At 42.8% G+C, this 144,179-nt stretch overlaps 2 protein-coding genes across 5 annotated transcripts; both read right to left on the bottom strand.

Moving 5' to 3' along the window:
- Positions 1-4,507: 4,507 nt before the first annotated feature.
- Positions 4,508-32,582, bottom strand: LOC147615894 (cleavage and polyadenylation specificity factor subunit 3-I-like). Its single transcript, XM_086778522.1, has 5 exons — positions 32,229-32,582; positions 21,936-22,033; positions 7,048-7,093; positions 6,813-6,962; positions 4,508-6,618 (listed from the first exon to the last, which is right to left on the bottom strand). Exons 1-5 carry the CDS (start codon positions 32,367-32,369, stop codon positions 4,990-4,992), a joined length of 2,064 nt encoding a protein of 687 aa, XP_086634648.1. The 5' UTR covers positions 32,370-32,582; the 3' UTR covers positions 4,508-4,989.
- A 39,702-nt stretch (positions 32,583-72,284) lies between these two features.
- On the bottom strand, positions 72,285-130,415 carry TPR5 (Tetratricopeptide repeat (TPR)-like superfamily protein). 4 transcript variants are annotated; one of them, XM_086778519.1, is made up of 13 exons: positions 130,241-130,415; positions 129,658-129,753; positions 128,967-129,185; positions 128,546-128,809; positions 128,342-128,466; positions 128,123-128,244; positions 102,941-103,023; positions 101,575-101,772; positions 80,261-80,434; positions 80,060-80,154; positions 73,703-73,800; positions 73,424-73,540; positions 72,285-72,609 (listed from the first exon to the last, which is right to left on the bottom strand). In XM_086778519.1, exons 1-12 carry the CDS (start codon positions 130,280-130,282, stop codon positions 73,443-73,445), a joined length of 1,614 nt encoding a protein of 537 aa, XP_086634645.1. In that variant the 5' UTR covers positions 130,283-130,415; the 3' UTR covers positions 72,285-72,609; positions 73,424-73,442. The 4 variants fall into 4 exon arrangements, with proteins under 4 accessions (XP_086634645.1, XP_086634647.1, XP_086634644.1 ...); XM_086778521.1 differs by having other exon boundaries at positions 128,967-129,190; positions 130,241-130,347; XM_086778518.1 differs by lacking the exon at positions 72,285-72,609 and having other exon boundaries at positions 72,973-73,540.
- Between the last annotated feature and the right edge of the window lie 13,764 nt (positions 130,416-144,179).

Here is a 144,179-nt window from a genome sequence, read left to right as displayed (position 1 = left end):
AAGGACTAAGAGAAAAGAACATAGGTTTTCTTACTCTCAAAGAAACCATCTCCTTGTTCATGGTTTGAAATCACAACTAAATGTCTAGTAGCATGCCTTCACTTTCTCTTATCTTTATAAAAAGCAGTTCTCCAGTTTTCGTCAAACTCCTTTGCATGGTTTGAAATCACAACTAAACATCTAGTAGCATGCCTTCACTTTCTCTTATCTTTATAAAAAGCAGTTCTCCAGTTGTCTTCAAACTCCTTGTTCATGGTTTCAAATCACAACTAAATGTCTAGTAGCATGCCTTCACTTTCTCTTATCTTTATAAAAAGTAGTTCTCCAGTTGTCTTCAGACTCCTTTGCAAGCAAGGTATCTACAAGGGGGTCAATCTCTCTAGTGGAAGCGAGGTGCTCATCCTATATTTTACAAGTTACTTCATTTGTATGAGAATAAATAAATGCTATCTTATATTATAAATGCTAGAATTATTTATTCCTCTACTAAGCAATATAAAGATTGTACCTGGAATACAATTTGGGATAGCTATGAAAGTTCACAGTTGTACCAAGATGGGTGATCCTTTTTTTTGCATTGTGGTATGCTCTCCATCCATGGCTTGTTCATCGCTCTTGTGTGTTTCATAATTGTTTCTTTATTTGCTAATCCAAGAACCTTAATGAGGTACACTTTGTCCACAAGAGACAATGAAACATAGCCCTCTTCATTCATCCTATGGTTAAAAATATATAAGTTATAGGCAAATGAAAAAACATACCACACTTGGACCATCCGAAGTCGAAGCGATTTAAAACAAATGTCCTCGTAATGTATATGTTCCCTTACCTATTTAAGTGTGCTATGCTAGTGAGGACCTCCGCCGCCTCACTATCCTGATTAAATTCAATTAGGATAGCGCCAACACATGGATTTCTTGATACAACATTCTTGAATGCTACATTCATTGTGAACCTAATTAGTTCATTGCAATTTTAAAAAACTTAACACCACATTCAAAGAGTTAGCATCATGTTAAGATGACTCGCATTCGCTTATCTCCTCCATCCATGCCATAACGCGATGATTACCATCCCACACATCAATCATCGTCTTAGAGACAAGAATGCCCACTCTGTGTCTTCGATCACATTCTCTAACTCCATACATGCCATAACATGATGATTACTATCCCACACATAAATCATCTTCTTAGACAAGAATGCCCATTCTATGTAGCAAGATTATGGGATGAGGAGACAAAGCAAATGAAGCTACACCTATAAGCAACATAGGCATTTGTGTAAAATTCCCTTACAATCTTCTTGTACCTAAACTACACTCTTCTTATGGAGGGGTTAGGCACACGTCTACACAAGGGAATAGGTGGCAAAGGAGTGGATCTTTTCATGTGAAATGTACATATAAAGTTTGTTCTTACTAAGGTGACCTGCTAGGATGCAGTGTAGAAGCAGTAGAAGGTTGTGGAATGGAGTAGGAACACAAAAGAAAAGAAAGAGGCATGGAAGCTCGTTAAGTTCAATAATACCACCTCCACCTCTCTATCAATCATTACTATCTGTGGATAAGGACAACATGCTGTTGAAGGAGAATCGAGGTGTTGACTAGTGGAAACCAACCCGCTGATACCATGGGAACACCACTGATCCCGTAATGCCAGATGTTGGCATCCACCCATGTGCCCATTACCTCTTATAATGCTCAAGCCATTAGGATCTTGGACGTAACTGACAAGCACGGATGTATAAGCGACTTGTACATAATGTTGAATTGGATGTTGGATTGGAGATCAATGTAGCAACACACACATAGATGCAGCAAGCAAGGAGAGATAAATGGAAGCACAACTCTATCATTGTTGGAACTCTAAATTTGCCTACAGGGTCCAAAGTGAGGGCCAGGGTTAGGTTTGACACGTGGCATCTAGAATGTGCTTGTGCAAGTGTCTTATGATGAGTATATGAATCTGTTAAGCAAGTGCTAAGGTCAGGCTGCTGCCATATGGGAAGAGCAACCATCTCCATGTGTTCCATAACCTTAGGCCTATTTGCTACTTGGTAGCACTCCTCGGTGTGGTAGATGCCCCGCTAACTTCTCTGAGCAGCTCCTCTCCAAGTGGTGGGGAGAAGTCGATGGGCAGGCAGCAACACGGTACTTCAAGAGGTTGTGGACCTTGGTGGCCTTCCTCTTCTTGGTGGGTGTGAGCAGAACAATGTCAGTCGGTGTGTTTGACATTCTTCTTGGTGGGTGTGAGCAAAATAGTGTCAGATGATGTGTTTGACACTCTTCTTGGTGGGTATAGAATAGTGTTAGACGATGTGTTTGACACTATTCTTGGTGGGTGTGAGTACAACATGTGTCAGTCGATGGACCTGGTGGCCTTCCTCTTCTTGGTGGGTGAGCAAAACAGACAATCGGTGTGATTAACCTTCTTCTGTTGCCATGATGGTGGTTGGTGAGAGATAGTGACAGAATACTAAAGGGGGTTGTGAAGGTCTTGGTGAGTTCTAGAAAAAAAATGGCAAGAGTTTGGCTAACAGGAGAAGAGTGCATAGTGAAAAAATCTGAGGAGGGGCCCCATCTTATATAGTTTTTGAGTGGGAACGTATGTAGGCAATTATTAGGAACATGCATGATTAGCATCTACTTCCATGGGGGGCTCTCCTTCACTAGCCTGTGATTCTTATGCATAATTCTTATGATGATGGACACACCCACAAGGAATGTGGCAACAAGTGGAAGCAAGTGCATCAAATCACCCAAGGAGCACACCCTATCAAGAGGACCCTTAACTCAGCCATTTAAAATTTTTGAGGATGTCTTGAAGGAGTGTGGTGTACAAACAAAAATAAAGAGCTCAATGGAATATCTTCAAGGAGATTTGAGAAGAAGCCATGAAAATTTCAATAAAAACAAACATACAACCTTGTTAAGCTTAATTCTATTAGGGTTTACTAGGTTTTATTTTAAACCCTAATAATGTCAAGCTTTTTAAACAACCCTAATGCTCTTAGGATCTCCACGGATAAGAATAGTATCAACAATTTGGAATATTTATAGGTTTTACAATATAGTAAAATTAAGGAAGGAAAAGAAAAAAAAACACTAAAAGAGATTTTTAGATCTTAACCTATTGTTGTCCATGGTTGCATGCTAAGCTCTTTTTTTTTTTGCTCAAACATATAGCCATCCATTAAGTGATGCTAGTAAAAACAATTAAGAACATTGCTAGATTATAATTGATTTATATCCAAATCGACTATGCACCATATGTATCATGCGTGAAACAAGTATTAAGAAGTATGTTAGAAAATTTGAGGTTTTTGGATGTGAGAAGGGCCCAATGTTGGTTGTACTAATATTGGTTCCATGGGCCTGTTTTTGGTAGTACTTATCTTTAGCTGGAAACCAGAGAACCACCAACTAGGAGAGGAGATTGCTCCCAACCGTGTCATAATTTTGCTTGTGTATTCTTGAATTGAAGCTTTTTCATGGTGCTTGTCTAGTTGTGATTACTTCAAATTCCCAATCCCAAGGCCTTCAAGCATTTGACATATAGCATCTTGGACCCTAGGTTTGGCAAAGGTTTATAAGAGAAGCTTTTTATTCTTCAGCAACACAAACCATCGACTCTCTGTAGTTTAAATGAGCACAAACAACTTGTGTTACCTACATGACCCTTGATATGATGGTTGGCCAACTTTTTTGTCGAGCAATGGTAATGGTTAGTGCAAACCTATTGTTAAGGGGAATACACAAAAAGTGAATCCTCTTGACTATAGAAATTTGGAGTTCTTGTTGGATTATTATTGCCGTTTGAATAACACAAGTACCAAGTTAAGAGAGTTCCTTTGGAAATAGTAGCACTTCGAATGCTTCTGAGAAGAGAAGTTGTTTAGTGTGTGTGTGAGAATGCCTTGTGTGTGTGAGAATGCCTTGGATAGATGGAGCAGAATGGACCTCAAAGGAACAAGCATTGCTTACCATGTGGTGCAGTAGCTAATAAGAGACTAGCAAGATTTTCAGGAGAGGGAAGCCCCAATAGCTGAGGGACAGAGCCTATGAATACCAAGGCAGTGTAGGCACTAGAAGCACAAGGAGCTTTTTGTTTGTGTAAGAAAAGGCACATCCTCTCCATGTGGAGAGCCATTGGGAAGGGGTCAAGGAGAAAATGATGAAGCAGTTGCATCTAAAACACACTAGGTTACCATGGTGCCAAAATAAAGGAATACAATTCCAAATGAGATTCCAACTCCCCAAAAAAAAAAAGTCCACTTTTGAAAGTGAAAATTTCAACTCAGATAAAAAGTGGATGTCGAAGAAGAACGGACAGGGCCAGGGAGCAGATTCAAAAGACAAAATTAAGTTCAATTAAGAACTGAGTGATCTAGTTAGCATGCCCCCCCATTCCACTTGCAACAGTGTAATGAAACCTCGCTTTCTCACAGATGCAAAACAAGCACATCTTATTCTGTGACATCCACGATTTGTGAGCACAAAACTTGGTCCAATGATCAATCAAGAACATGTTTGCCTACAAAGCATAAGAGGATCAAAATGCATGGTAGATCACAAAGCTTAACTTATACAAAGTTGCCCAAAACCGGACATGAGCTTACGACAGGTTCACTACAGTTCTTGCATTCATAATAACCTTCTGAAATAAATGGTCATGCACAGACCATTCCAGCTGATCATTCCTGTTCATTACAGTCAGCAGAAAGGTGAGCATTCTCACTGACACATAGCTTTCTTGGCGGGCCTGCCAGAAACTAAATAGTGAGATAAGTGGGTGCAGGCATTCCGAATCCATATATTACTGCAGGCTGATTGGACAACCTCGATACTGTGGTGTTTCGAGTAAGTAGTTCACTTTACCTCGATTTGACAGAGACCCAATGGATCCTCAACAAGCATGTTCATACTGTGTTCCAGCAAGAAAGGATTTCGATCTCACTCTTGCCATGAAGAAGTTAACGAATCTTTTGTTACCGATTCAAAGGATAAAGTGCAGTTTGTATTCTTTTAAGAGCTAACTTGATACGCTCTTTTAGATCCTCATTATCACATTCAATGCTCTTATTAACATAGTCAATAATTGCTGCCACTCCATCCACAGTCACTGTTAACTTCCAATGCTCCTCATCCAAGTTTACTTCCCCAAACAAAGAGAGAAACAAGGAATGGACTATCTTCAAGGCATTCTTATCAGATATGGCCTCCTTGAGACCAACACCGTTAGGCTCCAGTCCAGGTACCGGACCAGAATTCAGTTTTACAATCATGGCAACAATAGAGTCAGCTACCATATCACTGACTGGATCTGAAACCCACTGCAAAACCACAAAATCTGCACCTTCTTGAGCTACAGTAACTTTATCATGTACTTTAAAAGATGGTATTTCTGACTCTGGCAACATCTCTACCCTTTCATACATCTGCTGTAGCCGATGTCTGAGAACTGTGAAGGCTCCTTGATATGGAGCTGACTGGCGCTGCATTACGCTGCCTGTAGTCAACTGAGTGTACACATGCAAATCTTCTGGAGCCATAAGCTGGTACGTGAATCCCTTCCTTACTAATAAACCACTGACAGAGTCTCCTCCTGTTGAGATCTTCTCTGCCAAACGGCCAATTGCCTTAGCCATCTTCTCCCCTTTAAAAAACATTTCCACTGTTTGACAATTTTTTGGAGCCATGACATTCACATTCTGGTCTTCAAACTGGGTCTGCAGCTTTGCTTTTAGGCGGCCCATCTCGTTCGCCTCTCCATGAACTAGAACAATGTTGGGCGGCCTAAGCTCATTCAAAAATGTACTTGTCTGATTGAAGTCTGCATGTGCAGAAAAAGATATCTCGTGAACACTCATATTCAGGGGAACCACCAACCCACTCATCAATGTCACTTCCTTGGGTTCACTCATGATTTTCTTGGCAGGTGTACCCTCAACAACATATCCAGGTAGCACACAAGCATTTTTTTTATCTTGGCACCATAAGTCAAAGAGTTGCCTAGACAATCCGCTTTGAAGACCTCCTGGGCTAGCCATAACTACGGAGGGTCCAACATCATGGAAGCTGTCAATATTTTTCAGAGAATGTATGTGTGTGAAGTTGAATGGATTTGAAACTTCATACTGAGTGCGTATTTTGTCATTCATGGAATTGATATATGTTTGATACACAGACATACATTTCTTGGCAAGAGGTGATGCATAATAAATTGGAATATTGTGCAGCTCTGGGTGAGACTTCCAGTATTCGTCAAGAATTAAGAGGAGTTCCTGAGCCCTGCCAAGGGAAAAAGCAGGAATAAGGACACGTCCTCCTTGAATAACAGTTTGGTGTACTGTTTCAGTGAACCTTCTTTCGCGCACAGCACGTGGTTGGTGGACTTGAACACCATAAGTTGATTCGATAACACAAACATCAGGCGAAAACTGAGGCAGTTCAGCAGCTCTAAGATGGCGGTCTTCCTCACAGGAATAGTCGCCAGTGTACAAAACTCGGACACCGGCGATATCTACCATAAACATGGCTGCACCCAACACATGTCCTGCAGGGTAACACCAAAATCGAATACCATTCACCTCCACAGTCTGATGGAAATCTATAACCTGCAGATACAAACAGAAAGCTTCGCATATGACTAATGACAGGGTTTGAGAGCTCTGGAAAAAGAACTTATGATTACTTCAGCATTTCTGTCATTTATACAACGAACATTTTTGGAAGCACTCCAAATGTGCATTAGCATTACAAACATATCAGTTATTTTAATTGTAGACATGCATCATGAGAAGAAGAATACCTCAATCTTATCCATTGTTCGAGAAATATCCTGCTCGTCATAAAGCATGTCTTCCACAGAGACCTTGCTAATCTTCACATAATCTGAGACTAAGAGCTTATATATCGCCTTGGTCGCATGAGTCATAAACACACGACCTTTGAAAGTGGTCTGTAGCAACACAGACGCATGATCAAGCTGAAAGCCGCAGCAAGGACACAACATCTAAAACAAATTTTTGGAGAAGCCGTCCAACCTTCTGAATAAAATATGGAAGAGAAGCACAATGATCCACGTGAAAGCTGCACAAGTGGGGAAAATCAAGCTAACCTGGTTAATAAGTTACTGTCTTTACTAAAACATGTAAAATTCTTGACAAAAAGCAGCTCTTTTCCTCAGTGGCCCTCGTAAGCCAGTGTTTTTTAAGAGACCTAAACTTCCAAAGCACACTATGTAACTTGCAAGCCCACATGCACAAAATTCACTTACATACCCTGCCCCAGTTTCCGCTCTCTCTCTCTCTCTCCACACACACACACACAGCACACATGCATGCATGCACAAAAATGTGTGTGTGTTTGTGTGTCACTGGTAAAGTGCACACAATTGAGAGCACTATCCGGGTGAAACAGGGATGTCCACTTCACAGTTACCAGGGGGCTTCAAAAAACACGTTGGAAACGTTTCATATATGTTCCATAAAGGTCTGTGAGGTTTCAAAACATTTCATTCAAGGACCGCCGCAGAAAGAGAAAGAGAGAGGGAGGGAGAAGGAAGAGGAGGGGGGGGGGGGGGGGGCGGAGGGAGGGAGGGAGAGAGCGGAGGGTGTGTATTCAAGGCTTAGTCCTAAGTCTTGACTCTTGAGTCATGACTCATTTTGTATCTACTTAATTATTAATACAATCAACCATCAATGCCTTCACTCTTTGATTGGCGTATTTTGTTAATATGACTCAAAACCTTACCATTTTAGTGTAAATTTGTGCTCATTTTGATGTACTTCCAAAGTAGAATAAGTGTAGAGTAGAAAAACTTTTTTTTAAAAACGAATTTTTTGAGTGTCTTCCCTCCCCCGTCCCCGTCCCCCGTCCCTTTTGACTATGCTGCAGTTTCCATCAAGAATTTCTATAACAACCTCATTGTTGTTCCCTTCACGAGGCCCATCGTCTCCCTTTACTCTTGACATGGCTCTGTCATCCCAAGAAAGTTTCTTCAAGAGAAATCCTGCTCTCATACCACTGTGTTGATGGCAAGTTGGAGAAGGTGTTGATGGCGAAGAAGTGGCTCTCCGTGATCATAATGATGCCCACACACACTCCACAATCTCCTTCAATCTTCAATGATCTTGTTCATGGTCCTACAAGAGAAGTCCAATCCTATTTATACTTGTAAGAGACCCTGCTTTTGTCAGAAAGCCTTCATGCTTTGGTTTTGCCTTTTTAAGGTTTGCTTCTCTTTTTACTTTTATTAATAAAATATTACTCAACTTTTGGTGCTTTGCTTTTCTTGTTTTAAGGCCTTCCTTTTTGGCCTTAGAGTTGCTTTTTGAGAAAGCCCCTTTTAGCTTTTTAGTCCGGCTCAGTTTCCTCTTTCCAATGGTGCCCTTGACTTGCGGTCAATCCTGTTTGACTTTTTGCTTTTTCTTGCTTTTTGACCAAGAATGGTGCTTTTTCTTAATCAAACCTTATGGACAAAGTCCTCATGTCTTCTTCCACCTGTCTCGTGTTCGGACATGGGTTTCATCATGTGAAATAGAGCTAAGAGGGCCAAATAGTTACACCCCACCAAGCTTGGACACATGTGCAAGGAGCCTTGTGGCGCTACTTGTGTAACCCTTCCTGCAAAAGTTACACGTCCATTTCCATGACCCCAAATTACCGGTAGGTTTCTCGCCGGTGGTGGTATATAAGGCAAAAGCCTCATGCTTTTCCTTTCCTCCAGACTTCATTGCCAAAATCAAGAGAGAGAGAGAGAGAGAGAGAGAGAGAGAGAGAGAGAGAGAGAGAGAGAAGAAAGAAAGAAAGCTATATTAACATCTCCTAAAGGCCGAACTCGACCTATGAGACAAATCAATGTACAACTGTCAATGTCTTCTAGATGTCCAGAAAAAAAAAGGACAAAATGAACATGAAATAAAGTATGAAAGTACTGAGCTAGTGGGGGGGGTGATGGATGGAGAACTACTGCTAGAGGCTCAGTATGCAACCTATATGCGTAGGGTATACAAGAATGCAATGCAGATCTGTCTAGCTCCAACCAGTACCATAATGGGGGTGTAATATGTGATACATAGGCGATGGCGAGGCAAAAATACCTCGGAGCATGATCTCCGGGTGTGAGTGTAAGTGAGCTAGCCGCTCCTGGATATGGTGCTGATGTCGAGTCCGTATCTCTGTGATCTCCCTCTGATGTAGTCTGGGAGTCTGGTAGCCTGGTGCTCTCGGTCTCCGTCTCGCTCGGAGGTCCACAGCGCGTTGAAGTGTAACCCCCTCCTGTGTCAAGGTAGGCACTAGGATAGATCTCTAGAAGAAATCAATGAGCTGGAGCTGTCGCCCACCTCTCCCTGTGGTATGAGTCCGTATCAGTGTCTCTCTGTGGTGCTGTGTCTCTAACAAGAACTGGCCAAATCTGCACTGGTCTGCGGACTCTATGATCTAGCGGAGTGAGGGATGTCCACCGAAGATGGGTGTGTATCTCTCTCTAATGACACTATATGCTCTGCATATGCATACATAATGTTCCTCACTCTCAATCTCCTCCTGGCATAGTCTGCATATCCTCTCTGCTCTAGGGATCCGTGTTGCCCCCCTACCTACCTCAATCTCAAGCTGGTGTGATGACACTCTGAGCTGGCCAATCGCCACTCGGGCCTGTAAGGCATGTACACATCCATGTATCCAGGTCTCTGTATGAATCCATCCACTAAGATATGCATAAACTGATCTCTGTGGTATAGCATCTTCGGCAGTAGAGGCTGACTGGGTGTAATCCAAGTTTCTTGAGTGTATCGCTACCATAAATCCTGCCGAAGGACTCTATTCCTCTCACTATGAGAGAGCTGGATGTGTGGTGCATGTATATCATACTGAAAAGGTGGCAGGTGATCTATGTCTAGACCATGCTGAGTGAGCCACTGTATCATCTGTGAATACCATGATCTCCTATCTCCACTCTCTGCGAGCTGCCTGACGCCTCAAAAGCTCTATGTGAGAGTCAATCTGATGGCATATCTCTGATCCTCTGTATGAAGCAGATCGTCTGGAAGAGGGCACTAACTCGCATAGGAGGTGCAGCAACCTCCGTCCGGACAATGTCATGTGGGACGGAGGGTTTACTGCGGATCATTCGTGAGAGCATGAGAATCTGAGGCCTCTCTATTTGAGACCATGTGGAGGTGGCGAGCCCAGGTGCCCATACTGCTGCAGCATACATCAAAGCAGGGGTGACTAGTGTGTCAAACAACCACCCCTTCGTGCGGGGCTCCTAGAAGTGTGCTTGGTGACACTGTCTCTCTAGCATGGCCAGCGCTGCATACCCTCGTGTGAGTCTATCCCTAGCTGCCTGTGCCATAGTAAATCTTCCTGGTATGAGTCTACCACCTCTACCTGTCCTCCTGCTAGTGTGAAGATGGCCTATCGTCGAACCGGGCCTGAGGTGTGGAAAATCATGGCCTTGGTTTTCCCAAGGTTCACTGTAAGCCCCCTCTGTGTGCACAAGTCATCGAGTGCATGGAGATGGTGCTGTAGTCCCATCCGCGACTCAGAGACCAGAATAATATCATCTGCATATAGCATAATGTGGACTGTGGTACCTGAGATGTCTACCCCGTCCCCACCACCGTGACCAATGAAGTCAACCACCTCATCAATGTATAGTCCAAATAGTGTAGGAGAGAGTGGGCATCCTTGCTTCACACCTATGGTGCTAGCAATAACATCGGATAGTCCCCTGGGACATTGTATTTGCCCGAGGACCTGCTCATATAAAGCATAGATGCCCCAAACCATCTCTGATGGGATCCCCAATGACTGTAGGCGCTGGAAGAGTCTCTCTCGTGGCACCGTGTCAAATGGTTTGCAGAAATCCACAAAGCAGCAGTATAATCTCTTCTCCCGTGCCCTAGCCTGGTCAATCAGACATCTTAGAGTGAATATATGGTCAATAGTGGAGAAAGCTCGTCGGAATCCAGCCTGCCCTGGTGCTCGCAGTCCCTCCTCCTCTCCATATGAGCTCAACTCCGCCTCGAGCATTGCGCCATAAAGTTTGGCCAATGTATAACCAATCATGATAGTCCTGTAGTTGCTGGGGTCTAGCATGTTCCCGCTTAGTGGAGAGGCAGGATGGTGTGCATAGTCCACTCAGCTGGTAGGCCCTCCACTAGTGCCCTATTAAAGAGGTGAGCAACAAAGGGGTCCCAGTGTGTCAGCTGCATAAATAAGATGCTTGTACCTGTGTGGTCAGCCGATCTCCCATGCTGTAACCGGCGGATAGCTCTCTCTACCATCGAGGCGGTAAAGAAAGTAGAGGTGGTAGGGCGGGACTCCTGTGGCTGTGGTATGGGTGGCTACTGAGCGATATGGTAGAGGCTCTTTGCAAATGTGTGCCATGTGTGTGGATCCTCAATTGGGGTACGAGGGCGAGGCTCTCTGATCCTGTGCCATGCAGTGGCTGCATCTCTCCTCATGAGTAGGTGGTATATATCCCAGTACTGTGCCTCCTCATATTCACGCCTCTTACAGCGTGTGAGGGTCCTCATTTGTCGGCTCGCCTGTCTCTGTGTAATGGTCCCCAGTGCTCTCTGGGCACGGGGGTGTCTATATAGCTCTCTGCACTCATCATCATACCACTGATTCTAGGGCATACTCCTAGATCTATCTATGTGTGCAATGTGTGTATGATGGGGGAAGCTGCAGGTGGCGGCCGTATGTAGTAGAGATGACAGTTGGGTGGTGAGTGTGTCTAGAGGTGACAGGGGATCCATCTGGAATAGCCCGTCATATACATGATGCTCATATATGTGTGCCAAGTCATGGGTGAAGTAGAAAGTTGTATGCGATGCCTATGTGGGCTGTGTGGGTGCTGGTGTGGAGCTCGCCAGTGACAGTAAGAGGTACGTGTGATCCGCACCAATAGGACAGCGGGGATGGTGAAAGATGTCACTGCCTGTGTGGTCTCCATGGACCCCATGATGTAGTCCACTGTGCTACCCCCCTGATCGTGGAAAGCATGTCAGTGCTCCTAAATCCTGCCACTGTCTCATCCCGTTATAAATAACGAGATGATGTCGCGCTCCCAGCTCAAGTAAGTGACGACCATATCTGGTGTTATCCGGCCCCATGTCCTCTCAGTGTCTCACACCCTGCAAGCTCCCGTGTCCACCTCTAGTGTGTGCATCACCTCGGGGTGCTCGAAATCATCATAAATGTCGCACTGTCGGCTCTGTGTCCGTGCATTGAAGTCCCCCATAAGGAGGACTTCCCCCAGGTTGGAGTAGTGTATGATCTCATCTGAAAGGGCTGCATATGGTGACTCTCCCAATGGCCCTGTGTCCTCCTCCTCCCCTCTACTCTCCTCCTCTGCTGTAATGGCATATCTCGATCCTCCAGGAGCGAAGTAGCATAGAGCAATGTATAACACCCTGTCTGCTGAGAGCTGCAGTCTAATCCACATGTATCTAGCCTCCTAGTCACGTGCTACCACCTGTAGGCGCTCCTGTAGCTCTCGCTTGAAGAGTACCGCTATACCTCTAGATCCTCTCGATGTGCTCTGCCGTGTGGTCCCCTTGTATGTAAACTCCCACTGATAGCCCTCTACTTTGGGTAGCCCCCTCTCTCGGCTCTGGTGCGTCTCTATAAGTAGCATGATGTCCCGTCCCTCCATGACCTCCTCCATCCTCCCAGGATGTGTCCAAAGTGCTCCATTGCACTTACAAACTGCTATGTGTATCTATGAATCTGGATCCTCCATAGCCGATGTCCCATAGGCCGCCTGGCGCTAATCGGTGGCCTTGCCATCGATGATGACACGGCCATCGCGATAGAATGCTCTCTTGCCCTCTTTCCGGGCCTGTAGGACTCTCGGCATGCATTTCAAGGTCCGTGACCCGTGCTTCAAGGGCCCTGATGTGCTGGTGTAATTTGTTCTCCACCTCATTAAGGTTGGAATCAGATGTCTTCTTGTTCTCCTTGATTAGTGCCTTCATTGCCGTCTCGAGGGCCTCCAGCTTCTCTTGGAGACTCGGAGCCATTCCTCAAGATTACTCTGCAACGCTTCCCACGGGCACGGAGTAGCGAGGGAGAGAGGGAGAGAGAGAGAGAGAGAGAGTTATGTTGTTGCCTTGGGGGCCTGTGGAAGGGTGGGTGGGGTTAGGGAGGCGAAGGGACTAGCGCGCAGGCGGACAGGGCGACGGGCAGGGTGCACAAGAGAGAGAGAGAGGGGCTGCACACAGAGAGGGGGCGAATGCAGGCGAACAGAGGAGATGGCGTACAGGTGCGATGGTTAGGGAGGCGAAGGGACTAGCGCGCATGCGGGCGGACAGGGAGACGGGCAAGGTGCGCAAGAGAGAGAGAGAGAAAGAGAGAGAGGGGCTCCACACAAAGAGAGAGAGAGTGATATTAAGCGTCTACTAAAGACCCAATGGGCCTACGAGACCAAACTGATACAAAAATGTCCATGGTATATCTCATCATGGAATGGAAAATAAAACAGAAAGAAAACATAAACATAGCTATCTCACTAGGGTGATACAAAACTATCCATGGAAACTCATCATGGAATACTAAGAATGTCACAAACGGGCACGTGTATGCGGAACCAATTCACTACCAAAACAGCATACATACATCAACCATTCCTGGCATATACATAATTACCATCATTGTGAAACATTACATGAGCATATACATCCTGCAAACATAAACCAACTTGCACACGACACAGCACTAGGGGCTGAAGTTGGGCCAGCCCACATCCCCCCCCCCTCCCCCGAGGTATCTTTATTACCAACAGAAGTATTTATATGTACAAGATGCGGGTGCCCGGAGAGTACACACTCATCCAGCCAACAACAGATTTATCCAACTGTGAAAACATAGGTAAACACATTACCTGCAACTCCTCGGTCACCAACCAAGGTCGAGTGGTCACCAACCACTCCTGTTGCAACACCCTTGGTCACCAACCAAGGTTGAGCGATCACCAACCGATCCTGTAATAATACCCTCGGTCACCAACCACTCCTATACTTTGATAGAGCGGTCACCAACCCTCTAACAAAGTGCTGTCCCAAACCTGCAAAACAGTAACCAGCCATGGTTTTGGCTCACTGGCCACCCACAGGTTCCACCAGATCACATCCCCAAGCCTGATACTTGTCTAGGGACATGTTTGCTCAAGTTTCATTCGCGAGAAACCTCCTGCAAACCTGTAAAAACAGCCAATAATGGCCCTTATAACAGTCGGCCAGCTCCTATTGAGGCTCTGTTCACTCCGTCCAAGCCCTGTTCTCAGCAAAGTAGCACAAAAACAGTCCCAACAGCCATGCGCCCTTGTGAAAAACAATCTGCTCAGGCTGCAATACCTCTTCCAGCTTATCAACCTCGGGTTGATCTTCCATAACCGGCTCCACCGGCTCAGGACCAATATATCTCTTCCAGAGACTGACATGGAAAGCATTATGAATCCGCCAATGATCTAGCAACACCAGCCTATAAGCTACCTCATTGATCTTTTCCAAGATCTGAAATGGTCCATAATACCTGCAAGATAGCTTCGGATGGTTACCATCTTTCCCAGTCTGCTTGCGAAGGCGAGCCTTTTGGAATTTTAGTAAAACCCAATCTCCATCCTTCAAATCCAATTGCTTTCTATGCTTATGTGCAGCTTTCTTATGCTTATCCTTGGATTTCTGTATGGCTGTCCGGACCTGTGCAAAGGCCGTATCCAAATCCCTTACATACTCATCTGCTGCAAATATCTCATCCTTCATGCGAAGGATAGGTGGCAAAATAATCTTGCCATAAACAATCTCAAAGGGCGCCTTGCCCGTAGAAGTATGCACTGTATTGTTGTATGCAAACTCTACCATTGACAAATACTTCTCCCAATCTGATTTGCGATCAGCCACATAGCATTTCAAAAGATCAAGCACTGCTGAATTTGCAATCTCACTCTGCCCATCTGTCTCTGGATGATATGCAGAAGAGAAATTCAGCTTCGTTCCCATGTTATCAAAAAATGCTCGCCAAAAGAGACTTGTGGTGCAAGGATCACGATCCCCCATAATCGTTTTTGGCATACCATGATGCTTGAAAACCTGTGCCATAAATATCTTTGCCATATGCTATGGCTTTATGGTCTTCCGTACCGGAATAAAATGTGTCTGCTTTACTGAACCTATCCACAATAGTCCAGATGGCATCATTCCCTTGCTGCGACTTAGGAAGACCTGTGATAAAATCCATGGCAATACTCTCCCAAGGCTAATTCGGAATCGACAACGGTTGAAGCAACCCCGGAGTCTTATGCCTGTCAAACTTAACTTTCTGGCAAACCATGCATTGGCGCACATAGTCATCTATGTCTTTACGCATTCTTGGCCAAAAGAAGTCTCTCTCCAAAGCCTGTGTAGTGGCAAGGATTCCTCTATGTCCTGCATAAGGCGGTGCATGGCATTCATCCATTACTTTCTGCCTCAAATCCTTATGTACACATAGGCGATTATGAAACATCAAATACCCATCACGTATGGAGTAATTCGGGGCTGTTATACCCTGCTGAAAACCAGCCCATGTATGCTGAAAATCATCATCTGTATGATAAGAATTTCGCATATCTGATAAGTCCTGATGATAGGCTATTGTAATAGCACTTACTTGAGGCCTTCGGGATAGTGCATCGGCCACTACATTCTTCTTACTAGGAGTACGTAAAATCTAAAAATGAAACATAGATAAGAAGTTTGCCCATCTCATATGTTTCTCAGATAGCTTAGTCTGTGTAAGAAAATACCGTAGACTCTGATGATCAGTCTTAACGGTAAATTCAGCTCCCAAAAGATAATGCTTCCACACTGTGAGAGCATGAATCACTGCCAATAACTCTTTCTCGTAAACCTGCAAGTGGAGTTCGGCATGTTGCAACCGACGGCTCTCATATGCCACTGCATGGCCTTCCTGGTTCAACACTACACCAATACAACTCCCACATGCATCACATTCCACTGAGAAGGGTTTATGCAAATCTGGAATGATCAACACTGGTCCAGTCATGATTGCTTCCTTTAACTTAAGAAAGGCATTCCTTTGCTTGTCACCCCAGTGAAAAATAGCTTTCTTCTTTGTTAAATCGTGCAAAGGTAAAGCAATCTCAACGAAGAGCTTAATAAACCGGTGATAATATGAGCATAATCCCAGAAAACTCCTGATCTCATGTACATTCTTCAATTCGGGCCAATCTTTTATAGCCTGCAACTTGGCAGGATCCATACGTACTCCATCCTTGGATACAATATGACCAAGGTAGTGAATTTCAGCCAAGAAAAATTCACTCTTTTTGCCGTTAATGTAGAGCTTATGGCGACAAAGCTCTTCAGACACTATGGCCAAATGCTGCTTATGCTGCTCTTCATCTTTAGAGAACACAATTATGTCATCAAAGAACGTACCTGTGAACTTTCTCTGTGCTCTTAAGATACGATCCATCATACGGTTAAAGGTGGCAGGAGCATTGGTAAGTCCAAATGGGACCACCAAGAACTCATAAAGCCCAAACTGCGTACGAAAAGCAGTTTTGTGAATATCCTGAGGGGCCACCCGTATCTGATGATATCCACTCTTAAGATCGATGCGGCTAAAACATGCTGCACCCTCTAACCTATCCAAAATATCATCGATACGTGGTATTGGAAACCTATTCTTTATCGTCACCTTGTAAAGGGCACAATAATCCACACACATCATGTACGTCCCGTCTTTCTTTTGCACCAGCAACACAGGTGAGCAATAGGGAGATGAACTAGGGCGTATCAACCCTTTCTCAAGCAAGTCATTTAACCTGCGCCATAATCTCTTCTTGCTGACTTGCACTCACCTTGTAAGGAGGTCTATTCGGGGGCGTACTCCCAAGTATCACATCAATACGATGATCCTCAGGACGCTCGGGTGGCAACTCTCCTGGTAATGCATCCCTAAAACAATCACCATAACCGCGCAAAAAGTCTATGCGCTCTCGGGTTAGATGATCTACATTTACATTCTCATGTTCAGATTGTTCTCGTACAAAAACCAAGTAAGAACAAGCTGACTTCTTCATTATTTTGGAAATCTGAACATAACTTACAATAGGTATGGTACTACATGGAGTACCAGCTTCTATAACAAGCTCTCTACCTCTATGAACAAAGCTGATTTTCTTGGACTTATAGTCCTTCTTGGGCTCCATACGCGCATGCCAAGGCATCCCCAACAAAACATCACATCCTGTGAGAGGAGCAACTAAGAAACTCATGATCAAGATATCCCTGTATATGAATTCAGAGTTTGCCAATGATCGGCGTTACATCAACTCCTTTACCCTCAAAGGCGGCATCTGCATTCATTTGAGTCCCAAAATCTGATACATCCAAGCCTATGGCAGCAACCATCTGTACCGAAATGAAATTATCTGTGGATGCATCATCAAACAAAAAGAGTGCGGGCTGATCCCTCAACTGTCCCCATGCTTTACATATTGTTCTATGATCTGGGGGTTGCCCCGTGTTTCCCTGCACATCGGGCACAACATTCACATGAGGCTTTTCTGCATTAGAATCTACATTCTTGGGGTTCTGCAGGCATTTGGTAAATATGCGATCCTTACTGCCACAACCAAAACATTTCCCATCACGTACATAATCAAGCCTCTGCTGTTTTGACAGCCCAAAATCATTGTGTTTACCCCCCGGCTTCTTAGACAAGTTTCCCTTTGTATCTGAGGCATCTTTCTGCTCACTTTTATAGGGCTGTCCACCCTTTTTCTGGTCATAACCAGCCTGTCTATTGCCCTTAAATGAATCGGAACTTGACTTGTTTTTAACCCACTTCATATGCAAATTTTCAGCTATAAGTGCGGAGTTTATCAACTGCTGAAGAGTCTGATTTGGGTACACCTCTAAGCTCTCTTGAATGATGGGGTGCAAACCTGATTCAAACTTCCGTTTCTTCTCCCCGATAGAAAGAGACAAAAAGGGAGTAACTTTCAGCAGTACCTTCCAGTACTTAGCTATATATGTCTGCATTGTCTCCCCTTCATCCTGCTTCAACCAATCCCACTCTTTGCATACATTCTTGGCAAACTTTGGAGGCAAGAATTGAGCATAAAACTGAATTTTAAAGTCATCCCATGTGCAGGCAGCACTTGCATCCAAAAGCTTGGCCATCCACCAATCACTAGCTGTCTCTTTGAGATGCATACCCACATGCCTGAGTTTAGACTTCTCAAAGAAATCTTCATTGCAAAAAGCAATTTCAAACTGTCTCACAAAAGCAACCGCCTTCGTAGTATCTATCTTGCCATAGAAGTTCTCAAACTTCACATCTTTGTCTCCTGACTTGAACTCTCGGCTTTTCTTTTTAGACAAGGCCTGTCTCTAGCCTCATGTCTAGGCTTAGGTGACTCATGCCTGGGTCTCTTCCCACGTACTCCAGACACGCTCCTAGAGTGGTGAGAATCTTCACTTGAAGAATGCTCTCCGCGTGAAGATGCATAACAGTGATGAGGATCTACATCTCCTGATGTACACAGGGAGTCCTTTTTGTACCTGCATCACCCAATACATCCTTTTTGCCTTTCAAATAAAATATGGCCAGCTGTCTAGGATCTTCATATCCCATCTCTGCTGCTATGGCCTCAAAGGCTGCATCTTCACCTGAATCCTTCTTTTTCTTTTCATTCAAAACCCTTTGCACATCAGGGTCATTCTTGAGAGACCGCAATTCAGTTGTCTCCATGATAGCGTCTAACTTGACGCTTGAGAGCCTCTAGCTCTCTGAAAGTACATCGGCCTGGTCAGAATATGCGGATTTAGCAGACCGCTGTGCATCTGAATGCTCACCAGACCTTGCTTGCATGCTCATGTTTCACAATCTGTATGCTTAGCAAAAGCTTTCCGTATGTCCAAAAATCGTCTTTCTCAAGCAAAGAAAGAAACCAATGCTCTGATACCACTGTCACAAACGTGCACGTGGAACCAATTCACTACCAAAACAGCATACATACATCAACCATTCCTGGCATATACATGATTACCATCATTGTGAAACATTACATGAGCATATACATCCTGCAAACATAAACCAACTTGCACATGACACGGCACTAGGGGCTGAAGTTGGGCCAGCCCCCCCCTGAGGTATCTTTATTACCAACAAAAGTATTTAATCACCCGCTTCATCTAAAGGGTAGATACCACTACAATAGTGGTTGTATGAGATGGTAAGGATTCCCCAACAACCTCCACTTGTCGGCCGGAGTTGTATTGGAAAGTCAACTTGTGCTCCTTGTGGTAGAGCACACTTGCATGATCATACAACCATGGGTGGCCTAAAATAATATCCATCTCATCTGATGGCGCCACCGTAACGGAATACAATCCAAAAAATTTCCCAAAATCCAATAGTTACTCCAATATCTCAACAACCCAAAACTGGTTTGACTTTTTCAGATTGCCTCTCATGGTGGTGGATAAAACTATGCCACTTGTGTCCACACCTTCGTAGACAGCTTCAACCACCCAACCACACACAATACCGGATGATGTCCTCTAAGGCTCCTCCATCAAAGAGTATGGACATTGGACGTCAATGAATCATCCCTCGGTACATCACCGTATCATGCCAGCTTAGGACTACAAAGATCCCACCATAACTGGTAAAGTGAAGAGCAATTGTGGTACTTGGAGGAACAGCGGGGAGGGAGGAAGGAGGGGGATACTATTGTTGTCGTCACACTACTGCTAGAGCGGACAAACTAGCCTTCTTCTTGTTCTTCTCCTTGTCATTATTATTATGTTTCTTCGTATTCTTTGGATAGTCCTTCCCAAAATGCTCTATGGAGTTGCAAATAAAAGCATTGTCCAGCAGCTATCTTGGCACAACGCTCTCCATGGGAAGGGGGAGGCACCGAGGCTCCTCCACTTGCCTTGTCTTTATGATCCTTGGTCATGGACCAGCTACCCATGCATTTGCTTTTCTGTTGCCCCACCTGTTGCTGAGTCCCACACTTCAAAATCTCCTATCTCAAGGTCATAGCAAGACAAACTGTGCCCGAAAGATCATAGGACTGATGTACGCGAACATCTGCATGCAAGGATGGTTTCAAACCATGCAAAAATCACTCAACCCATTCCGACCACCGGACAATCCTCCAGAGCATGAGCAGAAGAAAAAAACGGGTGAGATAGTCAATTATGGAGTTACGGATTCCCCATGTTTCTGCAAAAAAACACTCCTGTCGTTTCTTCAAATCACGTTGATAATCCATGGAAACCAACTGCTTCAAGACTGCCCTACGGCAATCATTCTAGCAAGTGACGGAGTGATGCCTAAGGTGGTCTTACCACTTCAAGAGGGTGGAACCTATCCAATGCCATCCGCACCAAATGGAGTTGAAAAACATCAAAACCACCTATTGCCACCAACATGGGAGCTATCTTGTGAGTCTAATTAGTGACGACTTCTCCATCCATCTTCCTGTTTAACTTGGGAGGGTTCAGAATCTTCAACAATTGAGTTCGATCCTCTTAAGGCATCAAGGAAGGACTTGGCAAACTAGTTGCCGATGAAGGCAAACGAGAACTATCTAGGGAACCTGGAGGAGAGACTCCGGGAATAAGACCATCGGCAACACAAACGGTGTCTCTTGCCAATCAATCGCATGCTTAGAATGATGATTGTTGGACCGGGCGTGAAGCTTGCCCAGTAATCCAAACATGTCTACATAGGAATAAAAACTCAACCCCGAGCCGATGCACCACCTCATGTTCAGAATCGTCATGCCCTTGTTAGGAAGCACAAGCCTAGGTAGACACCAAATCTACAGCAGCAGATACCTAAGACGAGTGGTGATCCACTCCTCCATGTGGGAAAGCACCTCCATGACTGCCTTTGCATCCATGATGAGAAGCTAGAACTAGTGATCAGTAAGAGAACCCAAACGAAATCTACCCTATCCAAGAAGCCGCACATGGGTGCCAAAAGAGAAAATCGGTTTCCCTAGGCTAGCCCTAATCTCTAAGGCTAAACTTGCAATGGTGCCCAACTGTGGAGTGTCCACATATCCCAATTTACACTACATAACCACCTGTGTGCAAATCTAGCTAAAGCAAGGTTAGGCTCTGATACCAATTTGTAGAGCTCTTGTGCCTATGTGCTAGGGTTATGGAGTAAAGAAAGAAGAGAGCAGCGGATCTCAAACACTGAGTACACACAATAGCCCTAAACTATTGTATTGTATTATTTACTTGAAAATGTTACAACTAAATTTTTCCAAGTACAAAAAATGATGACCACAATACTCAGCCCAATGCTCTGTTGTAGTTTCTTCTTGGCAATTTCCAACGCAGGTATTTATGGGGGGTGGCAGACCAACTCGGCCTATAGGCTGCTCACAACTAGAAAAAAGGGACCCACGACTTGTTTTTAATGATGTCCACCCACACCTAGCTACTGTGCCCGCTTGTCCCAGGTGCTGCCAGACTCTCTTCATGTGCTGCCTGCAGATGTGCCTGAGTTGCGAATGCCTTTGGAAGCTAGTTCGGCTTTCCACAAGTAGTAGTGGCATGCCACTCCACTCACAGCAGAAAGGGAAGAAAAAATGTAAAAGAAAGCTGAGCTGTTGAGGTGGTCAAAATAGGCTGCAGTAGTACTTCAAGCGGCAGACCTACTCATCCAGAAAAAGCATGTAGTTTGAGAGTAAGTTAAGTTAGATGCTAGTTTAGAACTTAAGAACAGTCATCAGTAGCCACCCACACTTCATTGAAAAAGACAAGTCTCACTCACAACGTATCAGTGAATACAAAAGATTACATTGTTGAGAACTGCTGTAAAGAAAACTCCAACATATTCAGGATAGAAGTTTAGCCATGAGATTAGTGATAAAACCACTTACTGAGTAACTAAAAGCACATCGACAGTTGAGGGATCGATTTCATCGAAGTAAGGCAATGCAGCCATTCCTGAATATCCCGGATGAATTCCACAGTCAAACTGGAAATAAAACAGCCAAGAGTGACAACACAGTTTATGCAAATCAAGAAGTTGGCATGATTTGAAAGACACTTTTTTTTTCTTTCTTTCTTATTTATGAGAGTTTCTGTGCTAGGTAACAGGTTGCCAGGTTTTGAACCTGGGACCTGCCAGCACAGTTCTAGTTCTTGCCACAGGAGCTTGCAATTTGAAACACTTGTATCCAAAACTACCTAAAAATTTATGAGAAGTGGTCCTGTCATTAGAGAAGATTTCATAATATATCATCATTATAACCCAAGTATGTGTGCCAAAATGCTGTGCATAGGGAATGCAGGATGGGAAAAAAATGCAATGCAATGGTTTTCACAGGCGCCGTGCCCTCATGGGGTTTTCAGTGACTCATGTGCCCGATACAAAAATGGTAAAAAATGAAGGGAGAGGCAGATCCGATTGCGAAGACGCTCGAGAATGGGTGATGGTGGTGGACCGATGCCAATCCGATTGCGAAGACGCTCGAGAATGGGGCGGTTGACGGACTTCGTAAGGATGTCTGCTTGGTTGTATGCCGTGGAAATGTACTGAAGTCGGATGGTACCAAGCTCAACATGTTCCCTGTTAAAGTGAAAATGGACACCCACATGCTTGGTACGGTTAGAAAAAATAGGGTTGCCAGTAAGGGCAATCGCACTCTGATTGTCGACGAAGATGGTAGAGGCAGTGCCAATGGAGATGCGCATGTCGGAAAGAAGTTGACGAAGATACATAACCTCAATGGTGGCATCATAGAGGGCCCGGTATTTGGCCTCTGCTGAAGAACCTGCAACGGTGTCGCACAAAAGCCGGAGTCTTCATGATTGCTGCTGAGGAATCTTCACCCTTCTCGGTCTTCCGCTTGGGACACTGCCTCCAATAGTAGCCTTTCTCGCCACAATCATTACAGTTCCTCTCTACCTTTAGTTTCTCGCGGTCAGCGTCGGACTTCTTCTCAGAAGACTTCTCCGATGAAGCCTTCCCTTTGCCTGTGTTACGGCCTTTCGACCGTTGGCCAGTTAAGGCCTCCAAACCTCCACCCTCAGGAGGGTTCGAGAATCTTTCTTCCTGGTCCAAGACCATGGGCACAAGCTCCTCCCAAGTAATGGTGCTGAGCCTGCCACTAGTAATCAAAGACGAGTAGAATGCTGAGTACTGAGAGGGCAAACGCGACAGCAACGTTATGGCCATGTCCCCCGATGATATCTCCTTCCCAGCCTGAAGAACTTCCTGCTGAAGAGCATGCAAGCTTTGTTAATATGCTCCCGCATCGTTGACGACTTTGTAGGGCTCATAACCCGCATCTGTACTTCCAAGGAAATCCTCTTCATGGGCGATACCCTGTTGTAAAGAGAAGCCAAATGCTGCCATATACCTCTGGTCAGGGTCATATGCTTGATATAATTGATTACCTGTGGTGTGCAGTTGAGGAAGATAAATGAACGGACCCTAGAGTTGACACGATCCCACAACTGTGCTTGTGCCTCCCGGTCCTTACGAATCGACGGTAACTCCCCTTCCTCTACTTCCGGCCGTGGAACCCCAACAACGATGAAATCAGCAAGGTCGTAAGACTCCAGAGCAGATTCCATCATAACCTTCCATATGCCGTAGTTGTTCCCGTCCAACTGACAGTCCACCGGGAACATGGGGAGTGTAGGGACCTTCACCTGCCTCTCAGCCATCTCTAACAAATCTGCCATTGCGGGGATGTACTCTGAAAAAGGGTGGGTGGGTGGGAACAAAGAAGAACTTAACCTGCAAGTGGCTGTCCAGCAAATCAGCCCATCGTCCTCTTGCTTCTCCTCTTCCCAAACAATCCCTAACAGTCCACCAATCAGCAACACAACAGTCCCCCTCTTGCTCACACAAATCCCAAGAACTATCAAGAGCCTAGGGCTCTGATACCATGTCAAAATACGCAGCAGAGATGATGACCAAATCTCAGAACACGAGCAAACACAATACAGAAAAACAGCACAAGAGAGGGAGAGAGGGAGAGAGGCGTGTAACTCTGCTCTATATACACAAAGAAGATCCTGAAATAATGATACAATGTGACAAGGAGCTATGGGGCCATTTTATATGGCCCCCATACAGCAGTCGGCCTGCTATAGGCAGCCGACAGGACCAAATACTCCACGACCAGCATAAAGACACCCAGTCGGCCAGCATCATCAAGGTGTCCACGACCTGTACCACAGTCGGCCAGCACCAGAACTGAAGTCGGGTACTGAACGTACAGTCGGCCAAGACAAGTGTCCTCCTGCCACCACAGGGCTGCCACCCAAGCTCCAGAAAAATGAAAAAAAATGTGGGAAAAATACGGGGAGTGAGGAAAAATGAGAACAACACCTACAAGGGCGGGCACACCCACAACAAAAACCCTAGTGTCTACATAAAGACAGGAGATGACTTCTAACAGAGGGAAACCCGAAGGTTGGGCAACGTAGACCTCCTCGTTAAGAATGCCATTTAAAAAGGCACTCTTAACATCCATCTGATAGATGGGCCATTTATGGTGAGCAGCCAGATTGAGTAAAAGACGAATTGTGGTCGTTCGAGTAGTGGGAGCAAAAGTCTCATCAAAATCAATGCCTTCTTTTTGGCAAAAGCCTTGCACGACAAGCCGAGCCTTGTATTTGTCCAAGGTACCATCGGCTTTAAATTTGGTGCGGAAGATCCATTTGGTTCCAATGACCTTCTTATGACGAGGGCGATCCACAAGGGACCACATGCCATTATGGTCAATGCTTTCGAGTTCGAGTTCCATGGCCTGTTTCCAGGATGGAATTTTAATAGCATCTTTCCACGAAGCTGGCTCATCACGTGCCACATAGTTTGCGGAAAAAACAGAGGCAAATGAGGCACGAGAGGCGAGTCTAGTGGATCGACGAGGACCGTCCAAAGGGATATCAAAGGGAAGTATACCGGAATCACGCATGATTTGTTGATACCAACAAGGTAAAGGGTCCCTGGGTGGTTGTCGAGAGAAGGAAGCCTCCTCAAGAGGTGGAGTAGCAGGTAACTGATAGGGTTCATTTGGCACAGTCTGAGAATCTTGTTCAGTTGGTATGGGCAGTGGAAGACGAAGTAACTCTCGCTCATCAAAGACAATGTCTCGACGAACGAAAACTTTGTTTGATCGCGGATCAAAAACTTTGTAAGCCTTTGATTCACAAGAGTGACCCACAAAAATGAGCAACTCACTCCTTGGCTCAAGCTTACCCCTTGTATCATTCAGAGTGTGAGTATATGCTCGACATCCAAAGACACGAAAATGGGAAACAGTTGGCTTTTCGCCAAAGAAAGCCTCAAATGGGGTCCTGTGGGGGAAACAGCAACAGTGGGGCAACGGTTCACAAGATACACCGCAGTGTTGACCGATTCTGACCAGAGACGTTCAGGCAGCTCAGCTGCAAAAAGTATGGAGCGTGCCATATCCATGACTGTTCGGTTCTTGTGCTCGACCACTCCATTTTGTGAGAGAGAGTTGGTGGAAGTGAGTTGGCGTTGAATGCCATGATCTTGCAAGAACTGAGAAAATTGATGGGAGATAAATTCACCCCCATTGTCACTACGAGCAATCCCAATTGAGACGCCCATTTGATTTGTGACTAAACAAACCCATGTGGAAAAATATTGGAAAGCGTCAGATTTATGCTTTAGAAAATATACCCACATGTATCTTGAATAATCATCAACAATCCGCATGTAGTATAGAGATCCATTCAAGGAAGGGGTTGGGGATTGGCCACTCAAGTCGAAATGAATCAACCGGAGGATTCCCGAAGCCCGATGACTAGCATGTTGTGGGAATGGGGAGCGACGTTGTTTACCCAGTTGACAGGGCTGACAGACATCCTTTGTCAGTTTGAGGCTGGGTATACCTTCAACTAACTTGTCTCGAGATAGCTCATAAAGAATGGAATAGGGTAGATGACCATAGCGAAAGTGCAATAGCCGTTCAATGTCACAGGGAGCTTGGGTCACATAGGCCCGAACCCGATGAAACTCTAAGTCAACAGAAGATGGCTCAATTAGAAAAATGGACATTCGGTACAAACTATCCTTCTGAGCTTGTCCTTTGGCAACAACAAGACCAGTAGTTTCATCAATTACCTCAAAAACTCGTTTGTTGAAGTAAACACCACGATCGAGTTGGGTAAGCTGGGAGACAGAAAGAAGGTTGAGACCTTAATTAGGGACAAGATAGACATTGTCCAAGGTAGCCTGGTTGGGGCCAGTGTTGGTGTCAAATAAGACAGTGCCAATGGATTTTATAGGCATCATTGTGTTGTTGCCACATTGAACTTCTCCCTTAACGGGACGCTGAGAAATGAAAATGTCAGCATTACGAGCCATATGGTGAGTAGCGCCACTGTCAACTACCCAAGTGACAGGATGACCACAGGGAAGAGTGGGATGGGCCTCAATAATGGGCACAGAGGGATTATTAGGTAACTGGCAAATCTGGATGAGGGCAGAGGCCTTTCCCTGTGCGGATGGCCTTGTTTAGGCCCTTGTTTCTTCCTTTTTGTGGAGTGGTGGCGGGAATCAAACTTAAGGGTGACCTGAGCAATATTGGCTGAGGGGCTAGGATGAGAAGTGATGGAAGACCAATCAAACATCTCTTCAGGAGTGGTCAAAGAGACTGACTGGGAAGGTGGGGCATGAGCAACCTGACCATTAGCTCGCCAGTGGGAGGAACGTGGCCAAGTAGAACCATTTCCTTGTTGTTGGGTCTTTGGAGGGGAGCTTGGTAGAGTAGGTGCCGGATTGCCACCCCCCTCTGGATCGCTAATTTGGGGCATTGCTACCACCTTGGTTGTTCTGGCGGGTGGAGGTAATGGGGTAGGAGTTGGTGCCTCTATTGTCCTTGTTTTTAAAAACACACTCATCATCAACATGGCCAGGTATTTGGCAAGAAGTGCAAAATCTATTCTTTTTGGGAATATTTTGCCAATAGGGAATAGGTGTGGAGGCAAGACTTTTGGAATCAGTGTGGTTGCCGAGAGATTTGCCTTGATTTCCTAAGTTGCTGTTCCCTTTCCCTTGCTGTCCTTTTTGAGTAGAGGTTGTATTGGACACAAGGGCCCCCTCTTGAGTGGAGGGAGAGGATGACTTCTTGGGATGAAATTGATCATGCAACCTAGCGAAACGCAAGAGTTGGCATTCACACTCATATAGGTTAGGCATAGGCTCTAAACTAATGGTCTGTATGACAAAAGTAAAGAAGCTAGGAGGCAACTTGTTTAGAAGAGTGATAACCTGATCTTCCTGGGACTTGGCAGAGCCAGTGGTGGCAAACTCCGCGTTACGGCGCCGATATTCAGCCACTTTGACGGTCAGGTCATCCCCTTCTTTGATAGAGAAAATTTGAATTTGATGCTCAAGATCAATGCGGCGCGTAAGATCACGTGCGGCATCTCTCTGTGCAAGGTGTGCCCATCTGTCAGAGACATAGGAGAACTGCTGGAGTTGTGAATGGAACTCGGGCTGGAGGCCTTACATGAGCTCCACTATAGCAGTGGCATTTCTAGCCTCCCAACGGCTGATGACTTCGGGAGGTACTAGAGAAGGGTGGGGTTTTGGTTCGAGGCCCTTTACTAGGTTCCAGGAACCTTGGGATGTGAACACTTGTTCCATAAGATTAGCCCAGGTTGTATAATTAGACCCGTTAAAACGAGTCTTTTCTATGAGAGCATTTCTGGACATAGAAACATGAAAGGAAGATGGTGGGGGAGTCCAGGAAGGCTGGTGTCCATAACCAGAGTGTTAAGTGTTGAGGAGAGAAACCCAGTCCACCGAGACTAGGCATGGATGAAGGACCTGTCGAGGGTGCTCCATAAGATGGAAGCAAGTTTTGGGTACTCAGCATAGGAGGAATACTAGGTTGAGGTGCGAAACCTGAAGAGGGCACATAATTGGAAATAACACCAGTGCCAAAGATGGGTTGGTAAACCACCTGATACCTTGGAATGCTGGGTGGGACCGTAGCGCCAGAGGACGTCGTGTTAAAAGATAACTGGGATGGGTAGAAACCATACACAGGACCCAAAAGAGGTGCAGGCAGTGATGCCTGCCTGCCAACACTAGTAGGAAGAGATATGGGTTGGGAGGGAGGGTTTTAAGTTTGAATTTGGACAATATTCCATAACACATTAGGAGTTGGAACAGAAAGTGAACCAGAGGAGAAAACAGTGTTACCTCCTTGAACACCGGAAGTCGGAGAGTGAGTTATACTCCTAGACCCTCCTCTATTAGGGTTCACAAAATGCTAGGGATCAAGGGTAGTTGATGGTACCATTTGTTGAACCTGTGCCACAGAAGAAGATACCCATGCAGAGGAGTACTAATAGGCACATACAAACCTGACGCGGTCACCGACACGGAAGATGATGGATCTCCGAACGATCGAGGAGGTACGTGTCCTTCCTGAGAAAGAGTCCCGTACTGAAGTCCAGTTTGTCGGCTAGAATGAGAAGCAAAGCTCTCCGATTGAGGCTAAATACCTGGGTCCAATACTGGCACACTGGCTGTGCGCATGTATCCTCCGCTAGAAGTGACCGGCTGATAAGCTCGGAGAAGAAAAACCATACGCCAAGGGTGAAGAGGGTGAGTGGGTAAAAGTACGCTGGTGGTCTCCTAATGAAAGACCTCAAACAGGGCTCTCCAATGAATGAGGAGTTCCATCCTCTGTGTGATCTATATCGGAATAAGGGGAGTTAGTATCTGGTATGAAAAGCTGATCCTCCAGGATCGAGGGTAGACGATCCATGGTGTGTACTTTCTAGGTCTTCAATCCCTTTGCTCACGATCGCTCTGATACCATGTGAGGACAAAAGAGACCAAAGGACCAAATATATGAAAGATCAGAGTAAAACACACAACATGCAATGGTGATGTGAATATAAAAGATGAAGTCCAGTACAAGGAGTTCTATGTGAGACTCCGAATAAGCAGAGAGAGAGCTATTGTCCCATAAAACGCAAATAACAGGGCTGGAGTGACCCTGATGAAAGCGTTGAAAAGAGCCTGATATAAGACTAATGTGAGCCTGAAGTAAGGCTATTGATGTAGGCAGCGATAACGGCTGTGGGGTGAGCCTAATGTAGACGGCCAAAACCAGCAGCTGTTATCACTGCAAGAGAATCTGATATTGTTGGCAACAATATTGGTGGCAACAAAGACTGTGGTAAGGCTGATGTAGGCGCCCAAAAAACTGCAGAAGTTAACGCTGCAAGAAAACCTGTTGTAGGGGGCAAAACCAGCAGAAGTTTAACGCCACAAGAGAACCTGCGAACCTGCTGTAGGCGGTGAAAAAGGCTATGAGCCGTCTGTGTGCCGACCAATAGAAGATGGCGAGGCAAACTGAGATATACAGTCCAGGAGATATCCCGCCTGCGTTGAAACGCAAAGAGAGAAGATCGCAAGGCTGGATATCGTGGGTTGATGATGCACGTAAGCACGTGGAGCCCCTCATATTTATATGAGGTTTTTTTATTTGGGCGGCCAACATGGGAGTCGACCAACAAAGAAGGCGGCCGTTTTTGGGCTCGGTAAATATTAGGCAAATTTTCACACAGAGGACACCAAAATATTGTACACATTCCTCTTGCGTATATTTGACCACCCGTCACATAACAATGTGCAACCATACTTGCTCCAAGGCGCTTTTAATGGCTCCATCTCCACCTCCACTGCTTGTTGCTCTCTTCTGAGCTCTTTAATGCACAAGGTCTCTTATGAGGGTCCCTCCCATTCACATCCAATGCGGTTGATTGCCCTCATGGCCTTTTTCCATCGTGGTGTGCGCACAATGTGAAAAGACAAAGCACATTGGATGAAAAGCCTAGTGAGTTCCCTAGTTGCATCTTTAATTGCCTGTTTTTGCATGCTTACTTGAATGTTTGCTCTCTTTAGAGAGGCTTTGGGTGCTGCAGGCAAAGGGGTTCGTGTTGCCGTGGGAGTGGAACTACCAGCACTTCCAAATCCTACTTGGCTCTGTGCATCTTCCTCTGAACCCAACCGTGTTCTCTTTGATGCCTCACATGTATCCTCACTAACCCCAATATCCTCAAGCACAGGCCCACAACCGCGTCCTGCCAATTGTTGTCTTTTCCATTCTTGTAGCTCGGCTTTGATGTTTGCAGGCACAAGTTTGCATGCACCAATGCCTTCCTGGTTAAACCTGTGAAATAGGCCACCCCGCAAAAATTACATTTCCACTTTTGTGTGCCTGAACCACCATATTTAGATATGGGAGTGACATGGGCCAACATGGCATCCTTAGTGCGAGGCATCTTGACAAAAGCAAGGCTGGAATGGCACCCTGGCATGAAAACCCCCAAATTTTAAAATCTGTGTGTTTTTTTCAAAATCAAAGAAAAAAAGCACAAATCAGCACAACCAACCTGAGAGTTGGCGGGCACGGAACCTCGGAAGTGCGGGAGGAGCTGGTAGGAGCTGATTTGTGCAAGGCAGGAGCTCCTTCAATCAATTTCCCAATCGCCTGTAGACGTTTTTTTGAAAAACGTGCTCTCTAGATAGAAAACGTTGAAAAACGTAGGTTTTCCTAGGCAGCATGAAAGAAACACGTTTCATTCCAATGAAACATTTCATTTCATTCAGATGGAATGAAACACATTTCATTGCAACACTGGTTCAATCATTAGCATGTAGTAGAAGTTAACACACAGTATTCAAGTGTCCAGATCTACTTGGGATCTAAACAATCGTTGTAAATATTCATAATCATTCATTCAAGTAATGCATATACAGAGCTGCCCGCTTCTTGCTAAGATAAGCCATCCACTCTGCACTTGTAAAGTTGCTCACTTACATGCATAAAATTCTTGTGTTGGGCACCAAAAGGCAAAAGGGTTGCAAGGCTCCACAAGGAGGAATGCCTGAATTCATCCCCAGCTTCCCCTTTTAAAAAGCCAATCATGCTGGTCAATCTAGTCTTGCTGACCAAAGTGCATCCCATAAGTGGCCACCTGGCCAAGGGGGGGGGGGGGGGGGGGGGCACACTAGGGGCTCCAAACCTGGCCACAGACTCTGCAGATGTGGGTAGCTTACCAAGCATGAGAAATGCTGAATGACCGTGGCCGTCTTGATCTATTGCCCATCCTGTTGTCCTTCATCTACTCCATAATCCTTGGCAACTCCATAGCAGACCTCAGGGTCATACATGTCTTTCCTTGGCAGCACTTCCTACTTGACATTGAGCATTAAGGCATTAAATCCATTGCAATTGTCATGCCTATACTACCGGCTAGTGCACATGGCATCAAGAATGTGAGGCATCGAATCCTTTATCTTTGTCATGAAATTTCTAGCATGGACAATCCATGCACATAGGCTTGGTCAAAAGGACTTCTCTTGGGTAAAGATAAAGATTTACGTCAAGGAGCAGTTCTTCATGCATCAAAATGTCACGATAACTCTTGCCAAAAATTTCATGAGAACTTGGAATCTGGACAGCTAAACGATGCTTCAGACAGCCCATGAACACTAAATTCTCAATGAAAATAGGAAATCTTTGCATTGTTTTTGCTTCTGAGCTTGTTCAATTGGGGCAAACTGCCACTCGCATTGAAAGCATGACTTGTGTTAGCTCTAGATTTTCAATAAAAACACGATCAATGAATAAACAAGTAAATTAGTACATAAATTGATTAAATACATAGATAAAGAGTTGGCCACCTCTATTTCTAAAGATTATGGATCCATGACTTTATCCAGTGCCACTAAATGGCAATGGACAATCCACCATGGGTCTGAGTCAATCCTACCAATGAACTCCGATTTTTCCGCATCACATGGCAATGGGCAATCCACCATGGGTCTGAGTCAATCCTACCAATGAACTCTGATTTTTCCACATCACATATCAATAGGTCACATTTAATACTTCAACCTTGTAGCACGAAAGAGGCGTCTTGTCAAGCAGGCATCCTCAAGGTAGGTGAGACTGTGCCATGCCACAGGTGGAATGGAGAGCTCTTAGTTGCTTCCTACTCAAGTGCTCGTCTTGTATCAACAACTATTTGGAGCAGTGCAAGCAACCATCATTTTAAACCCTAAACCCTAAACAAAATGAGTATCCTGGTTCTACTATCTACCATATGTTCCTAAAACCTCTCTCTAAGATGCGTCTAAATGCATATGAATGTACCAGCACCGTTCTGCCTTTGTAACTCATGTAAACGCAGGAACGCCCCACTTCATTGCCCGCTCCCAGAGGCTTGATGTCCAGCTTATCGCCTGCTGTTATCATGGAGTCCTTCCTCTTCAGTTGATTCGAAACAGAGCTCATGGCGCTCGATTGATCAGTTAGGGCCTGTCTTGCAAAGCAAGGAAGCCTCTTTGTGATGATTGGAGAAGAACAAAGGTTCAACACAAAGGGGGATTTACACCACAGACAATGTATTAGAATATATATCAACAACCGATTCAAATTTACTAGTTTATAGTTAAAATACCTACAAAATATACAAATTTAGCCTAGAAAACCGGTTAGTTTATATACAAAATGCATGTTGTCTATGGCATGTAAAGGACAATAAAACGCGAAACGCAGGAAAGGGTCAATCATCGAAGGGATTTTTTCCTCTTATTTTTTAGAAATCCTAGATTTCTTTTTTCTCTCCTCTCCTTGTGCCTTGGTTGTCCATGGTTAATATGTAATAGATGTCCTTATTTTGATCAGTTTAAAAAAATGCTTTTATCGAGCCCTGGTTTACACATGCAACCTCTTACAACAACAAAAACACCCTAACCAAATGCGCTCTCACTTGTTGTCTATGCTAAAATTGCATGATGTAGTGATATTGTGATGAACAGGGATTGGTTTCAATCAATAGAAGAAACATTCACCTAAAGAGGAAAATCTATCATGTTTGCAATTTAATATTGTTTTCTTTATATCTTACCAGGTATGGTGAAGAAACATTAACCTAAAGAGGAAAATCTATCATGTTTGTAATTTAATATTGTTTTCTTTATATCTTACCAGGTATGGTGCTTATGTGTTTCCGTTGTTGTTTCTATTCTTGCTTTCTAAGGAACTCGTGTGACAATGGTTTTGGCAATTGGTTGCTTGCTTAGCCTTTTAGTTATACCAATTGGATAGCTTCAGTATGTATTAAGACTCTCTTAGGTCATGGCATCTCATGGCATCTCCTTCTTGAGTGCATGGTAGATGTCTAGACCTTTATGATACTTAGAGAATAATTCTTTTTCCCAAACATAAAAATTAGAGCAAACCATAGACTTGAAACAAATTAGTAACATGAACCTTACGTAAATAAATTTATACTAAAATAAATAAACATGAAAGCTTGAAAATAAAAGAGAGATCAACATTAACACAATATTGGGTTCAATCTCCCCTGGATGAGTGTGGCCTGTCATACCATTCATCCATATTTATATGTATTAAAGCTTGCTTTTCAAAAAGACAACAAAAATCACTTTCATAAGTTCCTTTTATGTTATCAAAAGAAATATCCACAATAACATATATATTATTAATGCTAGGTCTCCTACTCAAAGCATCAACAGCAATAGGTGTATATTGAATAGCTAACTGAAAAATTTGAATAAAAGATGCTCACTTGATGTGTCTATCTAATATTAAAAGGTTGTGAAAGTAAATATTTAATACTTTGTTGATGAGTTTTAATGATAAACTCAAAACCCATAAGATAATGCTTTCAAATTTTTAATACATAAACAACAGCACAATTCTTTATCATAAGTACTATACTTAAGCTCAAATGGTTTTAATTTACTACTTTCAAAAGCAATTGGTTGATTACCTGCATAAGTCCACTAGCATCAGTCTTACTACCACAAAGAATGATCTAAGAAAATTAAGTAATGTTAAAACAAGTGCATAGGTTAGTGCATACTTGAGAACATTGAAAGACTTTTCATTCATGTCAGTCTAATAAAAAACTTTAGCCTTTTTCAACAATTCAATCAGGTAAAGCGCTTTGTAAGTAAAGTTTTCACAAATATTATATAATAAGAATATAAACCAAGAAAATATCTCAACTCATAAATGTCCTTTGGTCTAGGCCATGATCTAATGGTCTCTATCTTTTTAGGATCTACACGAATTCCATCAGTAGACCACAATATGCCCAAGGTATTCAATTTCTTTTTCAAAGAACTCACTCTTGTCCGAATTAGTATAGAGTTAATTCTCTTTCAATAGATTGAATACTATATGTGGGTGTTTTTTGTGCTTGTCTTCATCTTTGCTTAAAAACAAGATGTCATTAAAGAAAATGGCCACAAAATTCTAGTGCTTCAAGAATATACGGTCCAAAAGGAATTACTAAAAACTCATAATGACCCATTTGCGTGCAAAAAGAAGTCTTATAGACATCTTCTTCAACGATTCTAACTTCATAATAACCTGATTTTAGATCAATTTCGAAAAACACCTTGGTTCCTCTTAACTTATGGATATCTATTCTTGATAGTATTCTTATTTAAAGCTCAGTAGTCTATGTGCATGCAAAACGTTTCATTCTTCCTTTTGATGAGAAGAGCAAGTGCTCTATATGGTGAACTATTAGGCCTAATAAGTTTCCTATCAAGTAGGTTCTCAATCTGATTTTGATCTCTTTTTGCTCTATAAATTTTACTCTATAAGAAGCTCTATAAGCCGGTATGCTTCTAGGGATAATGTCTATTTTATGGTCTTCTGGTCTAGAGTTAGGCAATCCAAGAGGTAACTCATTCATAAAACAATCTGAAAATTCTGAAATGAATGGCTCATGCGAGGTGTCCTTGGAATTTGGTTTAGAAGCGACAAGCTCATTAATCATGTGACTAGTCTTTTTCTTTTCCTCATGGCTCGCTTGACTTGGTTATGGCTAAGGAGTACACAACCACTCGATTCCCGTAATCCTTTCAAACATACATTCTTACCATTGAATGCAAAAGATAAGTCATGAGAATCATAATCAATGTAAGGATTATGCTCATGTCTCCATGGTATACCGAGAATAACATCATATAAGTGCAAAGGTGCAACAAGAAAAGTGCGAGGTTTCCTATATGGTGCAAAAGATAAAACCACATCTTTCACTTCCTTAGTGAAGTTATACTTTGTTCCTTGAAAAGAAGTCTTGATCTTATAATTTAAAGGAATAACATTTTACTTAAGAGTATGCTCAAGCTTTTCGGGAATGAAATCATGTGTACTACCATCATTATGCAATATATTTACTTCCTTGTCCTTAATTTTTCCTTTCATTTTTAGAAGCATATGAGGTGAAACTTTCTTTATAATAGATTTAGGCATACCTGGATCATAAAAAATATCTTCATGTTCGTGTTATCCTCCACATCTTCCTCACTATCAATCATGTTGACTCATATAGTTGGTTGCTTCTTCTTCTCTAGGAAATTGGTGTGATATGTCCTTTTTGTCGACAGTTGTAGCACGTCACATTCCTAGGTACAAAATCTTGCTTTTTCTTTGTGTCATCGCCCTTGTTGTTGTTGTTATGGCAAACCACGATTTTCGTTTTGTTAGAAACAACACCTTTAGTATCATTGGTGTGTTTGTCAAACTTATGAAAAGGAATAAACTTTTTAAAATTGTTCATATGAGAATCTTGAGGTGGTTTGTTCTCCGTTGGAACTCCATCCTTTCGCTCACAATTGTAAGCCAAAGAGATTGCCATGGTGGGGATAGATTGATCTCTACCCTAAAAGTAGGCTTTAATCTAGCAATAAATTTTCGCTTTTGGTCCTTCGATCTAACTCTTTCAGTGGCTTGTAGTAGTTGGATGAGAATTTGCCAAAACTTGTCCACATATATAGGCACAGTCTCTTTGTTAAGTTGGCAAAGCATGTCCCATTATTGACGCGCTCTAGCTTTGTACTGAGATGGTAGGAAATTCCTAGTAATGAGCTTTTGGAACTCCTTCCAAGTTTTTGGCATTTCTTGATTTCATTCCACCATAATGATGCACTTTCGACCAAATGATTTACAGCACACTTAACCTTATCCTTCTCAAAAATTTCTTCCCCCAAAAAAAAAACATCAAGGTGGCTAATCCATGGCAACACCGTGTTTCTTACCGTTGCGTCTTTCTTACTATTGCATCTTTCTTACCATCTAAATTCTAAAGTGTGAAAGCTTTACGGATGATTTTATTTCCTTTGTTGTTCTTGCTCTCAGAAAGTTTCCTTGATGGTACATTGAATGTCAAGTTCAGGTTCAGCACTTCGAGTTCATTTCCTGCTAGAGATTACTTCTTCCAATTCTATTCCCTTAACTTATTTCTCATTTAATTGAGCTTGAATAGATAGGAGTTGCTCCAAAATAGAAGGTAGTTGTTGGTTTGTCATGATGAGGAATGGAAAGGGAAAACTAAAATTATATAAATTTGATAAGAATTATGATAAGCAAGAAAATTGTAAGGAGTGACACTCATGGCCTTGCTTTGAATTTGATGAAAGTCGTATGCTGCATCAATTTTTACAGAGCAAGAATCAATTATCTTCAAGCATCAAAAAGCTTGTAAGTGGTTTTGTGAGCTTCGGAGAACTCAAGAAAAAATAACAAAGAAGTCCAAAATGTGGAGAGCCGTGATGTTTAATTGCTCTCAAAAACACTTTATCAAATCCCCAAATAATAATCCTTAAAACGTTATTGGAAGTCTCCTCTTTCTTGCATTATAAGAAGCTTTCACATTAAAAAAAAACTTTTCTTGAAGCCTTAAGAATTTCCAAAAATGATTTCCATGGCCTCCTTTGCTCAAAAAGCTTCTGTAAAAAATTTGTTTTGAATTTTTCTCCAAATATTCTTCTCCTCGAGTGGCCCCCAAAGCTTTAATACCACTATCAGGACCTTTATGACACTTGGAGAATAATTTTTTTTCTCAAACACAAAAATTAGAGCAAACTATAGACTTGAGACAAATTAGTAGTATGAACCTTACGTAAACAAAGTTATACCAAAATAAATAAACATGAAAGCTTGAAACTAAGAGAGACCACCGTTGACACAAGATTGGGTTCAATCTCTCTTGGATGAGTGTGGCCCGTCGTACCACTCATTCGTATTTATATGTATTGAAGCTTACTTTTCAAAAAGATAACTCAAAAAATAAAGCTTAAGAGCTTTTTTGAGTTTTTGAGCATACAAGCTTTTTCAAAAATATAACAAGCTAAAAATATCAAGTCTTAGGTTTACCAAAAGTATAAATACTAATTGGTATATATAAAAGTGCTAAAATGTGTTCACATGTCTTCCAAGATATCTTATTGTGGTTTAATTCATGTTTCATCCGTGACTAACAAATAGTCTGCCACTCAATCATCGCCTACATTAAAATAATATTAGTCAGTGCACAAAGCCAATTAAATACATTAATCTTGACTATATTATACCAATACACACAGCTTATTAAACATATTAATTATAAAGGATATAAAGAAATGGCACATCCCACACATACACCATGTGTAAGTAATGATTGCATAGGCATCCCCTCTTGACCAGAGAGGTTATAACAGTTAGATCACCTTTGTAAGCACCTAGAGCACATTTATGACTAATAGTAGATCACCTTTGTAAGCACTTAGGATTATGAATATAGCAAGCCATCTAAATCATTTATAGAATTAGCCCACCCAGTTGTGTACACCCTTGAAACCCTCTCCTGCCAAGCAACTTGCATGTTTTGTTTTAGCTATATTGGTGGTTAGCATGTGTGAAAAAGTGGCATCATCCACATCCTATAACAAGAGATTAAGTTAACTTATGAGAATCCAAAGTGTAAGCTCCAACCCACAGTCCATAAAAAAAGATTAACTTAACATAATTGAGAATCCAAAGTGCAAGCTCTGTGTTTTGAAAACCCAAAAAGTAATACTTACCCCTACAAGGTGCTTCCTCCAATGGGGATATCTAATATGCTACTAACTAAGCCAACAATCCATGGTTGGTAAGTTTCCGTCAGCAACTTTACCATTCATCCACCATGATCTAATGTGTCTGTACTACTTCAAAAGTGCTTCTTCTTTACTCAATGCACAATGCCACTGACGACCGACAGAGTCGCTTATTCTCTTCTTGAAAATTCATGACTACATATTAAATTGGATGGATATTCAAGATTTATTCCCAATGATAAAGTCACGATTGCTCACTACCTTCCAATATATTATTTGGTCCATTATTATTGACTATCCTTACTACCCTCCAATTAGCTCCTGCCTCATCGGCCACAGAAAGCCATAAAAATCTAGTTTGGGAAAGATTTTGTGCACCACAAAATAATTGATCATCTCCCAATCTTGTGCCATTGTGTCTTCTTTCATTTTGCAAGAAGTAATTGTTCTAAGCTCTTTGTAAGCTGCATGCCATTATAAAATGGTTGTAAAACAGTTGTAAAGAAGTTCACAATTTTTAGGAGTTTTACAAGACCATATTGTACCTTGAATCATATACATGTGTACAATCCTTACACACGCCTGACGTGGTGAAAACAAACCTAATCCCTTTTTAAATCATCATCTCTTGTTTGACGCATATGGTTCACTAAGTCTAAACCTGATGTGCGGGCCCTGTGGGGGGTTGACATTTTAAACAAATAACACCTCTTCGACTCATCCAAAGCTTGTCTAGGAAAATGACTACCATGGAAGAACTAAAAAGGCATTGTCTCTTCAAATTTAGGATACTAGACTCCGCACCTTGCACTGCACCATTGATTCTAGAAGCACGTACCATCATCTTGAATTTACAAGAGAATGGGACAACTTAATAATTTATGTAAAATTATGTTGAGAAGCACAATTATGCAATTAAAATCAATATGGAGTTAAATTTAGCTTTGACATTGAATTAGGGGATGCGTGTGTTCCAATAATAGTGACAACTCCATGTTGGTAATATTTGATCCATTCCTCATATGCTTTCTAAAACGATTGCATCCAATACAAGTTGTTTTATGATATCCATTTGTATCTTCCTTGGACCACTTGTAGCAACCTCTGAAACTACCTCTTGCACAAGTTCTCTTATCTTTTGCAATGCTTGACTTGATATGCCCCTTTTCACCTCATGTAAATGTTCCCCCTTGATGTATCATCAATCCACTTATATGCGGGTCACCAGGCATATAATAGTACACTATGGCATCACACATGCTTCTACATACATTTTTGGTCTTGTAGTAGAAACAAGCTAGATAACCATATCCATCTGATGTTAAACCAAGCGAGGGAAGATTCTGTGTGAGCTTTCCTATTATTTTAAAAAATACAAAGTCCCAATAAATACTCTTATCAATCAATGTTTATTGAAATTAAACTAAGGTATAAAGCTTACCAATCCATGATGTTTTATTCGGTGTGCTATTTATAGTCCTGCCTCCACACAATGCATAAGTGTACTCAAATAATCTTCCACAAGAACTCTTTCAAACTACTCTCAGAACCTTTACATGACTCTCCATAGGTTTCACCCAACAATGGCCATCATGTGCTTGCTCCATTCCTTGCATTGGTAAGGATGAAGGATCATATACCTTCAGTAACTCAAAAGCCAAATTGCCATTATAAATTTGTGGAATCTCTTCCACTTTCTCAATATGCGTGCATGCTAATATAATTCTACGAAGAACACCTACATGAGATTCCTCAAATAAGTATTTAATCGCACTCTTCTGATAAGGTGTATTTGTGGGAGAATCTTCTATTGCAAGATCAATAATGGCTTGCTTTGGTGTGCGTGTTGTAGTGTTGCTTGATTCCCCTATTATTGGAACCATAAGGTATTCTATTGTTATATCTTTATCAAAGATATAACATGGTTCCTCTCTAGCTGGATCTTGTTGACTGGATAGGTATAAGTGTTGCCATATATATAGGCAGTGATGTGCGTGAACACACTTAGGACCGCCGGGGCACTTTTTCCCTCTTTAGGAGGTTTTTTCCCCTGGCTTGTATATACGCCCATTATTCTAGGGCTAACTTATCTTTGTACATTGACACAATCTAATACACTGTGTGTTGTGTGCATTTTGCTTCTTCTTCTCCAAGCTTTGTGTGCTTTTCTGCAACCCTAATTCCAACAATTGGTATCAGAGCAGGCATCGGCTCCCAGGGCTACGCTGCTAGCACCCTCCGACTCACGTTCTCCGATTGAGAAATTTTGACAGTGCAGTTTTCTGCAAAACAGGCATACGTATTCTATTGTGGACCGTGCTACATAGCACGAGTTGTTTTCTGTTCAGTCTTTGCTTCATTACAGGTAGCTTTTACATCAGTTTCAGTCAATGGCCATGGCTGATAACAGCAATGATATATTTCGCATGTTGTCTGCTTGGATGGAGACAGCAACTACCCACTTTGGGCATACATGATGCAGCATGTTTTGGTTGCAAAAGGAGTGTGGAACATTGTGCAGGGTATGGATGTACGCCCAGGTTCTGTGGATGTAGGATCTGTTGAGGATGTTGCAGGTTCTAGCAGCTCTATTGTTGACTGCTGAACAAGCTCGTTGGGATGGTAAAGATGCGCAAGCTCATGCCTTGATTGCACTTTCTCTCAAACGTAACATCACTCCACATATTCGTTCAGCTAAAATAGCAAAACAGGCTTGGGATATTCTAGCTGGTTTGTATGCAAGTCGTAACGAGGCAAAAATCTCTTACCTGTGTAAAGAGCTAGAATTGAAGATTATGCAGGAAGATGGTGACATGAATGTTTTTCTTGCTGAGATTAAAGATCTCAAAGAACAGTTGATTTCTGCAGGTGATATTATTCCTGATCATTCTCTTGTGTAGACTGTTCTTGATGCTTTACCTGAGTCATATCAGACTTTTGCTTCCATGTGGAGACTTGTTTTACTGAGGACAGACTTGATGTTGTCAAGTATGATACTTTAGTCAACAAGCTCTTGCAAGAAGCGCAGTCCAGGCAAAATAGGGCTAGGCAACGTGTAGTTGATCAGGCATTTGTTGTTGCCCAGCAGAGAAGAAGTGGTAAGGCAGCCCCTTCCACTGTTTCTTCTCTTATTAGTAGGTCTGCAACTTCTTCTCCTTCCACAGGTAGCAACAATAGGTCTGAGAAAGCTCTTGATAAAGGCAAGAAAAAGATCAGGTGCAACTATTGTAAGGCAACTGATCATGTCATTAAGAATTGCCCTAAGCTAAAGGCTAAAGAGGCAAAGAAGAAAGAGTCAAATGCAGCCACAATAGCGGATGCTTCTACAAATGTAGATTCTGCAAATGTTGTGCAGGATACAGAATGGGCATTTAGCATGTATTGCCAGTATGACCCATCTGTACATGATGCATGTTTGGCAATTTTCGTTGACTCTGATGTATGGTATTTTGACAATGGTGCTACAAAGCACATTACCTCGCATCGTGATATGTTCACTTGTCTTGAGGTTGTCTTTAATGGGAATACTGTCACATGTGCTAATAATGCTTCTTACTCAGTGAAGGGCGTTGTAAAATCATGCTTACTGCTGCAAATGGCAGCGCTTTCACACTTTCAGATACTTTGTATGTGCCAGGGATAAAGAAGAATCTATTGTCTGTCTCTGCGCTTGCTAGACTTGGACTTGTAGTCAAATTTGTGGATGACAGATGTACTGTTCATGATTTGATATCTGGCACCTTGTTTCGTGGGCTATATAGGCTCAATTCTTATGACAAGTGTGTAGAAGATTTAGCAAATGCAGTTTCTGATGAAAAGGCAGTTTCAGATGCAAAACTATGGCATGCTCGTTTTGGTCATCTGAACTTTGCTAGTTTGCTGCGTTTGTAGAAATTTGATATGGTTGCTTCATTGCCCCCTCTTGAGGCACCATTGAAACATGTTTGTGAAGGCTGTATTTTGGGCAAAATGTAGCGTTCTGCGTTTCCAAAGGATGGTTCTGTGCGGGCCACTCGCAAATTGCAACTTGTACATAGTGATGTATGTGGGCCTATGCAAACACTTGTACTTCGTGACTTTCATTGATGATTACTCAAGCCATGCATGGGTATATCCATTGAAGGCAAAGTCCGAAGTGTTTTTGTGCTTCAAATAATTTTTGCTTATGGTTGAAAATGTATCCAATTGTACTATGGGCACCCTCCGTTCTGATCGAGAGGGGGAGTACATGTCTAAAGAGTTTGATGCATTTCTGGCTAGTCATGGGATAAAACACCAATGTACAGCGCCATATACCCCTAAGCAAAATGGTGTTGCTGAGAGGAAAAACAGGTCACTTATGGAGATGGCACGATGTATGGTCAAGAGCCAAGCTTTGCCACATGCGTTTTGGCTTGAGGCTGTCATGTGTGCTGCATATGTACTCAACAGGTGTCACACTAAGGCCTTGCAGTCTGTTACTCCATACGAAGCTTGGCATGGTAGGAAGCCTTCTATTGGTCACTTGCGTGTCTTTGGTTGCTTGGCCTATGCTTTAGTGCCTGTGCAACAACGTAGAAAATTGGATAATAAGGCTGTCAAATGCATTTTTGTTGGTTACAGTGCTGAGAGCAAGGGTTACAGATTGTATCATCCGCAGTCAAAGCGTATCTTGATTAGTCGAGATGTTGTTTTTGTGGAAGATGCTGTGCAACCTTTGTTATCATGTACCAAAGAGACATGTGTGAGCTCATGGGATGTATTTGATACGTTGTTGCCTCTATTTACAGGTGGGAATTCAAATGTAAGTCCTAATGAGGTAAATATTCAGCCTATGCAGATTTCAAATGACATCATAGATCAACCTATTTCTGATGCAGATTTACAGGATGTAATTTATGAGGATAGGGCTAAAAATGAGCATGCTAGAGGTATGCCTAAATGGCTGGTGCAAACCTTGCGTGATAGTAAAATTGATGCACCTATGTCTAGTCGTACTCGTTCAGGTTTTCAACATGCCTCTTATGCATCAGATTGTTATGCTTTGGTTGTGTCTAGTATGTGTGAAGAGGAAGAACCTCTTTCATTTGATGAGGCACAAAAATAAAAAAATTGGTTGGCTCTGTAATGCAAAGTAAATATGATGCTATGATGAAGAATGGTACATGGTCTTTGTGTGATTTGCCTATTGGTAAAAAGGTCATTGGATGTAAGTGGGTTTTTAAGTTGAAACGAAAGCCAGATGGCAGTGTTGATCACTATAAGGCTAGACTTGTTGCAAAGGGTTATGCTCAAGAAAAGGGCATTGATTTTAATGAGACCTTTGCTCCCACTTGTCGTATGACTACCATTCGTAGCATTTGTACATTGGCAGCTCATAATGGTTGGAATGTACATCAGTTGGGTTGGAATGGACATAAAGACTGCGTTCTTGAATGGAGATTTGCATGAGGAGGTGTATGTATCGCAGCCTCGTGGTTTTGTTCAAAGAGGGCAGGAAAACAAAGTGTGCAGGTTGAAAAAGGCTTTATATGGTTTAAAGCAAGCTCCACGAGCTTGGTATGAAAAGATACATGCATATTTGACTGCACATGGTTTTTAGAATAGTCCAACAAAAAGCACTTTGTATATTAAACGTGTGGATGATGTACATCTAATCATTGCTCTCTATGTCGGTGACATGCTACTCACAGGACCAAATGAGAGTCATATTGCTGATTTTAAGGTTGGTTTGAATGCCTCTTTTGAGATATCAGATTTGGGGCATTTGCATCATTATTTGGGGATACAATTTAAGTAGTGTGATGGAGGTATTGCTTTGTGTCAGACAAAATATATTGAGACATTATTGCGGAGATTTGGCCTTGAAGACTGCAAGGCTATTGCTACTCCAATGGAGACAGGTTTGAAGTTGAGTCTTCATGATGCTGGAGATCACTTTGATGTCACACTCTATCATCAGACAGTTGTTGGTTGCCTCATTTATGTATGCATTACGAGGCCGGACATTTAGTTTGCAATCTCACAGGTGAGCAGGTTTATGCATAGCCCAGGGTCTTAGCATTGGAAGGCAGTTAAACGCATCTTTCGCTACTTTAGCATTGGAAGGCTGTTTTATCCCAAGGAGGGATCGTTGCCACCAGATTTACATGCTTTTTCGGACACAGATTGGGCTGGTTGCTATGACACAAGAGTGTCCACAAGTGGTTTTTGTTTCATGCTTGATAGCTCATGTATATCTTGGTTGAGCAAGAAGCAACCTACTGTGGCCACTTCTAGTTGTGAAGCTGAGTACAGGGCAGCTTTCACAGCTACGGTTGAGTGTGTGTGGCTCAAACGGCTTATGGTGGCTAACTTGGATGTTGGACAGGAGTCTGCCACCACCTCTATCTACACTGACAGCCAGAGCGCATTGGCAGTTGTTGCGAGAAACCCAATTTTTCATGTTCGCACAAAGCAGATTGAGGTGCATTATCACTATGTCAGGGAGAGACTCTCAGCAGGAGAGATCAGCTTGGCATATGTGCCAACATAGGACAACCTTGCCGATCTTTTCACAAAGGCGCTTCCTCGTGAGAAGTTTGAAGCTTTCCGCAAAGCTTTGGGCTTGCTCCCCTTTTTGGACTGATCTACTTCGGGCATGGCACTTCCCTATAAATGAGTGCCAGCTCTCGTTCACACCATCACTCCCAGGGGAGATTTGTTGCCATATATATAGGCAGTGATGTGTGTGAACACAATTAGGGACCGCCGGGGCACTTTTTTCCTCTTTAGGAGGTTTTTCCCCCCGGCTTGTACATACGCCTATTATTCTAGGGCTAACTTATCTTTGTACATTGACACAATCTAATACACTGTGTGTTGTGTGCATTCTTGCTTCTTCTTCTCCAAGCTTTGTGTGCTTTTCTGCAACCCTAATTTCAACAATAAGATGATCTACACCATTATCTTATAGTTTAATTGCAAAAACATTTAACCCAAAATGAGTAGATAACATTCCAACATAATCATTAGGTTTAGAAATATAAAAACGCCCTTACACAATCCTTACAATAGAATCACACTCTAAACCTCCTATAAAAATGTGAAATGTTGTATTCTCCGTCTCAATAAAGATAGAAGAGAAAGAGATCCATGTTTGTAAAGTACTATATGTCCCAAAAAACACAAATCAAAATAACCACAAATGCACAATAAGCCATAAAAAAGGGATTTAGGTTTTAAACAACAGATCCTAATATATAAAAAAATTAAAAAATATTTTCTATAAATAATATAATATATTATTATTGAGTCATAAAAACTTTCTTCAATCATTATAAATAATGTCATCAATATAGAATCCAAAATTCATTTTCAATGAGAATATATGGTATTAAATGTATACATAACTAACTCTCATATATATATATATATATAATTTTATTTATAAATATTATTATTTTATTTAATTATAACTTAAAAAATTTAATTTTTTCTCTCTTTTAATCTCTTTCTTTTAAATAATTTTAATTACTTTTAATTAAGTAAAAAAAGCATTGCTTTAAGGTAAGTGAGAGAGGGAGAAAAGAGAAAGAAGAAAAGAGAGAGAGAGAGAGAGAGAGAGAGAGAGAGAGAGAGAGAGAGAGCCTTAACCAGTCCCTAAGTAAAGGTGACTTATTACTAAGGGCGACCTTAATAGATCACCCCTTGCTACTAAGGGCAACCTTAATAGGTTACCCTTACTAAGGGCGACCCTAGTGGGTCGCCGTTAGTGTGGGTAGTAAGGTGACCTTCATGGATTGGTCTTACTAAGTAAGGGAACCCTCCCTCTCTCGCCCCCCTCTCTCTTTTCTTTCCTTTTCTTCTTCTTCTCTCTCTCTCTCTCTCTCTCTCTCTCCCCTCTGTTCTCTTTCTCTCTCCCCCTTCCCCTTTTTTTATAAGTAAACTTTTCTTCTCTCTCTCTGTCTCTCTTCTAAAAATAAACTTTACTTTTCTCTCTTTTCCTAAACCCTAAATTTTTTCATTGTCTTCTCTCTTTATCCTCTCTCTTTTTTCTAAAAGCAAACTTTTCTTCCCTCAATCTTCTCCCTCTCTTTTCCTAAACCCTAAGAGCTTGCCTTGTTTCCCCTCTTTATCCTCTCTCTCTCTCTCTCTCTCTCTCTCTCTCTCTCTCTCTTCTTCTTTGCTAGTTGCCCTTGCTCTCTTCCCTCTTGTTTCTTTATTTTTTTTCTCTTTCTCCCTTTATATCTTTCTCTTGCCTCTCTTCTCGATCTTCTCATTATTGCTCATTTTCTCTCTCTATCCTCTTTCCTTTCTCTTTTAGTCTCCTTCCCTTCTATTTTATTTATCTCTATCCTACTCTTCTTCCTCCTCTCCTTCTTGTTTCTCATCTCTTGCTTTCCCCCCTTTCTCTTATCCTCTCCTTCTTGTCCTCAATATGGCGCCTTCTCAACTTGAAAGAGGGACACAGGTGTTTCTAACGTTCAATGATATGAAGGTAGCTACTGGTGCCGTGTTACATGTAAACTCCAATGTTGATATCATGCATGGAGTTCCTTTACCATTTGGATATGATGGCGTGTCAATTGAAGACGTCGAAGTAGGAGAAGTGCGGCTTCCTTTTCCTCTTAAAGGTGGTGATGTCTCCACATTAAATCAAACCAAAGGGTACATCATGGCCATCAAGAGATTGTGTAAGTATTTTTATTTATGTTCTTTCCTTGTTAATTATGTTTATTTTTTTATTTTACTTAAATTAATTTATCTTATATATCTCGTTGTGTTTATATTGATTCACACACAATTGATACACAACATGTAATTAAATCTCCAAAGCATGGATAACGAATAAAGTCCACTGCTACTCGACAAGCAAGCCAGGAAGTAACAAGCATGAAGAAGAGGAAAACAATGCAAAATGAAGATAATGATTGGGTACCTCCACAAAGAAATCCAAATCAATCATCTAAATCTACAAAAAGGGTGAATCTTTGAAATCTATGAAAGAAAAAAAAGGAAGTAAAAGAGGGGGAAGAGGGTATTGAAAAAGAAGGTGAGAATGAAGACCACTTCATGGTTACACATGCAACTCGTCTCCGGCTTAAACTTTTATAAGACAATCTAAGTAGAGTAAAGGTAAGTGTTATCCACTTTATAATTAATCTTGCAAAAGGTCTTATTTTGAGTGTATTGTGAATCCCTTGATCTTATCAAAAGGTATTATTATGGATGGGTGTAGACTCTAATAAGCAACCCCTGGACATAAATTTTTTGCTTCCATTTAAAATCACATCCAAGGGTTTTATGTCTATTTATCTTCATCGTCGCTCGTGATGTGAGTACAACACACAAAGCATCCTGTTGTAAGTATTGTGCTTGCGGCTACATGTGAACATAATGTTTGGTGGTCCTACACCAAAAATGTTGGATACAGAAAATGTTTTGCCAGATCATTGCTTTCTTGCTCATCTATTTTTATCGCCACTTCCTTTCTTTGCCAGAACATGTGCTTTTTGCCATTGCATGGATGTTAGTAAACCCCTACTATCAAATTTCTGATTGGCCCATAATATGGCTTTAATTTGAGTCCATTAATTGCTTTAGGTAGTGGCATGATAGTGGTGGCATGATAGTGGTGCCTACTCCTACTAGATGTGTAAATGTAGAGCCTCCAACACACTATCTTTGACTCTTTCATGTCTACTTTCTTCAAATCTCTTTTCATGCATCTTGTGTGCGGCACCCCTCGATGAGGGTTTTGTACTTTGGGCCCATAAAGAATTGCAAAGTAGTAAACAAGGCCCGGCATAGGGTGAGACTTACTAACCTAGATTGGTTCTAAAGATACTAAGAAGGACATGATGAAGGGCTTGTAGGAAAGCCAATGATCAGAGTGGTGCATGGTATCACCTAGTATTTGGCATGTCTTCAAAAGTGATTAGTGACCACCTTATGGCCATAGAAGTATTTATCATACTGTAAAGATCTATTTTTTGGCGGAAGCTAGGATCTTCATTACGGTCATTAAAGTTCTTCATTCAAAGCCGCATCTCCGTGATGGTGAGTGGTGTGGGGCCATCGATATAGGGGAAGTTGTAGGCATGCCCTTTGCCTTCCATACATAAGGACTAGCACCAAGACCAACTTCTTTTGATTGGCATGTACGTGGAGTCAATGTGGCCTTCTCTAGGGGTGCAACCATGTATTCCTGCCATACGTGGTGGTCATTGAGGAGATAGGGCATGCACGCCACTTGGGTTGGTGTGACTTGTGGCTAAGTAGTCCCTGGGATCAACAAAGTGCCAAAACTACTTTGGTTGGTCAATCTTCTATTGGGAAAATAGGTGACCCATGTGTTAATTCGCCAGACGGATTTCAGCCATGTGGAAGGGTGTGTCAAGGCTATTATGGAAGTTTCCTTGGAATGTGAGATCCTCTCAAGGTAGATATGTGAGTTGATGTTCATGGATAGGAAAGGACACCTTGGGGTCCTTCCCATTGTCTTCTTCTCATTGACTTCTTCCTAAGTAGTTGGCGATGGTGCTTCATTGAGATCCATCCCCTCATGGAATGAGAGGGGGCTCATGGATGTGATGGATGAGGTGGTTGAGTTGGGGGAGAAGATCGAGGGATGAACTATGGACAAAGTAGGTACTCCCCTAGAGGACATTGATGGGAGGGTTATGGGTCAGGTGTAGAGTTGTGGACTAGCTAATAGAGGGGTGGGTGGGGTGGCTTCAAGATCGCTCATGGAATCAAGGTTGGGCTTGTCTTCTGGGTATTTTATTTATCTCCAAAACTGTCAAAAGAGTGTGCCTCATTGGCATGTATGGAGTTTCTTCTCTACAAGGTTGGTCTTTCTTGCCATGTTTTCCTATGAGAAATTTTCCATGTCATCCTCTTCATCTGCACACTTGTGGCTTTGGAAATTGCATAGGCCTTATGTGCCTCATCGATAGAGTGTCTTATGGATATAAGAGACATGGATGGTATGAATGGTGGCATCTCTAGTGGTGGTGAGGTCTTGATAGAGGTAAATATAGACAATGATATAGTATGCACTCCAAGTTGTATTGGTTATTGGGCATGTAAAAAAGTTGGCAATAGGTAGACTTCAATGCTTGGAAAATGAGGGTACTCATGGCTAACATGGTTGAGTGAAGCAAATCTTTATGGAGGGGGAAGTTAAGGCCAGGTGGTTCTCTAAAGTGACCTTCCTCTAGGTAAAGACTGTAGAATTTACAAACACTTTTCACCATGTGGTAAGGTTGGACACAATCAAATGGGTTCAATGGAGTACATGTGTGGTGTCCAAGAAGGGGATGACTTAGTCCAAGAAGAAAATAGTGGCAAGCGTGGGATGCTGCACATTGTTTATGTGGGCTAAGATGGTGTGAGATAGGATCTAATATTGAATTAAATCAACTAAAGGGCCTGAGTATGGTTGATGAGGGTAAGGGGTACGATGAGGGACCGGCTCATGGTTGGCAAGGTGTTAATTTCGGTGGTCCATGAGAGAAGCACACCCATCTTCTTTTTATCACTCCCTTCCAACATGGTATCATCCGAGGAAATGGTTTCCAACTTACGGATTTCAGCATGTGCCTAGGTGATTAGAGCTTCTTTATGGTGGAGGAGTACTTGGCAGGCTACTTCTTGAGCGGTCCTTGTTATGGCTCACCCAAACCCCCCTTGAAACACATCCAACAAGAGATTACCTCTGGTGAACTGCAACTGTCGGTGAGGATCTTCTTTATGGTGGAGGAGTACTTGGTAGGCTACTTCTTGAGCGGTCCTTGTTATGGCTCACCCAAACCCCCCTTGAAACACATCCAACAAGAGATTACCTCTGGTGAACTGCAACTGTCGGCGGTGAGGATCTTTCCATTGGCCGAGCTCATAACCCTTGAGGTCTCCAAGCTCTACAACTCCTTGAGAAGTAATTCCACCGTGCCTCCCATGACGAGCGTTGTCACACCGCTGTGTTGCACTATGTGTACTCATCCCTCCTCTCACCTCACTTCACTCACACACACTCACTAGCATGGATTAGAGAGAGATTAGCAAGAGCAAGACTCTATTGTATAATGGGAGAGTTTTTTGTATTATGAGAGATATTCACTTATATACATGGCCATAAGTGTTCACACTCACTTAAACTGTGGCCGACTGGGCATCGTAGGCTCATAAGAGGCCTAATGCTATTACAATGACTATTCTCATAATACATCCATGAAATACATCACTTGGGACTTCATCCTAACTTACTACCACACGCTCTTGAAGCGAAAATTGCCATAAGTATTCCATAGGACCATTAAGTTATAGATTTTGACATCATTGCTTCATATCTTGCATGTATGACCTTTTGGTGTATCTACCTTGACTCCTTGATATAAGATAATGGTAGTAGATATTGTTAACCCTAGGAATGGGTTAACATTCCCCCTTTCTTGATGCTGATCGCGCCCTCGTGATCATGTTAAAGACCTTTGTGTGGGGAGAATTGGCAAGCTTTGTTGATGTCTTTTGATGTTGAGTGACGTTTAATGGTCTTTGTTCCTTCGAAAGGAATAAGAAAGGTTAGAGATTAGGGGAATTCCTAACGGGATAGGGGTGGGTGGTGGGGATTTTTTTACAAGTGATTGCAATTTTATATTTTTGTGAGCATGTTTTTTTTTGTTTATATTTTTTGCTCACTTTGTTTTTGGGAATCATAAGCAAAGTTACATGTTATTTGTGTTAGTTGGGAAACTAAGAGATGTTAATGATGGGAGAGGAGAAGGAAGGATCCAGAGGAATATAGATAAAATCATTAGAATGAGATTTGATTCTCAGTTCCTCATGTGATTCATTGAAGCAACATTTATTATTTGAATAAATTGGGCTTTGATGATGTCCCTATTTGTGGCAGGATTCTTGTCAAATGTTGTTGAGTAGGACTTATTCTTGCATGCTTCTTTCCATGTGCTTTTTTGCTTTTATGTATATTTAAGTACTCTTATGAAGAAGCAGATAATAATGAAGTACATTAAATGAGTTAAATAGACTCTTATTGAGCTGTTGCTTGTTGAAGTAGCCACTATTTGGTGAGGTAAATTACGTTGAATTGCGAGGCTAACATAGATATCTTCACTAAGGATTAGAGACCCATGTGTTGTGAAGACGTAGCTTTATTTACAATTTGAAGGAAGATTCTAGGCAATGGGTTGTACCATTGACCATGCTGTCACCCACCATGGCCCCCCCATCCATAGATGTACCTGGAAGTTTATCTGGTGAGGCTTTGGTGCAAATGTGCTCCAGTGCATGATTATGGATATGTACTCATGGAGCAGCTACTACATTAACTTAGCCAAAAGAATAGTAAGATATAAGCTTAACAAAAATGTATTGGCTATTGAAGATTGTTGGGAGTTTCTTGGGATCATCTACCATTTTTAGGTAGTCCAGTTTGTGACTCCCTTGTGTTTTTGCCTTTTCTTTTTCTTTCTTTCTTCTTTAAAAAAAAAAACTACCACCTTGCGAGCAATAGATTCTTGTGTGGCTACTGTCTTTTGTGTGAGAAGAGGTTCTTATGTCTGCCACGTAGCTTTTGCACTCATGCTTCTCATCCAGAGGGGTGAAAAGAGCATTGTGAGTTTTTCCTTGATGCGCTCATAAGTCTCCGTTGTTGTTGCAGATGTGGGTATTGATTCTTAAATTTGTGGCTCAATTGTTGTCAAGGTGGTAGGTATAGCTAATGGTTAGTTGCCATTGGGTTTGACTGAACAAGCAAGCTTTTGTGTATGTGTTATATGCGTATTATATGCACGAGAGAGATTGAGTGGTTTGCTTTATGTTTCTTGGGCCTCCATTCTTGTCGAACTTTAGGTGAAGCTGTTGGGGTTGAAGTCAGTGGTGAGGCTTTCTTCACTTTGTTCGATCTCGGCAACCACATGGGATTTCCCCCATAATACCCTTGTTGTTGAAGCACGTTCATAGGCACCCATCTTTGATGAACATTAGGAGTTAATGGTTGATTCCCTTGAGTCTTCTTTCTTTGAGGAGGCTTGGGGAATTTCTTGATGTGCTTGGGAATCCAAGCTTTGGTATTACCTTGGTAGTACCCTTGATTTTGCAGTAACCTTTTTGGTACCCAAACTTGTTGAGTTGCTGGAGTTCTTTGAGAACTCGCTTAGTATTTTGTGGATGACATTGTGGAGTACTTTTATTCGTCCTTGGCCTTTGAGTTTTGTGTTGAGGAAGAGGCTTTGATTGTCAAGGCACCCAAATTGGATTGGCACCTTCGTAGTAGCCTTGAGCTACTAGTAGCTTATTTTCCACCCACATTTTAATACCATTAAGATATCATGATCTTGGTTATCGTGATGGAGTTTTCTATTGGATGAAGTGGAAGGGTTGGGGCCCTCCTTCACATTGGTTGGCACTGAGGTTACGGGTTTAAGACTCATGGGTGTTGTTGACAACAATGAGGCTTGAGTCTCTTGTGGAGTGGTTGTTGTTGATGAGATGAGGCTTTTGAGCATGCAGTCGTCTCCATTGGTGAGATTGGTCAATGAAGAGGTGTTGTCTCTGCAGCTTTTCCCTTGAGTTCCTTTTTAGAGATAGATGGTTGCACTGGGGGGACTTCATCAGGAATAATTGTTGCTTGCGAGGTTTTGGCATTGGACATAGAAGCTTTTTCTCTTTTTGGTGAATATGGAGTCGGAGGAGTAGATGCTTTATCAAAGTCAGTATTTGATGCAGATTGTAGGTCATTATATAGAGGGGCTTCCGAGGAAGAGGCTTGTAGCGTCCCTATCGCTATCAAAGCATAGTGGTTCTTGGGCAGCAACAGTCTATTTATGCCCCCAGATCAAATCTACTTCCAACACATACTCGACCAAAAAAAACTTGTAAGGGAATTAGTTTCAATATACATTGTATGTTCAAAGTACCCCAAACATGGCATGTTCAAGTCTTATGTAAATGGAATTCTTTTAGGATGAGCCATGAGTGTTGGTTGACCTCATGAATCCCATAACTCGAGGGTCATGCGATTTTTCTCACGTTGTGGGTAAAGTTGTGCTTGGATTGCGATGATTTTATTGGAAATTTCTAATCCAACCATAATTCTCAAGGTATTTTGAGTAAGATATGTTGGAAGTTCCAGCTTTTCCAAGGTTTCTCCCTCCCATAAATAGCAATTGCACAATGCCTACAGGAGTGTTCAAGAAGGTGACTGTTTGCATAGATTCATAAAGTGAATACAACAAGTCACGTACCCAAGTTCCACCAAGGATGACATCATACTCAAGGAAATCTAGGGTAACATGGAATCTAAATTCCACATTTCCACCGATTGTTTGAGTAGCATAGCTAAAGCAACCTGAAACTTCAATGTTTTGTCCATTGGCACCTCTTGCAAGACCATTGTCTTTAGGGATGATTTTAGGTTGTCCCAATGACACCCAAGTGTTTATTGTCATGATGTTATGAGACCAGCTTGAGGGCTAATCAATGCGCATTTGTGATTAACATCATTTCCCGTAGGGGAATCTAACCATACCATGAGAGAATCTTTAAGTGGAACCATGGATGTTTTAGTATTTGTTTCAGCTTTAGATCCCATGTCAATTTCAAATTCCCATTCACTTTCAGCCTCTTTTTGCCTCTCAGCTTTTTGAAGAGTGCCCAGTGTGTACAATGGCACACTCGGTCCTTTGACAATTTTAATCAGGTCTGCTGCTTGGAAGCCTGCGAATCCATACAATTCTGTTCTATGTAGCTCTTGATGTCTTGGTATAACGCATGTTTAGCCTTTAAAGGTGCAAGTGCTGATGCTATGCTGGCTTCACCACCACGAGAGAAGAGTACTCCTCCAATTGAGGATTTGAGAGACTGCTTTAATTTCGTAAGGGATTCATCGAATTCCTCACGTGCTTTTTCAACCACATCATTCGTGCAATCTGCCTCTAATGACTCTTCTGTAGAGACTATGTTTTCCTCTTGAAAGGGAAAGCGATACTCCTCTGGTTTTTGTATTTTGGTTACTTTTGTAGGTTTGACATTATGAGGTTCAATCACAACCGGTAATCCTATATGACACTCAACAATGCTAAGTATGTTCTCCTAAGCTTACTTCTTGAGATGCACATATGTCATGTGATCACGATTTTCAGTTTGGGGTGGTTGGGCGGGTTCTAGTTTCTTGCTTAGTCTATGAGGTGCACATGGGTGATGAGTCAGAACTTATTTCATCTTCACTAAGTGACGTACTAGAACTTATATCATTTTCTAACTTTCCTTGGATCGTCACGGGTTTCAACAGTTTATTGTTTTTCTTAGGTTTAGAAGGTTTTGCTTAATGTTTTGGTTTCTGCTTTAAAACATGCACTTCTACCCATTTCGAAGTGTTTTCTTTTGCATTCTTTTTTACTGTTTCTTGTGCCTAAGCCTGTAAGCGTGTAAGCACATTCAAGGGTATCATGGACAGTTGCCTATTTTGCACACTCAAGATGTTAAGAGTTATATTATGTAAGACAGGTTGCAGTGAAGCAACTCGCCTTGGACAATCTTGGAATATGTGATTGATTCCACATCGTTCACATATGGGTTACAAGGTTATGGGCATGGAAGTATTCCAAACTATGCATTCTGCCACTTGGTGTGATCCATGACAATTAGGGCACGGTAGATGGAGGTTTTGAGTTAATTGTAGGTGAACTGGGATATTTGGGTGTGTCGTGGGCCAAAGGCTTTGCAATATATGTAGTACAAAACGACAAGCCTATTGTACGCACATTGGGGATTGGGATGAACGTAGTGATGGCAATAAACACAAGGCATTTTGCCCATCACTTTGAGAGGCATTAAGGATGTTTGGGTTTGAGGGGGCTCATCCTCTCTTGGAGACGTCAGTTCAAAGCTTTTAAGCAAGGTTGTATAGAATTCAAGGAATGACAATTCCAAGATCTATTTTTCTTTAGCCATTGCTTCACTTGGTTTAGATGAGGAACATCTCGTATCGTGATTATCCTCCATTATGTTGTCATCTAAACGTATTGCTTCTTTACAACATTGATTGAATGTTTACGGACTAGATACAATGATAAAGTTGTGTAAGCTGTTATTCTTTATGCCCATCATGAAACATCTCTTCAATTGAGCATCGTTTAGTTTCTCCCATGGCTCACATCGTGAGTCTAAGATTTTTATCCAAAGGATAAAATCTCTAATGGTTTCGTTTTGTTTATGCTCAATTGAATAGAGTTCTTTTGCTGCACTTCACCGATCACCTTGTCTTGAAAAGCTGTGGATAAAGGTTGTTCTCAAGGTCCTGAAGTTTGTCTTAATCACTAGCATCAATGTGATGAACCATCGACTAGCCTTTCCCACTAAGAAAAGGTTCAATGCCTTTACCTTTGGTTGGATAGTTTAGATTACCAAAGGCTTCGCATCTTTGTTCAAACATTTGTATGAATTGAACAAGATCAGTCGTTCCATCGTATTTGCCCATCGTATTTGCCCATGATTTTGTAAATATGTATGGCCGTGTTTTTGTATGTCACCGAGGCCGTGTGTGGGCACTAATGTAGGTAGGGACTCAGTCCCTGGGCAACCCATGTTCCTAGATTAGCCAAGATATCCAAGGTGTGGGCATCTAGGGGTTGCAAAGGATTGGTACCTAGCCCTTCTAAAGATTTAGGACGTGGTAGTGCAAGGCAAGGGACCAAATCCCAGAGGGATTGATGTGACATAGGATGTAAAACCCAATGACACACTTGTTGTTTTCATGGGAAAAGGAATTGGGAGATCGATTTGGGGCATGGATTCAATGGCTCGAAGATATTAGCCATTGGGTTCAGTCTGGGTATGAGCCCTGGTAATCCCTCTATCATAGCCATATCTAGATGTTGTCAATTGCTCCTTAATAAGCAAGCACATGTGTTTTTTTCTCTTTTTATGTTTTCTTACAGCCCGTTTACAACCTCAGGAGTCTTGGCATACCCTTCGTTGTGTCAAACGAGTGTCCATTTATTCTAATTAGCTTAGATGCTACATGCACATAAATTGACCCAAGATATTTTTTCGAAAAAAGTGTATGCCAGTGGTATCCCAGATGGAAGAGGAGGTCTCAAAACCTATTTTTCATCACTGTCTCAAGATGGGGAAAAAATGAAAAGATTTTTGGAGTCTCGCAGCCCGTTTTTGAATGTGTTCCAAAAAGAATTTGAAAAAACTCTGCATGGAAGAGTTATAGTATTTTTGAAGTACTACAACTTTATCTCTCTGATTTTTTTGTGATTTCGTCATTTAGACACTCAAAAAATAGCCCAAATTTGAGCAATTTTTAGTGCTTTAAGGGGCATTTTTTAAACCTTTATTTTCGGGTCGCATTTTGAGGATGTTGGTCAAAAGTCAAAACGATGGATTTTTCCTCAGACATTCAAGATCAATTTCGAAGAGATCGATGCCGAATTTGTAATGAGCACTAGAGCGCGCTCATTGGATTCATGGCTTAGAAGATATGGGCCTCCAAACAGGGTTATTTTCCATACAATATTTTGCCCACGGACCTATCACACCGTGAAACAGTAGGGTTTCACAACGTGAAATGGACTTCACAATAAAAATTAATTTTTTTTTGTTGAACCGCTTAATCCATGAACTGCTTAATCCCTGAAATGCATAAGCCCTGAAACGCTATGTTTCTTTTTTCTTTTTTTTTCCTTTTTTTTGTTGCCGTAGTAGCAGGGACTATTTTACGCCATGAAACAAATGTGTTTCATGTTGTGAAACACTAACTGGTGAAACATCGATTTTTTTTTTGGCCGCTTGGGAAATGTTTCACGTCGTGAAACAGATGTGTTTCACGCCGTGAAACACTAACTCATGAAACGTCGATATTTTTTTTTTAGCCATAGAGGGGACTATTCCACACCGTAAAATAGATGTGTTTCACGCCGTGAAACACTAACTCGTGAAACACCATTTTTTTTATAGTCTAGTAGGAAATTCGAGTTTCCTTGTGTGGAGGGAATAATTTTGGAATTTTAAATTGGGGAGATATAGGCATTTTTCCAAAAAGACAAGTGGGAATAAAAAAAGTCAACACTTTTATGACACCCCCTTACACCCTTCATAAAAATGACACCCAAAATGGACAATTTGACAACTCATTGGCATCTTTTCATTCAACTCTCATTAGCCTTAATGAGTTGTGGAAAAAAGTTCTTAAGAATTAATCTTTTTTTCTTTTGAACTAAGGGCTCTAATTAACCACTAATCACTAATTAATTCACACCATTGAGGAGATCATTGGATAGAGCATGAAATTACTAAGCTATGTGCATCAACTAATGTGTAGATTAATGTATAATTAGAGATTAATTAAACTCTTAATTCTATTCTCTTCTCTTTAAGCAAAATTATGCAAAAGAGAGGAAAATTCCTCCAATTGATCAAGAAATTGATGGAATTAGGTATTTAGATGCATCTAGATGCTCTCAAAACACTCAAAAATACTAATTTTGACCTCTTTTATGATCAAATTTAATCCAAAAATGCATTTTCTTATCTTTTTGTCTCTTGAACTCTAGATTAATTACCCTTAATGAACAAAAACCAATTAATTAAGAAAGATTAGTCGATTTCAGGGGTTTTAAGAGTTTTCGTTAAGCTAACACTCTAATGAATCCAAATCAAACAAAAAACACATAAGTCAATAAAAAATTAATGATTTTAGCTCTATGTTTAACTCTAAAGAGAGCTAAAAATCATTAAAAATTACATTCTATTGCATTTTTTAATGCAATGGAAGCAAACAAAGCCTAATACACTCTATGTAGTACAAGCCTTAGGAATGTTAAAAACCATATTAACAACAAAAACAATGACTTAAGGTAAAATTTAAGCAAAACAGCATTCTTTATAAAACAAAAAAGAGAGCTATTCTACACCAAATCACACACAAATCACCATCAAAACCACATCTTTTTCATAGAAAACTACTAATAAAGAGAATGGACAGTGGGTAATGTGTAGATTAGAGGAAAACAATGAAAGAGGCCAATGGATGATTCCCCAACAATGGCGCCAAAAATGTTATGGCTCATCCAAACCCCCCTTGAAACACATCTAACAAAAGATTACCTGGTGAACCGTAACTATCGTGAGGATCTTTCCATTGGCTGAGCTCGTAACCCTTAAGGTCTCTAAGCTCTACAACTCCTTGAGAAGAAATTCCACCGTGCTTCCTCTCACACGAGTGTTGTCACACCACTGTGTTGCACTACGTGTACTCATCCCTCCTCTCACCTCACTTCACTCACACACTCACTAGCATGGATTAAAGAGAGATTAGCAAGAGTAAGACTCTATTGCACAATGGGAGAGTTTTTTGTATTATGAGAGATATTCACCTATATACATGGCCATAAGTGTTCACACTCACTTAAACTGTGGTCGACCGGGCACCGTAGGCTCTTAAGAGGCCTAATGCTATTACAATGACTACTCTCATAATATATCCATGAAGTAAATCACTTGGGACTTCTTCCTGACTTACTATTGCACGCTCTTGAAGCGAAAATCATCATAAGTATTCCATAGGACCATTATGTTGTAGATTTGGACACCGTTGCTTCATATCTTGAATGTATGCCCTTTTGGTGTATCTGCCTTGACTCCTTGATATAAGATAATGGTAGTAGCTCTTGTTAACCCTAGGAATGGATTTACAGTCCCTTTGGTCATGGCTTGGTTATACTCATGGAAAGGGATTTCATTACCTCTTTGGTTTGCTATACAAGGGTAGAATCACTCTCCTTTGCAAATTTTTTAGCTGCACATGGATCGCTTGGGTTTCTTTATCTTTGGCTTACTTGAGCTCATTTATGAGTTGGTCTCTTTGGACTTCATATGCCTGGGCTGTCATGATCTTGGTAGTTTCTAGAGCTTGGTATTATAGCTAGAGGTCATCCATGTCTTGCTACATCCTCCTAGGTGGCCTCGGCAACAACTACAACAAGATCATTTTAGTTTTCTTTTGACCTCTGCTTCTAGTAAAATTCTTCTCCTATGCGGTTTGAAGCAATTGTTGGGAGTGGTTAAGCTTCCAGAACTCTTCATGGATAGACTCATCCCGACACTTGAGCTCATGTGCTTTTTGAAGCAATTGCACACTAAACCTCTAGGTGTTATGTTTGTCGCAACCCCCCTTCACATTCAAATGCCATCCTAAGCATGTCTTTTATGTGTTCACATGGTAGTAGAACGTAAGGACACGTAAGGACATAAGGGGAATGGTTACATAAAACTCTCAATTTTAAGGTTTGGGATTTCTTGCCTCATGGGATTGGGCTATGCGGTTTCTATAATGGCACTTGTTCTTCGCCAACATGGCTTTGAGTCTATAGGTTTGCATGTTGCTACTAAGAACACGTTCTGTGAATGCCCTCATAGATCCCTTTGGTTTGAGGTAGTTCAAAACATTAGTCCTTTAACCTTCCCTGTGCGGAGAAGAAATGGAGCTAAGTGTTTTGTGGTAAAGAATCTTCTATAATGGGATTCTATGGAAAGTGGTACTCATGTTTGAGTGTATGTGCCTATTATTGTGGGTGTTTTGAGAAGTACTAGTCCCTAATAGTATAACAACGTGACATGTCCAGATTATTGTAATTATGATTGTTGGACAGCTTGTTGGCCATGGTCATCTTAGGGCTTTTTTTTAAGTTTGAGTTTTTTGGTTTTTGGAACCTCTCTTTTTTTTGCTAGGCTCACGTCTCTAGGTTCGTGTTTGCAGGCTTATATCTATAAGCTCACAACCTTTTTGTATGAACTATGCTCACACATTTTATTTTTATGAAATAAACCTTCCTGGACATGAACTTTATAGGCCTATGACAAGGTTGGTATGCAATTATTGGGTAATAGTCATACTCTTGGACACGAACCTTATAGGCCTATGACAAGGTTGGTATGTAATTATTGGGTAACAATTATACTTAAATGCCCTAATAATCGCAAAGGACAAGAGGCTTTGCATAACCTGTAAACAATATCTGGATGTACATGATCCTCATATTGTCATCATTTGGTCCCTTCACTAGTGTTGACTAGTGTTTCACACACTGAGCGGAACCAAGCTGTGAACGGGGATTTTCCACAAAAGAAAGCTACATCATTTTACTAGCATTGTTTGGCCTGAAAGATGGCCATACATCATGAGCAGTATGGGATTTTATTCATCAAAGTGACTTATACTATTTATAAGTCACATATCATTAATGATGGGCTGGACATATTATTATTTTGGGCATGGACATGTGGACAAAAGGAGGCGCCTAAATGAAACTTGGGCATGAAGCCAGAAAAAGCATAAAAGCTAATATTTTAATGCTAAAACCTAGAGTACAGCCAAGGAAAACATAAAGTTGATATTTTTAGGCTAAAACTTGGAGTACAAGCCAAGAAAAGCTAAAAATTTTGATATTTTTAGGCAAGCTCAGCTATTTTGGGCAAAAAGGGAAAAGTGCTGCAAATATAGCAACTCAACTTTATAAAAGGAAGGCTTTGGGGTAGTTTTGAGGCTGGAGCTTTCTCTCTCTCCTTTGTTGGCCAACTTGCTCCTGACCTCCTACAGAGCTAGTAAGCAACTCGCTCCTTACCCCCTACAGGGCTGGCTGATTTGTTCCTTGCCTCCTATAGAGGTGGTCGATTTCTTCTAGTGCACCCTTAGAGCTGGTTGACCACTTCCAGAGCAGTCACATGGCTAGCCGCCTTCTCTAGATCTTGATGGGGTTGGTTGACTTGTTTATGGGCTGACTTATGGACTGTGTGTGGGGCTGATTTGAGGCTCCTTTGGGGCTGATTTATGGTTCAATTTTGGGGCTGATTTAGCATGAAATTTGGGGCTCCGTATATCGATCTATTTTATGGGGGGGCAGTTTATGGGTTGTTTTATGGACAGTCTATGGGCTAATTATGAGCTGATTATGGGACTATTTTGAGACAGTTTATCGAATGGCTTTTTGGAGCTATGTTTATATCTTGGCTCTAGACTGAGATCTTGGCAAGAGATTTGTGCCAATGCTTTGTGGAAAATCCAGTGATGTATGCACTCGCACCTTAGTTTATTGTAAAAGCTTCTATATCTGAATAAAGAAGTTCCTATACGGGGCGTTGGCCATTCTAGCTCAGTGTGGTGTATTTGTATTTTATATGGTTCTTCCGTTGTGTTATCATGCTCTGTCTGGTATTTGAAGTGTCGGTCTGTATTATCGTTCAGGTGTCCCGTCCTTCCTTACTTGTGACACATATCCTCTTGGTTGCACCATGTAAACTTCCATCTGTAAGTCACCATGTAAAAATGCATTCTTACAAATAGACCATCTCTTAGTTGTAGCCATAGTAATGACTGCTCTCATGGTTTCCATCCTAGTAACCGGACTGAATGTCTCCTCATTGTCAATGCCACATGTCTACGCATATTACTTGGCAAGCAAACTGACCTTTTACCTGCTCTAATAGAACTAATTGAATTATGCTTCATTTTGTAGACCCACTTACATCTAATTGCCTTCTTTTCCTTAAGCAAAGGCACTAAATCCTATGTCTCATTAGCTTACTACAACTATTTCTTCATCCATGGCATCTTCCCAATGCTAATGACCAAAAACATGTGGGCTCTACCTCTTGTATATAGCTTTGACCATATATGCATAATGATGGGTTAGATATCTGGCTCTGTAGACATGTGTATACATGAATCACTACGAGGTATTCTTAATTCTGCTTTAGCTCTTTGTACAACAAGTGTAACATTAGCCTGGGATCCCAAAATCCTCATCAAGGCTCTATTCAGAGTCACTATCTCCTTCAACAAAGAAGTGATCTATTAAAACATCATGGAAGATCCACCTTTCTTTTTCCTTATATGATACATGTGAACGTATAGAATTTTCAGCACTTGTAGTGCCACCACATGACATATCAAAATGTCTAATATTATGCCTCAACCTACCTAACCAAGTCTCACAATAGTAATAGACCCACAGTTAGAGGACTCTCCTGGTCTACTAAGTGTTTCTCAGCATTTAAGGCACGTGTCCTATATAGAATCATGCAATGGCATATACCAGCTACTCATCTCATCAAACACATCATCATTGCTCAGTCACACCACGTAATGGGATTATAACATCTATAAGCTTTCTGCTCAAGAAAATGACCTATGAATATATATTTTTCTATCTTGGGATCCAACTTACATCTCACCTCATTCGGTACATGTACATAGAAAATGCAGCCAAACACTTTCAAGTGTGCCAAATCTAGTTTTTTGCTAGTAAACCTTTGCTCAGATGTCATACCATAAACTGCTGCAGTGGACATCATGTGCTTGCATGTAAGCTTCCTCTTTATCATATGCTCTCTGAAATAGTATGAATTTAGTTTTATTAAGTTTTATCCCTTTGTCCAAGTGGCCATTGTAACTTGGGTACACAAATGGGAGAGTAAGTTCAAACACCTCATATGTAACTACTCATTCAAAAAATAATAATCCAAATTTCCTTTGATGTCATGATGTTTTCTAAAATAGAAATAATATATTATGGAACTGTTTGGCCCTCCTAGCTCTATTTCACATGACGAAACCCATACCCAGACACCAGATAGGTGGAAGAAGACATGGGGACAAGGTCCATAAGGGTTTGATTAAGAAAAAGTACCATTTTTTGTCAAAAAGCAAGAAAAAGCAAAAAGTCAAACAGGGTTGATCATGAGCCAAGGGTATCATTACAAAGAGGAGACTGAGCCGGATCAAAAAGCTGAAATCTACTTTTCCAAAAAGTAGCAGCTCCAGGGCGAAAAAGCAAGGCCCTAAAAGACAAAGTAAAAGGCAAAATCAAAGCAAAAGCATCACTTTTTGGCAAAAAGCAAGGCTTCCCCAAGTATAAAAGAAGCATGAGCCTCTCTTGAGCATTAAGTTAAAGAAAAACCTCTTGGTCGCATTGCCATCTTCGTTGAACCGTGGAGATCATCTTCTCCATCATCAGCTATGAACCAAATCATGGAGTTTTTCATCGCTGCCCGTTGATTTTATAGCGCCTCCATCAACTACAGTGCCATGTCATCATCTATTTGTACGACTGTACGGATCCGTACAGTTGTACTACGGACTATACAGACAGAAAATTTCAAAAATCCACGGTTTCCTTCATCGACAAGGCTATAGGAGTTGTGGAGATTACTGATGGGATGAGTGAGTGATTTTTGGACTTGGATTAGGATCTGGATTTAGAATTGGACTTGGACTTGGATATGAACTTGAACATGAAACTTGGACATATAGCTTGGGCATGAAGCTTGGACATGAACATAGAGCTTGGACATGGAAAGCTTGGGCATAAATCTTGGACATGGAACATAGAGCTTGGACATGGAGCATAGACATGGAGCATAGACATGAAACATAGAGCTTGGACATGGAAAGCTTGGGCATAAATCTTGGACATGGACATAGAGCTTGGACATGGAGCATAGACATGGAGAACTTGGACATATAACTTGGATTTGGATTTGGATTTGGATATTGGATCTGGTACTAGCCCATGATGAGAGATACTCGTGGGACATTCCTGTGGTGTGCTCGGATTAGAGATCTCGTGCCTCGACATCGACCTTGACTTGGATATCCTACATCAGCATATTTGTTTGTTTTGTATTCATTAATTGTATTGGTCCTTGCCAAGGGCTCGTGGATTGTTCCTGAATAAATTCCTAAAAGGGGGCGGGGCCTGCTCCCCGCTCAATGTGGTGTATTGTGCAAGATCCCTATTCCTTTCTCTCTCTTCCCTCTCTCGCTATATCTCTATCTCTTGGACACATGTGGTAGGCATGCCCCACTGGCTTATAGTGGTATCAGAGTAGGATTTCTCTTGAAGAAAATTTCTTGGAGTGACAGAGCCATGTCGAGAGAGCAGAGGGAGACCAAGGGCCTCATGAAGGGAACAACCATGAGGTTGATACATAAATTCTTGATGGGAACCAAGGTCATTGGAAGAGTACCATGACTTTTAGCAGTTCACATGATTTTTAAAAAAATTCCTTACTTGGAGAACTAAGAGAAAATAGGACCAAAGAAGGGCTCAGATATTTGAAGACTTTATCAAAGAACAAGCCACTGAGGCTGAATGAGTGGAAGACGCCAAAGCTTATCTACAAGCCAAAAGAGTTACAATTTGCAGAAGGATCTAGAGCTACCCGGTCTATTTCTCGTGGAGAAAACAGAGAAGCTATTCCCAGGCCTACTTTTTTTTTCAGATGCAGCTTCTTTGGGAGGACAGGTGAGGGAAAGGAAGGGAAATGAAATTACATCAATCGGCAAGATGGACTTTAAGCCGAGAAAGAAGAGCATCAAGTTTGATGCTTTTCATGGAAAGCAGTATACCCCCCATTATCCTTTGTCAAGCAATTTGATGCTACTTTTGGGTGGTGACGACTACTCCAAAAAGTTAAAGCTTTGCATGGTTCGTATGCATTTGAAGCATGCCGCCTTGAATTGGTGGCTAAAAGTAAGAAGAGACTGAGCCGAAGATGTGGAGTGACTTTAAGACTTCATTCAACAAGAAGTTTTTACCTGCAAACTTTGAAGCTAATGTGCAAAAGGAATGGGATGAGGTAAAGCAAAAAGTTGGTGAGAATGTGGCATCATACCTTAAAAACTTCTCAGCAGTCTTTTTTTAAGTTTACTTTTTATACCCCCATTCCATAACTTAATGAAAATGCATAAGTTTGTCAATGGATTGCAACCTAAGCTTATACAAGCAATTTACATAGCGAGACCAAAGACATTGGAAGAAGTTCATTGCAAAGCCGACGCCTTGTACATGCCTTGGATGGACGACAAGACAAAGAACGACAATCGGAATCCATCTCAAAAGAACAAGTTTAAAGATCGATCCCCATCAAGAAGCCGATTCTCTCAAGAAGAAGGATGGGAGTGGAGACAAACCCCCAATCTTTCGAAGAAGATTGTCCCTCAAGCAACGTGAAGAATATTCCAAAGAAGGGAAGTGTTTTCAATGTGGAAACAAGGGACATATGATTGCAAATTGTCCTGTCAAGCCAAAGCAAGAAACTAGAGAGATTGAAAGATCATAAGATTGACGTCATGCCAAGAAGCTCAACAAGAGGAGATTATGAAGAAAATGATCGAGCTATTGGAAAAGGGTTTGGTTAGACCTAGCTTATCATCTTTTTTCTCCCCAATCTTATTGGTTCAAAAAAAGGATGGTTCTTGGCGTATGTGTATTGATTACAGGACTCTTAACAACATTACTGTGTGAAGAACAGGTTTTCTACTCCTAGTATTGACAATATCCTGGATAGATTGGATGGAGCCACTATCTTTAGCAGGATTGACTTGAAGAGTGGTCACAATCAAGTTAGGATTATTCCAGAGGACATTCATAAGATCGCATTCAGGACTACTTTTGGACTCTCTGAGTATTTAGTGATGCCTTTTGGTCTTACCAATGCTCTGGTTACGTTCAACTGAATAATGGAAAGAATATTTTGAGAACATGGAAAGTTTGCAACTACTTTCTTTGATAACATTATTGTGCATTTAAAGAATAAGAACGAGCATCAAAAGCATTTCGATATGGTATGTGAACGGCAAGAAGCGTGAGTTTTTTTTGGCAGAAATTCACTACTTGGGCCATATAGTGTCCAAAGAAGGGGTCAGGATGGATCCAGACAAGGTCAAGGCTATTATGGAATGGCCAGAGTCGACTAGTTTGAAGTTTCCTTGGCTTATGCTCTTACTACATGAAGTTCATCAAGTGGTTTGGCGTGGTAACAAGTCCACTACATGATTTGACAAAGCAAGCCATGGGATTTTGGTGGGCCAAAGTTGAAAAAGAATATTTTGAAGCATTGATACTTTATGCTATAGCAAGGGATCATTGTTGGTTATTCTAGACCTTTTTGTGGTTGAACCTGATGAGATTGCATTGGAGCAGTCTTAAACCAAGCACACCATGTTTTGGCCTATGAATGTCAAAGACAACAAGGTAGCCAGATGCATTATCTTGGAGACCCCTGAGCCATGCAATTTCTATGGGTTACCATATGGATTTCACTTTGATGAAGGATCCTTATGCTCCCAAAGAGGATTTCAAAGATGTTTTGGAACAGATTGCAGAATGAAGATTTGGTGACTTTTTTATGTCATCAAAAAGGGTTTTCTTATGATGTAACCCCAGGTTACGTGTGACACAAGGAATTGAGGCTAAGGAAATGGAAGAGTACCATGCTCCTTCCTACACGGGGCATAGACACCTTGACTACACTTCAAGCTTTGGAGAGCTACCTTTTATTGGCCTAGCATGAGAAAGACATTGAACTTTATGATTCGAGAATGTTTGGTTTGTCAAAAGGTCAAGTTTGATCAACAAACACTAGCAAGATTATTGCACCCATTGAATGTTCTATGGGAGAGTATTGCCATGGATTTTATCTTTGGATTGCCAAAGTCAGGGAATGACGGTATATGGACCTTTTCAGGTTACTAAGAAGATCAATAGTGTATGCTATTTGTTAGACCGTTTAGATCATTGGAGGATATATAATGCCTTCCATGACAATTTATTGAAGCCATGTACATGTTACTCCCAGAGGAACTTGTTTTGAAGGATCCACCATGGGTAGCAGAGCCAGAAGTTTCATTCTATGAGAAAAGAGGAAAGACAGTGTGGTCAGAAAGTTTCTCTTGAACTTCGAGAATTATTCGCTATTAGATGCGAAATGGATGACAGGGAAGTAATTCAAGGACTAATTAGATATAATTCAAGCTTATGACGAAGTGGTTGGTCCAGATGTATTTGAAGTACATATATAGACGTCTTGCGATCAAGACAGGTTCAAGAGGGAGTGATTGTGCCTCTAGTCCTCTTCATTATATATATATTGGACTAGAATTGATCATTATTATGCTTAGACATGCTCTAGTTGGGTGGCAACAGTGCCAAATAGCCCAAGGAGCAAGATTTTATATGCATGGCAACGATTCCAGATGACCCATCGGTCGGACGGCAACGATGCTAGAATTAGATTTGTATATGGGTGGCAACGATGGCCCATCACACGACAACGACGCCAGAATGAGATTTGTATATGGGAGGCAACGATGCAAGATGACCCATTGGACAGCAACGATGCCAGACATCTTGGATTTCACAGTAGAGCGGTCATTGCGACCAGATGGCCTAGATGACTGTATTGGATTTTGCAGTCAGATGGCCGAGATGATTGTATTGGATTTCACAGTCGGGCGATCATTGTTGCGACCAGATGGCCCAGATGATTGTATTGGATCGCAACAGTTGGGCGGTCATTGCAACTAGATGGCCCAGATGACTATATTAGACTTCACAGTTGAGCGATCATTACGACCAGATGGCCCAGATGACTATATTAGACTTCACAGTTGAGCGATCATTACGACCAGATGGCTCATATGACTGTATTAGATCTCATAGTTGGGCAGTCAATGCGACCAGATGGCCCAAATGACTATGGAAGAACTCTCGAGCGATCCTAGTGACTAGATGGCCTTGAGGATAGTCTGAGTAGTTTCCTCGGAAACCAAATGGCTCAGCATAGTTTGAATGAAACCAGACAAGACAATCCATGAACAGGAGGATTGTTACTTGTGCACTGCATACACTGATGTATGTTTGAATTTCTTTGACTTTGTGTGCTGTTTTTGATGTGTGGATAATGCTTGGATTTATAGCATGTGATAATCCACTAGGCTCTAGACTACCTCGCCAATACAAGGGGTACCCAGTAGATGCGAATGATGCATACTTTTTTGTTGACTAGCTTATGTCTATTTTTTGCAGAAGGTAAGTATGCATTATTTTATCTAACACATGTGATAGGCCATGATGAAGTACCATCAAGAACAAAGCCATTGGTCAAAGAAAAGGCATTGAGATGTTGCTATATGAGCAGATGACACCATAGATATGGGAAAGACCAGATGCACAAGCTCACAAGATGGGGCTAGTACCTTGAAACATATGGATGTACTTGATATACCTTGAAACATATGGATGTACTTGATGTACCTTGAAACATATGGGTGTACTTGGAAGATATGGACATGCTTGGAACACTTGCTGTCCACAGTTGAGGACAACTGCAATGTAAGAGAGGAAATGTACCATTGGCCCTCCTAGCTCTATTTCACATGATGAAACCCATACCCGGACACCAGAGAGGTGGAAGAAGACATGGGGACAGGGTCTGTAAGGTTTGATTAAGAAAAAGTACCATTCTTGGTCAAAAAGCAAGAAAAAGCAAAAGTCAAACACGGTGTTGAACACGCGAGCCAAGGGCACCATTGGAAAGAGGAGGCTGAGTCGGACCAAAAAGCTAAAGCTACTCTTTCAAAAAGCAGCTACAGGGCCAAAAAGCAAGGCCTCGACGCTAGAAAAGCAAAACAAGAACTTTTGACTAAAGTTAAGTAATATTTTACTATTAAAAAGACCACAAGCAAAGTAAAAGGCAAATGCATCACTTTTTGGCAAAAAGCAAGGCTTCCCCAAGTATAAAAGAAGCATGAGCCTCTCTTGAGCATCGTGGAAGAAAATCTCTTCATCGCGTTGCCATCTTCATTGAAGCATGGAGATCATCTCTTCATCATCATCTATGAAACAAATCATGGAGTTTTTCATCGCTGCGTTGAGTTCAGATTGCTTCTATCAAACTACAGTGCCATGTCATCATCTATTCGTACGACTGTACAGATCCGTACGATTTTTACGGACACAAAATTTCAAAAATCCTAACACTTTTCAAAAACCCTAAAATTGCTCCAAAAATCCTCAAAATTACTTTTTAGAGGTTTTTATCGCCCGAAGACCATTAAAACAAGTTTTATATCAGTTTTCTTGCCATAAAGAGCTTTTGCATGGTTTCCTTCATCAACAAGGCTATAAGAGTTGTGGAGATTACTCATGGGATGAGCGAGTGATTTTTGGACTTGGATTAGGATCTGGATTAGGAATTGGACTTGGACTTGGACTTGGATATGAACTTGAACATGAAACTTGGACATATAGCTTGGGCATGAAGCATGGACACATGAACATAGAGGTTGGACATGGAAAACTTGGACATAAAGCTTCAACATGGAAAATAGACATGGAGAACTTGGACATATAACTTGGATTTGGATCCGGACTTGGATTCATTGGATTTGGATTTAGATATTGGATCTAGTATTAGCCCATGAGTGATACTCGTGGGTCATTCCCATATGGTGTGCTCGGCATCAAAGATCTCGTGCCTCGACAGCGACCTCAACTTGGATATCATGCATCGGCATATTTGTTTGTTTTGTATTCATAATTGTATTGGCCCTGGTCAACGTGCCCGTGGATTGAATAAATTCCTAAAAGCTTATTCACCGCTTAATGTGGTGTAATGTGCAAGATCCCTATTCCCCTCTCTCTATATATCTTTATCTCTTGAACACATTGGTAGGCACTCCTCGTTGGTATCGTTGGGCTTACATATCATGTTTCACACAATTCTAATGAAAAATGGGCAGTTTTACCCCTATCATCAAAGACCAAAATGAACAAGTGATAGGTTAATCCTATCATCAAAAACCAAAATGCTTCTCCACACAACTCACAACTCTCCCTCTCTTTCTCTCTCACGCGCATGAACTGCCCCGGCTAGCACCTGCTTAGCTCTCGTTTGAGAGCTGCGCACGTCCTGTTGTGCGCCCCTGTGGTCTGCACGCGTCCCTGTTGTGCCACCTCTCTTCGACCTGCTACACGTACTTCTTTCCTATTTCTACAATTCGATTGTCTCCTCCAAACCGCTTGCCTTTCTCTGTGCACCCATTTTTTCCCCTATTTTCTCTTACCCCAATCCATGGGCCCTGTGTCTTCGTGATGCGTTCATCACTGTGAAGGATATTCTGCAGGAGAAATAGCTTACCGGGCTTAGAAAAAAAGCACGAATTTGAAATAAGAACAAAAACAGAAAGTTAATCAGAAAAAACAGCGAGAGCTTGCCCGTGTAAAAGAGGAGAATGCCCATCTAAAGGCTGAACTAGAAGCGATCAAGGAACAGGGCATACGGTAGCTCCAGGAGGTTAATTAAGTCCTCTCAAAACCCACACAAGGTTAATTAAGTCCTCTCAAAAACCACACAAAACGTTGAAATGCAAGACACCATATTTTCAGAAGACAAGGGCCCGCAATCTCGTGCTCTACATGTCAGATGGCCATTGCACACAATTCACCCCCGTGACGATGGAGTGAAATTGTGTAGACAAATGGAGGTGGAAGAAACCCCATTCATAGATAAAAGGAGAGCAAGAACTAAAGACAAGTCCTCCTCAAGTTCAAGGATGCCTCTTCACGTCAGACCTTCATCATGAATAAAAGAGAAGCATTGAGAGGTAGCAAGATTTACATCAGAATAACCTCACCCCTTTGCGTGTAGAGCAAAGAAAGCTTGGAATGCTACGGGAACATGAAGCTCCTGGAGCAAAGAAATGGACCACTTATTGCAATGGTAGAGTCATCACCGTCCTTAATGACAGTATGGGGGGTGTGAGACCACATGGGAGCTTAAAGGAGCCACTTGGAATTGTAATAGGACTCTACAATCTGGACCAGCTGCGTTTGTGCTGACCTTCATAGGTAGGGATATTGTTTTGTACACAGATACACCATAGCTTGGAAAAGGGATTATCACAAGTCACAAGATATGAGTGGGATATACACTGGCAGCAGACCAAAACATATGGAGGAGTACCGAGGGTCAAGAGGAGTTGCAGTCCTATTTAGACTGCACCTCCACACCATGCTCACCGTGGTTAAGAGAGATGAGGTGGCCAGTACATGCAGTCGAGAATGCTCTGTTCTAGTGAGGCTTGTACCACTCTGCTGAACAAGGGGCATGAGTTTGCGGCACGCGAACACGTGTTAATGTTTGGGTTTAAAATTCATTCCTAGGCAATATCTATGGCCAAAAACCTCTTTCATATACAACACTACTAATAAACATTAATGATACAGTACCACCAATAGCATACACAAGCAACAACAGTGAGAACTGGATGCATCTGTAAATGCTTTGAGATTTCCCTTGGTTTGAATCTAACGCTCCTCTCCAAAAGACTTTCTCCAAAATTAGAGTTATGTGGGAATGCTCTTAAATTTATATACGTTACCTAAAAGTTAGATGTATGTGCAGTTTCCAATACTGAACGCTAAGTTGGTCAACCTTTGCTATTTGCAATCACAACACAAATTGTCTACTATAGAGTGCATGTAGTTAAAATAGCATTGTCCTCCTTTGATAGTATATAGAATGTTGTTTGAGAGATTAAATGTGTCTTTAAGTGAAGCCATTGCGTGGGAGACATACCTTAATAACAATCGAAGCAAACTTGGATTTATTTATCTCAACACTCATCATTATACAAACAATTTTGGGGCATAGATCCACAAGGGGGTTTGATAGTAGAGGATTGTTTGCAAGTGAAGGAGACCTGGACTGAATTACGTAAAAGGGTAGAAAGCTGAAATGTGAGTGGTGAGTGGGTCATGAGAGGGTGATAGACTTGATCCTAGTATATTGTGCTAGATCCTCCATGTCAAAAGCGGGTGACAACGCTTGAAGAGGGCCCTCTAGCCATGCCATAATATGTAACAAGATCTATCAAATGAATGACATAGCCCGTGTATTGTGATATCATGTCTCCTTGTTCTTTGCATCGAGGTCATGCAACAAAATGGGTCGAAGAGTCGGACTTGTAGGCTGTGTGTTTGTGCGTTGAAGTCACCCAAGAGGAGGATGTTCCCGAGTTCGAAAAATTCGTTGATGTCAACGAGCAAAGTAAAGTATAGGAACTGTCCACTGCCGTGGAGCTTAGTACGTAGGCTGATGTCTTGGAGGGGAATATTATAATGTGATGTGGACCAATCGAGTTCTCGGAAGATACAATCTTAGAGAAACATCAGCCACATTAAATTTTTGCCACCTCCGTACATTTGTCTACCTTAATGCTCCCAAACCAACCCCACCCCCCCGCCCCCCCCCCAAAAAAAAAAAAGAACAAAAAGAGAGAACTCATACACATCAACACACCAAGCATCTTCCCACAAGCATCAAGAAATCATTGATCCTGGAGATGTTATTGCTCTCTCTCTCTCTCTCTCTCTCTCTCTCTCTCTCTCTCTCTATCTATATATATATATATATATATATATATATATAATATCATTTAAGACCGCCACTCCGTTCTTTTGCTGGAAACTCAGAGTGGGCCACTAGAAAACTACGAATTAGAAGAAGGCTACTGCTTTGTCAACTTCTGCTTGTCCATGGGAAGCAAGGTCAAAACCACAAAATACAATCAGAAGCAAGATACTTTCATTGGGAGGATATACTGGGGTGAGGAGTCCACATTAAGCACAGAATGGCTCTTGGACCTTCTCCCTACGTTATGAAATTGCAAATTCTATGCTTTTATTTAAGGATGATTTGCACAATGGCTGCAAAGTACTGCACACACATCAATCCCATGTATCGGATGATTTGCAGAAACCAAGGAAAGAGGCCGCAAGACAGTCCAAGTTTGAGTAGCACTGCACAGCAATCCCAAGAATCAGGAGACTTGTAGACAAGCACAACCCCATGTACAGACACACATGCCACTTTGGGCTAGATGCGCAATCACCCTAATTCACACTCCCACCATTTCAGATTTGAGAAAGCACATGGGAAGCACACACACAAGACCACATTATGCACCCTTCAGGAGATGGATACTTGGTCTCTAGAACAGTAAATCTCTCTCTCTCTCTCTCTCTCTCTCTCTCTCTCTCTCTCTCTTACAAAGGGCCACAGATGCCGTATTACAACCCTAACCACCATCTCAACCCCATACTCCATCAAACACCAGCAATATTCCGTTAAACCTTGAAGGCACGCTTGAGAAAACTGTGATGCTCCAAGGCCTGTGTTATTAATAAAAGCCATACTGAGTGTTATTTTACTAGTGAGATTTCAAATGAACCTGTGATGCTTGAAGGCAACTGATATTATTAAAAGCTATGCTGAGTGCTATTTTACTAGTGAGATCTACGGGTGAATCTTGTGTCACCATCCAAAAAGCTGAATGTCATCTTGGCAACATCTACCCTTAACCAGATCCTTGTTCAGGTAGAAGTCTTGATCATGTAAAGATCGCTGTATGGCCCAAAACAGAAGCATACATTTGCAATATGCTGAAAACCCACAATATGGCAGTAATACCTCATCAAACATCTTACTTGTTTGGAATGCATGTATCTTCTAATACAACCCCGTAACTTACTTGGAAAAGCATAAAACCCAAAGGCAGACCAAGCCCATACAACCAGTTATTGTCGGAAATTTTTCAAAACTCTTGAGGCTAACCTTCCCATTTCCAAGATATTCATAGCTGATACTTTGATTTAAGTCCACTCAAAATCTCAACCTTGTCACTCTCAAGCTGACCTCCAGCAAACACACTTTCCCACAATTTCTGAAGCTCTGGATATAGAAGAGAGAAATTTTTAGAACACAATGTGAACTTGTAAGTTAATACTGCACTCTATAATGAAAATCGAACAAATATTTGTAACACAGTAGAGCATAGACTAACAAACAGAACATGGAATGATTCAGGGTAGCAAAGTATAGTTTTTGTTCTACCAGCTTTCTCCTTCCTTGTCAAACACATGACTGTCATGCTGAAGCGCCTGGCCTTTGTTAGGTTTTCCAAAATCTCAATCGCATGACCTGCATTGTCTCTACACGACATACAAAACAGGAAAGAAAGAAAGAGCAGTGAGATCACCAGATATTCTTGGCTGATGCGAGAGCTTCAGGCTCTTTTTTTAAAATGTATATTTTCTTTTAGTTTTATATTCAGTACCATGATGATGTATTCCATGGACATGATGTACCATTTTGGTCTGATAGGTCATCATGTCCATGGAATACATCATGTCCATGATGTATTCCATGGACATGATGTAACATTTTGGTATCATAGGTCATTTTGGCCTTTTGAAGACGTTAATACAACTCTCTCTCTCTCTCTCTCTCTCTCATAGACCCAAATGAGAGCGTCCCGTGGATGGTAAAACTGCAGTCAAGAAAAACTACCCAAGCCTCCACAATGTCAGGAGAGACTTCTTTAGAAAGCTACAAAGAAGACATGGAAGGTGAGATCAATAATGAAGATACCACCACACAAAACGCTTCCGCAATTGAGTGAAGACTTTGTGAAAGCAATTTTGGAACAAAACAGATTGCTCAGATGACAAATTGAGGCTAAAGAAGAATAAGCAAAAAAAGCTAGAGAGGAGGCTGAAAAAGCCAAGGAAGTAGTCAAAGAAGATGAAAAGCCAAAAGAACTTTCAAAAACAAAAAGAAGCAGCAAAAAGGGTTGAAGAATGAAGGGCCAAAGACGCCCAACGTGATGATGAATGAAGGGCTGAGGACGCCAAATACAGGGCTGATGAAGACCGACGACGGGCAGACCAAAAAGCCCAAGAACACCAACAAAGACTTGAAGGAGACGCTATGCAACTCCAGCACCAACAATTGATAGCATCTATGCAGGCAAACATGCTGCCGATTCTCTCTACAATGGCACCACAAGGTCTGAGTTCCTCCATCGCCCCAATCACTACCGTCATACGAGCTCGACCAAATTTTAGTAAGTATGATGGTAATTGTGATCATGCCGCAGTTATGCAATTTATTCATCAATTTGTGGCATATTCTCCTTTGGCTAAGCTTTCAAATACTCAAGACAAAGTCCACCTAACAGAAATAAAGACAAAGTCCACCTAGCAGCACCTCACCTCTCTAGTGAAGCAATTACCTAGTGGCAACAGACCTGACCCCAAGGGCTCCTTAGTATATATGGGACACCTTCGTGTGCGACCTCAAAAATCAGCATGACCAACCTTGAAGATGAGTGCTACAAACTCTCCCAAAATGGGTCTCCAGTATTGACATACTCTAACAGAGTTATCACATCAGCGCAACAATTGGGGATATCCGAGGAGGATAAATTGAAACAGTTCATTAGGGGGTTGGATACGAACATTAGGTTCACTCTGCGTAATTTTGAGCCACAGTCATATGATAGGGCTCTTACGCTTGCTCAAATTCAAGAAATGATGCTCAACAGAGATATAAGCCCAAGCAAATCCATGCTAGCTCCAAACCCCAGCAACAATCATCCACCACCCCGCAGTCATCATCCCAGTCGAGGAAAGGAACTCAGAATAGCAAATATACAAAGAAAGATTCTCTGATTACCTCAGGAGGCAAGAAAGATAGGGAATTCAAGCCTAAGAAGACACCTGAGGAAAAGACCGAGGGCATTACTGGTGGATATCTCTAACAAGCAAAACACGGTACAAGGGGGGGGAACCAATGTTTCTTCTGCCACACCATGGAACATGGTAAGAAATATTGTACCAAGTGGCAAACTGCACAAGCCCCCAAGACCTTCACCTCCCCAGTAGCCACCGGCCCACCACTACAACTTCATCCACACCTCCCACATCAGCCACTAATGCTGTCCAACTCTTACCTGCCTTAAACTCAGTACCAACCATGGTATTTCACAATAGAGGTTGAGGAGAAAAAGAAAGCCCTCATTCGTACTTATGGCACAGCAAAGGGACAACGGTTCAGTGTCCTCTTCGATATGGGTAGCTCTAAGGATGCCATTTCTCCCAGTTGGCTAAAAAGATGAGTTGTCCACTTGTAGCTCATCATCTGGACATATAGCAAGGTTCACACCTAATCTTCGCACTCACATTTCCCATAAGGCTCAACAGTTTGAATTCAAGGTTCAAAAGGCCACATTTCAGCGGGACTTCATTGTCTCAACCATCTTGGAGTGTGATATGATTCTCGGCATTCAGTGGTTTAGAGAGTATGCACCGATTCCTGATTGGAGGCAAGACACTTTCAAAATTGTTGATGGTGTTCTTGAGCCTATCTTGATTTGCGGAGATAGGAGCATTCCTCACCTCCCATTTCCAGAAGAGCCATCAGAAAAGGAGTCGTCAGTGGTCATTAGTCTATTGTTCAACCAGCAATCCCTTTCACAAGAATTGTCAAGAGATCTGCTCTTTTGTAGGTCTTTGTCAAGCATACAGTTCCCACATGGACAAATTTTCAGACCTTCCAACATCTCTTAAGACTTGCTCCAAGGCATGAAGACACGTCCACAGAAAGTGTCCATTATGGACAAAGCACTCCAGGCATTCCACGCAATGAAGAGTGTTGCCTCCAAGTCTCCAGTTCTCAAGTTAGCTTCTTGGGACAATCCTTTTGAGGTGATTACTGCTGCCAATAATTTAGCCATAGGAGCTGTCCTCTAGCACGAACGGTGTCCAATGGCTTATTATAGCCACAAATTGAATAATGCAAAGAAAAATTATTCAGTATATAACAAAGAGTTATTGGGAGTGATAATGGCTCTTAAACATTGGAAACCTTTCCTTTACGGGAGGGAGTTCACAGTTAAGACAAATCATCAGGCACTCAAATGGCTACAAACCATGCCTAGTGCCCAATGGAGTGACAGACAAGCCAGGTGGAGTCGGATCTTCCAACAGTTCGGAGGTATGAGTGAATACATCCCTAGCAAGAATAACCGTTACCGATGCTCTAAGTCGTGAAGGCACAATACGAGGAGTCTTTGAAATTCACGACTCAATATAGATTGGCCCTTCAGTAAGAACTGGGTCACTATACCATCCAAGATGGTTGGTTGTTTTACAAGAACCGGCTATGCATACTAAGGGAAAAGCGACAAACACTTCTTTACAATGCTCCTGACTTTCTTCTCAAAGGTCATCATGGTATCAACAGTACATTGGAGAAGTTAGAGCGTTCATTTTATCGGCCAAAAATGAGAAGGGATGTCTATCAACATGTCCAATCATGTCAGATTTGTCAAAAGGTGAAGGTTCCTCATACAAACTCATACAAAGTAGACAGGGTTGCTACAAGAACACTATTTGCATTATGTCAAGGCCTTGAGAGCTACAGAGGAGTTCTATTCTAATTGGAAGGATCTAATGAAGAAGCCAAGCGATACTCACTCATCTAGTATTGGTCGAACTCCTTATGAGGCAACATTTGGCCGTCGTTTCTCGTCACTTCTTACGAGGATGGTGTCACGTTTCTTACCACACACACTTTCAAAAATCATTGAGTCAGTAAAGGAGCACCTTGCCAAAGCTTAGGAAGCATACGCTAGGCAAGCCAAAAAAATCTAGAAGAAATGTCAACTACAAAGAAGGGGGATTGGGTGTGTCTCCGGATCATGAAGCAGAGATTGAAGCAAGTGAGCAAGCATTGTCCCAAGCTCTCGTTTCGAAGCTTTGGCCCTTTTCCGATCATCCAAAAGCTTAGTGATGCCTCCATGAAGCTAAAGCTACAAGACAGTTTGGTTGAAGCCCTATGTTAAACCAATGTTACAGGTGATCTCAAATGAGCAACAGCATGAGATGGTTGACGAAGTTGAAGTCATCGAGCCCGAGCAAATTCTCCTCCATAGATGGAAGCATGATTCACGTGGCAAACAAAGACAGTTCTACGCAAAGTTCAAGGATCGGGCCACTTATGAAGCCGTACGGCTGGATGAAGAATTCTTCCGAGAGTACCCACAGATATTGTCGGACTACTTAGAAACCATGAACCTGCCGCCAAGCTAAGCAGGAGGGAATATCATATGCACCCTGCACTCTGGTGCTATGTGACACATTGGCTCAACATTTCATGTAACATTATACAACATTAATACCCATTTTAGGATTATTTGTCGTATGCCATGGCTCCATTGTGAGCCCCAATTTGGGACATGTCAGGCACAAACTACGTAAGTCATATTCCGAGCCTTAGGTGTTCGGGTCATTCCCTTAACCCACTTGGAGAACAGAAGCCTGAGGATAGTGCATGTAGGGGTCAATCCTGTAGTTGTGCATGTAGATGCATGAAAAAGCATATAAAAGCATCATGTAGGGGCATGTGCACATAGGCCAGCCTATAAGGCACCCCATGATGGGGGTTGCCTTGTGTACCACCCCTAGGCATTCTGTCGGCAGCCTGTTAGGGTTCAGATCCTAGCATGGCAGCCCATATGCCAATCAGCCAGCCTATTTGCAGTCGGGCAGCAGCCCCATACCCACACATGTAAAGCATAGCATTTAATGCTACATTTTCCATCAGTTCTGGACATAAATTACAGACAGACAGCAGCATGTTTGCACCAACCAGCAGCAAAATCTCATATATAAGTAGCCCATAGATCATTGCATAAATCACATTCGTTCACAAAGTAATACAAGAAAATACTTTGTTGGGGGGGGTGGGGGGGCTTCAATGGATAATTGGGACCCAATCTAGTGTCGACTCTCATCTTCTCTCTCATAGGCCCATTGGGTAACCGGTCTTTAGTAGACGCTTAATATATCTTTCTTTCTTTCCACTCACAGGTTTAAAGAAGGCTTTGTTGTGCGTTACGACAATCAACCTATTGAATGCTACAACCTCAGAGTGGAGGCAGGGAGAGTTGAGCGTGTCTTCAAGCCAAGAGCTCATACGGCAATCCAAGGAGGAGAGGATCTACCAATTATGCCACACAGAGGTTGAGAAAGAGGAACAATACATATGTCGTTGCCTAGTATGCTATGTGATCCGCAAGCGGTTTCCCTGTTCCATGAGGGATTTGGCCGGCTTTCCAAGATCATTGACTTCCCGGACCAACACTGCCTAGGGCTCTTCCTACTCGAGCTCCACAGGCACAAGGACACTTTCTTGAGAGAGCTTCGGCCCCAGCCACCCCAACTCCTCCCTCACCAGCTTCTTCAGGACCCACAAGGGAGGAGGACACCCATACAGTGAATCTCATGGACCCAACTTCGGCTGCTTCAAATCCAACGTTGACCTCACTTGAGAGGAGTTACCTCACACTGGGCCTCCACATTCCAGCGTGCTCGATGTCCCCCATACCTTGGCCACAATCCCCTCATCACGTCCAGATCCAAGATATGCTTCATCACCATTGAGCTACCTTTCCACATGGTGTAGCTGAGGGAGAACTCTCGGCCATACTCGTTAGCCCCATGCTTGATATTTATTGGAAAATGGTATACGGTGACATACCATCTATTTGGGGCTGATGCTCCTCTCATGTTTCATGTTCCTTGTATTCCATGATGAGATTTCCATGGACAGTTTTGTTCACTCCAGTAAGAGAGTTTTAAATTGCCATGGACATTATTGTATCACTTCGGTCTCATAGGCTCATTGGCTCTTGAGTAGACACTCAATATATCTTTCTTTCTTTCTTTCTTTCTCTCTCTCTCTCACACATAAATGCTGGCTCTTTTACATGCTTTCATGCCAATGTGCATGACAGATGCACTCTTCATGTATTACCTTGTTGTCAAAGACCCTGTGGTCTTTCCCAAACCTCCATTACAGATTTTTTTGTTGGGTGCAGGCTGTCACCCAGATCCTTCGGCCCAAAGAGAGCTAGATCTATTATGAGGGCCAGACGTCTCAAACCCCAAGCATCCCATCTTTCTACCCATCAACTGCAAATCCGGGACATTCTTCGACGACGCGGAGAGCTCCAATCGCAGGTGAGAGATATCACCCATGATGGACATCCTCGATTGGCCCATGCTTGACATATACGGTTGATGGACTGTTTTTATTCAGCTCTCCCATATCCCATCACTTATTGTACCCTATACCTAGCATAGTAGGATCTAGAGTTTTCATCTTGTATAATCTCAGAGTCTAAGATCTTAGCTTTCAGTTGTCAGTTTTCAGGTTACTGTTGCTTTTTCTTATTTCATCAATGACGAGACTTCATGGACACTGTACACATCATTTTGGTCTCATAGACCCTTTGGGTCTTTTGAAGACGTTAATATAACTCTCTCTCTCTCTCTCCATAACCAACGTCTGGAAGAGAAAAATAATCTTACTACAGGGATTGATGTGCTCAGGTAGAAGACTTACGGGAAAAGGTGTTCTAGACCGCGTATAATTTCTGCTAGAAGCTTGGGGCTAAGGTTATCCTTAAAAAGGTTTGGCAGGCTAGATGGCTTCATAACCTATTGACAGAAACCAACAGTTAGCATGAGGCAATAATTTCATTCAAAACAAAAAAACAAAAACACCAAATATATCTCCGTTTTCTCAAGAAGACACTGATGAAACCTTCAAGAGCTCAGCTTGCTGAGACCGATTCGAGGAGAAGCTTTTCCAAGCAGCTTCGAACTCGTAAAATGTCTTTGGAGCTGCAATTACAGTGTGTGCAGCAACCCTTGCTGCAGCAGCGCAGGCCGCTGCAGCCTGTACAGAGGCCAGAGCTGTTTTATTTTTCTCCACAGACTGCACTACAAACCAAAGTACCACAACATGAGCTTTTAGACTGTAAATTTACACTCAAAAGTCAGCCTGAGACACTCATAAACATATGGTTTCCCTAAAACTCTCCTTTTTATTGCCTATTCGGAAAGGGATTTGGTCCTCTTCATTGAGTCATAGAGTTTAAGAACCAAAGCTGTGTGGCACTCTTTTTACATGAGATCTAGAGACACATAGACTGACTCCTAAAGGGACAAAGAAGGCAAGACAATCAATACCAATCTAGACACTCCTAAAATGTTTCTTCCAAAGCATTGGACTTTTTTCTATGCACGACAAAGAATTCTTTGAGCAAGAACTCCACTTCGTTTATGAAATATATAATGCTGCAATTGCTCACTATTTCTAGAAGCCAACCAAAATGAGTAATCACATTCTCATAAAACAGCTTGGCAATAGATCTCGTGTCGTCTTGCTGTGTAGCTTTAGCCTCAGCCCACTTGGTGAAGTAATCAATGGCAACTATGATGAAGCGTGCTTGGGTTCCCTTAGTGGCTAGACTAATGGGACCCAAAAAGTCTAAGCCTCATTTTTCAAATGGTTGTTTCGACATTACAGGGATTAGAGGCATATGAACCTTCTCTTGACTATGGCAAACCTTTGGCATTCATAGCAACGCTTGACAAATTCAGTTGCATCTCCAAAAAGTGTAGGCCACCATAGTCTGGCCTACATAACCTTGCAGTTTGTCGTGCCCCCTCTGGAGTGTCCTCCGCTTATGCCAAAATGGACTTACTCAAAAAAGACGACAAAATCATCTTCATGAACGCATTTTCTCTTGATGCTATCTTTACCCTTCTTGTAAAGCATTCCCACTATCGATTGATAGGGGGGCACCTTCTTGTGAGATGTCTAGCTTTGTCCTTCTTGATGGGACAAGTCAATTGGAAATCCCTTGGTCAAGAAGTGAGCAATGTCTTCACTCCATTCTGGTACATGGTCAATGTGGAACAATGGAGCATTGATGTGGAACAATGGAGCATTGAGAAGATTTCCATTCTTAGAGGGGGTTCTTTGTTTGGAATCTTGATGAGGTGTCTAGCTTTGTTCTTCTTGATGGGACAAGTCAATTGGGAATCCATTGATCAAGAAGTGAGTGATGTCTTCACTCCATTCCACTACATGGTCAATGTGGAACAATGGAGCATTGAGAAGATCTTCCATTCTTAGAGGGGGTTCTCCATTTGGAATTCTGGAAAGGTGAATGGCATGGACATGCACGGATCCGTTTCACACGATGACGGTGAAATCAAATTCCAATAGAATGAACAACCATCTGGCGATGCGCCATGAAGTGCAAGGCTTATTTACCAAATAAAACAGTGCTTGAAGGTCAACAAAGAAAATAAACTTGGTAGCCACGAGATAATGTTTAGACATCTTTACCAAGTCTAACCCCTCTCTCTCAGTGGTGGTGTAATTGTGTTCAGCATCATTCAGTTGACGGCTAGCAGAGATCAAAAGGGGAGTACATGTTTTGCTCCCTGGCTATGCTAACATACATCCAGCTCGGTGTGCTTGCTAATGTCTTCTTCAGCTTTTTGTATGCCCATTGGTATTCATATGTCTATTCGAAGACAATCATCACCCTATACAAGCGTCTACATATACAGCATACAAGAAGATAAATCTTCTATAATACCCTGTGTGCTCCATGAATCTTGACACCCCCTTGTGGTTGATGGGTGGTGGTAACTCCAAGATCATGTGCATCTTGTTCTTGTATGTGAAGAAGCCGTTCTTAGAGACAATGTGTCCAAGGATGACACCGTACTTAACCTAGAATTGGCATTTAAGTGGGCTCAATGAGATGTCATAGAGTCTATATCTCTCAAAACGCCTAAGATGAGAAAGATGCTCCTTCCACTTTGAGTGCATGCAAAGGTCATCAATGAATATCTCCACAATCTTCCAAAGGAGATCCTATGCAAATCAAGCATTGGAAGGTGGCACGGATAGTAGTCAAGCCAAATGGCATTATGTGATAAACGTAGGTTCCCCACTCTGTATAGCAAATGATATCTTGTCCATTGGTACGATCCCCAATTGGTTGTAGCATGAGAAGGCATCCAAGAGGCTATAAGCCTCTATTAGCATTCATGGTGCCAGGATGGAGCATGTGCAAAGAGAGATTAGGGTTTGCTGAAAGGATATGGATGGAGGATAGCCATGGTGAGTGTGTGTGTGAGAGAGAGAGAGAAGAAGAAGATATACAAACGTCTCACAAAAGACCCAACAGGTCTATCACGTGCGCCCCGCACTTGGATGCCACGTGGACATATATGTACAGCAGGTGCAAGACCTAGAATATAAACTAATCCCATGTGAGCCCCAGTCCGGGACAAGTCAATCAGGGTTCCACTCTAAGCGTCTCAAGTCAGGTGTACAAGTCCCCTTACGGGTAGCTCTTTTCATGCCTCGCTTTTTTGGCTGCCTTGCACATGATGTCGAGGCTGTTGCCTGGGCCTGTGTTGGTTGCTGGGCAGCCCATATGCCTTGGCCGCCTCACTGGGCTGGCCTCTAAGGCAGGCCGGTTGGCTGTTCAAGCCCCAATGGGCTGGCCGATAGGACCACAACCATCCCTTGGCTGGTAGCCATTGGCCATAGGTCTCTTGGGGTGGCCTAAGGCCTATCCCTTGCCCATTCAAGGGATACAACACCCCTTCCTTGGATAGCCCAAAGGGCTGGCCCCTTCTTCCACATGCAACCTAAATGCTTCGTATACAAATGCTTGGTGTCTGACTGCAAACCAAACACTCAGAACACCTGACATCATTCCAAAGGGAGACTCACAGTACGGACTAGCATTGCTTCATGTGCAGGACAGGGCACACCTGACCAAGACCATGTACGGGTAATTCAAGTCCTGGGATATTTTCCTACAGGCCGACCCCTCTATGAGCTCTCCTAGCACTCTTTTCACATGATGAAACCCTTGCCCAGACACTAGACACGTGGAAGAAGGCATGGGGACAGGGACCATTAAGTTTGCTCATGAAAAAAGTATTAGTCTTGGTCAAAAGCAAAGAAAAACAAAAAGTCAAACTAGGTTGACCGTGAGCCAAGAGCACCACTGGCAAGAAGAGACTGAGCCGAACCAAAAAGCTAAAAGCCATTTTTCCAAAAAGCAGCTCTAGGGCAAGGCCCTAAAGCTAGAAAAAGCAAAGCACAAGAACTTTGGAAAAGATGGTCAAATATGAGTAATATTTTATTCATAGTTGTTTCTCGTACCAGTACAAACCCATTCGTACCATACGGTTCGTACAATACCGTACCATACGATATCGTACGGTAACCCCCCCCCCTCCCCCCTCTTCTTGAGAAAAAAACTTCCAAATGCTTTTAAAAAAATATAGAAATCCTGCTTAACGAAGATCCCAAATGCCCGCAATAGTTCGCAACTTTCGTGTCCACTCGGTATTCCATACAAGGTTGCTAAGAGACCTAAAAAATCTGGCAAGGTAGACTGGTAGTGTACACTTGATTGGTAGGATATGAAAGAATCTTGCTACATCACTTGGAGATCCCTGGTATAGGTAGGCTAGACAGTCAGATCCTCAAGTTATGTACGAGAGAGAAGATTTGGACATGGCCATTTTGATCTAGAGAGGAGTTCCTAAACCTATCACCCTAGATGCACTGCTCGTATTTGTGCAAGGACGGTCCCTTAGTCATAAACGCTACACTGGGAGACCTTTGGTATTGCGTTACCCATACAGGTTCTTTTTTGGAGACAATGGGGTGATTCAACTGGGAGAGGCACATCTCCATGTTCTGGTTCCTCAAACATTGTAGACTCCTCCCCCACCCCCCCCCCCCCCAACCTTCCCTCACATTCAAGCTTGAAGCTCCATATTTTATAAGTGTAAAAAAAAAAACCATATTTTATCGTACGGTATCCGAAAATTTTATATCGTACCAAAAATTCCCATACAGTATCGCATTTTCGTACCGTGACAACTATGATTTTATTAATAAAAAAAAGGGGGAAAGCAAAGTGAGAAAGGTAACAGCAAAAGCATGGTTAAGCTTCTCGCAAATAGCAAGGCCCTCCTCAAGTATAAAACAAGGGTGAACCTCTCTAGAGTATCATGAACAAGATATTGGTGGAAAAGTGAAGATCTTCATCGTCAACATCACCATCGTCAACAAGGGAGCGAATATTATCAAAAGTGTGGAGATCTTCAACATCATCATCGCCTCTCTCCACTTGTCTACGCTAGTGCGCTACTAGTCGTTTTTGCTGTCTGAATTATCTACGCATTGTTGTTTGGCTGTACGCTTGCACTTGCCCGCTTGTTGTACCGCCTACAGCCAGTCTTTACAACTAGCACTGCCAACAGCCAGTGCTGCTGTTGCGCCACTTGAAGCCACCTGTTGCGACGCCTGAAGCCATCTGTCCGCCAGCTGCACTACCTGCGCCAACCAACCAGCCTCCTAAACCTTTTGGCTATGCTATCTACCAGCGTTGCTTGATCGCTTGTCCTCTGGCCGTACTACACTGCTTGCCAATGCAGCCATACAGCAGTGCCATCATCTCAGCGAGACTTAGCATCGCCTACCTACTGAATCACCTGAGCCGACAGCACCTACTGTCATCGCCAACTTGCGCCTCTTGGCCGACATTCGCAAAGTAGCATCGTCCATTACTGGCTGACGCCCTGCGCAAGAGCGGGTGGGAAAAGGGGAGACAAGGATGGAGAAGCGAAGAGAGAGAAAGATGCAACAAAGAGAGAGAAAGGCACAACGACGAGAGAGAAAGGAGGTGCAGCTGGGGCAAACGAAGAGAGAGAGAGAGAGAGAGAGAGAGAGAGAGAGATGAGGAGATATATTAACGTCTTGCAAAAGACCCAACAGGTCTATGAGACAAAAGGTGTACAATGTGTCCATGGAATCCCATCATGGAAAAAAAAGACAACATAACAAAAAAAAATTAACACTAATCCTTAGCTAAATGTAGTTATGTATGGATCATCATCGTCATCCTCATCATGGAGCCTACACATCCATGACGATAGTAGCACACACTAAAGTGACACGCTTTGGCCCTACTTGAGCGACAGTGCTTCCAGGCCCATTTCCACGAGCCCATGACGAAGGGCTGGCTCTTCGACACCCTCGTCACACCAGCCTTGATGTATGGAGCACCTTTCTAGGGACCACATCTATCAAAGAAAGATTGGCAGCGTGTGGAGAGGCCCCAAGTCTTGATGTTCTCTCGCATGACTTGCAGCAAACCATCGGTCCCACATGCGATCAATCAAGCAGAGTTCGTTGCAGCCCCGATGGTGGTGGAGGCGCTTTTTCAGACAGTCGTCTAGCTTTACTGCATCAGCACGATGAGCCCCTAGAGATACCCAAGGCTTGCGCTAAAGTCCTCACAACAACTCACACTTGAGGGCGACACGTAAGCATGGTTTGCTTGAGTTTCCACCTAGTTCCTAGAACACGGGCTCCAGATGGACCATCTCCCACCTCTTCAGTACATCCTGAACTTACCTTTTCTCCAACTCTCCCACAAGGACGTCAACCAGAATATCCGGATCGACCTCCTTAGCCTCCACATACACAACACATGGATTGCACACTCCCACTGAAGATGCACTTCTACAGAGATCATTTCCTCATGCTCACAGAGGATGGCTTCGTCCAGCAGCCACGCTACCTGGGTATTCACATGTCACATGCCATGCAGATCACGATTGGCCAACTACGAATATCCTCCCACAACCCACAAGTGGAGACTAGGCAGGCAGAGCACATATTCAGAGATGGAGAGTGTAGCATTGAATAGGTTGATCGTCGTAACACATTCTTTATACCCATGAGTCTGTGCAATTCCAGTTTGAGAGAGAAGAGAGGAGATAGAAGTCGACATAGTATTGGGTCCCAATTTACTGACTAACAACCTCCCCCCCCCGGGGGGCGCCACACGCATGCCCAGTATTTGCTTATATTTGGAGAACTTTTACAATGAACATGAATGATGATTGAGGACTGCCAAACGCAAGGACGAAGTAGACCGAACACAGGCTGATCCAGATGTTGTCCGAGCTCCTTTGAATTGCTCTTCAATGACCACTATGCAATCCCAAAACTGAGCACATATGTTGGCTGAATGCTGAAGATGCTCTTCGTGGAAGCCTTGGGAATGCTGCTGAAAGTATGCGCAAAGGAGCCAGTGGCGCTGGTGACCTGGATGCTGGTCGACTGAGGGCTAGTTGCCTCTTTTGTTGGCCGACTGAGATAGGGGGCACCTGTGAGCTGCCAACTGGCTCCCTATGCCCTCTATGGCCAGGGCATTGCCCTTATGGGCTGGCCTTAGGCTGGCCCATAGACCTATCAATGCACTTATATGCAACTACTGCAAGACCTGTGCTGGGGATCTGACTTCTACATGCCCTAACTGATAAATTCTCCAAGTGGGTAAGAGGACTGACACATGCAGACTCTCTATGGCTGTGGAGACTGACCTACGTAGCTCGTGCCTAACATGTCCCGGATTGAAGCTCACAATGGGCCATGGCCAACAACAAATATTCCTAAAAAGGTAAAATCCTACTGATGAACTTTGCACTGATGTAGAGCTAGTGTGTCACATAGCACTTCAGTGCAGGGTGCATGTCGCAGAGAGCTCATACACAGAACTCGGGAGGAGAGGATCTACAAATTATGCCACCTAGGGGTCGCGACAAAGGAGCACTATACCCATCACTGCCCAGTGTGCCATGAGATCCGTAGGAGGTACCATTGTCTCTTCTATGAGGGTTTGGGCCTTGGCCCATTATGGACCAGCGCTGCTTGGGACTCTTCCTACTAGTGCTTCGAAGATACAGAGATACACTCCTAAGAGAATGTTGGCCGCAGCCACCACCCCCCCTTCCTCGCTAGCCGAACATTACCAATTTCTTCCCGTCCCAGGGAGAGGACATCGGCATAGTGGACCCAACAGGTCCACCACAAGATACCTCAGCTCCGCCCCGTCCCCAAGGAGGCACTTTGGAACGGGCTTGCGCACTTCGACATACTCAGCATCCCTAGCCCACAGGACACCAACCACAGTGCCCCTGATAAGCCCATGTTCACACCTAGCACTACCAGTATGAGTTTTCCTACAAATCCCCCGTGTAGTGATAGAGTGAATATTTGCAAGGTGGCAAATCACTCTCCAAATGGGAGTATGCTCAAAGCTTTGCGGCGGAAAGCTTCAAACATCTCTGTAGGCAATGCCTTAAGTAAACGAATCTGCAATGTTTTCATGTGTAGGACAGTACACCAAACTAATCTCCCCTCTCTCTGACATAGTGATAAGGTATCTCTATGTGCTTGGTGTGAGCATGGAAGACTCAATTCTGTGCTACATCCATAGCACTTTTGACTGTCAATGAGAATGGGAGTGGGTGTCTATTGACTCCCACGAAGATCTGCCATAAATCTCCTCAACCATATACACTCAAGTGTGGTAGCGAAAGCTGCCCTATACTCAGCTTCACATGAGGATGTAGCCCCAGCAAGTTGCTTTTTGCTCAACCACGATATGCAAGAAGCCCAATCTGAATCATTGTGAGCATGGCGGTGAAAATCACCCCCTTGACATAGAACAAACCACGAAATTGGGTGCCCTCTAAGCACCTGAGTACCGGTTTACAGCTTGCCCATGCTTTGTCCTTGGGCTGTGCATAAATTTGCTGAAGTAAGACACTCCAAACTGTATGTCCGGCCTTGTGTCACACAAATATATAAGTACATAAGGCAGCCAACAATCTGGCTATAAAGAATGGCATCACAAGGCTCTTTTGCTAACATACTCAGCCCGGATTCTACCGGAGTAGAAATACGCTTACAATCCTGAAAACAGTAGATAGAAATAGAGGATGTAACTATTTGGCCCTCCTAGCTCTATTTCACATGATGAAATCCAAGCCTGGACACCAGACATGGGGACAGGGTCCATAAGATTTGATTGAGACATTCTTGGTCAAAAAGCAAGAAAAAGGAAAAAGACAAACAGGGTTGACCACGAGCCAAGGGCACCATTGGAAAGAGGAGACTAAGCCGGACCAAAAGGCTAAAAGCCGCTTTCTCAAAATGCAGCTCTAGGGCCAAAAAGCAAGGCCCTGAAGTTGTAAAAGCACAAATCAAGAACTTTAGCTATTATTAATAATATTTAATAAAAAGACAAAAGCATTACTTTTTGGCAAAAAGCAAGGCTTCCCCAAGTATAAAAGAAGCATGAGCCTCTCCTGAGCATAAGTTGAAGAAGAACCTCTTCATCGCATTGCAATCTTCGTTCAAGCATGGAGATTATCTTCTTCATCATCGATGAACCAAATCATGGAGTTTCTCATCGCTGATTTCAGAGCGCCTCCAACAATTGTAGTGCCACGTCACCATCTTTCCGTGCGACTGTACGGTTCCATACAGCTATACGGACCATACGGATAGAAATTTCCAAAAACCCTAAAAACTGCTTTTTGGAGGTTTTTATCGCCCAACAACCATTAAAACACGTTTATTATAAGTTTTCTTGCCAGAAAAAGCTTCTTTAGGGTTTTCATCATCAACAAGGCTATAGGAATTGTGGAGATTATTCATCGGATGAGCGAGTGGATTTAGAGCTTGGACATGGAACTTGGGAATAGAGCTTGGACATGGAAGCTTGAACTTGAGCATAGACATGAAGAACTTGGACATAGAGCTTGGGCATGAAGCTTGGACATGAACATGGAACACAAAGCTTAGACATGAAGCTTGGATTTTTGACTGGGATTTGGACTTGGACTTGGACTTGGATTTGGATTCATTGGACTTGGGATCCATTGGATTTGGTAGTAGCCCGGTGAGAGATACTTATGGGTCATCCCCATGGTGTGCTCGACAACAGAGATCTTGCGCGTCGACATCAACATCGACTTGGATATCCTACATCGGCATATTTGTTTGTTTTGTATTCATTGATTGTATTGATCCTGGCCAACGTGCCCGTGGATTGTCTTTCGCACTATGTTGTTTCCATGTTTATAATTTCTAGTTTACACACGAAACATATGTAGCACTTTTTGGTAGCAAAAACCCATTGGGTCTTTATTAGACATCGTTCCTAGGATTCCATGATGAGATATGCCATGGACATTATTGTATCACTTTGGTCTCATAGGCCCATTGGGTCTTTAGTAGACGCTTAATATATCTTTCTTCCTACTTGAGCTCCGTAGACACAAGGACACCTTCTTGAGAGAGCTTTGGCCTCAGCCACCCCGCCCCCTCCCTCGCCAGCCAACCATCACTAGTTTCTTCCGGACCCAGGAGGTGGAGGACACTATATCAGAGAGCTTCGGCCTCAGCCACCCCGCCCCTCCCTTGCCAGCCAACCATCACCAGTTTCTTCCGGACCTAGGAGGTGGAGGACACCGCTCCGGACCTACCTCGCCCGAGAGGAGTTACCTCGGACCAAGCCTCCACACTCCAGCGTGCCCGACGCCCCCGGTCCCCCGGCCGTCGCCCACGATCACCTCATCATCTCCACATCCAAGACATGCTCCCCCGCTATCGAGCTACCTTCCCACGTGACATAGCTGAGGGAGACATCTCGGCCATACTCATTAGCCCCATGCTTGATATTTTGGGAAGTGGTATACCATCTACTCAAAGTTGATGCTTCTCTCATGTTTCTATGTTCTTAGTATTCCATGATGAGTTTCCATGGACAGTTTTGTATCACCCCAATGAGAGAGCTACGTTTATGTTTTCTTTCTGTTTTATTTTCCATTCAATGATGAGATATGCCATAGACATTATTGTATCACTTTGGTCTCATAGGCCCATTGGGTCTTTAGTAGACGCTTAATCTCTCTCTCTCTCTCTCTCTCTCTCTCTCTCTCTCTCTCTCTCTTACGGGTGACTTCAATGCCCACACACACAACAGACAGTGTGAGGTATATGACTATGATGACATGGAGATCCTCCACCCTATGGATCCAGAGGAGATAGGGGCTAGTCGGGCATCAGAGGACACTGGACCAAACAGAGGACATTATGGGGACCACTTACTAGAGTTGGGAGCCAGGCATCGTCTCGTTATTTATAACGGGATGCTACAGTGGCCAAGATCAAGAGGGCTGACATGCTACCCACATGGGGGTCATACACGGACTGGAGGCACGGTGGTAGACTACATTATGGGGTCTTTGGAGGCATCACAGCTTGTCACCTCATTCTCCATCCCACCTCGTCCTATTGCGGCAAATCATACATACTTGGCATTTTCACTAGCCGGATCACCAGTATCACCAGCCTCCCACATACCGACGCCACACACTACCATCTACTTCACACATGACATGGCAGACATATACACTGCCAGAGTAGAGGATGGGCTCCTGCTCATGGATCCCCTAGCACCTATGGATACCATTACAGCCCAACTGGCATCACTCCTACAAACGGCTGTATTACAGAGCTTCCCACATCGCATCCACTCAGGAGAGCCTGCGAGATCTGGGACTATGCCCCAGCACAGATGGTATGATGATGAGTGCAGAGCCCTATACTCACGGCTCCGCATACAGAGAGCCTTCGGAGCCATCACAGAGCAAGAGTCGAGGAGAGAGATGAGGAGACTTACTTGCCACAAAAGGCGGGCCTTCGCAAAGATACAGGAGCTAGAGATCTTCCACTTCTTCGTGAGTAGAGATAGCCCTATCTCATGGTGGCACTTCAGAGAGCCCCGGACACCGACACCCATTGCAAACCCACAGACATGGCACACATAGGCAGAGGGCCTACACACGCCCCACAGAAACCACCTATACCTCAGCCACAGGAGCCTCGACCTACCACAACTAGCTTCTTTACCCACTCGATGGTAAAGGAAGCTATCCGCCGCCTACAGCATGGACGGGCCGCCGACCATATGGGCCTACAGAGTGAGCATCTCATATATGCAGTAGATTCTTTGGCTCCTTTTCTTGCACGCCTATTTAACAGGGCACTAGCAGAGGGTTTGCCTGCAGAGTGGACGATGCACACCATTGTGCCGATCCACAAAACAGGGGATATGCTCGATCCGAGCAACTACAGGACGGTTATGGTTGGCCACGTGTTGGCCAAACTCTATGGTGCAGTGTTGGAGCAAGAGCTTAGCTTATATGCTGAGCGAGCAAGTTTACGCTCATCAGGGCAGGCAGGCTTCAGGAGAGCTTTCTCTACCACTGACCATGTATTCACTTTGAGATGTATGATTGATCAAGCCAGAGTGAGGAAGAGAAAGCTCTATTGCTGCTTTGTGGATTTCCGCAAGGCGTTTGACACATTACCACAAGAGAGGCTCTTTCAGCGCCTGCAGTCTCTTGGCATACCAGCAGATATGACATGGGGCATCTATGCATTATATGAGCAGGTTTTTGGGCGAGTCAGATGCCCAGGAGGCATGTCTGAGACTATTGCTAGCACCATTGGTTTGAAGCAAGGATGCCCACTTTCCCCCACGCTATTTAGGTTATACATTGATGAGGTGGCTGACTTCATTACACGGGGAGGCGGAGATGGAGTTGATCAAGCAAGTACCTCAGTACATATTATGCTTTATGCTCATGATATTGTATTAGTGTCTGAGTCTCCAGGAGGTCTCCAACAGCATCTACATGCACTCGATGATTTCTGCACACAGAGGAGTCTTACTGTGAACCTTGGGAAAACCAAGGTTATGGTCTTTCATACATCGAGACAGGGCAGAAGTCAACTGACATTCACTCTCGCAGGACGCCAGGTGGAGATGGTGACATCATACGTGTACCTAGGAGTTACCTTCTTTGCAGCAGCCACGCGCTTCACCATGGGTTCAACAGCCAGAGCTAGATTGACACGGGGACATGCAGCATTGGCTATGCTAGAGAGACAGTGCCACCAGGCGCATTTTCAGGAGCCCCGGACGAAGGGGGTGGCTATTTGACACATTAGTCACACCGGCACTGATGTATGGAGCAGCGGTATGGGCGCCAGGCCTTGCTACCCATTGGTGGACACAGATAGAGAGACCACAGGCCCTCATGATGACACGCATGATACGCAGCAAACCGTCAGTACCTCATGACATTATCCGAGCAGAGTTTGTTGCACCTCCTATGATGGTAGAGGCCATATTCCATACTATATGCCTGCTAGACATATTTAGAGAGATGCCACAGGACAAATTATCATACAGAGCTTTTGAGGCATCTAGACAACTGGCTGAGGCAGGAGACAGAGGATCATGGTATGCATAGGTCACACATTGGTTCTCACAGCATGGCCTAGACATGGATCATCTACCACCATTCCAGTATGACAGGGATGCACCACATATCCGTCTCTCTCATAGTGAGAGGAACAGAGTATTGAGACAAGACCTATGGCAGCTCTATACACGAGAGACATGGATATCGCCTACACAACCTCTTCCACCGAAGATGCTATACTACAGAGATCACTTCATGAGTATCACTGATGATGGATTTATAGAGAGGCCTAGATACATGGAAGTCTTTTTACCACACGGCTCCCGAGTAGCTATCGGTCAACTTAGAGTCTCATCACATCGATTGGAGATCGAGACTGGCAGAGCAGCACGGATCCCCCGAGAGGAGAGGGTATGCAGATTGTGCAGAGAGGAGGTGGAGAGTGAGGAGCATTATGTATGCAGATGCAGAGCATATACAGCCATCAGAGAGACATATCCCATTTTATTCAGAGAGCCACATTCCCTACGCCAGATCTTTGAGGCAGTAGACCAGCGCATATTGGGGAGATTCATTCTAGACATACAGCATCACAGAGAGACATCATTACAGGCTCAGACAGCTCCAGAGGGGGGACGACAGACACAGATTACTACATTTTTTCTGAGATCCACCCCACTCCCAGCCCCTACACAGCAGGGAATTACTCTCCAGAGAGCAGAGACACTCAGAGCCCGCAAGAGACAGAGGACACTTGGCTTTCGGACACCACGCCTATACCAGAGAGAGATGACAGAGATCAGAGCTCAGTTTCACAGAGAGGGTGCGGAGCGACTGGCTCGCTTCAGAGCAGACCCAGGCATGTTCTTCAGGGAGCTGTGGACACCCCCTTCATTGATGTATACCATTTTATACCCCCAGTATGGTACAGGATGGAGCTAGCTAGGTTGCATATCATGATTGTATACTCCATGCATATAGCTTTGCATTCTCCTAGTAGTAGAGCTCCATCCCCTCCCCCACTCATTGTACTTATTGCACACCCAGATTCAGCTTTTTAGTTCAATACTTTTTCATTTTGTTGGGATGACAGAGGATACCCCACACAGGTACACTGATTTGTCTCATAGGCCGAGTTCGGTCTTTTGGAAGACGTTAGTAAAATCTCTCTCTCTCTCTCTCTCTCTCTCTCTCTCTCTCTCTCTCTCTCTCTCTTGAATGGGAGAGTTAATTAGGGTTTGGTTCATGTGGGAGACATACACAGAGAGAAGGGAGAGAGAGAGAGAGAGAGAGAACATATGTGGGGATAAGTCAACTCATGGGAATGAGTGTGTGACTCCCCTATCACACATGTATATTGCACTAGTACACATAGTGCACTTAGTACATTAAAAGTACTAAGTGTACTATGTACTATAACTTATGGACTTGTACACACTATAAGGGTGGGCATAATGCCTTTACCCCAACAACCTCCCACTTAAAGGCAAAGTGCCCTTAAATGAAGGAAAAGAAAAAATCAGCATGTACATGATAATATACAAGACCATATCAAGGCTGAAACTGGCCTCATCCAATGCCCATCAAGTGTCTGCAATGAGCAAACCGCTCCGGAGGCAAACTCTTTGTCAACAGATCAGCCGGGTTGTCATCCGTATGAATCTTAACAAGCTGAATTTGCTTGTTCTCTATCACCTCTCTGATGAAGTGATACTTCACATCCACATGCTTCGTCTTTGCATGAAAAACAGGGTTCTTTGCCAACTGGATGGCACTCTGACTGTCACAATGCAACAATGGAATATCCCCTGTATAACCCAAATCAACCACTAACCGAGATAGCCATAATGCCTCCTTGCAAGCCTCTGTGGCTGCAATATACTCGGCCTCTGTAGTAGATAAGGCTGTGCACTTCTGCATCCTGGATATCCATGACACAGCACCTCCTGTGAATGTAAATACATAACCGGTAGTAGACTTCCGGTTATCTGGATGACCGGCATAATCCGAATCCGTGTAACCATGCACTAATGCATCCTGTTTGCCAAAGCATATACACATATCCTGTGTGCCCTTCAGTAATCTCATGACACCTTTCACTGCTTCCCAATGCTTCTTGCCAGGGTTGGCCATGTATCTAGAAACCACTCCCACTACAAATGCAATGTCCGGCCTAGTAGCAACCATGGCATACATGAGACTGCCACAAGCTGAAGCATACGAAATCTTGGCCATATCAGCCCTGCCACTATCTGACTGTGGGCTGTCCATAGCACTAAGTTTCACATATGGAGGCAAAGGAGTACTAGTCTTCTTCCCCCCGTCCATATTGAACCTCTGCAAAACTTTGCCAATGTATTCCTTATGAGACAAATACAACACATGCTGATTTCTGTCCCGAAGTATCCGCATACCCAAAATGTGATTTGCATCACCCAAATCCTTCATATCAAAGGTTTCATGCAGCCTCTTCTTCAAGGCATCCATCTCTTTACGAGATTTCTCGGCAATCAACATATCATCAACATACAAGATGAGGATCAATAGACTGCCATCCAAAGCTTTCTTGGTGTATAAGCAATGATCAAGTCACTTCTCCTGAAATTCTGGGATTTCATGAATGTATCAAATTTATGATACCATTCCCTTGGTGCCTGTTTGAGCCCATAAAGACTCTTTTTCAGCTTGCATACAAGCTTCTCCTTTCCACTCACTGCATAACCCTCTGGCTGTTGCATATATATCTCCTCATGGAGATCACCGTGAAGAAAAGCAGTCTTCACATCCATCTGAATCAAGTCCAGATCATCATGTGCAACCAAAGCTAACACAGCTCTAAGTGTGGTCATTTTGACCACTAGAGAGAAGATCTCATCAAAGTCCACACCATATTCCTACTTGAAGCCCTTAGCCACTAACCTGGCTTTGTATCTTGGCTTTGCATCTGGTACAACTTTGAGCCTGTAAACCCAATTGCATGGCAAAACCTTCTTGCCTCCAAGTAAATGCACCAACTTCCATGTTCCATTTTTGTGCAGAGAATCCATCTCTGACTTCATGGCACGCTCCCAAAGAGCCTTGTCTACCCTCTGTAAAGCCTCCTTATAACATGAGGGCTCCCCACAGTCAGTAAGCATCAAGTAGTCAACCCCTGGAACAAACCTGTCAGGGGCTCTGGAGGGTCTTGTGGACCTCCGTACCCAATGACCATCATTTGCAGGTTGCTGTCCAGCCTGCATATCACCTATTGGTGGCTCCTGTTCCATGCCATAAGGCTGAAAAATCATGTCCGGTATCTCCTCTAACTGTGGTATATCCATAGGGATATCTTCTGCCATCTCTGGCTGTCCATTTGGACCATTTTCAGCACCATTTAAGGGCTGGTTTTGCTGCTGTAATGGCTGATTTACAGCCCTTGGTTGTTGTCCATGATGTCCATCATCATCAAAGATGACTCTGCTAGGCTCCTGTTGCCTTGCAGGCTCCTTATACATGCATGTTTGATCAAAAATGACATCATTGCTACGTATAATCTTTCTATTCACGGGATCCCAAAGTCTATACCCCATTTCACCTTTGTCACCATATCCTAGGAATATGCATTTGTGAGACTTAGGATCAAGTTTGGTGCGCATTTCCCTGCTGTGCACGTACGCAACGCAACCAAACACTCTCAAGTGCTTGTATGACGGAGGCTTCCCTGTCCATACTTCTTCTGGCACTTTCCCACCAAGCCTCGTATTAGGTGACCTGTTTATAAGATGAACGGCTGTCATAACAGCTTCAGCCCAAAAACCATGAGGTAACGCAGCATGTGACAACATAGAACGGACCTTCTCCTGAATGGTCCTGTTCATCCTCTCCGCTGTCCCGTTTTGTGGAGGATCATAAGGAGTAGAGAGCTCCCTCTTGATGCCTTTAGCATCACAAAAGTCCTGAAACTGTTTGGACATATACTCTCCACCATTGTCGGAACGCAAAGCCTTCATTGTTTTGCCAGTTTGATTCTCAACAAGAGCGACAAACTTCTGAAACACTGAGAATGTATCACTCTTCAAACGAAGAGGATAGACCCACACCTTACGTGTGGCATCATCAATAAAAGACACAAAATATTTTGCCCCTCCCAAAGAAAGCTGAGGCATCTCACATACATCTGTATGCACAAGCTCTAACTGAGCATCTTTCTGTCCAAGAGCTTTCTTGTGGGGGCACTGGAGTTGCCTGCCATAAATACAATGCTCACAAAACTGAAAACTTGAAAACTTTAGAGAAGGCAAGTAACCCAAACGAGACAATTGCTCCATTCCTTTGACACTCATGTGTCCCAACCGGCTATGCCACATAGAAATTTCCGGCAGCTCGGTTGCATTTACATTAGCATGGTCACAAACACCTGCATGCATGAAATAAAGAGTGTCCACCTTAGAGCCTCTGGCAACAACCAGTGAGCCCTTACTAATTTTCCACTTTCCACGACCAAATGTGGTAACATATTCAGCATCATCAAGCTGTCCAGTAGAAAGCAGATTCTTCTTGATCTCAAGCACATGCCTAACATCATGGAGCATAAGCTGTGAGCCATCTGAAAACACAAGCCTCATATCACCTCTGCCAAGAATCTTGCATGCATGGTTATCACCCAAATAAACTACTCCTTCATTGCCAGCAGTATACCTGACAAACAAGTCTCTACAACCTGTGACATGAAAGGAGGCACCTGAATCAATGATCCATGAGTGCATACCATGACCACCTGTAAGAAGTGAATGGGCATCAAGTGAAGACGTAAATAAGACCTCATCCTCACTGTCACCTGCATGTGACACATTGATTTCTTCAATCTTGACTCCACTTTTGCCCTTTGGCTTTACATCTTTGGCTTCATCTTTGTCTTTGTCTTTGCCTTTTCCCTTTTCCTTTTGATCATTTTTCCATTTGTAGCATTGCTTTTTGATGTGTCCCTTCTTGCCACAATAATGGCATTCCAAGTCCTTTTTGGAGCGGGACTTGCTCCTTCCCCGTTCTTGGCTTTTACCCCTTTGCTGGGATCTCCCACATGCATTCATTGCATTGGACTTTCCAACAGAGTTGTTTTTCTTGTTCATCTCCTCTTGAAGAAGAGCACCCTCAACATCTGCATATGACAGCATAGCATTCGAATTGCTAGTGGCTGTCCTGAATGTGTCCCAACTCTCTGGCAAAGTGCATAAGAGAAAAGTGGCTTTGAACTCATCGTCCATTGCCAACTTTTGATTTATAACTTGGTTGACAATACCATTAAACTCATTTAGATGGGCTGCCATAGACGCCCCTTCCTTCATCTGAAGACCTAGAGTTTCTTCAACCAATACACTTTGCTTGAGGCACTTTGCTGGGCATACAAGTCCTGCAATCTTTGCCACATTCCCCAAGCTGTCTTCTCTTCACGAATGCTGAAAAGTAAAGTATCTGACACAGACAACATGATGGTAGATCTTGCCAACTCATCCATATCTTCCCACTCTTCAGCAGTAAGAGAAGCGGGCTTTACACCCCTTTCTTTGATAGGCTTGTGCTGCTTCTTCTGGAGCAACACATTATAGCACTGGGTTTGCCAAATATCATAGTTATGTGAGCCTTCAAGCTTCTTGATGTGAAGCAATGAAGAGCTCTCACCTGTGGTTGCCATAGCAATATGCAACCTGTCAATGCCTGACTCCCTGCAAGTGTGCAAACACTGCACCAAAAGCACACAAAGTGCTCACTGTTATTCTCCCAAGCTTTATCTCCCACTGCGGAAGCACGAATGCAACTTTTCTCCCACTGTATGTGATGAAATCACCAAAATCTGGTTGCTGCAGATTTAGGACAGCACCTTAAATGTGCTCTGTTGCCCTTCCAAAGTACTGTACAGCAGTACTAAGTGCTCATCAATGATGTATCAAACCTGTACAGCAGTACTAAGTGCTCACCAATGATGTACCAAACCTGTACCGGCAAGTACAGCAACTGAAATTGAACCTTTTCTTCACTCAAATCAGTGTACAGCCATGCCAAAACTTGTACAAAGCTGTACCAAATCTGTACCAACAGGTACAGTAGCAATAAATGCTCTCCTGGCTGTCCAAATGAGTGAAAATCAGACTTTTACAGTCCCGAACACTGCATACAACAGTCCCGAACAGAAATTGGGCAAAAGCCCCTTGACTGCAAGCTGATTTCTGAGGATTCAAGGCATAAATGTCTTGCCTGCTGCTTTGCCGAGCTCAACAAGCATAAAATCTTGAAAAGCCCCTTGATTTAAGATCAATTTCTGATCATACATGGTACATTGACGCACATGAAGGCATCCAGAGTCTTCGCGATGCTTCCCCCTGGCCACATATACATCCAATACATGAAAGCCCCTTGATTTACAGGCACATTGAGTGCTTGTCAGGCATCAACACATTGCCCAAAGCATCAAACGCGATTGCCTGCATGCAAATCAATTCAATCGGCACAAAAGTCCCTTGATTTGCACTGCAATTTGCTGCAATTTTGCCCGAATGTGCGATTTCTCACATCATACAGCATGTATGACTGCTTAATTGCACAATTACATCAAAAGCCCCAAATTTCGACATCCAATTTCCTGCAAATTGATCCTGATTGTGACCAATGTCACCCAATTTTGCCAATTTTGCTCAAAATTGAGCAATTCGGCACCTGTACCTGCTCAATTGATTGAATTGATAAGAAATTCCCAAAATTGAAGGCAAATACCTCTTAATTTTTGAATTTCTCTGAGATTTGCAGGCTGAATTTCTTTGTGTTGATGCTGTTGCAGAAAAGGGGGGGGGCACTTCTTGTTGATGTTGATGCTGTTGCTCCTGCTTGTTGCTGTGGATTCGATTCTGTCCACAGGAGGCTTCGCTCCCAGCCAGGACCATACGAGAGCTGTGAGCTATGGCGTCTACCTTGACATTCACTCTCCATCAGGCCTCGTGACACCTCTCAAAGAGTTGGCTTCCTGCAAGTCTTCTTTCACGAGCTCTTCTTGTCTGTCCTTGTTGCCGATAGTGAACAAGGGCCGCGTGACCTGGTTGGTTCCGTCCACGACTCGGTTATCGAGGGGCACTCAGCAGCGCGTGAACACGTAAGAGCCGTCGAAGCGCAGGCCTGCAGAGAATGCGTATGTTGTCTTTCTCCACGTCGCCTACTCACGCGGACCACTACCCGGCGCCAGGGGAGCCTGCTCTCACCGAAGCTGGCGTCTTTAGGAGCTCGCTTGTAGGCGTGTTCGCTTGTTGACGCCGCCTCCGACCGGTAGCCAACGCTACACGCTGTGTTGACGTCGCCTCCGCTCGGTGGTTTTACGCCGTCTAACGCCCAGCGCTACACGTTTACACAGCCTTACGCTTGCTACGTGCGAATGGGTACGCCGCTGCACTCCATGTCCGCCTGGCTGCTGTAGGCGCTTGGCTGCGCCTGGTTGGCTGGGCAACCTGCTCAGCTGCCTTTTGCCACGTGCTCGCCCAGCCTGCCTGCCAATGCTGCCTTGTGGTTTGCTACGCGTAGCTCTGCCCGTCAACCCCTAGTCGACCTGCTATCTCAGCGTCAACCCCTAGTCGACCTGCAGGCTCTGATACCAGTTGAATGGGAGAGTTAATTAGGGTTTGGTTCATGTGGGAGAGATACACAGAGAGAAGGGAGAGAGAGAGAGAGAGAGAGAGAGAGAGAGAGAACATATGTGGGGATAAGTCAACTCATGGGAATGAGTGTGTGACTCCCCTATCACACATGTATATTGCACTAGTACACATAGTGCACTTAGTACATTAAAAGTACTAAGTGTACTATGTACTATAACTTATGGGCTTGTACACACTATAAGGGTGGGCATAATGCCTTTACCCCAACATCTCTCTCTCTCTCTCTCTCTCTCTCTCTCTCTCTCTCTCTATATATATATATATATATATATATATATGTGTGTGTGTGTGTGTGTGTGTGTGTGTGTGTGTGTGTGTGATGATGGTCCCACTTTGTATCGTATGGCTCGGATTTGACATTCTCAGCTCATAGCTCTAGTCTTTGTTTTCTTTTGTACCATGATGAGATTACATGGACACTACTGTATCACTTTTGGTCTCTGCGGTTGCCTCTGTGCCTTTCTGCATAGCTGATCTCTGTGGCGGCACAGCTCAATCAGGTAGAGTCCTAGGCATCGCTGGTTTGGGAAATCAATGACCCGAGACAGTGGCCCACACGAAACATGTAACACTTTGTGGTTGCAAAAACCCATTCGGTCTTTATGAGAGAGAGAGAGAGAGAGAGAGAGAGAGAGTTATATTAAACGTCTTCAAAAGACCCAGTGGGTCTATGAGACCAAAAGTGATACAGTAGTGTCCATGTAATCTCATCATGGTACAAAAGAAAACAAAGACTAGAGCTATGAGCTGAGAAAGGCACAGAGGCAACCGCAGATACCTCACAGCCCACCATCACAAGTTTCTTTCATCTGACCCAGGATAGAGGCCCTCTGGCCAATGACCAAGAGAGAGCCCTGACATGGATGCCCCTACTCAGCAGACCAGGCAGCGCACACTGACAGCACATGTGCCACAAAAGCCACCCCACTATAAAGGTGTCTACCTAGACAAAGCGATTTACGACAGTTGAGACCCTTTGGTCCAAGGAAGATGCTCCACCCAACAGCTTCATATCCAAGAGATCCTCCAGAGATACAGGAGTGCCCCTCCACAGGCAGTAGATTTGGAGAGCCTCTATATAGCCACAGATGCCGAGAAGCCACTTGGATCCCCTCACATTGTATCATTGTAGCATTGTGCCAGTGGCACTTTCTTTCTCACACACACACACACACACACATACAGCACGCACATGCATACACAAGTAATATACCTGCTCAGTTAGCATTTGCTGCAGTGGTTGTATTGAATCTTTTCCAACTTGTAGCTCAGATCCTTCTCTGGGTGGCATCACCTTCTGATCACCGTTACCTGGGGTATCCTCGATTTTGTTTTCGGTTTTGATGGGTTCCCGTGTCCTTATTTCTTCAATAGGGAGGGGAAGTTTCTTCTCCTGCTTCACACCCGTTGTCTGCGCACAATAAGAAGTGTTTGCACATTTAGAAAGACCCAACATCCCCAACTAGATAACATCACATGGAGTATATTTCTTTTATCACATGGAGGACCTTGCTCCTATGGAGTCCCTTAAATATTAAGCTAGAGTTCAAGCGAGCCAATAAATCAAATTCTACGCAGAGAGATGAGTTACGGATGCAGAGACAGAGAAATGATTGGGAATTATATTGCGGGCAGGCACTGGCTAGGAGAGATGAGAAAAATGCAGAGACAGAGAAATGATTGGGAATTATGATGGGGTGGGGAGATGAGTAATGTGAGAAGCGAAACAAAGGCATCCCTTTTATAAAGGATAACCAGCCAACTAAGATGGGTGGCCCTCTCAGCTTGGGTGGCCCTCTCAGCTTGGGTGCCCAGCAAACAGCAGGTCCCAAACCCAATCATTCTGGTAACTCTACCCAGCCTACATGCTCCCCAAAACCTGCCAGATCTGCTGCCCACTGCCTAGACGTATGCTTGACGTTCTGCCTCCTTAATTTTTTCCTACCATGGCCACCATATCTGCCCCATCCAACATGGTGTCTTGGATCTGGGTCCATTGATATCTCACATTATAAGAGACCCATCCAAGGTCTCACATGCATGCCTGCCCATGCCCACGCATGCACTCACACACCGTAAATGCCAACTAAAGAATGAAATTTTGTTCCTAAGCACCCAAATGCGGCAGGTGCAGACACGGCTCCATTTGGCTACACACTAGCCACATCAGTAGAAGGCCCCCAGTGCAAGTCAAGGTACAAACCCATATCTTCCTTCTCCTCTCCCTTATTAACTGCTGCAAGTCTACAACAAAGACTTCTTTACTCAGAGTAAACCCAGGTCAAGACCCACCCATCAGACTAAGACGGCAGAGATCCTCCATCCATGAGGGATGGGCGGCTACTATGTTCTCTTTTCATGGGTGCTCCTCGTGTCTGTAAATCCCCTTAACCAATACAACAAACTTCACCCTAATAACAAAATGTTTCAATTCAACCATTTTAAAAAAAACTACCCTACTCGGAGTACTATAATGCTGTTTGGCAAGATGGGGGGACCAAAATACAAGACCCAATGGCAAGTTCAAGGAGTCCTCTAAGCTAATGTTACTTTCTGTTAGAATGTTGTGCTTGTCCAACCTTCTCACACATAGCTTTGGCTTCCAAATACTGCTCCTTCAACTCCTTGTTTTCTGGCTCTAATCGTAAGGCGAATTCAGCATCTGCAGACACATGCCAATGAAATAATTGAAATTAGCCCTTAATTTTCATCTAAGCTGCCGATTTGAGTGCTAGAAAGAATGCAAAAAGCTGAATCCACCAAGTGAAACATTAGGAATAAAATAATGAGCTTCAGATATTGAAGCTCATATTCAAAAAATGTAAGGGCCATATCAACCTAGACTAAAAGATACTGAAATCCCTCCTCATCAAAGACCATGGATCACAGCTGAAAAGAGATGAACTGCTGTGAGAAAGAAAACGCAGAAGTGTAGAGAGAGAGAGAAGCTGTATAAACTCTACTATATACACAAGATCCGGTACGAAACCTGGTGTGGGGGGGGCAGCCAAGCATATATACAATCTGGGGAAGGCAGTCGGCCAGTAGCAAACGGGGCCAACAGCGCCAGATGTGCCCACGACTAAAAAATATACCAGTCGGCCAGCTCCTGAATAAGTCGGCCAGAAATAGACAACCCCCATGACGAGAAAAAACAGGGAAGAACATGGAAAATGAGGAAAAATGGAGAGAACTCCTGGGCGGGCACACCCACAACAGAGGCCCTCACTGAGTAATATGGTACAGACAAGAGATGACTGCTAACACTCCCTCTCGGCTCCTAGATGTGGAACCAACCCCAGTGAACTGGAGTGCTGACGGAGCATCGCCTGAGGTAGAGACTTCGTGAAGAGATCCGCTGCATTGTCCTCCATTGAACAATAAACAAGCAAGATGTCACCAGCCAAAATCTTCTCACGAACAAAGTGATATTGTATTTCTATGTGCTTGGTCCGGGCTTGGAAGCCCAGATTCCGAGCATGTTGGGGTAAAGGCGTTATGCCCACCCTTATAGTGTGTACAAGCCCATAAGTTATAGTACATAGTACACTTAGTACTTTTAATGTACTAAGTGCACTATGTGTACTAGTGCAATATACATGTGTGATAGGGGAGTCACACACTCAATGCTTGAGTTGACTTATCCCCACAACTCTCTCTCTCTCTCTCCCTTCTTCTCTCTGTGTGTGTCTCCCACATGAAACCTAACCCTAATTCTATCTCCCATCAACTGGTATCAGAGCTTAGGTAGCTGTCTTGATCCTCTCCCTCTTCCCCTCTATGGCTGCACCCAGCTCTTCACACAATCCCTCTTTTATGCTGGTCGCAATTCTGCTAGCTCTCTTCTCACAGTCCCGTGTGATCAGCATACTGTCCCGTGTGATCAGTATCAGTACATACTGTCCCGTGTAATCACTGGTCGCACTGTACTTTGCTGCCCAGCAGCTGGGCGTAGGCAGCCAGCAGACGTGGGCTGCCCAGCTAGCAACGTGGGCTGCTCAGCTGCTGCCCAGCAAACAGCCACGCTTCCCAACCAGGCAGCGCAGAGGACTGCCCAGCCATCCGTACTTGCACAGCAGCAGGCGCATCAGCATCAACACATGCACAGCAACGAGCAGCAGCAGCAGCAGCAGCAGCAGCATCATCGTGCAGCACCCTTTTCAGCAGCAGCAGCAGCATCCGATTCAGCAACATCAGCAAGAAGCGCCCCCCCCTTTCTGCAACAGCATCAACACAAAGAAATTCAGCCTGCAAATTGTAGAACATCAAAAAATTAAGAGGTATTTGCCTTCAATTTTGGGATTTTCCTTGTCAATTATCATCAATTGAGCAGGTACAGGTTGCAATGGCTCAAATTTGAGCACAATTGGCAAAATTGGTGACATTGGTCACATTCTGGGTCAATTGGCAGGACATTGGCCGTTAAAATTTGGGGCTTTTGATGTAATTGTGCCATTGGGCATTCATACATGCTGTATGATGTGAGAAATCTCACATTCGGGCAAAATTACAGAAAATTGGAGTGCAAATCAAAGGGCTTTTGTGCTAATTGGGTTGATTTGCATGCATACACTGGCATTTGATGCTTTGGGCAATGTGTTGATGCCTGTCAAGCACTCAATGTGCGAGTAAATCAAGGGGCTTTTATGTATTGGATGTATATGTGGCCAGGGGGAAGCATTGTGAAGACTCTGGATGCCTTCATGTGCGTTAATGTACAATGTATGATCAGAAATTGATCTTAAATCAAGGGGTTTTTTCAAGATTTTATGCTTGTTGAGCTTGGCAAAGCAGCAGGCAAGTCATTTATGCCTTGAATCCTCAAAAAATCAGCTTGCAGTCAAGGGGCTTTTGCCCAATTTCTGTTCGGGACTGTTGTATGCAGTGTACGGGACTGTAGAAGTCTGATTTTCACTCATTTGGACAGCCAGGAGAGCATTTATTGCTATTGTGCCTGCTGGTACAGATTTGGCACAGCTTTGTGCAAGTTTTGGCATGGCTGTACACTGTTTTGAGTGACCAAAAGGTTCAATTTCAGCTGCTGTACTTGCCGGTACAGGTTTGGTACATCACAGGTGAGCACTTAGTACTGCTGTACAGTACTTTGGAAGGGCAACAGAGCACATTTATGGTGCTGTCCAAAATCTGCAGCAACCAGATTTTGGTGATTTCATCACAAACAGTGGGAGTAAAGTTGCATTCGTGCTTCCGCAGTGGGAGATAAAGCTTGAGAGAACAACTGTGAGCACTTTGTGTGCTTTTGGTGCAGTGTTTGCACATTTTGCAGGGAGTCCGGCATTAACAGGTTGCATATTGCTATGGCAACCACAGGTGAGAGCTCTTCATTGCTTCACATCAAGAAGCTTGAAGGCTCACATAATTATGATATTTGGCAAACCCAGTGCTACAATGTGTTGCTCCAGAAGAAGCAGCACAAGCCTATCAAAGAAAGGGGTGTAATGCCCGCTTCTCTTACTGCTGAAGAGTGGGAAGATATGGATGAGCTGGCAAGATCTACTATCATGTTGTCTGTGTCAGACTCTTTACTTTTCAGCATTCGTGAAGAGAAGACAGCTTGGGAAATGTGGCAAAGATTGCAGGACTTGTATGCCCAACAAAGTGCCTCAAGCAAAGTGTATTGGTTGAAGAAACTCATAGGTCTTCAAATGAAGGAAGGGGCGTCTATGGCAGCCCATCTAAATGAGTTTAATAGTATTGTCAGCCAAGTTATAAATCAAAAGTTGGCAATGGACGATGAGTTCAAAGCCACCTTTCTCTTATGCACTTTGCCAGAGAGTTGGGACACATTCAGGACAGCCACTAGCAATTCGAATGCTATGCTGTCATATGCAGATGTTGAGGGTGCTCTTCTTCAAGAAGAGATGAACAGGAAAAACAACTCTGTTGGAAAGTCCAATGCAATGAATGCATGTGGGAGATCCCAGCAAAGGGGTAAAAGCCAAGAACAGGGAAGGAGCAAGTCCCGCTCCAAAAAGGACTTGGAATGCCATTATTGTGGCAAGAGGGGACACATCAAAAAGCAATGCTACAAATGGAAAAATGATCAAAAGGAAAAGGGAAAAGACAAAGACAAAGACAAAGATGAAGCCAAAGATGTAAAGCCAAAGGGCAAAAGTGGAGTCAAGATTAAAGAAGTCAATGTGTCACATGCAGGTGACAGTGAGGATGAGGTCCTATTCACGTCTTCACTTGATGCCCATTCACTTCTTGCAGGAGATGGTCATGGTATGCACTCATGGATCATTGATTCAGGTGCCTCCTTTCATGTCACAGGTTGCAGAGACTTGTTTGTCAGGTATACTGCTGGCAATGAAGGAGTAGTTTATTTGGGTGACAACCATGCATGCAAGATTCTTGGCAGAGGTGATGTGAGGCTTGTGTTTTTAGATGGCTCACAGCTTATGCTCCATGATGTCAGGCATGTGCCTGAGATCAAGAAGAACCTGCTTTCTACTGGACAGCTTGATGATGCTGATTATGTTACCACATTTGGTCGTGGAAAGTGGAAGATTAGTAAGGGCTCACTGGTTGTTGCCAGAGGCTCTAAGGTGGACACTCTTTACTTCATGCATGCAGGTGTTTGTCACCATGCTAATGTAAATGCAACCGAGCTGCCGGAAATTTCTATGTGGCATAGCCGGTTGGGACACATGAGTGTCAAAGGAATGGAGCAATTGTCTCGTTTTGGTTACTTGCCTTCTCTAAAGTTTTCAAGTTTTCAGTTTTGTTAGCATTGTATATATGGCAGGCAACTGCAATGCCCCCACAAGAAAGCTCTTGGACAAAAAGATGCTCAGTTAGAGCTTGTGCATACAGATGTATGTGAGATGCCTCAGCTTTCTTTGGGAGGGGCAAAATACTTTGTGTCTTTTATTGATGATGCCACACGTAAGGTGTGGGTTTATCCTCTTCGTTTGAAGAGTGATACATTCTCAGTGTTTCAGAAGTTTGTTGCTCATGTTGAGAATCAAACTGGCGAAACACTGAAGGCTTTGCGTTCCGACAATGGTGGAGAGTATATGTCCAAACAGTTTCAGGACTTTTGTGATGCTAAAGGCATCAAGAGGGAGCTCTCTACTCCTTATGATCCTCCACAAAACGGGACAGCGGAGAGGATGAACAGGACCATTCAGGAGAAGGTCCGTTCTATGTTGTCACATGCTGCATTACCTCATGGTTTTTGGGCTGAAGCTGTTACGACAGCCGTTCACCTTATAAACACGTCACCTAACACGAGGCTTGGTGGGAAAGTGCCAGAAGAAGTATGGACAGGGAAGCCTCCGTCATACAAGCACTTGAGAGTGTTTGGTTGCGTTGCGTACATGCACATACGCAGGGAAATGCGCACCAAACTTGATCCTAAGTCTCACAAATGCATATTCCTAGGATATGGTGACAAAGGTGAAATGGGGTATAGACTTTGGGATCCCGTGAATAGAAAGATCATACGCAGCAATGATGTCATTTTTGATGAAACATGCATGTATAAGGAGCCTGCAAGGCAACAGGAGCCTAGCAGAGTCATCTTTGATGATGATGGACATCATGGACAACAACCAAGGGCTGTAAATCAGCCATTACAGCAGCAAAACCAGCCCTTAAATGGTGCTGAAAATGGTCCAAATGGACAGCCAGAGATGGCAGAAGATATCCCTATGGATATACCACAGTTAGAAGAAATACCGGGCATGATATTTCAGCCTTATGGCATGGAACAGGAGCCACCAATGGGTGATATGCAGGCTGGACAGCAACCTGCAAATGATGGTCATTGGGTACGGAGGTCCACTAGACCCTCCAGAGCCCCTGACAGGTTTGTTCCAGGGGTTGACTACTTGATGCTCACTGACTGTGGGGAGCCCTCATGTTATAAGGAGGCTTTACAGAGGGCAGACAAGGCTCTTTGGGAGCGTGCCATGAAGTCAGAGATGGATTCTCTGCATAAAAATGGAACTTGGAAGTTGGTGCATTTGCCTGCAGGCAAGAAGGTTTTGCCATGCAAGTGGGTATACAGGCTCAAAGTTGCACCTGATGCAAAGCCAAGATACAAAGCCAGGTTAGCGGCTAAGGGCTTCAAGCAGGAATATGGTGTGGACTTTCAGGAGATCTTCTCTCCAGTGGTCAAAATGACCACACTTAGAGCTGTGTTAGCTTTGGTTGCACATGATGATCTGGACTTGATTCAGATGGATGTGAAGACTGCTTTTCTTCACGGTGATCTCCATGAGGAGATATATATGCAGCAACCAGAGGGTTATGCAGTGAGTGGAAAGGAGAAGCTTGTATGCAAGCTGAAAAAGAGTCTTTATGGGCTCAAATAGGCACCAAGGGAATGGTATCATAAATTTGATACATTCATGAAATCCCAGAAATTCAGGAGAAGTGACATAGATCACTGCTTGTACACCAAGAAAGCTTTGGATGGCAGTCTATTGATCCTCATCTTGTATGTTGATGATATGTTGATTGCCGGGAAATCTCGTAAAGAGATGGATGCCTTGAAGAAGAAGCTGCATGAAACCTTTGATATGAAGGATTTGGGTGATGCAAATCACATTTTGGGTATGCGGATACTTCGGGACAGAAATCAGCATGTGTTGTATTTAGTATATGTTCTGATTGTCTGTTCAACTCTAAAGTTTTTGGCTTGCATGATCTTCTCCAAGTTTATGAAGATGTGAATGGCCATAGAATCCACATTCTTCTAGACCCTGGCAGCTCACACAACTTTGTTAATTACAAACTTGTGCAGAAAATTGGATCTTGACACAACACCCAGCCATCATACCTATGAGGTACGTCTACCTACGGGTCGGCAAGTATAGGATCGAAAGGTGGAGACGCTACCGATCCGGATTCAGGACTACAAAGATACTCTGGAATGCTATATTATGCACCTAGAACATGTAGACTTGTTATTAGGGATTGAGTGGTTTAAGACTCTTCAAGTCCAGATAGATTGGTCTAGTCATATTTTCTCTTTTGAATATAGGAAAACCCAGTATAGTATCTTAGGTGATTGTATACATCCCTCTCAGGGACCTCTTGTAAATACAGTTGATTTTGATAATATAATGGATTCTTCTTTGTATACTGCTTTCCATTGTGTATTGATTTCACTTTCTTCATTTCTCATACCTTCTATGGATGTCAATGAATTAAGTGTATACTTGATTCGTTTCAAGATGTATTTCCTAAGGAATTGCCATCGAGCTTACCACCTGAAAGAGAAGTCGATCATCGTATTGACCTGCTGATCCCTGGTGCTCACCCTGTTAGTATTCCACCTTACAGGATGAGCCAAGCTGAGGAAGATGAGTTGGCCAGATCCGTCCAAGTAAATCACCTTGGGGTGCACCTATGTTGCTTAGAAGAAAGAAGGACAACACCTAGAGAATGTGTATAGATTACAAGAGATTGAACAAGCTAACAATTAAGAACCGTTATCCTCTCCCTAGATCAGATGACCTCATTGACCGGTGAGCACGAGCGAAATATTTCACGAAGATAGATTTACGTACTGGCTATCACCAGATACGTATTCATGAAAGGCATGTAGAAAGAACCACCTTTCGGACTAGGTATGGCCATTACGAGTTTCTTGTATTATCTTTTGGCTTAACCAATGCTCCAGCCACTTTCCAGCAAATGATGAACAATCTTTTTCATGAACATTTGGAAAAATTTGTGGTTGTGTTCTTGGATGATATTTTGATATATAGTCGTACTCTTGAGGATCACGTTAGACACCTCACGATTGTCTTAACTATTTTAAGACAGAATCAACTATATGCTAAATTAAGTAAATGTGAGTTTTTCATGACAGACATCATTTACTTGGGACACAAGATCACTAGAGATGGATTGTGCATTGACTATGACCGAGTTCAGAAGGTTCTAGCCTGGCCTATACCGCGAACAATGAAACAACTTCGTTCTTTTCTCTGTTTTGTTGTTTTTCTTCGGAAATCTGTGCGAGAGTACTCTCAACTCACACTACCGATGACCGACTTGTTGAAAGGTCGTGGATGTAAGTTAAATCACCCTATCACTTGGAATAACGATCTGGATATGGCCTTCAGACTTTTGAAAGATAAAGTCAAGAAAGCACCGATCTTAGCATTACCCGATCCTAGTCGGCCTTATGTTCTTGAAACTGATGCCAGTGACTATGCCATCGGGGCTGCTCTATTTCAAGATGGTAGACCTGTTGCTTTTGAAAGTAAAAAGCTAGACGACACTCAATCTCGTTGGCCAACCCTTGAGAAGAAGATTTATGCTGTGATTCACGCTCTCAAGGTTTGGAGACATTATTTATATGGCTCCAAGTTTGTGGTATTGACTGATCATCAGTCAATCAAGTATGTGTGTGATGCGGATGATTTGAGAGCAAGGAAAGCTCGATGGGCTGAATTAATGCAAGATTTTGATTTTGAGATTCGTTATAGAAAAGGGTCCATGAATATTATTGCAGATACGCTTAGTCGAATTAGAGAGGTGAATACTTTGTCGTTCATCGAGATTTCTACTGATTTATTTCAGTCATTGAGAGGGCTTTGCAAGATTGATAGTTATTTTGGTCCATTTTGACAGAAGATCCAGGACGGGAGCTCATTGATTAACCAAGACTCGATGATTGAGCAACCTACCATTCAGGCTGCAGGAGGCCAGTGGATGATTCGGAATGGTTTACTATTCTGTAATGACAAAATTTGTGTACCACAGATCCCGGACATTAGGTCCAAGATTCTTAAGGAGTGTCACAACGCCCCTTCTGCTGGACACCCAAGGTACACAGGACACTATCGTTGGTACACACTTTTTATTGGCCAAAGATGAAAGAGTATGTACAAGATTATGTTCTCAAGTGTCAAGTTTGTCAAGCAAATAAAGCTAAACGCTTTAGACAGGCTGGGTTGTTGCATCCTTTGCAAATCCCACGTAATAAATAAGAAAGTATTTCCATGGATTTTATTACCGGATTGCCAAGAACACATCAAGGTCACGATTCTATTTGGGTTGTGGTAGATCGCTTGACAAAAATGGCTAGATTTTTACTGACCCGGAAGACCATTACAGCTACGCAATTAGCAAGGCAATTTATCGAGCAATTGTTTAGACTGTACGAGTTACCGCAGGACATAGTCAACGATAGGGACTCTAAGTTTACGAGTGATTTTTGGAAACTTGTTTTGAAAAGTTGGAAACAACTTTGAATTTGAGTTCCTCATATCATCCTCAATCTGATGGCCAGACTGAAAGAGTGAATCAAATTTTGGAGAATATGCTTCGAGCATATGTATCCAAAAGACAGAGTTCATGGGAGGGGGAGGATTATCTTCCTATGTTAGAATTTGCATATAACAGTACTAAGCATACGAGTTCAGGTTTTAGTCCTTTCATGCTTATGTATGGTTTTCAACCTAGATCACCTGTTTACAGTGGGATTCTCAAGACTTCAACATGATGCAACATGTAATTTTTTGCAAGATATGCAAGAAATGTTACAAGTTGCGAGGGAATCTATTAGAAGTGCTCAAGACCGAGACAAATTTTATTTTAATAGACATCGTTCACCCAGAGAGTTCTCTGAAGGAACGATGGTGTATTTGCGAGTTCCGAAAGATTTCGAGACTTTACGGACAGGTCCATCTGCGAAATTGTCCCCTAGATACTGTGGACCGTTTCGTATGACACGACGGATTGATTTAGTTGCATATGAATTGGATTTGCCTTCTCATGTGAAAGGTCATCTTGTATTTCATGTCAGTAGACTTAAGGAAGTATTGGGTGGAACATACCAGTTAGTTACTCCTCAAGAAATCATAGATGTCGAGGACATGACATTTGTTCCACACGAAGCTGAAAAGATTCTTGGATTTCGTGAAAGAAGATTACGTAATACGCTTATCACGGAATACAAGATCAAGAGGAAGGATCGTGTTGAGGAGGACGCGACATGGGAGACATTGACTACTCTTCAGAGAGATTACCCTGGCTTTTTAGTGAGCTCAGGAGTGAGCTCTTAGAGGAAGGGGAGTATGTCATGTGCACAGAGTGTATCTACCGTGTGCTACACGCACACGGTTGGGGAAGCTTGGAGCTAGGCAGGCTGATTGGCGAGCTGAGTTAGGGATAGACTAACAGGCAGGCACCCAAGTATGGACAGGCGGGCGCCCAAGTGTGGACGCCCAATGACCGGCCAAGAACCTATAAAAGGGTGGCCAAGGTTAGTCATTAGTCATATAGAGTCTCGCGTGTCTTTGTGACATCTCTATGGTCGGGAGCCTGGATCTAGTGCAGACGTGCACCTGCTTAATGCAGCCGAGACCGGCAGCAGTCTCGAGGCCCGTGAGGGTAGCTTCGTGGCGGTATGGGACGTCACGAGGTAGAGATTGGTCGGTACGTCCATCTAGTTAGCTCAGATCATGGCTCCGTGGGAACAACCAAGTCTTGTGGGCTTGCCCACGGCTGTCGAGGTTGGGAGGTGAGTCAAGCATGTATCCCCGTCTTGTTTGTTTGGTTTGTTTGCAGGTTTCGGTGTAGTAATAGTCCAAGTTGTATACCACTGTGAACCATACACAACTGATCAGCCTCAAAGATCTTATCCTTTGTGTGCAAAATAGGTGGTACCTTCTTCCCTCCTTCCACAATCTCAAAAGACGCCTTGCCCGTCGAGGTATGGACGATGTTGTTATAAGCAAACTCCACCAAAGGAAGATACTTTTCCCATTGTTGCTTGTGCTCTGACACATAACACTTAAGAAGATCTAACACTGTAGAATTAGCCTCTTCCGATTGACCATTTGTTTGTGGATGAAACGAAGATGAAAACTTGAGAGTTGTACCCATGTTGTCAAACAACCCTCTCCAGAATAAACTCGTCATCCGTGGATCACGGTCACTGATGATAGACGAAGGCAAGCCATGATACTTGAAGATGTTCGCCATGAACAACTTCACCATATGATCAACTTTGATCGTCTTACGCACGGGAATGAAATGAGCCTGCTTACTGAACCTGCATATGATAGTCCAAATGCCACATTCCCCGTTTGTGTACGTGGAAGATCAAATATAAAATCCATGGCAATGCTCTCCCATGGTCTATCTGGAATTGGTAAAGGCTGAAGTAACCCTGGTGTCTTTTGACGACATACGATGCATTGCCTAACAAAAGCATCAACATCTCTTCTCAAGGTCAACCAATAAAAGAAAGTCTCAACTGCTTTTATCGTGGCGTCAACACCTCTATGATCTGCATACGGTGGAGCATGACTTTCAATCATAACCTTGAGTCGTAATTGCCTGGTAACACACAGTCTACCATGCATCAACAAAAAAACATCCCTGAGAGTATAATGATCATGCCGCTGACTCTCAGACATCTGATCATAGAGCCTTCCAAAATCCTCATCATGGGCATACTGCCCTTTCATGTCATCAAGCTCATGATGATAAGCAAGCGAAACTGCTGAAACTTGTGGCTTGCGTGACAAAGCATCTGCCACAACATTCTTTTTGCCGTCCACATGTACAATCTAAAAGTGGAACATAGACAAAAAGTGGCCCATCGCATATGCTTCTCAGAAAGTTTAGTTTGCGTGAGGAAATAACGCAAGGTCTGATGATCTGTCTGCACAGTGAAATCAGCCCCAAGCAAATAGTGTTTCCATGTAGAAAGAGCATGAATTACAGCCAACATCTCTTTCTCATAAACCTGCAAATGCTTCTCGGCATTCTGCAATATACGACTCTCATAGGCTATCACATGTCCTTCCTGCATGAGAACTGCCCCAATGCTGTTTCCACATGCATCACATTGGACAACAAAAGCCTTACGGAGATCCGGTAATACCAATACGGGATCCGATGTAAGCTTTTCTTTAAGCTTTTTAAAGGCTGTAATTTCCTGATCAGCCCATCTAAACGGAGTTGCCTTCTTTGTTAAGGCATGAAGGGGCAAAGCAATCTCAACGAAATACCTCTATGTACCGTCTGTAGTAAGAACACAATCCCAAAAAGCTGCGTACATCATGCACGGTCCTCAAATCTGGCCAATTAAGAATTGCTTCCACTTTCAAAGGATCCATATGGACTCCATGCTTAGACACAATATGCCCCAAGAAGTGTATCTCTTCCAAAAAGAACTCACTCTTCTTGCCATTAATGTATGGAGTGACCGTCCCATAGACAAGACGCGATACAAACAGGAGTCCTTCCATGGAGTGACAGTCTCGCGGACAAGACACCGTCCTGGCCATACACGGGTGGCACGATCCAGGCTCCCGTCCATATGACACGATACTGGTCACAAACGGGTGGCCCAAAACTCGCTCCCGTCCATGTGACACAAAATAACTGGCCCTTTCACATGAGACACCGGCTTGGCCTCATGTGAACATGGCACAAATCTGGCTGCTCTATGGAGTGACAGTCCCATAGAAGTGGCACTAGAAATGGAGATGGACCAAATGGGTGGCCAAATGGTGACATCCCCCCCGGCTTCTAAACAGTTGACCTCAACTGAAAAGCCTCGAGATTGTTAGCACATTCATCCCCAGATTCTACTCTTTTATGGTGCCCATTTGGTCCCTTTTGCATGGCCCTTGCTTGTGGGCTGGCCACCCCTTTTTCTAGTATTTTTCTGGGATTTTTCCCAACTTTTCTGGCATTTTCCAGTTGACCTGTCCAGTAGCTCCAGTCGGCCTGTTTTGCAGCTCCAGTCGGCCAACTTACCTGTACTATTAATAGTGGGTGCTGGCCTCTCATTGTTCATTCAATCTTGTACATATTTTGCTCCCTCACTTAAGAGTGTCTCTTGCTTGGGACTGTTTTGCTTCAGTATATTCAGCATAGTTTTCTCCATCTCTCTCTCTCTCTCTCTTGCACTCTCTGTTCAGCACATTCTAGTGCCACTCTGCTTCCGCTCTGTGCACTCTTTCATGGTATCATCGCTCCCAGTTTAGCAACCTCTTTGCTGCCCCAGATTCAGCACTGTTTTCAGCACCCTCTCCTCTGCGTTTTCTCTCAGATTTGCAGCCCTTTGCTGCTGCGTTTTCTGGACAGCACCTGCTGGTCTTTTCGCCTATAGTTTGGCTTCACCGACACAGCCATCAGGTACTCTTTGATCAGCGTTTTCTTTTCCACGTGGAGATTGAACATAGGCGACCTGCTTTTTCAGGACAGCAGCCTTCTGTGTGCTGCGTTTTCCTCTCCAGTGGGCTTTCCCCTTTGCAGAGGGGGTCCGTGGTGTTTCAGGCTTTGGTGGCACTTTTGGTACCTGTGGAGGACACTTCTACTTCAGAGTTTGTGCATTTTTTTCTTGAGATTGAGCCCAAGCTTTTGTGATGGCTGCACCGACTTCTCTTCATATGTTTGCTGAGTCTGCCAAGTTGGATGGTTCCAACTACACCCTATGGAAGGTGAAGGTGAAATCAGCCTTGCGTGGCGTGGATCTTTGGGATTGGCTTGTTACACAGGCCGATGCCACCCCCCCCACCCTTGCTTCCGGTGGTGCGACTCAAGCACAGGTTGATATTTGGCAGTCCAATGATCGACGCATTTTCTCCTTTCTAACGTTGAACTGTCAGGATTCTGTTCTCTCTCATGTGCGTCCAGCTGCACATGAAGTTTGGAAGGCTTTTGCAGATCTCTATGAGATTTAAGTCTCCGGGTCGGATTTTGGCATTGAAAAGCAAATAATGAACTTATCAGTTTCTGCCTTTCCATCTTTATCTGATTTCATCTCGAAGACGAAAGATCTCCGGGACGAGCTTGCTGTTTGCGGCAAGGACATCTCCACAGAGGACATGGCTATTCGACTGCTCTTCAAACTTCTAGAGATGTTTGATGCATACTTTCAGTCTCTTGTTTTGTAACATGCGGAAGCTTCGGAGACGATCGGTAACTTCAATGCTCAGAAATCAGCACTCTCTTCGCGACGGAATTAACGCACAAACTGAATGAAGATGTGCAGAAAAATAGAGAGAGAGAGAGAGAGAGAGAGGGAGAGATGGAGAGGACACAGTATTGGGTCCCAAATACCCTCTGTAGGGCCCCCACCACGGATGGTGTATTTGCTTTATTAGAATGATGTAAATCTGAAAAGAAAATACAGAAATCTTGACCTTTCTTGGTTGAGAAAACTCTGCCCTTGACCTACAATCCTTCACCCCTTAGCTTTAGCAACTCCTTGGCTTGTCTAGCCCTTGTTTGCCTTGGCTCTTGGTGAAAAATGAGATGAAACAATGGGATTGTGGCTCATCTATTTATACTACTCCAGGATGAGCAGTCGGCCAGCAACAAATTGTTCCACGACTGTAAATTCAGCATTAAATGCTGAAAATAACACATAAAAACCTGCGCATCACTTCATGGCTGGCTGGGCATCATGTGCCTGATTCTCTAGGGGCTGGGCACTGAATTTGCAAGTACATTGGGGGCTGGGCAGCCTGTATGGGCTGCCCCATACTTGCCCTACACCCCTCCTAGGGCTGGATAACCAGTCGGCTACCGCTAGCCTGCCCCTAGGGCTGTCCTACAGCTCTCCATAGCCTACCCATGGCTGGTGGGTACAGCCATGACCTTCCTGGCCCTCATGGGGGTGGTTTCACACCATCCCCATGCCCACCCTAAGACTTGGGGTAGCCCTATGGGCTGGCCCCTTTTCCTATAATCAAACCCTAACTAGCTACTCAGTGATCTGGCATCCGGTACCATACCAGATACACAGAATCCCTGACATCATTCCAAAGGGAGACTCACAGCGCGGACTGGCACTGTTTCTTGTGCAAGACAGTGCACACCTGACCTTGGACTCCTGTGCAGGACAATGCACACCTGACCTCAGACGACTGAGATGGATCCCTGGCTGACTTGTCCCAGACTAGGCTCACATGGGACCAGTTCACCATCCCAGGTCCTGCACCTTCTGTACAGATATGTCTACGTGGCATCCAAGTCCGGGATGCACGTGACATGTTTCTTCTCCTCGTTCTGTTCCAGTTACTTGGGAGGAAGTTCTCCCCTCCATTATGCAGATTGAGTCTCGCTTTGAGGAGCGGACTGGCACCTCTCGTGGCCCTGATGGAGCTTTGGCAACACGAGATAAAGGGAAGAATCAACAAAAGAAAGGAAAAGGGGGTTCTGACAAGAACTCCAAGGATTCCAACAAGGATAAAGACAACAAATCTTCAAAGAATAAGGACATTGAATGTCATTATTGTGGCAAGAAGGGTCACAAGTCACCCCAATGTCACAAGAAGAAGCGTGATGAAGCAGCAAAGAACTCTTCCTCAATAGCGGTGTCTCAACCCGAGAAGAATGATGGCATTCTTCTCTTAGCAGGTACTCGACGTATACTTGCTCTTGTGACTTCTCAGTCATGGTCTTGGATTATTGATAGTGGTGCTACTGCTCATATGACACCCCATCGAGATTAAGATCACGCGAGATCACTTTGGGTGATTCTTCTTCCGTGCCAGTGCATGGACATGGCACTATCCCCATCTGCCGTTCTGACGAGGACAAGAGGTACTTCTCTGACGTTCTGTATATTCCACATTTGGCTTTTAACCTTTTGTTAGTGAGTGATCTTACAGCTTAGGGTGCGGAGGTGATCTTTTCTCGTTATCAGATTACCATTCGTGATAAAGCGACTGGTAGCATCTTGGCTCAGGGAGTCCACAGTGGTCTCTACAAGTTGACTGCTCTGCTTTCTTCTGGTGCTTCTTCTGCTCTTTGGCATGCTCGGTTTGGCCATTTGAGCTATCAGCTTCTGCAACGAGCTTCGAAGGATGGGTTGGTTGAGGGATTACCGACCATCAAGGCTCCATCTTCTGCATGTTCCTCTTGTTTACAGGGGAAGCAACACCGAGCCGCTTTTCCGAAGGAGGCGACACATAGATCTTCGACATCACTTGCTCTCATTCATGCAGACTTATGTGGTCCTATGAGTACCGCGTCTTTGAGTAAGGCGTTGTACATGCTCGTGATGGTGGATGATTTTACCAGATATACTTGGGTTTTCTTTCTGAAGACCAAGGATGAGACTTTTCAGTACTTCTATGATTGGAGAGCTGAGGTGGAAAAAGAGACCGGTCACTCGGTCAAGGCTCTCAGGACCGATGGAGGGGGTGAGTTCACATCCTAGGAGTGTAAGCAGTATTTCAAGACATGGCATTCAGAGACAGCTTACTGCATCATATACTCCATCACAGAATGGAGTTTGCCGAGAGGAAGAATAAGACCATTATGGAGATGGCCCGTGCTATGATTAAGCATTCTTCATTACCTCGACGTTTCTGGACTGAGACGGCTTCCACTGCTGTCTACATTAGAACGGTCTCCTACTGCTTTTCTTCCCGATAAAACTCCATATGAGGCTTTCCATGGTGAGAAGCCCTCCATTGTTCATTTTCGGATATTTGGGTGTACGGCGTATGTTCATGTGCCTAAGGAGCATCGCTCCAAGTTGGACTCGAAGTCTCAGCGCATGACTTTTCTCGGATACAGCACTGTGTCCAAGGCATATCGTCGGTCGGCTGAACCAGAGGACAAGGTGGGTTGCAGGCGCGCATCATGATACATGAAGAAGCCCAGTCGGACAGTATTTAAAAGCATTTATTGTACTGTAGACTGGCCGACCAGGACCAGCAGTCGGCCAATATGCCAAGTATTTCAGAAGGCCTATAAATAGGCAAGGGTGCTCCTCATTGTACTCATTCAACTCCATAAGAGTTGGGTCCTTAGGATCCAAGTAGGGACTAGATTTTGGGTGATGTTCACCTTTTGTATGAAGGCAACCTAGGGCTGCAGAGTTAGGTACCTTTTTGTACCATAGGAATATACTTAATTTCCACCATTTCTCTCTCTCTCTCTACTCTCCCTTCTGTCTACGTTTTGCATCAACACGTTCTCAATGGTATTTAGGGCTGAAAGAAGACCCCCAGAGCTTCCTCGTGTTACAATTATTGTAGGCAAACTCTACAAGTGGAAGATACTTCTCCCATGCACTCTTTGGATCTACCACATAACACTTTAACAAATCCAACACAGCTGAATTTACAGCCTCACTCTAACCATCCGTTTGTGGATGATAGGTTGATGAGAACTCAAGCTTAGTGCCATGTTGTCAAATAGAGCCCTCCAAAAGAGGCTCGTAGTCTTGGGATCTCTATCTCCAATAATGGACTTTGGCACACCATGATGCTTAAATATCTCGGCGAGAAAAAGCTTCACCATATGATCTGCTTTAATGGTTTTCTTGACTGGCAAGAAGTGAGCTTGCTTTGCTAAACCTGTCCACAATGGTCCAAATAGCATCATTCCCTTGCAGGGATCTAGGCAAGTCCATAATGAAGTCCATAGTAATGCTTTTCCATGGCTGCAAGGAAATAGGCAAAGGCTGAAGCAAACCTGGAGACTTTTGCCTATCAAATTTCACCTTTTGGAAAGTAATACATGCGCATACATAAGCCTCAATGTCTTTACGCATGCTTCGCCAAAAGAAATATCTCTCTATCATGCATGTCATAGGTAAAATACCTCTATGACCAGAATAAGGTGGAGCGTGACATTCGTCCATGACCTTTCAACATATATCCTTCACCACATAAGCAGTTATCCTTCATGAGATAACCCTCTTTGATCACATAAGAGGCATGTGTGTGACCACAGATATCAAATCAATTCAAATATGACAAAAATCAGCATCCAAATGGTACAAATCACGCACGGCAGTCAAGTCCTCATGTGAGGCCACTGAAACGGCAGCCACATATGGCCTCCTGGACAAGGCATATGCCACTACATTCTTCTTTCCCAAAGTGTGTACAATCTGAAAATGGAACATAGAAAGGAAATTCGCCATTCTCATTTGCTTCAGATAAAAAATATCTCAAACTTTGGTGATCGGTTTTGACTATACATTCAACCCCAAGAAGATAATGCTTCCATATTTTCAAGGCATGAATTACAGCCAAGAGCTCTTTTTCATAAATGTCCTTATGGATCTCTCCATCATGCAATCTACGGCTCTCATAGGCCATTGCATTACCCTCTTGATTCAGGACAGTCCCTAGGCAATTCCCACAAGCATCACATTCCATTGTGAATGGCTTTTGCAAGTCCGGAATGATCAATACAAGCCCACATATGATAGTATCCTTGAGTTGGTAGAACACATCTGCTCATCCTAGGTCCATTTGAAAGCAGCTTTCTTCTTTGTAAGCTCATGTAATGGCGAGGCAATATTGGTAAAATGCTTTATGAACCTCCTATAATATGAGCATAATCCAAGAAAGCTGCGGACCTCATGCACATTATGTAACTCTAGCCAATTCCGAATGGTTTCTACCTTAGCAAGATCCATTCTCACACCCTCCTTGGATACAATGTGCCCCAAATAGTGTATCTCTGAGAGAAAGAACTATCTTCTTGGCATTTATGAAGAGCTTATGCTTTCAGAACTCTTCAAACACTGTGGCCAAGTGAATCCTATGCTCCTACTCATTCTTGGAGAAAACCAAGATGTTATCAAAGAATACACCTGTGAATTTACGATGGGCTCTGTCCATCATACGGTAAGGCCAAAAGGCATTATGGCATCACCAAAAACTCATACAACCCAAAAGCAGTGATGAATGCGGTCTTATGGACATCCTGGGGTACCACATGAATCTGGTGATAACCACTCTTCAAATCAATGCGGCTAAAACAAGCCGAACCATCAAGCTTATCCAACATGTCATCTATGCGCGGAATCGGACCTTATTCCCCATGAAAGGCATCAAACTTGACAAACTTATCACTTGCCTTAAACTCCTTGAGCTTTTTGGCATGTGACTCATTTAATCAGGATATTCATCCAGGCATATATCAGTATGAGCATCAGATGGGGGTGTTTTCTCACCAACATCAGCACATGAGTCATTAAGAGCATTTAGGGCATTTATTACTTCAGGTCAGGGCCTATTATGACCAGCCGACAGGTTATTTACAGTAGCCGACAGCAATATCTGTAGCATTTATGAGTCGTGGAAGAAATATGTAGGCAGCCGACTGCTGTATACTGGCCGACCTGTAGTAGAGCTTCATATATAAAGCAACGCATCATTTCAGCATAGATCATCTGGATCTCTTCAGCGTTTTCCTTCCTAGGAGCAAAGGGAGATACAGTTCAGCATCCAACAGTGTGTTCCTTCAACGTTTCTACACCAAGAGGGCTGGGAACAGCAGCGCATCCACGCATCATAGCATTCCAGCATTCAGGCCCACGCATCAGCATATTCAGCCATCTTCCCAACTCCTACATAGAGGGATACCAGCATACAAGTGGTGGAACTCAGCATTGGAGTCAGGACAGCCATCTTTTAGCCATCCTTCATCATTATTCAGCATGTTTCCCTCTCTTTCAGGGGTAGACATCATCTAGGACAGCATAGATCCCTTTGGATCTCATTGTAACCGCATTCATCATCTAATATAGCTGCATTGCATTGACACATATTTGTCTCTCTTAAACATCATTAAGTGCAGTTTAGTTAAACTAAGGTTGTGATTACTACGGTCAAGACCTCACATGTCACATTGGTATCAGAGCGTTACAGGGTAACCAGCCTTAGATCATGTTCATTCCATCAATCATTCAGTCAGACATCATGATAATCGCTTCCGCACAGTTAAACCCAGTTCTCAAAATCTTGCAGGCCACCCTTAGGGATTTTCCCTTAGGTATGCATTAGTAACCCATCCATCTCCATTCTTGCACAGCATATAGGGTTGCACATGGCTTGCATAGTAGTCATCTTAGCAGTTAGTCTTGCATCTGCAAGGCATACATATTTGCCCATGAACTCTCTGGGAAGAATGACATCCATCATCAAAGGAGGACATAAGTTTTGGGCTTCAACTGGCACCAGCAGGGGGTTTCTCTTCCACAGAAGACGGAAGTTTGCTCCAACATCGCCTCAGGAGGTTCAGAGCTTCAGGAACGACGGAGATGGTAGGTGAAAGGTTTCCACAGGCAGGTCAAGGGTGACTCAGGTATTTCCAAGCAGTTTTAGCAGCATTTGCCATTCAGTTCCCGCAGTACATAGAGTCTTGGCTCAAAGGATTTCACTCCTGCAGACAACCTCAGTCCCGGCAGCAGCAGAAGACAGAAGGGGGCAGTGGTTCGGAGGAGAAGGATCACAGAGGAGTCGAAGGTTGCCAAGTATATCACCCAGCAACAGTTTAGCAGAGGGGAATGTCACGTGCACACCCATCAGGTGTACAAGTGGCATGGCATCATCAGGCATTTAATCAGGATATTCATCCAGGCATATATCAGTATGAGCATCAGATGGGGGTGTTTTCACACCAACATCAGCACATGAGTCATTAAGAGCATTTAGGGCATTTATTACTTCAGGTCAGGGCCTGTTATGACCAGCCGACAGGTTATTTACAGTAGCCGACAGCAATATCTGGAGCATTTATGAGTCGTGGAAGAAATATGTAGGCAGCCGACTGCTGTATACTGGCCGACCTGTAGTAGAGCTTCATATATAAAGCAACGCATCATTTCAGCATAGATCATCTGGATCTCTTCAGCGTTTTCCTTCCTAGGAGCAAAGGGAGATACAGTTCAGCATCCAACAGTGTGTTCCTTCAACGTTTCTACACCAAGAGGGCTGGGAACAGCAGCGCATCCACGCATCATAGCATTCCAGCATTCAGGCCCACGCATCAGCATATTCAGCCATCTTCCCAACTCCTACATAGAGGGATACCAGCATACAAGTGGTGGAACTCAGCATTAGAGTCAAGACAGCCATCTTTCAGCCATCCTTCATCATTATTCAGCATGTTTCCCTCTCTTTCAGGGGTAGACATCATCTAGGACAGCATAGATCCCTTTGGATCTCATTGTAACCGCATTCATCATCTAATATAGCTGCATTGCATTGACACATATTTGTCTATCTCTTAAACATCATTAAGTGCAGTTTAGTTAGACTAAAGTTGTGATTACTACGGTCAAGACCTCACATGTCACACTTTCGGATAAGATAGGAAAGTGCCGGCTCCCTGGCTTCTTGCCCACTTCACGAGCCATGGACTCAAAGGTCATATCCACCATAGCATCAACTTTCTTTGCTTTGATGACACTTTGTACATGAGGATCTTCATGAAAAAATTTAAGCTCTTGCTCCTTTGCCTACAAAAGCTTCTTCATGTGTTCCAATTCAGCCCTCAATGCATCAGGCTCATCCTCATGCATTCCAGTGAGCCGTGAAGCTTGCCTTGTCTTCTGACATGTTTTATTGCATGTGAACAGGTGGTAAGGATGATGTATTCATTTATTTTAATGTTTTTATTCTAACCTTTGAATTTATAAGGCTTATAGGTTCAAACAATAATAATAAGTGAGTGGACAATATTTTAAAGTGACCAAGGCCCAACTCATTGGGGTGCCCATACTTGTGTCCTACTCACCCCAACTACTTGCAAGGAAGAAAGCGACTAGGAAACTTACGTGAAACGGCTACGTGGAGGGAGAATAATCGACCAGCTGCCATCTCCATATGGGACAACCGGCTTGCTACGGAAAGCCTTCTGGGATAGCCGATTTGTTACGGAGAACCCTCAGGGATAGTCGACTTGCTTTTGGGAGCCTTCTGGAACAGCCGACGTGAATACTTGCTGTTTTCGAAGAGTTGGCCAGCCCATTGGTTCACATAGAAGAGGTCAGAATGCTTTTGGGAGTCCTTTTGAATAGCCGACCAGCATTTTTGCAACTTTCGAAGAGTTGGCCAACCCATTGGTGCACATAGAGGAGTCCTTTTGAACAGCCGACCGGCATAATTGAATTATTCGAAGAGTTGGACTAGTCATTTGTTCACACAGAAGAAGTCGATTTACTTTTGGAAGCTCTTTGGGACAGCTGACCTGCATGTTTGTTGATTTCGAAGAGTTGAATCAACATATCTACCACCAGGAAGGGTGTAGGTGAGACTTAGTACGGGAGTGCCTGTTTGTGCATGGTCCCGGAACACCAGGTGACCACCTAGCTCTACCCAGGAAAGGTGAAGAGTGCTCGTGATCGGATTCTACATCCACGGATTCTCCACTCGACAAGAATACTTTTGTGGTTTGTGATTTTCATTTTGCATGGATTCTGTTATGGCAAAATCTGGCTTGGTGTAAGCCCATGTACCTTGTACTTATAAATACTCTAAGAAATATAATAGTATTGAGAAGGGGGGGGGGGGTTTGCTTTCGGCCCCAGTGGTGGTGTTAAGAGTACAATTTTATTATCAGCTTTGTCTTTATTGTGTTGTTCCATTGAATCCTAACTATTTAGTGAACTATAATTGTGTTTTGGCTTCCGATTACATCCACAAGATCATTGGGTGCAGTTACATTGGTATCAGAGCCCGGTTGTCTGTCTCTTTCTCAAGAGGGGACATGGTGTTTTGAAATCGGAAGCAATCACATAGCCACTTGACCCAATGGACAACCAAGGCAATCCTTTGGAAGTGCCAACTTCAAGGGGTCAATCAAGTGCCTTGTGAGATTTTGATGCTTTGCAGGGAAGGCACAAGCCCCTTGAGAGGGTTTATGACAGTATTTTGTTGGGACAGCTGTCCTGTGGAAAGGAGCTTAGGCGTTCCCGCTCGATAAGTGGCACATCATGGCAGGCAAACACATGAATACAAGTCACGCAAAAACAATTTCAGACATGCAAAGATGAATGCATGTGTACATGTAATGGGCAAAATCTCCCTTTCATGAAACTTGTACAAGACATTTAGTCGGGTACGAATCTGACGCGACAAAATGTGAAAACCATGGCCTTCCTATGGAATGACAGTCCCATAGGCAAGATGTGATACAAACACGGGTCCTTCCATGGAGTGAGAGTCCCATGGACAAGACACCGTCCTGGCCATACATGGGTGGCACAATATAGGCTCCCGTCCATATGACATGATACTGGTCACACACGGGTGGCACGAAACTGGCTCCCGTCCATATGACATGATACTAGTCACACACGGGTGGCACGAAACTGGCTCCCGTTCATGTGACGCAAAATAACTAGCCCTTTCACATAAGACACCAACCTGGCCTCATGTGAACATGGCACAAATCTAGCCGCTCTATTGAGTGACAGTCCCATAGAAGTGGCACTAGAAATGGAGATGGACCAAATGGGTGGCCAAACCGTGACAGCAAGAGGCGACAGCCACACTCGACTTTAGACTCCACGAGATCAGCACCCTTTTGCAGAGCACAACTCAGGACCGACTCACCATGTTCAAAGAGCAGGAGAAGAGTCTCCGCAAAGGCCTAGCATCCATGGCTACAAGAGCACACCATGATAATTTTATTGATGTGTTCAACCTTCACCAAGTACATGCTTTTGTAGCCTTGAAGCCTTATCGTTTGACCCATAGAAATCACACACACGACACATGGCACACTTATCCTATCCACACATATAGGGGGTGTTCACACCTACTGAGTCCTAAATCCCAACAAGATCCCACAATGATCAATGATACTTCTGGGTGGACAGAGTTCCACATGGTTATTTTGACTCCACGACTGTGGAGTCATATGGACTTCCCGCTTGTGTGACAGGGTGTAATCCATGGACATGTTAGGGGTGGAATATGTTATAACCATTGTCCTTCAGGATCTCTATTAATGGGATTGTGTAGACCTTTGGTAACCTTAAGTTCATTCCAATTATCTGGGGTGAAAAGTAGATGGAAGCCGTACCTTGTTTTCAAGCTATTTGAGGACGTGGGACATACGCAAAAATTGATGGGGAGTTTTATGCTTGCACAAAGTAGACGTAAGTATCTATGGTTGTGTGAAAACAGAATCTCCATTGACATGGGATATACACAAAAATTGATGGGGAGTTTTATGCTTGCCCTAAAGTAGACGTGAGTATCTATTGGTTATGTGTAAAAACGCAAACTCTGTTCAGTCTTAGATGAGGATTGGACAAGGAAGATCTTGCAGTTGGAATATTGTACTCGAAGCACACGGCACTAGGACTTGTTTATGCATTAAGTGAACTAGTGTTTGCCAACACCCAAGGCAAGATGCCATTTGGTATGATAGTTGAGTTGTGTCATGGGTCTATGCTAGGGTTGTTACAATAGAGCTTGTTGCACTTTCAAATTGGATGTCCTACTGGGATTCAGCTCTTGGATGAGAGTTGGATTGATAATAAGCAATTGGATCTCTGTAGCAGGGTCTACAAGAGGAGTCCTACCTCGCCCTAGGTTAGAGGCAATAGACTTGAGTAGATGCTATGGACGGATGTCCAGATCCAAGGATTTGCTTACATAGGCTTGTCTCCTTGTGCATTCACGATGACGTGAATTGAACACAAGGAAAGTATGTTACATCTCGACAGGTCTAGGGTTAAGGCTAGGGACATGGACTAACCCAAGTTAGGGTTAGGCCTTAGCTAGGGCATGGTAATAGGGTGAAGGGCGCTAGCAAAATGAGGTGGCGAAGAGCTTATAATTAATAGCCTCCCTCCCCTCTATGCTCTACTGCAAGCTGCGCCTAGGGCTAATAATGGCTAATAGCTTATAAAAAGCAGGAAAGCTTATAAATAAAGTAAGTGCCAATAATAGCCAAGTTATTGATATATAAGTGACCTTTGGGGCACCTATGAGTTATTGAGCCATCCATGCGGTAGACATGAGGGCTTCTAGGGGCGTGCAAGACCTCATAGCCATGGAGCTGCAAGGTGGGTGGTTTGGCCTAGTGGTATGGGAAGCTAGGTTGGGGCTATCAGTACAGCAAGCTCACAACCATCAGGCCTCCGACTCCGGGTAAGTCCTGAGGACCCTATGATTGGGTGTTGAGTCACTAGCCACAATCTATCAGTCATGTGATGCGTACGATCTCGGGTCTATGAAAACCTTTTTAGGGTTTCAGTTCTAGGTCAAATGATCCTTGGGCGTGGTCTATGGAGACCCTACACACATGGTGGCCTTTCCCTGAGAGAGTGGCTGGCTACCGTGTTGTGGCTTGCCAAATGCAGGACCTGTTGCATGCCATAGATGTCACAATGCCATTGCTTATAGATTTACTTGTCGCAAGTCACACCTTTTTGGGCAAAGCAAACATAGTACCACCCAGGCATGGAGACAAACTCCCGCTCTCCAATACAAGTGTGCTGAACCTGGATAATCGTAGGGTTAACAGGATTGAGAACATACACATCCTTTGAACCTGTTGTACCTTTCTATACAGTAAAGTTTCATTGCAAGATGATTGGCGGCCTTACCACATGGCACATCTGTAGACCCCAACTGTAGGGAGGGGCCTATTGAGTCATCGCCACCCTTCAAACAAAGATGGTCTCCATGTGCTTTGACGGCCCATGGGAGTGCATAGGGAAACTCCAGCTGTAGACCCTATTGTAGGGAGGCGCCTATTGAGGGCATCATCACCCTTCAAGCAAAGATAGTCTCCACATGCTTTAATGCCCATATACGGCAACTCTCTTGAAGTCAAAGAGTGCACAGCAGCACTTCACATTACACCAAAGGATCTATGCTTGGAAGGCGGCCATGTAAGGTGGTGTTACCACCCTCAATGTGACTCCTTTCCATCCTCTCCTAGCGAATGGTAATCTGCCTCCCAGAGGTGCCAGCCATGTTGTACACTTGAAATTGCCATGCAAGTAGCCAAAGAAGAAAACATGGAGTATCAGTTACCTTCAACTGCCCCTACATAGTTCCCTAGTTCTTTCCTTGCCGTGCCTCGCCGTGAGTATGCCTTGACGTATCGATCATCTAAAGCAACTGCCTCTGTACAGTCTGATTCAGCTTCTTTGAACCTGGTTGAAGCAGAAACACATGTGATAGAAAAGCCATTTCAATACCTTTGCTTCAAGAGCAACCCTGTGACTAGTGAGAGATTCCAGAACATCTGACCTCCTGATCTTGATGTATGCCATAGCCCTGTTTGCATGGGCCACAGCAGATGGCTGCAGAGCTATGCTTCTGGAGTAACACTCAATGGCATGGACAAACTTCTTCTCTTTGAAATACTTGTTACCCTGAGACAGAGCAATCAAAACTCGTCTTGCTAAGTTATCAAAAATGGAAGAATCTTGTAAATGCAACAGACATTCTTACCAGTTCTTTCTCGGAATTTGCATCAGAAAAAAATTCAGACGATGATGACTTGAAAGTACTTGGAAAAACGCCCATGTTCTCCAACTTTGCGGCAGGCTTTTGATCCGCTTGAGGGAGGGGTGTAAAGCCAGCAGCAGCTTGCTGCGTACCTCCGGTGTAGTTCTGTGATTCTGAATCCCGATGCAGTTTCTTTTTCTTCTTCTCCTCTTGATGACTTGGCAACACTGATATGTCCTCTGCATCTACCTCTCTAAGCGCGGCCTCCTTCAAAACCAAAACAAACATCTCAAAAGACTCAACTTAGCTTCTGAAGTTGCCTTAGGCCGCCATAAATAAACCACATCAAATTTGAAACGCCACCTCATATTTTCCAAGTGGTAAAACCATAAATGGCATAAGCTGCATCCACAAGAGATGTTACCAGATCAAATTTGTCCCATTTGTCATGAAAGCGATCGTAGGTGTGGTTTGCAGCCGTGCTGGACGTGCTTTCTTTTTTTAGTATTCCCTTAAGCTTTGCCATCGGTTGTACTGTTGACACTGTCTGGGCACCTCCCTGGCTGGGCTGTGTACGTGATGGCTCACGTCTGGAACTTATCAAAGGGGAGCTCTCTAGGTGCCCTCTGATGGGCGGAATACTCTGCACTTCAAAATGATATACCAATGGAAAGTTCAAGTCATTTCCCAAACTTAACAAAAACCAAAGTACAAACTTGACTCCATGAAAGTCTACTCAAAAAATTATCCACTCCTTCACGCATAGCATATACTTCATGCTATGACAGCCCCACTTAAGTCACTGGCACCCAACACTAGGTTCAGGTTCATGTATAAAGATATACCACTTTGGTAGACAAATCTTCATAGACAAACCGTTCAGGTTCATGTATAAAGATATACCACTTTGGTAGACAAATCTTCATAGATAAACCATCAGAAACATAAGCGTGCGCACACACACCAGCTAAATGAGCAAATTGCACTTCAAAAGGATGTATGGTCAGCATGTATTGATTTGCCTCAAAGGTCAAGAACCAAGAAACCATCTGTAAAGGACATCATCTAGATACAAGAAAATTGCTGCAATGTAAAGGGGGTAAAGGGAAGCATACCGAGATATCATCCTGCATTTGGCTCTTTAGTTTCATATCTTTTTCCTTTACTCTGGTTTCCCATTGCTTCAAATCTTTCAGAAACTCTTGAAGCTCCTGCAAGAAATGAGAAAATTCAAATGCATAAATCCACTGTAATAAGAAAGAAATTATTATGTACAAGGTTAATGAATGCATGCATCACATGCATAAATACACTTCATTGAATGAAAAAATGCTCACTCGATGTATAAACATGCAATTATCCACTCCCAAGAAGGAAAAAAGGTCACCGAAATGAGTCGTGCATGTCTAAGCATTAACTCCGATGAATAAAAAATCATGTTTAAATGTCTAAACTTGCATTAATGCCAATAATGAAAAAAACAATCATACAGTGCTCCAACGAAGGAAAAACTGGCCTATGATTTTTAGATTAAGAAGTGATTATGATGGCCACAACGCAAGCTTTGGATTAAAGAAACAGTGTTTTGGCATGGCTCTTTTGGAAGATAAGCTTTGTCTGAAACAATGATTACGATGGCCATAACCTAGATTAACCCAAATTAGTTCTGAAAGAAAGGGAAAAGAAAAGGCGAGATACCAGGGTATTTTCACGAATTTGCTTCTGAGCATCAAAAGCCATTGCGTCAGATGCCTGCACTAAAAAAATTTGTTAGCGACGAGAGAGACCGTAGCTTCTTGCTTTTAGAAGTAGCTTGATCAATAAATCTATTAATTAATCATGCTCGCTCCACACAGGCGTCCGGGCCCAACCTAACTTTGGGCAAACTCTACCCGCCTTTTTTTTTAATTGCAATTTCTTGTTTTTGAAAATTTATGGATTTTGGTGTAAATATGTTTTAGTTAGCATTTATTGTTTGTGTAATCATTGTTATTGTTTACAATAAAAAGTCAATCGTCAAGTCAAGCGATCCAAGGGTAGAGGATTTTTTTCCAAATTCGTTATTGGAAGTTTTGATATGTTTTAATTAGCATTCATTGTTTGTGTGAATATAGTTATTATTTATAATAAAAACATTTATAGTCGAAAGACACCCTAGGGTCATTATAACTTGTTTTTTGTAGAGAAGGGGTACAAAGGGGAAGGATTTCAAAGTGTGCGAATTGCACTTTAAAACACGCACACACATCACCATATATACATATTATTTACAATATTCTACAACAAGTAGTAGGTTTAGACATGCAGGTTACCGAACAGCCTATCCAATTAATAGTACAAGGGATCCACCTTTGATGACAATGATCAGATTAACATCCATAAAAAGTCGAATACGGTCTCTGGAACCCAAAAAAAAAATGCAAAGTGTACGTAGTTTGTACAAGTGTGTGAGTGGCCCAATGGCCCATTACATTTTGTAGTGGAATGTGACTTGTATCAAATGGGTCCAATCGAGCCTCCGTGACCTTTCTTAATTACATGCATTATCCAATGCTATGTTCGATTAGCATGGAAACTTCTTATAGAGCTTGATCAAACATGGCATTCAAACAAAATAGAAGCATCCTCCTTTGCCCATTTCAGCAGCTTAGCTTGCAATGATTATAGGTCAATATCCAATTGAAGTGACATATGGGGGGTCCTAGCATGTCACATCATGGCAATCCCTTTGCATTCACTCCCTCATAGAAACCTTTGCCACCTAGCATCTTATTATCTTTCCAAAAGCCCTTATTAAGGTAGTGGTGGCTGTCATGACTATTTTTCATGCCTCTTTACATTCTTAATCGTACCATTTGTTACAAGGAAGTGATGAGCGGAATTTGGTCTCCCCTTGTGTTGTCAACTATTTTTCTACACTTTCTTTTATGGCCTCTAAAAGAACTTCCTGTTTATGACCAAGAAGAGCTCGATTGTCCAAGTTTGTAGCTTTGCCTCCACTAGTTTTTAGAATTATAGGGCATTAATGGCATTATTATCAATCGTGGTTATATTTGATGGTTGCTTCTTCATTGAAGGATAGTGTGGATGGAGCCTTCTCCTCCACCTGATGAGGATGTTCCGTAAACACTACTACATCTCGGTTGACAACTATCTTCTTTGCCTCCGGGTCGGATAGTCGACGATAACCCTTTGACTCCATATTGTACCCTAAGAAGATACATCTTAGCTTGGAAGTCCCTGGTGTGAACAACTCTACACATGGGCACTTGTACCTTGTGCTGGTAAGGCTTTTTTCCTCGTGTGAACACACTCTTGTGTGTTAGCCACATTAGCCCTAGGGTAAGGACTATAGTACTCTTGTACTCCACTCATTTCATACCATTATAATCGAATACTTTCCAGCATCGAGCTTCATCTCTCTCTCTCAGAGCTTGTCTCTCACTGTGTGTCTCTATGTGAGTGTGCAGAGCATCTTCTTCCTCATCCAACATTGGTATCAGAGCTAAGGTTTACGGCCTCGATTTCAGTCTCTTGGTTTTGGAGCTTCCAGGCATTTACTGTTGGCACCTACCACCATCGACACTCATGCCTCCTCCCACCTCGACTTCCTACCATTGGCCTTAATGCCTTTCCTTTCATTGACATTAACCCATGTTACATTTTTCAAAGCTAGTTTTTGAACTTGGCTGCATAGCTAATAGCTCCTCCATTAATCTTTAAAGCGGTGAATCAAGTGTACATTGGTGGCCTTCTTCAATTTCGCCATTGTACATCATTTCATCTTTGCCTTGCACAAGCTTGGGTTAAGCTCTTGCACCACTTACTTTTAACAAATCTAGGGTTTCTACCTCCTCTATACATTGGCAGCTTTCTTTCTGTTGTCATACATTATGGACAACCCCACACACTAGCACTACACTCAACTCAAAGCTTTTGGCATTGAATTTCAGTATCTGTCAAGTTTTGTTGTTTTTGTTGTTGTGTTGCTGCTATCTGAATACTGGCATTCAACTTTCGGCATTGGATTTCTGCCTGGTCAACCATTTGGCACTCCTTTCAGCAGTGGACATATGTGTTCGTCGATTCTGCTTGGTCAGCTATTAAGCTGCATCAATCAACCTAGCCTAGTCAGTAGATCAATCTTTGGCTTTCCTTAGACAGCACGTGATAAGATGTAAATGGGATGTGATAGGATATGAGTGGATGTGAGAAGATGTAAATGGGATGTGACAGGATGTGATAAGATGTAAATGGGATGTGATAGGATGTGATAGGATGTGAATGAATGTGATAGGATGTGAATGGATGTGATAAGATGTAAATGGGATGCGATAAGATGTGAATGGGATGTGATAGGATGTGGTGTGATGAAAATGAATGAGGATGAGATGTGAAGCAAATGGATGTGGATGTGAATGATGAGATGAGAGGATATGCAAAAGGATGAGATGTGAAGTAAATGGATGTGGATGTGAATGATGAGAATGAGAATGAGATGTGAAGTAAATGGATGTGGATGTGAATGATGAGAATGAGAATGAGATGTGAAGTAAATGGATGTGGATGTGAATGATGAGAATGAGAATGAGAATGAGATGAGAGGATATGTGAAAGGATGAGATGGGAAGTAAATGGATGTGGATGTGTATGTGAAAGAATACGATGTCAGCATTCAACTTCAGCTTTAGTTGTGCTTGATGATTAATTAGCCATTCAGCTGGTTCCGTTGATTTTGCCTAGTCACAGCAATTGAAGCTTCGGCTTTCAACCCACGGCATCGGACATTCCTCATCCATCAGTTGTATCAGTCAACTTTGAGCATTCAATGCTTGGCTTACGGTATTCAATGTTCGGCTCTCTGGCTTCCGGATTCAGCTATTTTGGTTTTAAGCATTCAACTATTCAGCTTCAGGCATTCATCCATTTAGTCATTCGGCTTTAGCTTTCAGTCATTCAGGCTTTCAGCTGTTAGTTATTTAGTTTTAGCATTCAGCTTTCAGCACTTGGCATTCAGCATTCAGCTTTCAGCCAACGTTCAGCATTTGATTAGCTTCCAATTCAGCCAGCTTTCAATTCAACTATTAGCATTCAGCATTTGCCCAAGTTTACTCCATTGGCTAAGTTTACTTTTTTTAATACTTTCAGATATGTTGTCACCACGTCAGCATCAGACCTGCTGTTTTAGTCAACATTAGACCTGCTGACTCCACGTCAGTTTCGGATCTATTGATGCCACATCAACTTTGGACTCACTGACTCCATGTCAACTTCTAATCTACTGACCTGCTAATGCCACATCAACTGATTCCGACCTGTCGGCCTTCTACTTCTCCATCCGATTTCGCACCACATCCATCAATTTTTCCTACAGACTTGCTGATTTGATTGGTACTTTGATTTGGGTGCTACAAATAACATCTCTTTGCCACCTTGAGATATGCTCCGTCAGGTGGTGCAATTTTTTGGAAGGAATATTTGTCACGTGTAAGATTGTCAGTTAGTGTCATCTGATGATGTAGAATTGCATGATGCTACTATGCTTGACATTAATCCTGGAGATGATCAGTATTTTAAATCAAGATTATCATTTGGTCTTATGCCTAACATTGATCATGGTGATGATGTGTCCTTAGCTGATTATGCTTTATAGCAATTGTCAGCAAAGTTGCCTCTATGGCGGTTGCGTTCGAGGAAGGACACATGATGTGTATTGTTGTTGGTGATGTATGTGGTCACTTATGCATTAGACTCCTCTGTTGTGCTATGTCTTGGAGACATACCTGTATGCAGTGATGTTTTACTTGGCTGACATGTATTACTTCTATTGTTGGAGTTGCCTCACCTTTGCAACTCATTGACACGGATGCTAATGGAGTCGGACTGTTACATTGTCTTCAGCTTGGTGCCTTGTCACTATGCATAATTCGGGGTTTCTTTACGTCAGTATGTGTGGAATTCCGCATCCTTTTTACATTGCCATATTGAGAGGTTACCTTATACTCTCATGGTCTGGTTAGATGTATGTCTTGATACCCCCACTTGCTAGATTTGTTCTATCAACCCTATCATTGTTGATTCCACCTTGTTGGCTTGTCCATTGACACAGGTTATTTTTTAGATGTATTGGCATTTAGGGGACCTTGACAGTTTATCTCTTACTATTGTTCACAATGCTCACATTATCTATTTCTTGCTAACTCAGCTGAGCTTGTTTCTGAATTAGTTCTATACTGGTGCCATTTAGTCAGATTCAACAGCCCAACTTTCCCATATTGCTCTAATGCCATGGGTGATGCGTTAATTGAAGAGAATGCAGCCATTATGATCTCATGCTAGCAGCAGTCAGACACGTGCTGCCTCAAGTCATGCATCTTATTTAACTGATTCCGCCCTTATTGCTTCTGCATTACATGAGGAGCTACCTTGTCTTCTTGCTGCATCATTGGAAGAAGCTGATCATTGGGTTACAATCATGCATTCAGCCTTCTACTGCTGCTGCTAACATTTAGTAGATTTAACAGAAATTGGTCTTGATGATTTGCTCGTGTTGTTCAAACGTTGGGCTTTTGCAGTATTTAAGTATCCAGTTCATAGCAATCAAGGGGGCATCCTACTACCTCCAATGAAGCTTTTGATGTTACCCCTTATTGGCAAACTATCAAATGCCGTATTACATATGCAATCCCCATATTGAAATTCAATATACAGTTGAGCAGATTTTAGCATTTCCCCAGCTTCGACATTGGCACACAATGAAGCATAAATGTGTTTTCTTTATGCTTGCCGCCTCCACTGACAACTATTGGGCATGATAATATGACACTAAAGTGTCAATCTGTGGTAACTGTTTCTAACAAAATCCACTTCATGTTGTGAATCGTGTATGGCTCCGTCGTCAATTGGCAACTCTTGGTATTAGATAACCATCTTCTACTACCATTTTGCCTTGATTTATGGGCCTACACATGCCAATGTGGCAGATGGGTTTACCCAGTTTCTGCTACAACTTGTACACGTTCACACCATTCACTTCAAGGAGGTTTGTTAGCTTGAAAGTCCTTGGTGTGAATAGCCCTACGCACAGGCACTTTTTACCTTATGCTTGGCATGGCTTTTTCCCAGTGTGAACACACTCGTGTGTTAGCTACATCAGCCCTAGGGCAAGGGCTATAGTACTCTTGTACTTAACTTATTTCATATCATTATCATTGAGTGCTTTCTAGCATCAAGCTTCATCTCTCGCTCTCATAGCTTTGTCTGTCAATCACTGTGTGTACCTGTGTGTTTGTGTGAGTGTGCATAGCATCTTCTCCCTCATCCAACAATACACTTTCTACTATTAGAATTTGGATAAGTTTGGAACGTACACAAAATAGTCACAACAAAACGTCTTGAAATATACAACAAAACGTCTTGAAATATACAGCTAGCGATTTCTTACTTGAATAAGCTTCTTGAGATGTCATGCCCTTCATTGCCTTTGTGTAATACTGTTAAGGATATACACTGCGATGTGGATGTGACGAGATGTGGATGGGATGTGATGTGATGTAAATGGATGTGGATGTGATGTGATGTGATGTGATGTAAATGGATGTGGATGTGGATGTGATGTGATGTAAATGGATGTGGATGTGATGAGACGAGAACGTGATGTGATGATATGTGAAATGATGTGGATGTGGATGAGTGTTCCTCGGACTAAAAAGAACTTTGTGATCCTTTGCCTTTGACCATATTTCATGCCATCTCCACAATTGTGGAGATTCTTGCACTTTGCAACACCATTCTATTTTGCGGAGTATGAGCAACTATCAAATTTCTCTTGATCTCATGCTTATATCCCCTAGTGGGTCAACATGTGGAGAATAGGTCGACAACTCATCACTTCACCGCCACAAGTTGAGACGTGGCAGATAAATCTTTGCAATTGCCAATGCAGATCCAGTTTTATTAATAATCTAACTTTTACAATCATCCAATTCCTGCTAATTTTAGCTTTTATAAAAAAATCTCATTAGAATATCCTCATCAGGATGAACAAAAGTCCCATTTTTAAACATCATAGTAAAATCTAGTAATATAAGACTCATTTTTGTAAAATTAAGACTTTAATTTTCACTATAAGAATAATATTTTAATGAGACTAAGTAAATATTCATTAAAACAGCCTCATTGAGATGAACAAATGTCCTATTGCATCATTAATCATAATACACATTGTGAGCATTTTAATTTAAATCATGTTTATGATTATCATTTATAGACCTAAAATTTTGGTTTCAACTAAATGAGGTGTTATCCATGATAGACTATAGTAACCTAACGAGATATATCTTAAAGAAAACATTCTAACCAACATGATTGCAAATATAACTTCCAATGTAAAATATAACATCTTAGTTAAACAAATTTCAATTTGATGATGGATGAGAGAGATAGAGAGAGAGAGAGAGAGTACTAGTTAGATTATATTGTATTACTAAGTTGTTTCAATTGTTTTCATGCTTTCACTTCACATGTTCCAAAAGAGACATTTAGCCCCCTTAACAAAATAAATATACAAATCATTCTTTAGTAATTATAATTGCTAATAAATCTTAAGCTACAAAAGGTTGTTATCTATACATTGTCTTAAATATAACATCTTTAACCAAACAATTTGTGTCAAATATACACAACGTTTCTACTAGTTTCTCTTCATCTATCTTTCATTCTTTAAAAAAAGGGTTGTTGTCCATTTTCAATTATAGTTTACTAGTTTGTCTTCATCTATCTTTAATTATTTCATGCAAAATATAGTTATCCATAGAATTTATATATTGCTGACATATTGAATCTAACGTGATAATGTTGACTCCTAGATGCAATGCACATATTTTTATCATGGTGATTGCAAGAACTATTCATTATATAGCATACTACATTGCCATTTAACACATCTCCATCTATCATCTTTATCTCAACTATGTCTCACTCTCAATCTCAATCAAAACCTTAATCATACTGATGCACTCAATTGCGTTTTTATAACCATAAATATCTTCAAAATCACAAAATATGGAGAAGATCCAAAAGTCAAAAGTTGAAGAAGATCTAAAAATGGTCAACTTTACCAAATCAAGAGTCATTTTTCTTCATTATCAATCTACATCTTGGTTAGCATGACAAATATATAATTAGCTATAAAAGTGCCCATATGATAAATCTATAATTAGGTCTATGATATATAGTTGGCAAAGTTATATTTTAAAGGCATAAAAGTAGCACTGTTCATGGGAATATTTTTTGGTGAGCTTCCTATGGTGAGCTCTTTTTCTTAGTGAGATTTTCTGAAGCCAATCTCTTATTTGTACTACTATATGAGCATATTTACTTTTCTGATGATCTTTTTGAAGCCAATCACGCTTTTGTACAACATGCCATATTAATGTCAAGGTAAGAACAATTACTCTTTTTTACAACAAGACATAATTCACCTGACCATTAGAGTAAGCTACCTCCCCTCTCAGATTATGGTTAGGTAAGCATGGTTATATGTTTTTCAATTATTATTTATGCTCACCTCCTCTCTGTCCAAATCTCATCTACTTCTATCTCTCGGATCATGGTCACCATTGAGTTATCAAAGTAGCATTTTCTGCCTTTAAATAACTTGTTGTAAATTAAGAAACCAAAAAAAAAAACATGGTTTCATATGGCATGATAAATAACAACTGATAGAACATCGAAAATAAAACCCTAATAGAACATAAGAAAGAAAATCCTAAGAAGTACTTAATGTCCAAATGTAATGAAAGGTGTCATCCCATCTTCCTAGAATCTGTGAGTCCTACGTAATGCAACAATGATGCATGTCTCTGGTATAACAGATTGATGGGATAAACATGTTCTCATTCTAGTGTAGACCTAGCACTTGCAAGAACACATAGTAGATGTGCTTGTAAGGAAGATACGACTTCTTTCCATGAACTCTTCGTTGGAAATCCAGGCAGTTGCATTCAGGGTCTATCTTAATGTGCACCTTGTACTCCCTCCCATGCTTGTCAGCCTCACATACATTACTCTAAATGTGGAGTGTGCCACCCCAACCTTTGTCTTCCCTAGGACCCCAAATTGCCGTGTAGTAGCATCTTGATTTTTTTTGCATCGCTGCCTTTGATATTCAATGTCTCCACTTAGCTTTTGGCTGACTTGAGGCTCTCTCTTCTACGTTAGTCTGTTGCCCATTGCTTCCATCACCCTATGGGTGTGGGTGTGGGTAGCTTTCTCCAATCTAAAATTTGCAGACTCTAGTTTGCGGATCTCATATTATGTCAATTTTGTTTCTGTTTGCACTGGCCAAATAAAGGGGACTGATGGTGTAGGTCTCACTATGTTGTGATCCATGTTGCATGTGTGTTAAGCCCATCATTACAGAACCACATCCACTGGTCACATACTCCACGTGGACCTGGGTGCTTCCTCTACCCCTAAAAACATGGAGCATGCACACCATCACCACAAGCACGTAAGAATCGCTTACACCTTGTCCTTGGACCACACATTCCCATGCATGTTATTTCACACCCAATACACGTTCTCCTTATTGCCCAAGCTTCCCTAGGCACATCACGCTCAACCACCAAGGTGTCATGTGCTACAACATTGGGTGTTCTCTCTGTAGCTGTTGGTGGTGCTTTTGTGGTTGGCCCCCCATGTTGGTTTTCTATTGGTGTGTCATTCACATCTGTGCCTAGCCCCCCATATTAGTTGTCTGGTGCAAAGAATTTTAACTTATGAGGCCTCCCCCACTGTTTCCTTTGCCTTTTAACAATTACATATCTAGGTCGATGAGACCCATTAGCCTCTAGATCAATGAAAGTGGTTGATTTCCTCTTCTTCCTCTCTACAATCTCTTGATCCCCATGCAGAGGCCGTGGAGCATAGTATAGTGGCGTATTAGACACCACCTCACCAACTATACAACTATATTAGCAGGGAATGGTGTGGTTCCATTTCGTGTTCGATCACCCAATTTTTCCAAGCTTGGTCCTGACCCAACATGCTGGCCCAGCTGTATGGCATGTCCTTCAAACTTTGCAAGATTGCATTCGCCATGGCTGAAACACATGCATGATACAAGGAAATTTTTTATTTATATCCTTGTCTAGCAAGCCAGCTACCATGGACTCTCTCTACTAGGTTCGTACAAGGTTTCATGGTCTCGTCCTCTTTGCTTTGCACCACCGATACCGAAATAGCCGATTAAAAGACCAAATTTTTTACATGACAATAATGGTCAATTTATAAGAGACTTACCACATGCATGAGATTTTCCCAGTGGGTAATCCATACCTCTCACCAGACAAGCCAGGAGTCCAATCCAGAAACATGCTCTTTCAAGGCCATACAATTTCTCCATGCCTTACGGAGCTCCTCGATGACCTTTGAAGCCTCCTCTTTATTGCACAGCCTCCATTTGTCACACATTGCTTTGTGATCCTACATGTGTTGTGGTATAATGTACTTCTTTCTATGCTCGTTCAATCTCTACTTCTAATGGAACCCAGTGGAGTCTTCATGTTTCTGTTATTAAAGATTTCTCTAATTGCGAGCCAATTTGCTTGAGCCTCATCATCCAATAAAGCCGTAAAAGTTAGCTTTTTGAAACCCATGTCTTTGCATAGTCATATTTATCATAATAGTATCTAGCTTCTGGTGTCCTCCTCTTTCATCTCACGTAGCAATGCTCATCATCATCTGAGCACTAATATATGGAAAAGACAAAAAGACACCATTAGAGTAGGCAATGAACAAGGTTCAATAACCGTGGCATAAAAGGGATACAATTGACCGACCTTGGAATGTAGACATGTGCTGCCATTGTATTGTAGTCTTGAACTCTATGGGTATGATGGAACATTACCCAAGCATATTTGAGGTTTCCATTACCATCTTGATGCATTCTATTAACCATATCTATACCAGAACTAAAGCCCTTGGTTGACATTTTGAACAAGAAGCACGTCTCGTCATCATGTCCTTGGCCAAGAAATCTACTATTGTGGATATGAAAGGGTAAGCTATCCGTCGTCTCGTTGGAGGAACATTATTCCATCAAAGCCACTTATTGTAGGCAGCACTTTCTTTTTGGACTTGAAAACTTCTCCTGAATCTGCAATTTGTTGGATAAAATCCAAAAATACCAACAAACACTGAATAGCAATAAAAGTAAAATACGAAGGAATATGCTAGTGTTATTGCACCTTTGTTCTTGGACAAGTGGAACCACAGCATCAAAGAAAGTAGCCAACTCTTTCTCTTCCACCATGTCCGAGTCTTTAACATCCTCATCCTTGAAGAATGCATGCCGCAACCTTTCCTTTGCAATAGTCATCTAGATTTTCCTTAGACCTACCTGCTTATCCATCTTCATCACATCATTGACCCAGTCCTCAATCTCCTCCAAAGAAGACTTTAGAAGACCTAGCTAAACATGATGCTTGTGCTCTCTAACATGTACCATCAGTCTCGTGTAATGTCTATCATTAGGCATCACATAGTACATGAAGTAATCACAAGTGTCCATGCTCTCTTTGTAATGAGTACATGTGATCTTATAGTTTCTCTCTACAACTTTGGTTCCTCTTAGTCAGAAATCCCTTAAAGTAAGCTAAGTTGAAGTGACCATGAGTCAGGTAATAAGAGAAGGTGACCCTATGACACTCCAGGTATCATATGCAATGAATTAATCTGACTGTGATGTTTGGTAGAGCCATGTTTGTTGTATGAGGTTTTGTCCACACATGACCATCGTACTTGTATTCCATGGCCTCCATGTTGTTGTCACTTCCTTCAGTAGGAGGTGGAAACTCCATAACAAGATTTCCATCATAATACCTTGGCACAGTTGCTATACTCTCTCTCTATTAGGAAAACTTGTTATTGTCACGAATCTAATTTTCTAGAAAATAGAGTTTAAAGAAACTTTGCAAGAATTGATTTAATTCAAATAACTCATCAAATACCACATGCTCAACATATTCAATAATTCAGAGAAAACAAATAAAAATGCTTAGTTCACAAAGCACAACTCCAAGATTGGGTGCAAGCATCCCCCCTCATGTATGCAGCCTATTCCCCACACATGAGTATTTACGGATTACTTTATTCCAATTTAGGCCATAGTCTCCAAAAATATAAAAAGGTGCTTTTCTTGTACGACACTCTCTTATACTCAAAATAGAGTGCCCATAAATTGAGGCTAGGGTTTAAAGCATATCATGCTTTTACAAAAATTATTAAAGACCAAGTCTATGCTTGATAAACTAAGGCTTTCCAAATAAATCAAATTTGCACAAGCTAGCACATGTATATACAAAGCTTGTTTACAAAAATGATGTGCCAAGTAATAAATTTGTGCAATTTCTCCTCAATCTTCAGAATACTTTTCACCTATAAAATAACCAATAATAATTTGGTGAAACAAATATTCCATAAGTATACAAACCATAACCACCCACAGGTTTTCCAAGTGTAAGTAACCCGATAATCACCCCTCCGTACAAACCAATTGAAACAAATATTGGATGCTCCAAGCATACGTCAATATCCGCCAAACGTATTAATATTTATAATGGCATCACCCATAATATTAATAAAATTTGGCTTGACCGAAAGATAATCCAAGCGTCCTCCAATTATTTAAGAGGATAGAATTATATTTTTAAGAGGGCTTAAAATATATTCCCGTAACATTCTCTCTTGCTTGAGTTTGTGATTGCCCTCAATTTCCAATTTGTTGAAAAGAACGGAGGCTCTCAGGGAAAGCACGAAAATATTTCTCAGGCACCCATATTACATCTTCACGAGGATAATTTTAGAAAGTCACTAAATATTTGCTATATTGATTTCCAGTTCAAGTTGATATAATCTGATGATCAATGATAGTGTCTGGAAGTAAAACTTATTCCTCATCTTCAATAAGAGGTGGTTCTTTATACACTGGATGAGTGGGAAGTGGTCCTGGTTTTAATAAGCTAACATGAAATGAGTTATGAATCTACCAATGAGAAGGTAATTCAACTATACATGCAACGTCATTAATTTTGTGAATCACCTTAGAAGGTCCATAAAATCTTGGGACAAGCTTAATAGCTGGGAATTTTTCAACACTCTTAAGTCGATGTTTTTCAATTCTCAAAAGTACATAATCTCCAATTTTAAAAAATACCGTTTTACGTTTACATTTTGCTTTCTCAACATATTTTTCTTGAGCATGAACAATAGAATGTTTTACATCATTCAAAATGCTATTAAAATTGATAGTGAACTGATTAGTAGCTTTGATTTTATGGGAAAGTCTAGTTGTCGGAATAGGCAAAGATTTTTCATACACAGTTTCGAAAGGTGCTCGACCACTAGCCGAATGAGGAGTATTATTGTAAGCAAACTGGAGAAGATGAATGTACTTATTCCATGAATTAGGTTGTTGGGCAACATAGGCTCTGAGTAGATCCAAGTTAGTACTATTAGTAACCTCAATTTGTACATTCATTTCCGGATGGAAAGCTGTGGAAAAATCTACTTTAGTGCATAAGTTGGAGAATAAAGTGATCCAAAAGCTACTACAAAATCTTGAGTCTCTGTAAAAAACAATGACTTTTGACCGTGATGTACAAAGATTTGTTTGATAAACATATTTGTGGCTTGCTGAGAAGTCAAAGCTTTCTTACAGGGTAAGAAATATGCTTTCTTACTTAAACAGTTAACTATAGTCCAAATCATATCATTTTATGACTCAATGTAGTAGGCAAACCTGTACTGAAGTCCATAGATATTTGTTCCCAAGTATCATTTGGAATTGGTAGAGGAGTAAGAAATCCTTGGGTCTTACCTTTGTAGCTTTTAATTTTTTGACAAACATAAAATTTAGCCACAAATTTTGCTACATCTTGTTTAAGATGAGGCCAAAATAATTCTTTAGAGACTAATTGTAGAGTACCTGAAACACCTCGATGACCCATATATGGTGGTTGATGCATTTCCTCCAGTATGATTTGTCTAAAAGGTTGTGTAATACACAATCTCTTTTGGAAGAAAAGAGAATCATCATGGCATGAATAATCACCAATAGGTTTCCAATTATTGTCTCTAAGATTAGTCCAAACTTCAGTAAAATTTGGGTCCGTATCATAGGATTCTCTCATAGGACTCAATGGTTCACTTTGAATAACAGAAATATTGTGAACACTAGGACGTCTACTTAAAGCATCTGCCACAACATTCTATTTGCCTGGTTGATATTGAATGGATTGAAAACTTTGGATAAATAAAGTCCATTTGATATGTCAATCAAACATCAATGGTTGGGTTAACAAATGATGAATGCTTTGCTAGTATGTCTTAATTAAGAATTCAGATCCCATTAAATAATGTTTTCAAAGTCTTAAAGCATGAAAAACCGCAGCTAATTCTTTGTCATATGTACTATAATAAGCTTATGACTTTCATAGGCAATGGGATGTCCATCTTGCATAAGAATAGCACCAAAGCCTTGTCCACTTGCACCAGTGACTACAACAAAGAATGGTCGTTGAAATTTTGGTAGTGTAAGAACTAGTGCATGGGTTAGTGCTTTCTTAAGTTCAAT

This window comes from Cibotium barometz, chromosome 39 (genome assembly GCF_041138505.1).
Source record: "Cibotium barometz isolate CiBa-2024 chromosome 39, ASM4113850v1, whole genome shotgun sequence".
NCBI lineage: Eukaryota > Viridiplantae > Streptophyta > Polypodiopsida > Cyatheales > Cibotiaceae > Cibotium > Cibotium barometz.
The sequence above is the reverse complement of the archived record's forward strand: the minus strand, read 5'-3'. Positions and strand labels throughout refer to the sequence as shown.

Bases quoted from the DNA above. Each gene is read 5' to 3' on its own strand.
- LOC147615894 (XM_086778522.1), bottom strand. From the start codon at position 32,369: ATGAGCTCTGTTTCGAATCAACTGAAGAGGAAGGACTCCATGATAACA. The intron at 22,034-32,228 runs GTACATTCATAT...TTTTATTTCCAG, and splicing joins ACAAAGGCAGAACGGTGCTG to TTTGACTGTGGAATTCATCC. The intron at 6,963-7,047 runs GTTGGACGGCTT...GTGTTGCTACAG, and splicing joins TTCCATATTTTATTCAGAAG to ACCACTTTCAAAGGTCGTGT.
- TPR5 (XM_086778519.1), bottom strand. From the start codon at position 130,282: ATGGCTTTTGATGCTCAGAAGCAAATTCGTGAAAATACCCTG. The intron at 129,754-130,240 runs GTATCTCGCCTT...CATTTCTTGCAG, and splicing joins AAATTCGTGAAAATACCCTG to GAGCTTCAAGAGTTTCTGAA. The intron at 73,541-73,702 runs GTAGAACAAAAA...TTCTATATCCAG, and splicing joins GACAAGGAAGGAGAAAGCTG to AGCTTCAGAAATTGTGGGAA.